Below are 114844 nucleotides of genomic sequence, written 5' to 3'. Positions count from 1 at the left end.
CAGAATATGTACAATTATATAGATTTAAACTATTAGTTCTTTAAAATCCTAATTTTACATTAGGACAGGCAACTAATTTAAACGAAAAGTTATGATTGCTCTTAAGCTCATGCCTCCACTACCCCCACCCCCCCAAGAAATTACATAATTGTGGGATCATGTAGGTTTAACTCCTTCTGTACTTAGAAATACATAGAAGTTACAACACAGAAACAGACCATTCAGCTGAACCAGTCTGGTTTGGAGTTTACACTCCAGGTGAGCAAATAGTTCTAATCACATTTACTCACCCTATTCCTCTATCCCTTTAACCTGTTTACTTTCATTCACCTATCCAATCTAATCTTGAATGTTGACAGTTTCTCCCTCAACCTCTAACCCTGGAAGTGAATTCCATAGCCTCAAGTTTCTCCCACCCTCAGTTCTAAATTTCATACATTTAATCTTGTATCTTTGGCCCCTTATTATTGACCCCTCAACTACTGGAATGAGTCTGCTTCTATCTACTCTGTCCCATCCTTTCATAAGTTCAAGCACCATAATCTGCATTATTCGAATGGAAAAAGTCCCAATTTTCAAGTCTCTCTTTGTATTTCCACATACCAGGCACCATCTTAATGCTGTACCCTCTCTAAACCTCATTATCTTTCCTATTGTGTGGAGCCCAATTCTCTCAGTCCTCAGGGGGACTTATGGTTTTACATAAACTCATCATTGCCTCTTGGCTTTTATATTCTATACCTAGAGATAAAACCTAGAATTATATTAGCTTTTTTCACAGCCTATCAACCCAAGGTGCTGCCTCTAATGTTCTCTTAACCTATACTTCCAAGTCCCTCTGCTTTTCCACATCACCGAGCCTACTTCCATTCAGAGTATAATAACAGTTCTGTATTTTTTTAAAACCAAAATGCATTACCTCATATTTTCTTTTATTCATTCTCCGGATGTGGGCATTGCTGGCAAGGCCAGCATTTATTGCCCATCCTTAGTTGCCCTAAGGTGGTAGTGGGCCTTCTTGAACCACTGATAGTGGTTTGACGCAACTGAGTGGCTTGTTAGGCCATTTAAAAAGGACAGTTAAGAGTCAACCACATTGGTGCAGGACTAGAGTCACATATAGAACAGATTGGGTAAGGAGAGCAGGGTTCCTTCCCTAAAGGAATAGGGAATTAGTAAGCTAGTCGTGTTTTTAATGACAATCTAACAGTTTCATTGTCTCTTTTACCGATTTCAATTTTTAAAAAAAATTGAACTCAAATGCTCAAAACTTCCATGCTGGGATTTGAACCCAGAGAACGGGAGTTATTAGTCCAGGCTTCTGGATTACTAGTCCAGTAACAGAACACCTGCTGACATTGAATTCCATCCATCACTTTTGAGCCCATTCTCCCATTTTATCACAACCAGTTGTTTGGTGTGATCTGCAACTTTCGCCACCACTCCTTCTAGGCCTATATCCAAATCAGTGTACTGAAGCTGCCCTAGAACTGAACCCCAAGGGATGCCACTGCCGACTTCCAACCACTCTGAAAAACTGCCCTTAACTCCTACACTATTTTCTCCCTTCTAACCAATTTTTAAATCCAGTTTGCTATCCTCCCCTACATTCCACGTCCCTTAATCTTCTATATTCCTTTACATCATTGATGTGAAGTCTACTTACCAACAAAATAATTCATCATCTGAGGGGTGTGATGAGGTGTTGGGGCAATACGCAAGAGTTCCTCACCACGTTTAACTGTTGGGTAGTTGATAGCTTGGACGTAAATGTTGTATTTACTTAGCAGTTCATCACAGATCTGAGTGTTTTTAGCTGCATCTGCAACCTAAAAGCAGCACAGACACAAAATTATGAATGTCTTACTAGAACCTTCAAACTTAAACAGAGTCATATTGTAAAATGTTATTCTTTCATTCACTTTCAATCGATTTGCATTGGTAAAAGGTAACTGACTGCTGTCTTCTTTGATTTCCTACCCTCATATCACACACAATTCACAAGCCAAATGGGGGTGAAGTAAATCTTGTCCGTAAACCTCTGCCAATCCAGCTCTAACCCGCCTAGGGCAATTTGGAGAAAATGTTTTGTGTGCACCACCCCCAAAATGATTGTAAAACAGAAACTGATGAAGTACACAAAGTTTATTGCAAAATATGGACATGGCAATCCTGTACAACTCAGTAATTTTGCACCATTTAGTCACATTTTTATTTTGCCATGTATAAATGTGACAACAGAAATTTTTTTAGGAAGTGGTTTTAGCATGGTTGAGAATGTGAGGCGGGGGGGGTGCAAGGGGAGAAGGAATAAAGCAAAACAGGGAAACTTTGGGCACCAAGTAAAAAGAGTATACATGCAGATATTATCGGTACCTACTCTGATTGGGATGATGTGACTGGGACAGTGAACCACAGGGAAACCAGCATCCATAAGTAACTGCCGCATGTGTTTAACATTGCGTTGGTGTCTGCGGCGCAGTCCTCGTCCCTCTTCACGTTTCAGGACTTGGACAGACTGCAAAGCACCGGAGAGTAACATAGGTGGCAGTGAGGTAGTAAAGATGAAGCCAGCAGCATATGACCGCACAGTGTCTACAAGAGATGCAGTACTGGCTACATAGCCTCCAACACAACCAAAAGCTTTCCCTGCAAAAAAGAATACACACAAAATCAATCATTTAAGTAGCATTATGCATTTCAGCGACAGGACAGATAACTATTAGCCCAAACACAAGGATGGCATCAATGCTTGACACAAAACAAGAAAACATCAGCTGCTCAAGGATTAATAAATAGTTTCAATCTTGATTTTAAAATTGAAGTTTGCTGCCAGATTAATCATTAATATGGAAAAACAATGCAGAACATTCAGTTTGATTTATATGTATAAATAATACACCAATGAGGCCATTGTAAGCTCATTGATCAAGATGAAAACCAGCATTTCAAAAAATACAAGAATGGGATGGGTGGGTAGAGGAGAACAGAGTTAGCCTTGAATCCCATTCACACACATTTAAGTTGCTTTTTTAAAAAAAAAAATCAAAAAGTTGCAGGCCTTACATGGAGCATTTGCTACTCTTATTTTTTTTAAAACCCATTCACATGTTGCTTATAAATTTCATGGGCTCACTGCCACATTAGATTAATGCCCCACACCACCCACTCAGGTCATCCCCCTTCCATACCACTCACTGGACAGCATCTGGGACAAACACAAACAAGTCACTTCAGTGTCCCATTGTTCACCTAGACACCCCCAGAGTCACATGCTATCGAAACCTTACCTACACCCAGTAAGTGCTCTCAAGGAATGACCTCAGCCCTGTTTACACTTAATGATTGCACTATCAAAATTGTGCAAGATCCTTAAAACTTGGAAGTATCAAATTGCACTAAGACATTTTTTCCACTTACACAAAGACTATAATTTCAACTTAATGAAAGGTCACTATGAAGAACTGATGCCAAAACATGAAAGATGCTCAGTAAAATAATCTTCAAAAGGACATCCCTTTATTGCCACGGTTCGGCCGTTCACGTTTGCACTGCCTGCTTAATTAAACTGCTGGTCCAAATAATAGGTCATTTGTAGACTTCTACTTTTGATTTTTAAAAATTCTGTTGTAACCAATGATTTACACATACTGCATTGCTGGCTCCGTGTTATAGTTAAGATTTTGATGAGTGCCGCTATTGTTTGAAGTAGTATGGCCTCAGGCAGATGCAGTAACAAGAGCTTTGTTTACACTTCCCTTTGAAGCTAAACAGCTTTCCAGGTCATTGCCACAATCTACGCAAGAACTTTTGAGGCAGCCAAATATATCAGTCCATGACCTAGAATATAACACTGCGCAACTCTCACAATTCAGAAAATACTTGTGATCAGAACATGGAGGTTTACAATGGCACCAGACCCCAAATCAAATCATAGCAATTTTGCAGAATTCAACACTAATAAAACTATTTAGAAGCAAATCAGTAAATGCATTTGGTTCAACTACTGATTGCTCAAGGTCAAAAGCAACTCGCAGTGCTGCTATGCAGTGAAAGCTGTTCTTTAGGACACCTCATATAAATTTAATACAATTCTGGGTTGGTAGAAGATTTTGTTGTGAAAAGGAATGCTGGTAACACATTCTGCTGGACCAGCACAGAGGTTCTCACGAGGCAAGATCATCCAGAATAGTATCAGTAATTCAGTTATTCCATCTAAATGGCTAATTCCTTACCAGTTTACATGTAGTGTGGGCCATCAAATCTCAGAACTGCTGATGCATGAAAAATCAGAAAACTAAGCAGCAGTACTTATACAGACACTTTGTTCCACTTTAGAATCATTGCAGTATAGTATAGTTTTTTTTTTAAAAATCGGAGGGGCGGTGGGGGGGGTGCACTAGCTTCAAGCGTCCAAATCACTAATGCTTTAGTTGGTAGAGCCATTTAGACAATCTAATTTTGTTTTTGCATGTAGATTTAATGTAATGTAATTTTATAAATTCAGTCTTGGTACTAATTTTACAAGCTGCTTTTTTATGAGAAATCCATGCTGACACCACAGCTTTGAGTAGCTGTTTGCAACCCAAAAAGGTAAACCAGCTGGTTATCCAATTTTTGAACAAATTCTTTATCACTAGCCTCAAGTGAATCGTGGCAGTTACCTTTGGATTGCAGTCAGCTGTCAGAGCCCAGTGCACCAAGAATCAGTGGTGCAAGCACAATATAAGCGAAGCTTCAAATTGATCTCATAATAATGTAATGCTACAGATGGATCTGACCTTTGAAACTACTCAATGGGAATAAGTGCTCACTAGTTTGAGTATCTTGGCAACCATATATCAACTGGAGTTTAAAAAGATCACCATCAGATTAGTCTCTTTGACAAAAGACTTCAATTTAGAAGGTTCTCACACCTCAATTAAATTGAATTAGTTATGCCAGATCATGTAGGTTGAATTTAGAATCTTAGAATTAAGATTTTCTCAGCCAACGTTGCACTTTCAAACAAAAACATGAAATGTGATTGTCATCTCTACTACTTCAGGGGAGGATTAGATCTGTATGCCTTGCCTCATTGCTATTTTTTGCTCAAAGGAAAATTACAACATCCCTACATAACTGTCTCTTGGGTAAAAAGATGTTTGAAGCTGCTGTGCATTAAAGTTGCGAGTAACTGCAGTGTTAGTTATCACAAATCAAGGGGAGGAGGATTCTAATAGCAGAATAACAGCTTTAACCATTTGATTCCGAACAGGCCTTGTGCAAGGTCCATCTTTCTAGGCTGAAATGGACAGTTTTAAAGTTTTCAGCTCACAAACTGGGATACTGAAATAGATTTAACACAAGTTACTCGAATGTCAGAAAACCCAATTTTAACTAAAATGTCAAAAAAGTTTTAACTCTGCTCCTTTGTTGTCCCCGTTATTCCCCATTCTCATTAACTGCGGTCTTTAATTGCCCACCTTAAATTCACTTCCTCTCAAACCACCCTGCATAACCCAGCCTTTCCTTCCCCATAAAGTTTAACGTGCTTTGTTTAAATATTTTCTTCTTTCTCCCAGTTCCCCATGTTGTTGGTGGTGAGAGCACTTTTTTTCAAAACATAAGAAAAATCCCTCAAGTTTTCACTGGTTGAAAAGTGAAGACAAGTTTTTCAGCCAACTGAAAGCCCAGAATTGCAAACTTGTCAAAACCCAGAAGCACTTCTGCCAAGTTCATCTGTGACAGTCAAAGAATTTATAAATTACTGCTTTATTATGCTACCTGAGACAGACACCAAGGGAGGAAAACTTGCAGGTATGCAGCTGATTATAATGGACACACAATTTAGAAAACACTCAACCTGCTGTTTTATCCTTCAAATCAAAAGTCTTCAATTAAAACTGAGTGCTCACATGTACTTTTGATTGCTTAATGAAAGCATAAAATTTGTCCAAATTTCTGTACGCACTTAGTATACTTACCCAATGTTCCGGAGATTATATCCATTTTATGCATGATCCCATCCCGATCTCCTATTCCTCCACCACGAGAGCCATAAAGGCCAACAGCATGGACTTCATCAACAAAAGTGATTGCACCATATTCATGCGCTACATCACACATCTCTTCCAAAGGACAGACTGCACCTGATAAGGATAGCATATTAAAACAGTTAAGAAAATTGCTTAATTCAACTTTAATCCACAAGTACAAATATTCAACTGCGTAATGATCCCCATACTCTTTTCCATTAAAAAAGAGGCACATTCTGCTCTTACAACTGCATGTACCCATACATGCCAACCCAGTAAACTAGCAAAAGTGGAGGAATGGTTCAAATAAAAACTAACAATTCAAGAACAGGTATCCAATTTACAGGACCAGGGAGCAAGCAGTTTCCATAGGCTTAATAACTTAAGTGGTTGGTTACCCAATATTTCATCACTTCTTTGAAAAGCATTAGGTACATAAAAGCCTGAAAGGGGAAATCCAAATGTTGAAAGTACAAATTTTGTGATTCGTTTCTAGGGAAATTTGGGGTAATGCACCCCTGAAACAAATTAAATTTTTTACATTAAAACAATTATGCATTCTAGATCATTAAGATTTTACATTTCACAACTGACTTTTTCATTAAAATCAAAAGGGGAAACAAAAAAGTGGCATTTGGATTTTGAACTAGGCCATCGCTTCCCCATAAGTTACCTCAACTGTCACTCTCCCACATGCCATCCTCCCTTTCTAGTTTAAAGCGACTCTGTACCCCATCCAATTACCCACACTTTCAGAAACACTCCTCCAACCAGACTGGTTCGTACTGGCACTCTTCTCTCCCCTCCATCCTAGTTCAAGCTGGCACTCTTCTTCCACATCCAATGGGCACTCAAATCCCTCCCTACCATTTAAAATTGGCATTCTCCTGCACACCCATCCCAAAACTCCATTCCCAGCTTCAGCACCCTCCTGTCTGATCTTCGTTGCAATCCTTTCCTCAGTGCCGGTCCTATCAAATGCTGCCATTAATAGGCCAGGTTTCTTTCATTCAGCAGTACTCCACAAGTGGAAGGGTTCCCACCTCTATACTGTAGGTCAGAGCTCCTTTGCTCATGAGAATTCCTGCCTACAGTAAAGAGGCCAGGATCATTTCCACTAGCTATAGCAATGTGGATCAGTCACACACACACACATTTCCGCTAGCTACAGCAATGTGGATCAGTCACACACACACACTTTAGTTAAATTTAGAGCTTTTAAAAGCACTTACAATTCACAATATACTGAATCAACATTGATCTCATACCGAATCCACACAAGCTTAGAGTTGAAAAATAGATTTTTTAAAATTTATTCGTTCATGGGATGTGGGCGTCGCTGGCGAGGCCGGCATTTGACCCTAAACCCTACAAGTATCAGGAAACCAAACTGCATTACATGTATTGTTGTTAGGAAATATAAATGTTGCCAGACCAGATGGGCAAATTTTGCAATTTAAGGCTCAATTAATTTGCTACTGTAGATTTGTTTAGTAAAGCAGTTCCCCATCCTGTAAAACTACTTTGAATTCAAGTCTGAAATGCATCGCATACCATCCATTGAATGGACCGTCTCAAAAGCTACAATCTTTGGAGTGGCTGGGTTTGACTTCTTCAACAGCTCCCGTAGATGGTTAACATCATTGTGACGGAATATAAATTTGGGAACTCCGCTATTCCGTATCCCTTGAATCATGGAGGCATGGTTTCCAGCATCAGAATAGATTTCACATCCTAACCATATTAAAAAGGTGAAATAAGAGCCCATGGTTAACATTTTGAAACATTAGAAAGAAATGAACATTTGAGATCAGTGAGTCAATGCAAAGACTACTGGTGTTGTTGACAAAAGACCGAATTTTCATATTGTCCAAGGATGCAAAATGTGAGAATTATGCAATAGTTAACAGCTACAGAAATTACATTATCGTGTTCATTTAACACAAAGTCCTATATTATTTAATTATTTCCATCAATATAAGAGTCTGTTACAAAACCCAGAAACAGGAAATCACTGGAACAAGGTGGGGTGCTTGAAGAAGATCCAGAGGAGTATGGGGAAAGAGATCAAGGTGTGATTTGGTGACATTGCTACTGTGGCAGTTTGGCCAGTGGAAGAAAGTATAGCCTGGTGGGGAGGCTTTGATAAGGGGCAAGGCATCACCAGTAAGGTTCAAAAGTGTGAATTTAGGTTCCCCATTGGTTCAGTTGGAGAAGGCAGCACATACCCATGCCATACAAACCAGAAGGTTCACAGATTTGATTCCTGCCTGTGCTGAGTTTGCAAATCTGAGACAGGATTGCATTGGAATAATGAGGGGGAAATTCAGCCAGGGGTCTTACTTTTGATTTATATCCAGTGACTCTTGCTGGAAAGTGTTTGAATGCTTTAAGACAAAATTGAGCTCAGCTTTGATGCTCCCACCTTCCATGTGAAGAATGATCACTTAGGGGAGGTATTAGCAGGTGTGTCTACCACCCGCCCCCCACCCCAAAAAAAGCACCATAGTGAGAATCAGCACCTTCAGAAGGGTGGGGAGAAATTTGGCTAAAAAGTGAATTTGACATAATATGCAACAAATGGCATATTAAATAGCAACTCATACCTGGGAGCATTTTGGCCAATGTAAAGAGGGTAGAATCATTTGCCACAAAGCACGAGGAGAACAGCAGTGCTGCATCTTTGCCATGGAGATCAGCTAATTCACTCTCTAAATCAACATGATACTTGCTCGTTCCAGAAATATTTCTGGTCCCACCAGCTCCAGCACCATGGCACCGAAGGGTGTCCCTAGAAACAAATAAGAGACGGTAATTATGGAGAATACAAATATTTCAACAAAAAGTCTATAAACCAGGAAAGAAAAAAAATCATAGTTAGGCATGTGCGCTACTAAAAACCAATGCATTCAAACATTTCCAAGTATCACCATTTTGTGTATCTGATATCTAATCTCTCTCATTTGCCTACATATTTGGAAATGGTGGGACAGGGATCCATATACAAATAAGTAATGTCAAACACTAGCTCTTCCTTCTTTATACACCCACCTTGGTACTAATTTCTAAGAAAAAAGTCACTTGTTTAAAACCATGGTGCATTTCTGATTCTTTATGCACACTAATCTACGGCCAGATCACTATATCCTAAAAAAGTTAATGCAACGGACATGGAATGACTCAAGTTCATTAAAAACACTCCTAAGAGTGAAACCTATACTTTAAAATAAAAAAAAAATTGGAAGATACTCAAGTCTTGAGATGCTGTGGCATATGATACAGGTTGATTTTACTAACAAGACAGTTAAATTCAAAAACTCACATGATAGACCCCACAACCTGTGGATGGCGGCTCATTCCAAGGTAATCATTGCTGCACCACACAAAAACTTCCTTCTTGACACTCACAGAATTTGAGTAGTCATCTGCCATGGGAAATACATCGGCACGACGATTCACAGTTTTGAAAACACGGTAAGTGTGATCCCTTTTCTTTTCATCAATCTTTTTTTCAAAAAATCCATCATATTTGAAGGTTGAAACCGCTGCAAAAGTACAGAAGGAAGTTTTAAAGTTTAGAAATAAATCCAAGAAGTAACATGACAATGTCCATTCAAAAAATATAATTAAATTTGTAGGATTTGGTTCCACTTATTGGATACTTCCGTGGTTAATCTTATGTTGCACACTCACATTTTGGCATGTTGTCCTGAATGAGATGAGAAACTGAAGGCTTTTGCTTCACCACACCATGCAGATTCTTCAGCAGGCCAGGTTTCTCTTGCCTACCTGCCTTGTTGATGTTAGTTGGATTAACAGATGTAGCAGCTAACTCTGTAGAGGATAATCAATACGTTACCTTATCATTAAAACACATTTGGTATACAGCTCATGTTTTAAACAAATGACTACAAATACGATTTTAACTATAATGCACAAAAGCCAATTCAATAGACTTGGGCACATGAACGGTAGTTCTTTGGAATTCAAGATGCCAATATATAGGTTAGGCCAGGTTCAATTCTGAAGTGACTAGGTCATGCATAGTAGGAGAACGCCAACAGACTAACTGCTTATTTATCATATCACGGGACCTTGCTAGGCAGAAATTGGCTGCCATGTTTGCCCACAAAACAAGTAACTGCACTTGAAGGAAAGTAATTAAGTGGGTGTGAAGCAGTATGGAACATCCTGTTAACATAAATGGCATTATATAAATTCAAGCTTGCTCTTTTTTTTAAAAAAAAATTCCTGACAGCAAGCCTTCAAAATTGAAGTGCACCAAATTGAAGTTTTGTTAAAAACCTAGATCATCCTACCTTTTCTCACAGCGTGCATCTCCTGCACATCCTCTGAAAGTTCCATGCTGGCTTTTCGGACAACAGTGCTCTTACCATGGCTCATCTCAGCAGCAAGGAATGGACATTTGGAAGCAACAGCCTGTCCAGCACTAGGGATTGGGTGTCCTGGGGGAAGCTGGGAACCTGGGACACTTGGAGCTGAAGCCGAAGTAGTAGGTTCTGTGGTACATTTTTTAAAACAAAACAGCATGCTTAAAACAAGGTTCTAAACTAAATCAAGAGATAAAACTACTTAATATATAAATTTTTTAAAACTTTGTAGAAGAAAAAAAAATGGAGGCTCAAGAACTTAAGAAAAACAGGCTTTCCAACTAAACAAATTCTAATCAAATTGTTAAAAGAAATTTTAGTGCAATGTCAATATTTTAAGCAATTACGCAAACCAGATGAAATGCTTTAGGAACTGTGCCGATTATGGATTACAAATTAGTGTTTATAGCAAAACAGATTTAAAACATTAGTCCAAATTAAATTGATTGCAGAGTTAGTTTTTCCCCCCTTTTGTTTTTCCACATGTGCTGCCCAAAATGAACCCAGTTAAAAAAAATTGTCTCCACCGCTTTTTAATTACTGAGCTATAGTAATTCAGTTTGTTGTTGCTATGCCTTTCAGAACCCTCAGCCACAAGAGTTGAACTGGAATCACAGCCTGCAGTCACATTGGAGTCTACTATTTTAGACATGTTCATACAGCTGAGTGATGGGTGCCAAAAAAGTTACATATTACTTTAGCTAGGCAATTAAAGGGATTAGTAAAGGAGCCTTTAAAGTTGAGTTATTGAATGAAGCACTTAAAAATCAAACGCTTGCAGGATAATACAGCTTTACAGTTATCAATTTCATATTGCCAATATTACCACTGGTCATTCCACAACAGATGTCAATTTTGCCCACTTAATCCATTGATAAACCCACATACACAAAAGAACACATTTTAATGGTCTAAAATCACATGTGGGAACAACTTGGCTCTTTTTTGACTCTATTCTGCTAACTGTCTTACTCTCTTCCAACTTTTTGGAATTATGTCAAAACAATTTAAATTGTCCCTACTTAAATTATAAGAAGCTCCTTACTCTCATTCACTGGTGTGGTTTCTTTGGTCTGCTGACAGTGAGTAGCAGAAGTGCCTACACAACGCACTGCAGGTTTGGCTCCTGCCTTCATCATCATAATAGGGCAGTGTTGTGCATAATAGATCAGTGACTTGCCAGCCTTCTGAAGAAAGGTCTTAGACACACGTGAAAGGAATGGGCAGCGACGAACAACAGCCTCCATTGTAGTTCGTAACCTATAGGGGAAGAAAATTGTTTAGTATGAAGTCTTGTGTGTTCAGTGCAACAAAAGTTAACTAGTCATCCTGGATAGGAAACACCCACATGGTGTCAGATTTGTGGACAAGTCATCCCACAATTGCAACACAGGACTTTTATTAACATTGCCCAAAAAGATACTTCACACCTCTTGCTTTAGTAAAACTAACCAAGAATTAACAATGATTATGGTAACAAATTTGGTCACAAATTTATTTAAGATGTAAAAATTACTTGTATTTTAATCAAATTGTCCATTTTAAAGTGAATAAAAGCATTTTTGTAAAGATACGCACAAGTTAAACTGCATTTTTAAAATGTTTCCAAAAATGCTGTGCATACTTGCAAAACTGAAATTGACTTACACTGAATATATTCAGAGAGGAACACAAACTATTATTCATAACCAAAGATCACACACACGTTTTGTACAGGAATGGGGGAAGAGAAGGGAAGAAATTAAAGCACAGGAATTGTACCCTGTGCTTTAAAAATCAACTTGAGGGCCTGAATCCAGATATATAAAAACAGAGAAGGTCACAAGGCAATCAGGAAAAGGTTAGAAAAACTTACTTTTCAGCCTTGAAAGGTGAACGGGGGCAAATTTAAGATAGAAGATAATATATGGAATAGAAAAAAATCCTAAGCACTATTTCAACTGCAGGACAAGGGAACACAGAAAAACAAACTGGTAAAAGGTAAACTCGGGACTAACATCAGCAAAGCACTTTACACATAGAAGGCCATTCCATGTATTAACCCGAGTAAGATAGTCAAGTCACTCAAGAGATAGCTAGAGCTGCGGCAGGATTGATCAAACTTTTTAAATGGAAGAATGAGATGGATGGATCAACTGGCCTCCAGCATCTTTGGCAAATACAAGTCAATAATGGTAGCTTAAATAATAATATTTCCCTAAAACGTGGAAAAGGATCTGAAAAACAATGACTCAACGTGGAACAGGGTTTTACAAGCACTAGCACGCTCCTGATACCTCACCCAAGTGACTATTTTTCATTATTAAGCCCAGATAGCAAGTGTCTTCAAGATATTTGATAGTGATGGTAGTTTTAAGTTGGATTATAAACGTTATGGGCCAGATTTTGCAGAAAAACAGTATCTGAATGACGCACGGCGTTATTAATGCGTAAATCGGCCAACAACTTGTAACAAGGAAGATACACGCAGTGAATCGCAAATCACCACAAGCTGCTGGACGATGTGCGCCGTGCCGTTAGCTTCACGAAAACAGCATCTCACGCTTAACGCCCCGTGATTTTCATGAAGTTGCTGCATTTGAACATTAATTGCCCATTAAACTCGCCACAGAATGTTAAGTCTAGTAATCAACAGCGCAAGTGCCCTTTTAAAAAGAGGTGATCATTGTTAATAACTGCAAATCACTCAAAGTGAACAATTCTAATGTGGAGTCTCATTCTTTCAGGTTGTGAATTGTTTTAGATTTTAAAAGTGTCAAATTTTTATTTTTTTTCCCTTACTTTTCCTTCTCTCTCTTAGTCCAATCTTTCTTTCCCTGATTTGACATTGAATTCACTCACTCTAATTCACCATCCTTCTCAATCTTTAAATCTCATTGGTTAAGGAGATATACTGTTTGTTCCGTTCTTCACCAAGATCCGCTGTTTCCCTCACTGCGCTGTTACCAGCTCCCACTTCCAGGAACATTGTTTGCAAAAATTTTTTTAAATCTAACTAACGGGGCATGCCGTGAGATGCCCCACTCCAGCAAATTCTGGCCCTATATATGGCCTATCATGTTCAAAGAATCCTGACTTTTATGCATTAATGTCTGCTCTTTGCAACAATCTGATTATGTGTTTTCCAACATACTACTTTCTACAAGTTGCATTTATAGACATTTATGTTTTCACTGAGCTACTTGTAGAGGTTTTCACACTTGTGAAAATGCATGTGCCAATCAATGTAAACAAAAAGACATCGAATATCAAATCTCCCCGTGAAGTCTTGAAACTCTAGTGTCAAACTGCATTTCCACTGCAACTACAGCATTTCCTGAAATACAGAACACAAAATCTAGCTGCTGTACAAAAAGGCAGGAATGGTATGCACAACTACTAAACCTTACTGAAAGTGTGTTTTTTTCCAAAAAGAGGAATTAAATGGCACTGTAAATTGACACTTTTCACTTCTAGGATCTTGGTTTGTGTGTAAAGCTATACACACTAGTAGCCCAAATCTGAGCTATTGCAACCAATGGACTGCTTTCCAGCATATTTATACAAAAAGCTAATTCTAGTTACAGATTGCAGTTTTTAAAAATAGTTTAAACAAAACTAATTTTTCAGCATACTGCAGTCCACCTTTACCGTGTGCATCTCTTCATATAGTGCCATGGTAGAAAATAAAAACTGTTGGGGATTATTTGTGTTTTCAATCAGATCATATTTATAAGAGCAGATCATGCATTAAAAAAAAAGATCTTGAAGTGAACCAAACTAACTGACTAAATTCTGCAAGAAATCAGAAGGTCATTCAATCTAGAGAAATTGTAATCAATGAGCTATTCTTCACAACATTCACAACCCAAATTCAAAATAAATGCAAAAACAAACATTTTTATTTAAAACTGAACAGTTCTCAAAAGTAAACCCACCTGAACAAAGTGTTCCACTGGTATTTCAGATACTGAACAGCAAACCCATACCTCAAAAAGTTCATGTTTATTGTACTCTGAATAACCTCTTCACAAAAACAGAAGAAAACGTATAGCTTTATGCTCGGGTACACAAGCTACTATCTGAAATGGCTGCAGTCCAGAGCTTCCAAATAAGGCTCCAGAATTAGACAGCTGGTTCTGACATCCTTATCAATTCTTCATGCACTGAGACAATGGTGCACAGAGAGGTTTTGCAGAGGCTTGTTATGTTCGAAGAATTATGCTGCCAGAAACATCCTATCAGTCTCCAAAACTCAGACTAAAAAAAATTACTGCATGATTTAATGATATGTTGGGAAAACACTGACAAAGTTTACAACAACTACACATTTCTCCAGATAAGACAACAGGTTTGATCCTACACCACATGAGCTCCTAATATCAGTTGTGTTATTGTGGGGAATTTACCAAGCCAAATTTGTGATAACTGTCCTGAGTTCCTTTTGCACCTCCTAGCAACCAGTTCAAAGCAACCTTAGACAGTGTGAGAGCAGATAATCCACCTGCTGCCAACTGGTGAGCACCAGGAGATAGAAAAGAAAACGGAGAAATGTGATAACGGAGAAAGGTGATATCCTTACAAGAATTACATAAAAATAATTGGCAGTTTCTCCAAAATAATTATAATAGGTCAGTTAATATTAAAACACAGATCAGTACAACCTGGTCATATCCAATTTCAATAATGGCAATTCCACTCATTAGAGTGGGTCGGCTACAGTTGCTACTGTAGAAAGAGACATTGGTTAATTACTTCATCGACACAGCCAGCAACAGAGCCCCAGCACTGATGGGAAATGCAGATGTTCTTAATCTGTGAAATGTACAATCTTTGAAATCCACCATGTTTTAAAATGGCTCACATTTAATAACTCCTAAAAAGGAGTGTTACGCTAAACAAGGTTGGATCAGAACTTCCAATCGGCAAAAGAAAGCAATTTGAAAACTTACTGACCACAATGATATTGGGGTTTAGAGGGTTAAATTAAGAGGTCAGGTTGCATAAACTTGGATTTGTATTCCCTTGAGTAGAGAAGATTATGGGATGATCTGATCGAGGAGTTTAAAATGTTAAAAGGATTTGATAGGGTAGATACGGGGAAACTATTTCCTCTAGTGGGGAGTCAAGAACAAGGGGCATAATCTTAAAATTAGAGCTAGGCCATTCAGGAGCAAAATCAGAAAGCACCTTTTCACACAAAGGGGAGTCGAAATCCACCTTCACTCCAGAAAGAGTAACAAAAACTCACATTTATATAGTACCTCATTCCGTCCTCGGTGCAAAGTAATTCACAACTAATGAATAACTTTTGAAATACAATCATTGGTATTATGTAGACAAACAGTCAATTTCCATACAGCAAGGTACTACAACCACCAAACGAATGACCGACTAATCTATTATTGGTGGCGTTGGATGAGGGCAGGGGAGAGGAGATCTTTTACATCCACCTAAAGGACACACCAACTCTTTCCACCTTCCCAGGTTTATGGCAGGAGTAAAGTGGTTAAACCCTAGAAACTATTAGGCTGGGCACGTACTCAGAAGTTCACATATCCTTTTCAGGTATATCTTGGGGCAGAATTTGCTGGAGCGTGACATGCCCTGAGAGTTAGATTTTTTCTTCACCTTTCAGCTCAAAAAATTGTTGCGCCACAAGTTGGTGGAAATGCAAATTGACAATGGCACAACCAGGTCAACAGGGAATCTGGGACCTTGATAAACGATGGGATCAATAGTCTATCTTCTTAACCAATGACATTTAAGGACAGAAAAAGAAACTGAACGAAGGACAGAGAAGGAAATAAGGGTGAATTAAAGTCAAATTAGATACAGAAAGAGAAATAAAGAGAGGGAAATAAAGACTGAATTAAGAGCGAGAGAAAAGAGACAATGGAAAAGAAAGAAAAAATGTTTTAAAACCTCTTGGAACAATAGCACTCACCGTTATTTATGTGCAAATGCAACTTTAGGCGCGAGCAGCTGCGTGATTAAACGCGGAAATCAAAACGCTATCAGAACTGCGCCGCTCCATTAGCTTCGCAAAAATGACATCTCGCCATCTGGCTCCCCGTTCAGATGCATTGCGCAGTGCAAAGTTCCTGTACTTGCACGGTAGATACAAACTAAACTCGCCACAGAAAGTTAGGGTTTGTCCATTTCAGTCTAAATACCTTTTTAATGGCATGGTAAGTGTTAATTACAACCAGTCACCCTCTCTGGCACTGAAAGTTAACTATTACAAGTATGGAGTCTTAGTCCTTCAGGTTTTAATTGATGTTGGAGATACAAAAAATTAAAAAAATTAAATTTTATTTTTTTTTAAAACTTTTGTCTTTTTTCTCTTAGTCTAATCTTTCTTTCCTTCTCTATTTCTTTTTCTGTACCTGATAGAATGGTAAATTAAATGTTACGCTTCCTTGTTCAGTCCTTGCACTGTTCATTTAACAATCCTTCAATCTGATCGCCACGCATTTCCATCTCGTACTTCCAGCAACTTGCAGGGCAAAATAGCTTCATTAAATGGGCACGGGCAAATCTAATTAACGGCGGTTGCCGTTCACTGGCCTGCCATAGCAAATTTTGGGCCAATATATTCCACCTAAAGTGGGCATGGAAAAGATAGTGTATATTTTAGAGACATACAAAAATTATACAATTATTTCAGGGAGTGTCGAGGAATTCCAACTACTGTCAAGATTTTTTTTTAAGATTTGGGGGGGGGGGGAGGGGGGGGAAGAGAAGGGGAGTGGAAGAAGGAGGAAAGTGGTTTTAAAACAAACTGATCAGTTTTATATCCCTACAGTACTAACAGGCTGAGATCAACTGGAATTTTGTGACAAGGAAATAAAGCGTCACTCCTAATTAAATCAATCTCAGACCATCAACCCCATTCCACCAGCCTACTCCTGTAATAATTTTCATGCTCCTTCCTCCAATTAAGCAGCTTAGCTCATCCAGTTATTTAGGTCCTTGTGGCGCCAGACCATTTCAGTTCCCTCCCGCCACACTGTTATCATTTAATTTCCAGGGGCACTGATTTACAGTAAATGAGCAAGTCAAATTCCACATTATTAGATGGCATTCCAGGATTTTTACTGGTAGTTTAGAGATCAAATTCCACAAGTCCATCCATTTCCTCCCCCCCACCCCCCGAACTAATTTGGTTGCTTCATTTCCTATTGAAAAGTAAATCAGAGTGAACATTCATTTCACTCAATGAGTTAAGTTCCATTTAAGTAGCAATTCTCAAATGTAGATATGTGGATTCTCTAGTGTTGGTTTCACAACAAATCACAGCATGCCTTTGAAGTTTTTTTTAAATATACATGTTAATGGAGGTAATATCAGACATGGGCTTTATTATGATTAGCAGTTAGATCAGATTGTTCTCAGAGAGCCTCATTTCAAGACTTACTAAAATAATGTTGCATGGACCAGAGGACAACTATTTAATGCAGCCAACAATCAAACAACTAGATCATACTTTAGTGAGTTAGTCTGTAAAGAACAAAGAAAGATGCACACTCAGATGTCTTCCCTTATATTACTTAGTCCCTGCACTGTGAAGCATGATGCAAAATAGAATACATCAAGCTCCAGAGAATATTGTGTTTATCCAAAGAACAAACCATTACTACTTAATTTGAAAAGTAAAGGGTTTCTCACAGGGACTCCCTATTCTAACTTCTGATATTTTGGCTACTCAAGAGGGAGGGGTGGGGGGAGGAAAGGAGAGAATGTATTATAATAAACCTGTTTTATTAATATACAGCAACAGACAGAAATAACTAAATCAAAGAGTTCAAAAATCTGATGACCTCAATCTCCTCCTAGATCCTCTACAGTCCAGGATTCCCTGTTGGAAAACCTAAGATTTAAAGGATATATTCAAATGAAAGGATTAATGTCACCACTTTTTAAAGATTTCTGCAGATTAATGCAGTGTTGTGTCAGCTGTAAATTACTATATCAGTAGTCACAATTAGCACGGTCACACAAGTTTTTCAGATATAGAAAAAAAATAGGAGTAGCAGGCCATTCGGCCCTTCAAGCCATTCAATATGATATGGTTTACCAAATCATATTACTTCAAAATTAACAAGCTTCTAGTTCATTCTCTACGAGAAACACAAAAAAGTTATATAACCTCCAGCAAGATTTAGCTAAACCCCATTTAGATCAGATACATCCTGACATTACCCTCAAGTTTAAAATGTTAGAGGAAAACAAGCTCAATTTTTCTAGTCCATGTATTTAGAAGATTACAGTAAACAAAGAGAAATGAGCCATTCCCAGGAACTTAATACCTGAAAGACTTCCAGTAAGTGATATCCTATGTTTAAACTACAGTCGCACAACTTGTTTCCTCGTTGAAAAAAAAGTCTTTATAAGTGTCTTTCAGTATGTTTATCAATTGAACATTCTTCTCAGTTGGTCACATTACACAAAAGCCTAGCATCTAGATTTACAAAACTGGTATTGCATACAATGTTTGGAATATTTATGAAATGCGAGCCCTCAACATAACAAGTAGGCCACACATATACCAGAAGTGTGAATTAAGACTTTTAAAAAAAAGTATTAGAAATTTATACTCCAGTAGGATGTCAAATAAACATTCTGTTGCCAAACATCTTCAGGTATGGAGAAGGACGAAATGGGCATTTGCCTCTATTTAAAATATAAGGAATCTTACAACACCAGGTTATAGTCCAACAGTTTTATTTGAAAATCACAAGCTTTCGGAGCTTACCTCCTTCGTCAGGTGAGCTCCGAAAGCTTGTAATTTTCAAATAAAACTGTTGGACTATAACCTGGTGTTGTAAGATTCCTTACATTTGTCCACCCCAGTCCCATCACCGGCATCTCCACATCATGTCTATTTAAATATATAGTGCAATAACGTCAAGTTGGAATATACATACACAAAGTATCAACTTAAGACTTTCCACCTAAAGTGGCTTTCCAGCATGGCTCCAACAAAAACCACAAGTAAATATGAATATGTACAAACCTACAAGTGTACAGATTACTGAAAAAAAAACCTGCTTAATTTATTTCCTCTTCCACTCAGCCTGCAGAACTGCCTCACAGGGCTAATTTTTTCTTGATACACATTACGCTAACTTTATAATATTTATGATGCAGAAAGCACATGTATTACTCACGGTTACCCGCAAAGTTAATCAGTGCCAACAGGTCATAGGAACATAAATGGTGTTACAAAAGAGAAACACTGGCATTACTACCAGCTGCAAGACTCAATATGCAACTCAAATTTTAATCCAACCAACAAGAATTTGAGATAGTGGACATATTCGAATATCTGCTACATTTTCAAGGTTAAAAACAATTTGAAAGTGATAATAAAACCTGAAATATGCACCATTTCACAACCAAAGCACTGATAAACCTTTACACCAATGAAATTCAGCATATGTGCTATAAAAAGTAAATATGTCAGGGACTGGAATTAGTGCTTACTGAAAAAATTATTTGCTTCACAGTCCATGCATTTCACTTGTAAATCATGCATTTCACTTGTAAATCATGCATTTCACTTGTAAATCATGCATTTCACTTGTAAATCATGCATTTCACTTGTAAATCATGCATTTCACTTGTAAATCATGCATTTCACTTGTAAATCATGCATTTCACTTGTAAATCATGCATTTCACTTGTAAATCATGCATTTCACTTGTAAATCATGCATTTCACTTGTAAATCATGCATTTCACTTGTAAATCATGCATTTCACTTGTAAATCATGCATTTCACTTGTAAATCATGCATTTCACTTGTAAATCATGCATTTCACTTGTAAATCATGCATTTCACTTGTAAATCATGCATTTCACTTGTAAATCATGCATTTCACTTGTAAATCATGCATTTCACTTGTAAATCATGCATTTCACTTGTAAATCATGCATTTCACTTGTAAATCATGCATTTCACTTGTAAATCATGCATTTCACTTGTAAATCATGCATTTCACTTGTAAATCATGCATTTCACTTGTAAATCATGCATTTCACTTGTAAATCATGCATTTCACTTGTAAATCATGCATTTCACTTGTAAATCATGCATTTCACTTGTAAATCATGCATTTCACTTGTAAATCATGCATTTCACTTGTAAATCATGCATTTCACTTGTAAATCATGCATTTCACTTGTAAATCATGCATTTCACTTGTAAATCATGCATTTCACTTGTAAATCATGCATTTCACTTGTAAATCATGCATTTCACTTGTAAATCATGCATTTCACTTGTAAATCATGCATTTCACTTGTAAATCATGCATTTCACTTGTAAATCATGCATTTCACTTGTAAATCATGCATTTCACTTGTAAATCATGCATTTCACTTGTAAATCATGCATTTCACTTGTAAATCATGCATTTCACTTGTAAATCATGCATTTCACTTGTAAATCATGCATTTCACTTGTAAATCATGCATTTCACTTGTAAATCATGCATTTCACTTGTAAATCATGCATTTCACTTGTAAATCATGCATTTCACTTGTAAATCATGCATTTCACTTGTAAATCATGCATTTCACTTGTAAATCATGCATTTCACTTGTAAATCATGCATTTCACTTGTAAATCATGCATTTCACTTGTAAATCATGCATTTCACTTGTAAATCATGCATTTCACTTGTAAATCATGCATTTCACTTGTAAATCATGCATTTCACTTGTAAATCATGCATTTCACTTGTAAATCATGCATTTCACTTGTAAATCATGCATTTCACTTGTAAATCATGCATTTCACTTGTAAATCATGCATTTCACTTGTAAATCATGCATTTCACTTGTAAATCATGCATTTCACTTGTAAATCATGCATTTCACTTGTAAATCATGCATTTCACTTGTAAATCATGCATTTCACTTGTAAATCATGCATTTCACTTGTAAATCATGCATTTCACTTGTAAATCATGCATTTCACTTGTAAATCATGCATTTCACTTGTAAATCATGCATTTCACTTGTAAATCATGCATTTCACTTGTAAATCATGCATTTCACTTGTAAATCATGCATTTCACTTGTAAATCATGCATTTCACTTGTAAATCATGCATTTCACTTGTAAATCATGCATTTCACTTGTAAATCATGCATTTCACTTGTAAATCATGCATTTCACTTGTAAATCATGCATTTCACTTGTAAATCATGCATTTCACTTGTAAATCATGCATTTCACTTGTAAATCATGCATTTCACTTGTAAATCATGCATTTCACTTGTAAATCATGCAGCCTGCATTGCTCAGTGGTTTGCGTTCTCCAAACACCCTGTTTCAAAAGCATCTGCCCTAACTGCACCCCACATCTATATAGATAGCAGGCTCATCTCCATCTACAATTTAAAATACTTTTCCATATTTTTTAGCTGAGGGTTTAAACTTTTCAATAAAAAATGCACTCGAGGTATTATCTCTTGCACTACTTAATCCCTGCACTGTGAACCAGTGTAAAATAGAACACAGGTCCCAGAGAATATTGTATTCATCCAAAGAACATAACTTCAAATTAAGCAGTAATGGTTATGCTCATTAAGTATCATGTTTAAATACTTCCTTAATCGCAAACACTCAAGCAGCACATTTTGACAAACGTTACATTGACAAAACATCGAAAAAGGTTTTCCAAATATTTTTCATTAAAGCTGATGGCACTTCATTTAAAAAGTCATTTTTGTCGAAATAGTAAACCAAATAGAGAAGTGATCAGAAAATGTTGGCTGGCCAGGCAGCATCTGTGGAGAGAGAAACAAAGTTAAAAGTTTCGGATCGATGACGTTTCACCAGTTCTGATGAATGGCCATCGACCTGAAACTTTAACTTCGTTTCTCTCTCCACAAATGCTGCCTGACCTGAGTGTTTCCAATATTTTCTGATCTCTTCTGCATTTGGTTTACTGTTTAGACAGAAATGAAATTTAAAAAGGCATTTTTATTTCAGACTTTCAGCATCCGCAGTACTTGGCTTTTAGTTACAGAAGAGACCAACCGAGTAGGCTTATCATTCCTATATAAAACAGGAGTATATTTTCCCAGATGTGAAGGAGGAACAAAAAAATATTTTACTAAACTATCACTGGTTTATGACAGCTTAGTTCAGGAATGTTTCTTTAAACTTTATAGGAGGAATATATACACACTCCACAGTGTTTCACAATCTCAGGCATTCCATGATGTCTAAACCTACAATCCCCGCCCCCTTCAGCTCCAGCCCCGCAAGTTCTTATCGGGGTGGGGGGGGGCGGGGGGGTTAAACAGGCGTAGAAGAAAGTAGTTTTAAAGATTCCTCAATGGACGGTCTTATTGCAGAGGTGAACCTCGCCTTGTTCAAAAAAAACACCAGCACTTCACAACCGTACACACATCACAGCTGATGTCACCGAGTAACCGGGGTAACCGGGCCCGACAGGCGGGGACCCGAGTCCGGGGCAAAGGAAGCGACAGAAAACATTATTAAAAGGCCGCCGTCTTACCCGGTATTAATGCTGGTGGTGGTGGTAGTAATAACGACTTTTCCCGGTGTTGCTCTCCGTGTGACGGGGTTGTAACTACGCTCTAAACGCCGATTCGGGACTCTCCGCCCTCGTTGCCCTGCACTGAGGACGAACTAGACCGACGCAGCGCCGCGCCGCCGTTAATAACCACACTCCCTGCCACTAAGCATCGCGAGATTTCACCACTGGATTCCCGCCCCACTGACATCACAAGACCAACCCTCCCATTCCAACCACCCCATCCAGATCATTGGAGATGAGGCGCCCTCCAGTGTATTCTTTCCTAAAATAACTCAGAAAGGCACCAACCGAAAAACAAACAAACAAAAGTGCCCCCTTTTTTAAACGGGCACAACTAATAAAAGAACCTCAGCACAAAACCAAAGGAAACTTATAAAACTTAAATAATGTTATCACTATTATCCACTACGCACTCAAGTGCCTGTGGTGCCCACCGGTCGCAGAAGACCTCAAGCGTACCAGCAGGCACCGTGTGCTCCTTCTCCAGGGCGCAGACAAGACCGAGGAAGAGAGGCCCTCCAGTGTATTAAAGTAAATCTCACGTCCGGTGAGCCATTTGAACACACATTAGTAACATAAGGATTATGGAATGTTAAAGTTCAGTGAAATAATCCATCTTTTCCTCAAAACCAGTCGAGTGGCATCTGCATGTGACATCTCAGCACCTGATCCCAGGAATGATTCATGAAGGGGTGATGGCAGATGCAACGTATCCATTCACTAATTAAAGTTAGCACAAGCTTTTTATGACTGAGCAGCATAATCCTAATATTATACAACTGAAATGATAGGAGTGAAATTTGTATCAGAGACAGACCAAAAACAAGTCCATTTAAACATTTAAAGCTGTGTACTGAATGTAATAAAGGTGCCAAGTTAATTTTTTTTTTGAAAGTTTAGTAGCTGAAGCGGGTGGGGAAACTCCACTCCTAATCACCATCCACTTGCTGGAAGTGTACATGCATAGAAGCTGACTTAAGGGGAAGTTGGGAAGGAACTTCTGATGCAATGGTAATGAACCAGTGACCTATGGAGTTACAACATTACAACAGTGATTACACTGTTACACCGGGAAATTACAGAGAGAGAGATGCAAGAACTATATAGTGATAACGGGGGACTTCAACTATCTCAGTCTATATTAGGATACCTCACCTGACGAAGGAGCAAAGCTCCGAAAGCTTGTGATTTCAAATAAAGCTGTTGGACTATAACCTGGTGTTGTGTGACTCCTTACATTTATATTAGGATAGTAATAGCATAAAAGGCAAAGAGGGGGAGGAATTTCTGAAGTGCGGTCAGGAGAACTTTCTTGATCAGTATGTTTCCGGCCCAACGAGGAAGGAGGCGTTGCTGGATCTAGTTCTGGGGAATGAAGGGGTCAAGTGTCAGTGAGGGAACATTTAGGGAACAGTGATCATAGTATAAGGTTTAGATTAGTTATGGAAAAGGACAAGGAGCAATCAGGAGTAAAAATACTTAATTGGAGGAGGGCCAATTTCAGTGGATTGAGAACAGGTTGGCCCGGGTAAATTGGAATCAAAGATTGGCAGGCAAAACTGTAATTGAACAATGGGCGTCCTTTAAAGGGGAGATAGTTAGGATACAGTGTAGGTACATTCCCACAAGGGGGAAAGATGGGGCAAACAAAGCCACAGCTCCCTGGATGATGAAAGAGGTACAGAAAAAGGGGCATATGACAGATTGATAATACAAGTGTGAACCAAGCTGAATATAAAAAGTACAGAGGAGAAGTGAAAAAGGAAATAAGAGGGGTAAAGAGAGAGTATGAGAATATACTGGCAGCTAACATAAAAAGGAATCCAAAAGCCTTCTATAGCCATGTAAATAGTAAACGGGTAGTAAGGAGGGGTGGGGCCGATTAGGGACCAAAAAGATCTACGCATGGAGGCAGAGGGCATAGCTGAGGTACTAAATGAGTATTTTGCATTTGTCTTTACCAAGGCTGAAGATACTGCCAAAGTCACAGTAAAAGAGGAAGTACTCGAGATACTGGATGGGCTAAAAATTGATAAAAGGAGGTACTGGAAAGGCTGGCTGTTCTTAAAAGTAGATATGTCACCCGGTTCGGATGGGATGCATCCTAGGTTGCTGAGTGAAGTAAGGGTGGAAATTGCAGAGGTGCTGGCCATAATCTTACAATCTGCCTTAGCTATGGGGGTGGTGCCAGAGGACTGGAGAATTGCAAATGTTATATCTTTGTTCAAAAAAAAGTGCAAGGGTAAACCCGGCAACTACAGGCCAAGTCAGTTTAACCTCGGTGGTGGGGAAGCTTTTAGAAACGATAATCCAGGACAAAATTAATAGTCACTTGGACAAATGTGAATTAATAAAGGAAAGCCAGCATGGATTTGTTAAGGCAAATCATGTTTAACTAACTTGATTGAGTTTTTTTGATGAGGTAACAGAGGGTTGATGAGGGAAAATGTGGTTGATGTTTTATACAAGGACTTTCAAAAGGCATTTAATAAAGTGCCACATAATAGGAGTCAGTAGAATTGAAGCCCATGGAATGAAAGGGGCATTGGAAACAGATAGGAAATTGGCTAAGTGACAGGAAAGGAAGAGTAGTGATGAACAATTGTTTTTTGGACTGGAGGAAGGTATACAGTAGTGTTCCCCAGGGTCAGTACTAGGACCACTGCTTTTTTTGATATTATTAATGACCTGGACGTACAGGGCACAATTTCAAAATTTGCAGATGACACAAAACTTGGAAGCGTAGTAAACATTGAGGAAGATAGTAATAGACTTCAAGAGGATATAGGCAGGCTAGTGGAATGGGCAGACACATGGCAGATGAAATTTAACACAGAGAAGTGCGAAGTGACACATTTTGGCAGTAAGAACGAGGAGAGGCAATATAAACTAAATGGTACAATTCTAAAGGGGGTGTAGGAACAGAGACCTGGGGGGTATATGTGCACAAATCTTTGAAGGTGGCAGGACAGGTTGAGAAAGTGGTTTAAAAAGTATATGAGATCCTGGGCTTTACAAATAGAGGCATAGAGTACAAAAGCAAGGAAGTTATGTTGCACCTTTATAAAACACTGGTTCAGCCACAGCTGGAGTATTGTGTCCAATTCTGGGTAGCGCACTTTAGCCCTGAGAGAGGGTGCAGAAAAGATTTACTAGAATGGTTCCAGGGATGAGGGACTTCAGTTATGTGGATAGACTGGAGAAGCTGGAGTTGTTCTCCTTAGAGCAGAGAAGGTTAAGAGGAGATTTGATAGAAGTATTCAAAATAGCGAAGGATTTAGATAAAGTAAATAAAGGGAAACTATTCCCATTGGCGGAAGTGTCGAGAACCAGAGAACACAGATTTAAGGAGATTGGCAAAAGAACCAAAGGCGACATGAGGAAAAACTTTTTACGCAGCAAGTAGTTATGATCTGGAATGCACTGCCTGAAAGGGTGGTGGAAGCAGATTCCAAATGGGACCAACTGGTTTGCTGTTACAAAGAGCCCACACAAGCTCGATGGGCCAAATGGCCTCCTGTGCTGTAACCATTCTCTATTTCTACTTCAAAAGAACTTCATGGGCTGTATAGCACTTTGGGACATCCTGAGGTTGTGAAAGGCTCTATATAAATGCAAGTTCTTTCTTTTAAATTTTAGTCTCCTTGCATTTGTGTACACAAGCAGTCCAGGGATAGCTTCTCCTACTTTGTTAATCTCTCCCTCTGACAACTAACCAAGTCCCTCATCTACTCCAGTGAGCCACCTCTGTTTCCCATAGGAAAGAGTCATGTCCGGTCACTAACACTGACTAGTCAGCTGTTGTTTCCACCACTTAACTTTACTGCTCATACAGCACCCAGCAGAATTAGTGTTCCCTTTATGGGCCTTTTCTACCCTTCATTCAGTTTTGACTCACTCCTTTTATCACTGCCATGTCCCAACTTCCTAGGCCTAGGAGAGTGTCTTCACTAGCCGTACTATCCAAGTAGAACAGGACAATGAACCATTGAAACTTACTTAAATTTTTAACCCTACTGTTATGCCTCCACTAAATGTATCTCAGTCTCCTTATTGAGGACCAAAGCTTGGAAAGAAAGAACTGGCATTTATACAGAGCCTTTCACAACCTCAGAACTTTACATGACATCAGACTTCATTTATTTTTAAACTTAAGCAAAGTTTAAACAAACAAGCAATTAAGTGACATAAGACCATATTTACAGTAAAAATTCTATTTGCCTTTTCAAAAAGAAAGTAGAAGGGCACATCCATATGCTAACCTGTTTCTCCATTTCAAGAAGCTCTATTTACACAACTCCCCCTTTCTGGCCTCATGAGCTGCAGGTAGGAAATATCTACCCACCTCTATGAAGATCTGTTCATTCTATTCAACTTCACAAGCCTATTCAATTTGCTCCTTTTATAGCTCTCAAGCTATCGCCAAGGTTTTTTTAGAAAGTTGTGACTGCTGGCCTTATTTATAACAGGCTGTTATATTCATAACTGAATCAAAGTCTGCATGAGTCATGTTTTAGACCCCTTCACAAGCTAGTTACCAGGGAGACTATAACAAGCTTGTAACATTTGCAACAAAATAGGTTTGAGGCTACACAGATGGCTCTTTAAAGTCTTCCTGTATTGTACCTAATTTAAAAGGGACAGCTACCAGACCAAAACAAAACTGCACAACATTGCTCACAATTAACACTTCAGGAGAGAAGAGCAATTGAGTGGGGGAAGTATGTAGACTGGAAACTCTTAACCATACACAATACTTTCACAAAAGGATTCTCAAAGCATTCAGTATCAATTAGAAACCAAACTAATCACTTTGAGATCTCGATATGTCAGTATGCCTACTCACTCATACCCTTTGGTGATATGCATTTACACACATACCTACCCATCGATTATCTAGTCAATAACTGGCTTAGCCAGATTCCTCTTAGACATTGCTAGATGTTACAGACAACAACTTAACCCAGCACTGCAAATTGAATTTTGTTTCAATCTATTTAATTAGGTTGCAGATGACTACTTTCACACAACTATTGCCAGCTTATATTGATCAAGTCTCCTCACCTCAAATTAAGAGTTAACTACAACTAAACAGGTAGTTGACTACTTTATCAAAATAACTGAGGTCTATTGAAAGCAGCTGTAGGCATTTGCAAATTATAATATTTATATCCCCTTCTATGAACTCCATTTTCTTAACAGTTTCATTTAATTATCTGTAACAATCAATTTACATTCTGGCTGTCCTTTCTAGATTCATTCAGTTATTTTTGTCTCCCACTAAATCACCAGTAACAGTGGTTTCAAATTCTAATATGTCAAATTGAAAGGTGCAAAGGAAAATCATTGATACAAATTTCATATTTCCAATGGTCAATTTTCATAAGTAATGTCCATTGAAGACTCTTCAAATCACCTGTAGTTCACGTCATACCAGACACCACTAGCTACTAAACTCCTTCCTTATAACTTATAAAGTGACAAGGTTACAGGTCTAGTTTCTAAGTTTCCCAGGAAGAGAATACCTTTTTCTCTAAGTAAATCCAAAGCATAATCTTCCATCAATTTCACACCATTCTCTATTTCCTTTATTAATACCACCATCTAGATGTGTAGAGCATAAGCCTGACAACATCTCAGAGTACTACACATAAAAACACACCTTAACCCGCCCCCTTATAAAAGCAGGGCCTAAAACAAAAAAAAACCTGGCTATACTTCCATCCCACACTCCTAAGCTAAGCAGAGTTCAGGGCAAAATAGAGAACAGAAAAAAAAATATTCTTGATATACTTTCCAGGTGATTTAACCCAATTTAGAAGATCAGATTAAACCTTGTCATTTAAAATTCCACAAAGGAGACAATCAGCATTCCAAATAGGCAGCTGTCTCAGTATATACACTCATATAGAATTCAACTCGCCTTCAAACTCCTTGGATTAAGTCACTGTTCCACCTGTTTTTTGGAGTACATTTTCATTGTACTGATGATTAATCACGACTTCAATAAAAGCTTCACATAAAGGGTATGAATTTAAAATTATTGGGTATCTCTGTGAACAAATTCTATTGGGACATAGCAGAAAGTGAAAGCTCTCGCCCAGAGTATATATACCTATCAACTGAATTGTTGTACTTATAACTAACCCAAGCCTTTTCTCCCAAATTAAAATCTAAACTGAGTATGAATTGCTAATTGAAATTAGCCATTTTTGATTGACTTGTGGGGTAACCTTAAATTGCCCCAGTGCCACCAAACAGAAACATAAAATCAATATGGCAAGTGCTTTCCGCGACCGGTGGGCACCGCAGGGGCTGGAGTGCATCCTGAGCGAGGAAAATAAAATTTTAATTTGATACCTGGTTTCGTTTTATTTGGTTTTTAGTATTTAAGCACGCCCTACACCCCCCCTTCTTATAAAAGGGGGGCCTAAAAACCCCCCAAAAAATAAATAAATAAACCCAAAATAAGTGCCAAATAATAATTTTATTCCGTCGATCCAGGATGCACTCCAGTTTCATCTCGTTTTCTCGTTTAGCCTCATCTGGGACAATTGGAGTCAGGTGACTATAAAGAAAAATATGGCAAGTGCTTTCCGCGACCAGTGGGCACCGCAGGGGCTGGAGTGCATCCTGAGCGAGGAGAATAAAATTTTAATTTGAAAACTTGGTTTTGGTTTGTTTGGTTTTAGTTGTTAAGCACACCCTACACCCCCCCTTCTTATAAAAGGGGGGCCTAATTTGGTAATTTGGAAATAAAAAGAAATATGGCAAGTGCCCCTAAACTCCCCTTCTTATAAAAGGGGGGGCCTATAAACACAAAAAAAATGGCAAGTGCCCTACAGCACTACTAATATAAAAAAAAAAGTCAATTAAATAATATGCTTGATAAGCAACAGAAAAAAGAACACCAGTTAAATTATAATATTGTCATTGGCATCTACAGTACATTCTATACCCTGTGGTGTCCACCGGTCACGCAAGACCACATACTCCCTCTCTAAGGCCACCTGGGCACAGACAATGTCATGGAAGAGAGGCAGGCAGCCAGAGCGATCAGGGCCATGGGCTCTGCTCACCCTGGACCAACAAATTCTAATTGAAATTAGGAGTTTTGTTTTAAGTAGCAAGATACACTATTTAACTATATAATGGATTGAGAGTTCAAAGAAAGCAGCGTATACTCTAGTTCTTTTTTTCTCTTCCTTTGCTTTTGTTCTTTCCTTCTTCCTCTGCAGGTCCACTCCAACCGCTCCCTGCAGAGTTCTACTTTCACTTTGTATTATGTGGAGATGCCGGTGATGGACTGGGGTGGACAAATGTAAGGAATCTTACAACACCAGGTTATAGTCCAACAGTTTTATTTGAAAATCACAAGCTTTCGGAGACTTTCTCCTTCGTCAGGTGAGTGTGGGATTCCTTGAAAGTTACCGCGTATATAGTCAGAGAACAATGCCTGGTGATTACAGATAATCTTTCCAACTGCCCGTTATCAAGGCAATCAAAGGAATTGAATAGTGTTCAGACAGAGAGACATTAGATACAAGACTACTGAATATACAAACGGCCAGAACCCAAAGATAGAGAGAGAGAGAGAGAGAGAGAGACATCCGAAAGGAAGAGAAAGAGAGAGAATGACCAGTTGTATTAAAAACAGATAACTTTTTTTCCCACTGGTGGGGTTACGTGTAGCGTGATATGTCACACTACACGTAACCCCACCAGGGGGAAAAAAAAGTTATCTGTTTTTAATACAACTGGTCATTCTCTCTCTTTCTCTTCCTTTCGGATGTCTCTCTCTCTCTTTCTCTGTCTTTGGGTTCTGGCCGTTTGTATATTCAGTAGTCTTGTATCTAATGTCTCTCTGTCTGAACACTATTCAATTCCTTTGATTGCCTTGATAACGGGCAGTTGGAAAGATTATCTGTAATCACCAGGCATTGTTCTCTGACTATATATGCGGTAACTTTCAAGGGATCCCACACTCACCTGACGAAGGAGAAAGCCTCCGAAAGCTTGTGATTTTCAAATAAAACTGTTGGACTATAACCTGGTGTTGTAAGATTCCTTATATTTGTCAACCCCAGTCCATCACCGGCATCTCCACATCATAGATCTAATTAAGGTATCAGTTTGCTCAGTCTTGCCTCTGAATTAGAAAGTTGTGGATTCAACCCCCTCCCCCTGAGACTTGAATACATAATCTAGGCTGACAGTTCAGTGCAGTGCTGAGGGCATGCTGCACCAGTGGAGGTGCTGTCTTTTGAAACGGATGTTAAACCAAGGCCCTATCTGTCCTCTCATGTGGATGTAAAAGATCGCATGACACTATTTGAAAAAGATTCAGGTAAAACAGATTATCTAGTATTTTATCTCATTGCTGTTTGTGGGACCTTGCTGTGTGTAAATTAGCTGCCATATTTTCCTACATGTAAACAGTGACCATAATTCAAAAGTATTTAATTGGCTGTGAACGGCTTAGGAATGTCATGAAAGGTGTTATAAAAAAGCAAGTTCTTTATTTCTTTATGTAGATTGTCCATAGTATAGTAAAACTACAGGATGACTGATTCATTACCTGACCTTACACAATCACAACATCAACTACAACCAACAGTGGTAACCTTTCATGAAGCAAATCATCCAAGGTGCTTCACAGTTGGGGGTCAGACCCAAGCAGGAGTGAAATGAAATTATGGTAAGTGGCTTAAAGCATAGTTGAAGTGATAGTTTTTAAGGAGGCTTTTGAAGCTCGGAAGAGCTAGAGAAGGTGGAGGGTTTTCGGGAAAGAGTTCCAGAGCGTGAAAACAAGATGGCTGAAGACTCTGCCATTGATGATGGAGTGGAGGGAGGAGTTAACGTGCAATAGTCCAGAATGCATGCATGGACAAAGAGTTAGAAGAGTTTGCAGAGATAATGTGGAGCAAAGCTGTGGAGGGATTTGTACATGAGTGCAAAGACTTTGAAGTCAATGCTCTGAGGGATAAGAAACTGATAGTGGTCACCAAAATACAAAGTGATAGATGAGTTGGACTTTATGCAGGTTAGAATGTGGACAGCAGAGTTCTGGATGAGTTGGGGTTCATGTAGTGTGGAGCCTAGAGACCACCAAGGAGGGCACTGGAACGGTAGAGTTTGGAGATGATAAAGGCGTGAATCAAAAATTCTGCAGTAGTCGGGGGGTTGTAGGGGCAAATATAGGCAATATTTCAGAGGTGCCAATGTTTTGGAGGTGGACAGTTGAGGTTGTGCATCATCAGCTTGAGCTTGAGTGCACACCAAGATGGGGAATGATATGAGGATTAAGGTTTGGAGTATGTGATGAAGAATGAGCAAGATGGCTTTGGTCTTGCTAATGTTGAGCTGTAAAAAGTTCTGCTCATCTAAGACTTCGATTGTCATTTTCCCTTTTCTTGAATGTAGAGATCTCGCTAGGGTAATCAAATATATTTGCATATCATACAAATATTGGACAGTGAGAAACTATAGTTATTAGGTGTTATACGTGGTGTGCGTTTTTAAAAAAACTATAAAATAACTTTGTCTCTTCCCAAACATAAAATGCATCCTAAGAGAAAGAAAGAATTTGCAATTATACAATACCTTTCACAATATCCGGACATCCCAAAGTGTCTTTACAGACAATTAATTACTTTTCTGAAATGTAGTTACAGTTATTTCGTAGGTAAATGTAGCAGTCAATTTGCAAACATCAAGGTCACATAAACAGCAAATGAATGAATGACCATATAAACTATGAGGGAAAATGTTGGCCAGGACATTGGGCGAACGTCCCTGCTCTTATTTGAATAGTGCCATGGGATCTTTTACATTCATCTGAGAGGGCATACTCTGCTTAATGTCTCATCTGAAAAATGACCTCTCTGATAAGCAGCGATCCCACAGCATTGAAGTGCCAAACTAGATAATATGCTCATGTCCTGGAGTGGAACTTGAACCGTCTGACTCAAATGTCCAAAAGTGTAAAGTCAATCCTAAATGATGAAGGTGTCAGCTTGGTTCAGTGGTTGCACTCTCTCGTCTGAGTCAGAAGGTCATGAGTTCAAGCCCCATTCCAGAGACTTGAGCACATTATCCAGGCTGGCACTTCAGCATATACCGAGGGAGTACTGCACTGTCGGAGGTGTAGTTCTTCGTATGAGAATTGTTTTTAAAATTTTAAAATTCTCATCCTTGTTTTCAAATCCCTCCATGGCTGCGCCCCTCCCTATCTCTGTAACCTCTTCCAGCCCGAGAACCCTCCGAGACCTCGGCGCTCCTCCAATTCTTGCCTCTTGCGCATCCCCGATTTTAATTGCTCCACCATTGGTGGCCATGCCTAGGCTCAAAGCTCTGGAATTCCCTCCCTAACTTCTCTACCTCTCTACCTCTCTCTCCTCCTTTAAGGCGCTCCTTAAAACCTACCTCTTTGATCAAGCTTTTGGTCACCTGTTCGAATATCTCCTTATGTGGCTCGGTGTCAAATTTTGTTTGATAATCGCTCCTGTGAAGTGCCTTGGGACGTTTTACTATGTTAAAGGCGCTATATAAATGCAAGTTTTTTTGTAGGTAAATGTAGCACTCAATTTGCAAACATCAAGGTCACATAAATAGCAAACGAATGAATGACCATATAAACTATGAGGGAAAATGTTGGCTAGGACAGTGGGAGAACGTCCCTGCTTTTATTTGAATAGTGCCATGGGATGGGGTTAAAGGGTATGTACTTCAATGCAAGGAGTATTACAAACAAAGCAGATGAGCTAAGGGTGCAGATAGACACATGGCAGCATGATATCATTGCTATAACGGAAACCTGGCTTAAAGAGGGGGATAATTGGCAGCTCATTATCCCTGGATATAGAGTTTTCAGGCAGGATAGAATGGGTGATAAAAAAGGAGGGGGGGGGTAGCATTATTGGTTAAAGAATCAATTACAGTTGTGAGAAGGGATGATATGCTAAATGAATCATCAATCGAGGCCATGTGGGTTGAGCTAAGAAATAAAAAAGGGGCAGTCACACTACTAGGAGTGTACTATAGACCCCCGAATAGCGAAAGGGAGAGAGAAGAACAAATATTTAGGCTAATTTCTGAGGGCAATAATAGTAGGGGACTTCAACTACCCTAACATCAACTGGGATTCAAACAGTGTGAGGGGCACAGACGGCACAAAATTCTTGATCGGTGTCCAGGAGAACTTTTTTAGCCAGTACGTGACACCCAACAAGAGGGGATGCAATTCGAGATTCAGTCCTGGGAAATGAAGATGGGCAAGTGGGTGAAGTGACAGTGGGTGACCATATTGGGGGATAGTGACCACAATTCAGTTAATTTTAGCATTATTATGATAAAGGACAGAGTTAAATCAGGAGTAAACATTTTAAATTGGGGAAAGGCAAATTTTACAGAACTAAGAGGTGATTTGGCAGAAGTGGACTGGACACAAGTACTTGAGGAGAAATCAGTGGCAAGCCAGTTGGAGGCACTAAAAAGTGAAATTCTACGGGTACAATGCAGACACGTCCCCGCAAAGAAAAAGGGTGGCACTGTCAAATTTAGAGCCCCCTGGTTGTCTCAAAGTATACGGGGCAAGATAAAACAGAAAAAGAAAGCTTATGACTGTCACAGAAAACGGAATATTGCAGAAAGCCTAGAGAAGTATAGAAAGTACAGGGATGACGTAAAAAAGGAAATAAGGAAAGCAAAGAGAAGGCATGAAAAACTTTTAGCTAGTAAGATTAAAGAAAACCCAAAGATGTTTTATCAGTACATTAAGAACAAGAGGATAGCTAAGGAAAAGTTGGGACCTATCAGGGATGATAAGGGTAACTTGTGTGTAGAAGCAGAGGATGTGGCTAGAGTTTTAAATTAATATTCTGTCTCTGTATTCACAAAGGAAAGGGATGATCCGGAGGTAGTACTTAAAGAGGAGAGGTGTGAAATATTGGATAAGGTAAACATAACGAGAGAGGAAGTACCAGAGGGACTGGAATCCTTGAAAGTTGATAAGTCACCAGAACCAGATGGATTGTTTCCTAGGCTATTGAAGGAAGCCAGGGAGGAAATAGCAGATGCTCTGAGGATCATTTTTCAATCCTCACTAGATACAGAGGAGGTACCAGAGGACTGGAAGACTGCAAACGTAGTACCATTGTTTAAAAAGGGTATGTGGGAAAGGCCGAACAATTATAGGCCGGTCAGTCTTACCTTGGTGGTGGGCAAATTATTAGAATCAATACTGAGAGATAGGATAAACTGTCACTTGGAAAGGCATGGTTTAATCAGGGATAGTCAGCATGGATTTGTTCAGGGGAGGTCATGTCTTCCAAATCTGATAAAATTCTTTGAGGAAGTGACAAGGAGGATTGAAGAGGGTAGTACAGTGGATGTTGTCTACATGGATTTTAGTAAGGCATTTGACAAGATCCCACATGGCAGACTAGTCAGAAAGGTAAAAGCCCATGGGATACAGGGAAATGTGGCAAATTGGATCCAAAATTGGCTTAGTAACAGGAAACAAAGGGTAAAAGTCGATAGATGTCTTTGCGAATGGAAATCCATTTCCAGTGGTGTGCCACAGGGCTCAGTGTTGGGTCCCTTGCTGTTTGTGGTATATAATGATTTGGACTTGAATGGAGGGGGCATGATTGGCAAATTTGCAGATGATACAAAAATTAGCTGTGTAGTTGATAGTGAAGAGGATAGCTGTAGACTCCAAGAAGATATCAATGGGTTGGTAGAATGGGCGGAAAAGTGGCAAATGGAGTTCAACCCGTAGAAGTGTGAGATAATGCACTTAGGGAGGGCAAACAATAAAAGGGAATATGCAGTAAACAGGAATATATTGAGAGAGATAGAGGAAGTGAGAGACCTTGGAGTGCATGTGCACAGATCCCTGAAGGTGGCAGTACAGGTAGATAAGGTTGTGAAGAAGGCATACGGAATGCTCTCCGTTATTAGCCGAGGTATAGAATGCAAAAGCAGGGATGGAATGATGGAACTGTTTAAAACGCTGGTAAGGCCATAGCTGGAGTATTGTGCGCAGTTCTGGTCACCACATTATAGGAAGGACGTAATTGCTGTGGAGAGAGTGCAGAGAAGATTTACAAGAATGTTGCCAGGGCTTGAAAATTGCAGCTACGTGGAGAGATTGAATAGGCTGGGGTTGTTTTCCTTGGAGCAGAGGAGGCTGAGGGGAGACTTGATTGAGGTGCACAAAATTATGAGGGGCCCAGATAGAGTAGACAGGAAGTACCTGTTTCCCCTAGCGGAGAGTTCAAGAACTAGAAGACATAGATTTAAGATGATTGGCGGAAGGATTAGAGGGGACATGAGGAAAAACTTTTTTACCCAGAGGGTGGTGGGTGTATGGAATTCACTGCCTGAATTGGTGGTAGAGGCAAGGACCCTCAACTCTTTTAAAAAGTACCTGGACCTGCACCTAAAGTGCTGTAAGCTGCAGGGCTACGGACCGGGTGCTGGAAGGTGGGATTAGAATGGGCACCTGGTTGTTCTTTGAGCTGGCGCGGACACGATGGGCCGAATTGCCCCCTTCTGTGCTGTATCTTTTCTATGGTTCTATGGTTCTAAGTTGTTGTTGTTGAGATGTTAAAATGAGGCCCCGTCTGCCCGCTTGGGTGGACGTAAAAGATCCCAGGGCACAATTCATAAGAGCATAAGAAATAGGAGCAGGAGTAGGCCATACGGCCCCCCGAGCCTGCTCCACCATTCAATGGCTGATCTTCTACTTCAACACTTTCCTGCCCTATCCCCATACCCCTTGATTCCCTTAGTGTCCAACAATCTAAAAATCAAAGAAGAGCAGGGGAGTTCTCCTGGTGTTCTGGACAATATTTATCTCTCAACCAACACCTAAAAACAGATGATCTGGTCATTTATCTCATTGCTGTTTGTGAGACTTTACTGTGCTCTAATTAGCTGCCGCATTTCCTACATTTCAACAGTAACTACACTTCAAAAGTACTTCACTTGGTAAAATGTTTTCAGACGTTCAGGGCTCATGAACGCCGCTATATAAATGCAAGTTCTTTCTTTTCTTTTTATTTTTCGGTGTTAACTGGATCTATCTTCAGAAGATATTGTCTAATATTGTAATCCAACCACCAATAATTTAGCAAATAAACAGGAAAAATAGTTACTCCATAGTGATCAACATAACTGACATAGTCCCAAGAACAACATTTAGTTAGTAATCATTCCTGGGTATTATTTAATCTCTACTTAACATATACTACTTATGTTATTTCCCAATAGTCAATTGTAGGTAAACCAGATTAAACCAGAAGTCTTCAATCCTTCTAATCATCATCCATCAATTGGGACTTTCTTGATAAACATCATGATACCAAAATGTAAAATGCAGTGAAAACAAAACTAAACTGCCTATTTAATTACTAGAGGATACTAGATGGCTAGTGGGGGATTACAAGTAATAATAACGTTTCCAAGACATCACAAACTCTTGGATGCTCAAATTTGAGCTCCAAGATTATATTACTCTCTTTAACCTTTTACTACCCGTCGAATAACTATTTTATATTAAATGGTTCAGTACTCTACACAATATTGGATTCTTAAGGATGGTGAATTAAAAGGAAATTCACTGCCCTCCATCTATCTAAAATATATAAATTGTACAACTTGTCCACATTTCTTGTCTCCCACACTTCTCTTCACAGCCAGCTTCAAAGAAAAGTATAACGAAGGAAAGAAACTCTCCAAGAACACAAATTACTGGCATTGATGTAGCTACAGTCTCTTGAATTACATCTGTATGAACCCAATGTTTACTTAATAGAAATTAGCTTAAAGGGACACACATTTAGGGCCAAAATTCTGATGGGCCTGCTCTCCAACGCAAGTGCTGCAGACTTCATCTTCCTCTCCTCCTTTGAGACCCTCCTTAAAGCCCACCTCTTTGACCAAGTTTTTGGTCATCCATCCCAATATTTCTTTCTTTGTCTTAGGTCCATTGTTTTAATTATGTCGCTATGAAGCCCTTTGGGGTATTTTTCTATGTTGAAAACAAATTGTCCCAAATCCCTGCCCATCTGTTTTGTAATTTCATATTTGAATCTTTCTAATCAGGTTTGCACACCTGCCACAGCCCTGAAACGTCACTAATTAAAGTTGCAAATTACATCCTCTGTGATTGTGACCATGGTGCATTATCCCTCCTCATCCTCCTCGTCCTCTCTGCAGCCTTTGACAAGATTGTTCACACCATCCTCCTTATAAGAAAACTAGGTTCCAGTATCCCGGCAAATATATGCCAAAAAACCAGATGAATTTTTAACATCCTCGCATTATCCCTTACTTAGCAACCATTTGGGCTTTTATTGCCCAGTTTTTGGTCTAGAAGTGAGTGATGCCTGAGTCGGCTTGCCGAACTGCCTTACATCAACCAATTTAGATTAAATTTATGTTTTAGTTTCAATCCTTGATTAAGATACCCACAAGCAACTGAGTGGATGAATGAACTCTTTCTTGCCAAATCATCAAAGGCAGAGTCAGACAACTGGTCATGCACTAATGACTATTTACTGGTTACAAAATCACAACTTAAAGTTAAAGTTGGGTACATGAACACTTAAAAGATATGAATAAATGTGGTCAGAGTTATCTAGCAGTGGAATAGCAAATAATTAATGGACAGAGTTACTTAACAAAATGAGTAGCCAAGATTACACAGGCAATTTAGTATATCACTGTACATTAGCATTAATGGACACTGAGTATTAATGATCAGAGTCTGAGATTACAAATTGGTAACTTCTTAGATAGCTGACAAGTTAACAGCTTTGGATAGCTAGTCTGTTGGATAGATTATCGTCTAGATACTGGTGATTAGCAATGTTTCAGAGCTTACACAACCTTGTTCTTATGAATGCTGTGGTTGAATCAATCTCTTTCCTTCCATGGGACACAGGCAATAGTTTCCGGACTATTCAGTAGATGAGCTTCTTTTGGCAGCGGCGTTATCTGTTCCACTTGGATCTTCTGTTCCGGCTGAACCCATCTTATACATAAGCGATGATATCGGAGCTGACTTTACTCTCACCTTTCTCGATCTCAAACTACTTGCAATTAAGTGACACTCTTATCTCTGTCTGTTACTGGCTGGTATAACCAATTAATTTGAATTTGACAACCCGCTATCTGTCCTGAATACATTTGTAAAAGAGCCTTTTTAAAATCTGCTAGGTATAAACTTGAGCTCATCTAAATCTCTGCTGCCTGTATCCTAAGTAGCGCCAAGTGCGGTTCATCCATCACCCCTGTGCTTGCTGACCTATTGGCTCCTAGTCTACCAATGCCTCGATTTTAAAATTCTCATCCTCATCTATCTCTGTAACCTCCTTCAACCCTACAATTCTCAGAGAATCCTGTGTTCATTTAACTCTGGCCTCTTGTGCATCCCCCACTTCCTTCACCATTGGCGGCCATGCCTTCAGCAGCCGAGCTGTAGAATTCCCTACCCAAACCTCTCTGCCACTCCACCTCTCTCTGCTCCTTTAAGACCCTCCGTAAAACCCACCTCTTGGATGAAGCTTTTGGTCGGCCCTCCTAATATCTCCATTTTTGGCTTGCCATCCATTGTTGTCTGATTAGGTCTCTGTGAAGCCCCTTGGGATTTCTTGACGTTAATGACACTATATAAATTGTTTTGTTGTTGTTGACTGTACTTCAGAATAAACCTTCAACCAAATATACATATTGCAGAGACAAGATGTGATCTATTATCATGTAATGTATATTGGGTATCTTGTTTAAAAGCCTATTTTCTTGTCAGATAACACTGTAATTTCCACCTGTGTACTCTGGGAGGCACTGTCTGAACTTTTGAGATGTTTATGGAGAACCCCCTCAGGAATGAATCACTGCAGGATTCTTCTCATAACTGGGAGCGAGTTAGTCAGCCGACGCCTATGATATCTGAAGATTCTTGGTTCGCGCACCCTTTTTTATTGTAACCTTATTTGCAGGCAGGCGGTCCAGGGTTCGTGTGCCGTTGAGTTGTGACTTGGGGCGCTGTCTGGTTGGGTCTCGGGTGTGTGCCCTTTAGGAGCTGAGAAGAGAACTTAAAGGGTTGGTCTAACTCAATGGCGTCTGCATGTTTGTTCACTGCTAGCGTCCTGTGGTGTTCAGTGATATTTTTACCTCTCGGTGAGTTTATTTTTAAAGTCTAAAACATCCATTTATAATTAATAGTGTTCCACGGCTACTTGAAAGCTACTCGTCCGCCTTGGTGTTCTCCAGAGGCGGAGTTATGTTCTAGTCTTTGTTAAGATGTTGTTCAGCTCCCTCTCGAGTTAAATACTTGACTCACGACCGCCTTTAATTAATTCTTTTCGTTTTTTGTAAACTTATCGCCTTTCCCCCTGAGGTTTTCTGAATCTCGGTTATACTAGAAAATATATATTTTAAAGAAAAGTAGTTTCCCTAAATAACTCAAGGATTTATCTGTGAGTAGCTGAACCATGCAGACCAGAAAGGTATTAGGTTCAATTCGCCGCTCTCCGTCTGTCCTGAGTTGGCTGAAATCTTAACCAGGCTGAGAGTAGCTGTTATGCTGATTCGTGAGGGGGAGAGTCGGCCAAAATTTCTGCCCCTGACCCAGGATTGAGGGTAGCTGTGATGGTCCATGTAGTCAAATAGCCTGCAAACTCAATGTCCAGGCTCTTGCGCAAAAAATGACCACTTGGAGGAGGTTTTGAAGAGTGACTGTTATCTATAGACCTGTAGGAAAGGAGAACCTTTGCAGGAAAAATGAAATATTTCTTGCTGTGGCTTGCATTCATTACTGCAATAAAAGGGGTAAAATCTCCTCAAATTGCTTTGAGATGATTGTCGATGTAGCAATTTGGCTAGTCTGGGCAGCATGCAAGGAATACCCTTTGTCCAGGAGCCAAGTTAAACAGCTGCATATTTTCTTACCAGGATGGATGTGGTCACACTAATGTGAACCATGCTTTGGTATAACAGATCTATTATGCTGCTGACTCACTAGTGAAATTTGTTGGCTGTACTCTCTCTACCACTTGGGTTGCCTACCTTCCTGCATCTCATTAAGTTGCTCATAGCCAGCATCTAGAGTCCTGAATCTCAGTAAGTTGCCCAAAGTTAGCATTTAGAATTCTGAATGCCTGATGCCAACTTTCTTGCCATGTGGCTTTCCTTCCCTTGTAATTAAAATAAATGTTTTATTTTTTTTAAAAAGAAATGTCCCAGTACTGCTGAAGTGGGTGAATACGTTCCATTCTGAATCTTTGACCTATTCCCTTTCTGTGTGTCAGGTCTCTGACCTGCTCAGTTTTGTTTATCTCTTCCTGCTCAGAAATATGTTTCTGTTCCATTCTGCCATAATTGGTTATACTGTTGAGCATACAATGTAAAGGGAAGTAAAGAATATGCAGTCTTTCTTGCAACTTAGATAATCCTCGGTATTCAGTCTGCATCTTAACTATTAAGTTGAGTGGACATCTTGTATTATTGGGAAGACTGATATTTTTGTCTCTGGGACTTGAGATCAAATGTAGTCTGCATTGATAAAGATAATACCTTTTATATCTCTGCTGGCTGCAAGAGTCTACATGAAATGAACTTTAGTGACTAAGCCTTTAATGGATGTGGGCTTACAGCTTAAAACTACCCAAAGTTTGGCACAACTGCATCACAATTGCGGTGTGAAAATTAAAAAAGGCATATAATTTTGGCAAAGTAGAGAGCGTTTTACTGTGTAGCTGGCAACATTATACCAGATTTGGCCTTGTGTATTCTTGATTTCCTTTGCTTCTTCATTGGTGGCTGTGCCTTCAGCTGTCTAGGCCTTCAGCTCTAGAGTTCCCTCCCTAAGCCTCTCTACCTCTCTCTCCTTTTTTAAGGAGCTCCTTAAAACCTACTTCTTTTACCAAGCTTTTGGTCACCTGTCCTAATAGCTTCTTATGTGGCTCGGTGTCAAATTTTGTTTGATAACACTGCTGTGAAGCACCTTGGGATGTTTTACTACATTACGTAGGTGTTATATAAATGCAAGTGCTTGTTGCTATACAAAGACACTGGGCGACAAATTGGGAAAGTAACTTTGATTTCCCAGTGCTAGCATCCCTCAACTTGATCAGAACAATTTACCTATAAATTTTAAGAAAAGGATATTATCCTGGGGTATTCCTATAAATTGCTGAGAACACAACATAACAAAATTTGGAAACTATTGCTCCATTGAATTTAGCTGTTAACAATAACAACAACATGCATTTATATAGCATCTTTTAATGTAGTAAAACTTCCCAAGGTGCTTCACAGGAGCAATTATCAAACAAAATTTGACACTGAGCCACATAAGGAGATGGTAGGTCAGATGACCAAAAGCTTGGTCAAAGAGGTAGGTTTTAAGCAGCGACTTAAAGGAAGAGAGTGAGGCGGAGAGGTTTAGGGAGGGAATTCTAGAGCTTAAGGCCTAGGCAGCTGAAGGCACAGCCGCCAATAGTGGAGCGAAGAAAATCGGGGATGCGCAAGAGGCGAGAATTGGAGGAGCACAGAGATCTCGGAGGGTTGTAGGGCTGGAGGAGGTTAGATAGGGAGGGCCGGGCCATGGAGGGATTTGAAAACGAGGATGAGAATTTTAAAATTGAGGTATTGCCAGACTGGGAGCCAGTGCAGGTCAGTGAGCTCAGGGGTTAAGAATTGAATCAATTGAAGTTGGGGAAAATCATTACTGGTGGCATATCAATGCCCTAAACCCAAGTGCTTGGTCAATTCTTGCAGGTTTTCTAGCAGCAATTAACTTTGTTGCCAGTTATCTGGGGGATATAAGCAATACCAAACATGAGGAAATCAGCCATCAGAGGCTCAATCTTGGTGACTTTGGATAGTGGGACTAGTGAAGTTTTAAAAATTGCATCTAGAAAAAATTCATGGCATTTCCAAGTGAGAAGTTAATTTTAATTCTGACTTTAATTCAGTCATAGCTGTTTTTTTAGAAAAATAAAAGAATAACTAATGGCAGTACAAAATATACACTGGGCCTGAAATCTCTTTAAAAATGGTCATTTTTAAAAAAGGCAGCAACCTTAATTTAGAGGATACCCAAAATTACTTTTGAAATCAAATTCAGCAGGGCTGTACTCCTGGCACACGGCTGCATTAGATGCAAGCGCAGGTTGGAAAAAGAGACACTAACGCTATAGCCCCAACTTGCTAACCCACGGTCACCCCTCTAATGGAGCTGAGCATCAAGAGTGCGGCCTTGTGGAATTTATCCTTTAATTTAAAAATATCATACAAAAATTAATGGCAGGCTCAATCAGGCGTGGGGAAGTACTTATAATTTTAAAAAATACAAACAAACTCTAATCATCCCTCCCTGGAGGTAGGGGAAGGTGACGACATTGGGGAAATTCCAGGATTTGGAGCACCGTGGGAGGGGAAGAGAAAGGAGTCAACCTAACTCGTAAGAGGAGGCATTCCCCCACCCTGCCCTTCTTAGTGATTTGTTAAAAGAAGCAGTTTTATGACTTTAAGATAACTTTTGGACAAGGCCAATATGAAGTTTTTGTAAAAATTATGATTAGCATGTGACTGGATTCTTCAATTATGGGTTTTGAAACAGTGCTGTGATTTTGCTGCTTTGTGAAATGCAGGAAGTGGGTCAGTGCAAAGCTACTTCCTGCATATCATAAGCAATAAAATTGCTTGACAAATACCCTGCAATTGAATTTGGGTGGGGAAGCATAGTCTGTTATCAAGACTTGTCCAGGCACCACCCACACTGCCAGATGCTCAATTACATCCTTTTTAAACTTGCCACTGGTTTTCCTTCCTGTCCTCCAGGTATTGACTCCACGTGGGAGCTAGTAGATAGGGGAAAAGATAACTCCCACCACACTGAACTGTTTTTTTTCTTTTATCCCCCAGCTCCTGTGGCAGTTCATATCCCATGCAATGCTGCAAATGGACTGGCTAAAGAAATTACTGCAGTGTAAATTTTTACAATTCCCCATTATTAAACTTGGTTTTATTCAATCTACACAATTTGTAGCAGGAGTTGTGATCAGTACAATGACATTGTTACAGTGCTCACACTTCTCTAAATAAAGTGGAGTTCTGCAGGATTTCCTGTATGATGTATCTTTTGACCCACTGTAATTAGTCTGGCTCTGAACTAGCATCTACTCAATAAACATGAATAATACTCCACTTATTGCAGAATCACCTAATGTAAGACCTGGACCTGAGTCCTGGATTAGTGTTTCTTTTAATATTCTTCTATTTACTCCAAATTTCTCTGCTGTGTTTCACTGACTGGGGAGGAGGGGGTGATGAAATCGGGCTCTATTGTCTTTATGGAGCAATTGATGGATAATCTAGAGTCCCCAAATTTTGATCTTGCATGTATGATTCGCCAGACGCCTAGCAGACAATGAAGACAAGTAAAACACCAATAACAAGCAATTTATTCCCCTGCCGATGGGGGAATCTTCAATATAAAGAACTTGACTCTGGAAAACTGTATTTTAGTAGCTGTTGTAAGTTGCAACTAAACATAAAGTGCCTGATTCCCTCTCTTTAAGCTGTGGAAATCTTGGTTCCCTGATTAGTAAGAATTAGTGGAAGTTTGAGATTTGTGCTTAAACGTGACTCCTCTGGAGCCCTTTGTGACAATGCAAGGTACATTAACTCTGGTTGCTTGGAGGCAGGGTGCAGGAGTATTGGGTGGGGGGGGTGGTGTGGGTGCAAATTAATGCTTGGAAAATTGGAATGAAGTAAGTCAATCCCAATCAGAGTTGAGACAACACCACACACGTGAGAGGGTGTTTATAAGTTCCCATTAGACAAGTGCTTCCGGTGAAATGCTTTCTGTATTTTTGTCACTTTTTCCTTTGTAAAATGCTATGGCTGCATTGATCCATTCTCCTTGTAGCCGATGGGAGCTCAGAACCAGTTTTTATCAGGGATCTCACAAACTGTTCTTGGAATAACCGTCTACTCCTCTGGATTGCTAACCGTGCCGAGTTGGTTATGTTCGTCTGGCACAGGCATAATATCACAAGCGCACCAGCGTACAGAACTAGCCCACCATTGGTTCCTAGACCTTCTGAGCAATGATATGAAATGACATCACGGTTGGGACGCTCTGCACATGTGCAGAAGAACTGGTCTTTTTGTACCCAGTCAGCCTCCAACAGGCCTACAAGGGACCAGCAACAGATTTAACTATGAAAGCAGGATCCTGACATAGGGAGGCCATTCTAGGATCACTCTCCAGAACCCGAGCGGCAATATAAAAGTGCCTGTGAATGCTGCCTGAGACGGGTGTTAAATGATGAGTCCTGTGCTCTCCGCCCCCATCAAGTACTTCTTTGAAAGTGGTGGCGATTATGGATGGCCTTTTGAAAGTAATTTTAAAACATCATTCACTTGAAAGTGAGAAATTTGGAAGGACCTGCATTAGAGACATGGTTTGAAATTCCAAAAGTGTGGAAATCTATTGAGCACAAAGTTTAGCTGTCCTGGGGCATATTGGAACAAAAGCAGATATAAACATGTCTTCATCTGCTTAATACTGGTCCTTTGGAATGTACTGGGAATGAGGGGGGAATAGCAGGAAAGAAGAGGAAAATGAATGGAATAAAGTGAAATTGGAAGTGTAAAGATCACTAAAGTATTGACATATATATTGACTCTGAAGCTTTCAAGGAGCCCAGGCAGCTTTTTTTATTACCCAAACATCGCGTTCAAAATAAGATTGTGACTTTGTCACTGGGCAGGTTAAATCTTGTAAGAATTCCACACTCTGACTGGAAATATCCTGCTTGTAGTGGCGATGTTTAACAATCACAAGACTGCAGAACAAGCATGAATATGCCTGCACGTGTGGTTATCCAGTGTTTGAGGAGCTTTGATTTTACTTGCCTGATCTATTCAAATTAATTTTATCTCCATAAGGATTTAAGTGGCACCCTGTTCCTGAAACATTGCTGTTTTCTGAAGGGGGAGGGTGAACAGCCAGAGGTCGTAGTCCATATTGGTACCAACTACATCAGTTTTTTTTAAAAAAGGGATGAGGTCCTGCAAGCAGAATATAGGGAGTTAGGAAATAAATTTAAAAGCAGGACCTCTAAGGTAGTAGTCTCACAATTACTACTAGTGCTATGTGCTAGCAAGAGCAGAAATAGGAGAATAGACCAGATGAATGCGTGGCTTGAGAGATGGTGTAGGAGGGAGGGGTTTAAATTCCTGAGGCATTGGGACTGATTCTGGGAAAGGCGGGACCTGTACAAGGTGGACGGGTTGCACCCAAGCAGAACCGGGACCAATATCCTCGTGTGGGCATTTGCTAGTTCTGTTGGGGAGGGTTTAAACTAGTATGGCAGGGGGATGGGAACCAAAAGGCAGGTACAGATAGGACAAATTCAGACCACGAAACGGGAAGTAGAAAAGCAGTTAGTGACGTAGTTAGTGACTCGGAAAGGCGAAAGAAGCAAAGGTTAAATAGTGTTCAGCACAGGAATTTGACGGGGTTAAAGGGTATATACTTCAATGCAAGGAGTATTACAAACAAAGCAGATGATCTAAGGGCACAGATAGACACATGGCAGCATGATATCATTGCTATAACGGAAACCTGGCTTAAAGAGGGGGATAATTGGCAGCTCAATGTCTCTGGATATAGAGTTTTCAGGCAGGATAGAATGGGTGATAAAAGAAAAGGAGGAGGGGTAGCATTATTGGTTAAAGAATCAATTACAGTTGTGAGAAAGGATAACATAGGATCATGAGTAGGCCATTCAGCCCCTCGTGCCTGCTCCGCCATTTGATAAGATCATGGCTGATCTGTGATCTAGCTCCATATACCTGCCTTTGGCCCATATCCCTTAATACCTTTGGTTGCCAAAAAGCTATCTATCTCCGATTTAAATTTATAAATTGAGCTAGTATCAATTGCCGTTTGCGGAAGAGAGTTTCAAACTTCTACCACCCTTTGTGTGTAGAAATGTTTTCTAATCTCGCTCTTGAAAGGTCTGGCTCTAATTTTTAGACTGTGCCCCCTACTCCCAAAATCCCCAACCAGCGGAAATAGTTTCTCTCTATCCACCCTATCTGTTCCCCTTAATATCTTTTAAACTTCGATCAGATCACCCCTTAACCTTCGAAACTCTAGAGAATACAACCCCAATTTGTGTAATCTCTCCTCGTAACTTAACCCTTGAAGTCCGCGTATCATTCTAGTAAACCTACGCTGCTAAATGGATCATCAATCAAGGCCATATGGGTTGAGCTAAGAAATAAAAAAGGGGCAGTCACACTACTAGGAGTGTACTATAGACCCCCGAATAGCGAAAGGGAGATAGAAGAACAAATATGTAGGCAAATTTCTGAGTGCAAAAGTAAGAGGGCAATAATAGTAGGGGACTTCAACTACCCTAACATCAACTGGGATTCATAGTGTGAGGGGCACAGAGGGTGCAAAATTCTTGATCATGTCCAGAACTTTTTTTTAGCCAATACGTGACAAGTCCAACAAGAGGGGATGCAATTCTAGATTTAGTCCTGGGAAATGAAGATGGGCAAGTGGGTGAAGTGACAGTGGGTGACCATATTGGGGGGGATAGTGACCACAATTCAGTTAATTTTAGCATTATTATGATAAAGGACAGAGTTAAATCAGGAGTAAAGGTTTTAAATTGGGGAAAGGCAAATTTTACAGAACTAAGGGGTGATTTGGCAGAAGTGGACTGGACACAACTACTTGAGGAGAAATCAGTGGGAGGCACTAAAAAGTGAAATTCTACGGGTACAATGCAGACACGTCCCCTCAAAGAAAAAGGGTGGCACTGTCAAATTTAGAGCCCCCTGGTTGTGTAGAAGTATACGGGGCAAGATAAAGCAGAAAAAGAAAGCTTATGATTGTCACACAAAACGAAATACTGTAGAAAGCCTAGAGGAGTATAGAAAGTACAGAGATGACGTAAAAAAGGAAATAAGGAAAGCAAAGAGAGGGCATGAAAAAATATTAGCTAGTAAGATTAAAGAAAACCCAAAGATGTTTTATCAGTACATTAAGAACAAGAGAATAGCTAAGGAAAAGTTGGGACCTGTCAGGGACGATAAGGGTAACTTGTGTGTAGAAGCAGAGGATGTGGGTAGGGTTTTAAATGAATATTTTGTGTCTCTATTCACAAAGGAAAGGGATGCTCCAGACATAGTAGTTAAAGAGGAGAGGTGTGAAATATTGGATAAGGTAAACATTACGAGAGAGGAAGTACCAGAGGGACTGGAATCCTTGAAAGTTGATAAGTCACCAGGGCCGGATGGATTGTTTCCTAGGCTATTGAAGGAAGCCAGGGAGGAAATAGCAAATGCTCTGAGGACCATTTTCCAATCCTCACTAGATACAGGAGAGGCACCGGAGGACTGCAAATGTAGTACCATTGTTTTAAAAAGGGTACGAGGGAAAGACCGAACAATTATAGGCCGGTCAGTCTTGCCTCGGTGGTGGGCAAACTATTAGAATTAATACTGAGAGATAGGATAAACTGTCACTTGGAAAGGCATGGTTTAATCAGGAATAGTCAGCATGGATTTGTTCAGGGAAGGTCATGCCTTACAAATCTGATTAAATTCTTTGAGGATTGATGAGGGTAGTGCAGTGGATGTTGTCTACATGGATTTTAGTAGGGCATTTGACAAGATCCCACATGGCAGACTGGTCAGAAAGATAAAAGCCCATGGGATACAGGGAAATGTGGCAAATTGGATCCAAAATTGGCTCAGTAACAGGAAACAAAGGGTAAAAGTCGATAGATGTCTTTGCAAATGGAAATTCGTTTCCAGTGGTGTGCACAAGGCTCAGTGTTGGGTCCTTTGCTGTTTGTGATATAAAATTATTTGGACTTGAATGTAGGGGGCATAATTGGCAAATTTGCAGATGACACAAAAATTGGCCATGTAGTGGATAGTGAAGAGGATAGCTGTAGACTCCAAGAAGATATCAATGGATTGGTGGAGTGGGTGGAAAAGTGGCAAATGGAGTTCAACCTGGAGAAGTGTGAGGTAATGCACTTGGGGAGGGCAAACAGTAAAAGGGAATACACAGTAAACGGGAATATATTGAGAGGGGTAGAGGAAGTGAGAGACCTTGGAGTGCATGTGGACTGGTCCCTGAAGGTGGCAGTACAGGTAGATAAGGTTGTGAAGAAGGCATATGGAATGCTCTTCGTTATTAGCCAAGGTATAGAGTACAAAAACAGGGATGTAATGATGGAACTGTATAAAACACTGGTAAGGCCACAGCTGGAGTATTGTGCGCAGTTCTGGTCACCACATTACAGGAAGGACGTAATTGCTCTGGAGAGAGTGCAGAGAAGATTTACAAGAATGTTGCTAGGGCTTGAAAATTGCAGCTACGAGGAGAGATTGGATAGGCTGGGGTTGTTTCCCTTGGAGCAGAGGAGGCTGAGGGGAGACTTGATTGAGGTGTACAAAATTATGAGGGGCCCAGATAGAGTAGACAGGAAGTACCTGTTTCCCCTAGCGGAGAGCTCAAGTACTAGAGGACATAGATTTAAGCTGATTGGTGGAAGGATTAGCGGGGACATGAGGAAAAACCTTTTGACCCAGAGGGTGGTAGGTGTATGGAATTCGCTGCCCGAACTGGTGGTAGAGGCAAGGACCCTCAACTCTTTTTAAAAAGTACCTGGACCTGCACCTAAAGTGCTGTAAGCTGCAGGGCTACGGACCGGGTGCTGGAAGGTGGGATTAGAATGGGCATCTGGTTGTTCTTCGAGCCGGCACGGACACGATTGGCCAAATGGCCCCCTTCTGTGCTGTATCTTTTCTATGGTTCTGCATTCATTTGGTACGTACTTGGGTGATTCTCTGGTTTGATGGACACCTTCAGTAATCTTTGGGCATTACACAATATCCGTTGCATAATACCTGTGCTATCTGGTATAGAATTTGACTCTGGCCTTACTGTGTTGTTTTTTGGACCTTTTTTTCCTTCAAGTTTTACTTGGTGTTAAATAATTTCCCCCAAGGCACAAATCTGATTCACTTAAGTAACATTTCAGTCATTTTGATTGACAGCTGTTGTGAAACTGACAACTGTTATGAAACTGGCACTGGTAAGAAGAATTGGAATCAGTTTACATTGTTCAGATCAAGCAGCTGCAGATTAAGGTACAGTAGTGTAGTGGTTATGTTACTGGACTAGTAATTCAGGGAACATGAGTTTGAATCCCACCATGGCAGTTTGAAAATTATAGTTCAGTTTTAAAAAATCTGGAAATTTGTTTTTTTTAAAAGAAGCTGGTATCAGTAAAAGTGACTATGAAGTTGGCGGATTATTGTAACAACCCATCTGGTTCACTAATTTCCTTTTAGGGAAGGAAACCTGCCGTCCTTACCTGGTGTGGCCTATATGGGACTGCAATCCGACACCAACGTGGTTGACTCTTAACTGCACTTTGAAGTGCCTAGCAAGCCACTCAGTTGTAATAAATGTTGGCCTTGCCAGCGATGCCCACATCCCGAGAATGAATTTTAAAAAAAATCCGTGTTGATTGTGCCATTCATGACTACTGTGTAATCAGGGTGTTTGAAAATTTAGAATCTGGTGCAGTATCAGCCTGGTTCAGTTGGTAGGACTTTCACTTTTGAATCACTTGGTTGTTATTTCAAGCCCTACACCAGGGTTTAAATACATAATCTAAGATGGCACTCTGATACAATACTGAGGAGGTGCTGCATTATCAGAGGTGCTGTCCTTTGGATGAGAGGTTAAGCCAAGCCCTCTTTTACTTGTTCTGGTGGATTTAAAGATAGGAGTCTTCAAACAGAGTCAGCTGTCCTGGCCAACATTTCTCTCTCGACCAATAATGCTTAAAAAAAACAAATTAGCTGGTCAATCATTTCATTGTTTCTTGTGGGAACTTGCCATGTGCAAAATGTCTGTCTACCTAATAACTCACTCAAAGCAATTAATTACATGTGAAGTATTTTGAGATATTTGAGAAACATAAATCATGATATAAATGTAAGTCTTGTTTTGTTCTTTATGTAGGGGTACAATGATATTATCACTGACACAAAATTAGCTACATACCTCCTGATTAATGATATGAATCCAGTGGCTGGAGTCATACCAAGCACAAAGGAAGATGGTAGTAGTTGTTGGTGGCCAATCATCTCTGCCCCAGGACATTGCTCAAGGCAGTGTCCTAGGCCCAACCATCTTCAGCTGCTTCATCAATGACCTTCCCTCCATCATAAGGTCAGAAATGGGGATGTTCGCTGATGATTGCACAGTGTTCAGTTCCATTTGCAACCCCTCAGATAATGAAGCAGCATGAGCCCGCATGCAGCAAGACCTGGACAACATCCAGGCTTGGGCTGACAAGTGGCAAGTAACATTCACGCCAGACAAGTGCCAGGCAATGACCATCTCCAACAAGAGAGAGTCTAACCATCTCCCCTTGACATTCAACGGCATTACCATCGCCAAATCCCCCACCATCAACATTCTGGGGGTCTCCATTGACCAGAAACTTAACTGGACCAGCCATATATATACTGTGCCTACAAGAGCAGGTCAGAGGCTGGGTATTCTGCAGCGAGTGACTCACCTCCTGACTCCCCAAAGCCTTTCCACAGTCCACAAGGCACAAGTCAGGAGTGTGATGGAATACTCTCCACTTGCCTGGATGAGTGCAGCTCCAACAACACTCAAGAAGCTCGACACCATCCAGGACAAAGCAGCCCGGTTGATTAGCACCCCATCCACCACCCTAAACGTTCACTCCCTTCACCACCGGCGCACAGTGGCTGCAGTGTGTACCATCCACAGGATGCACTGCAGCAACTCGCCAAGGCTTCTTCGACAGCACCTCCCAAACCCGCGACCTCTACCACCTAGAAGGACAAGAGCAGCAGGCACATGGGAACAACACCACCTGCACGTTCCCCTCCAAGTCACACACAATCCCGACTTGGAAATATATCGCCTTTCCTTCATCGTCGTTGGGTCAAAATCCTGGAACTCCCTTCCTAACAGCACTGTGGGAGAACCTTCACCACACGGACTGCAGCGGTTCAAGAAGGCAGCTCACCACCACCTTCTCGAGGGCAATTAGGGATGGGCAATAAATGCCGGCCTCGCCAGCGACGTCCACATCCCATGAACGAATAAAAAAAAAGACTCCAGAATATTGTGTGGAGTGCGATTCTAGTATGGTGTCAAACCAGTGTTTAAAAGTGTGCAGGTAGTCCATTTGACCTGGGTATTTTATAAACTTAATGAGAGTCGTCTTTTCATTGTTTAGAGAGTGTGGGTACTCCCATCCATGCTATCAAAACGTATGGGGCAGAACTCGCGCAGTGCCTTGCTGGAGTTCCTGCAAATTAAATTAACGGAAGTACTTACTGCGGGCTCTGTGGCGTCGACTTGCTTGATTTTGAACTTTTAAAAAAAAATTGTGCGCTATCAACTCAGCCACTGAGCAGCCTCGTGAGTTGACGCACATGGAACAGTCTGTAAGAACAGACACGCCCACAAAATCTGTCAGGAAGTGAAGTCACGCCCACAGATTCAGGCTGCATTGCTCAAGCAGGCAAGCAGACTTCATTCATTTAAAGTTAGTATTCTATCTGTCATTGTAAATAAAAAATTTAATTTTTTTAAAATAAAAAGCCAAGGAAATAATTGAATTCAATCAAAGAGACAGAAGGGAAAAGTAATTTTTTTTAATGACCAAAAGCCATTAAATTAAGGAGTAATATGAGACTCCACATTTTTAAAAGTTAATTTTCAGTTGTTTGGCAGTCATTAAGACTATCCATACTATTGAGTTAGTTTAGACTTGGTACTTTTAAGTGTACCTGTTTGGTGGCGTAATTAGTTATTTTCCAGCTGGGCAGATGAGCAAGTTTACACTTTACCAGTGATTTCCCTAATTGCAGTGTACGATGGTCCTTTAATTCAAAGCTGTCATATTGCTCACTCACCACTAGGAGCAAGTTCATGATTTTAGTGCACGTGCAAACGTGGGAACTTGCTCCTTTGATTCACCACTAAAAACTGGTAGCGCTGTTGAACTCCTTCGTTATTTTGGGAGCGAGTTCTGCCACATTAAATCTACCATCAGAAGTGGTGGTGTGTGAATGCATGAAAGCATGGTACGTAGAGTCCTGTCTTGGTGGTCAGAGTGATTTGTAGCCTGCTATATAACAGGGGTCTTGCTAGCTGAAAATTATACTGCATGCTTTTTTGGTCTAGAAGCAATATAGCTGCAATCTAAGAAACCTGGCCGGCAAAATGGGACTTGGCATTTTTTGTCCAGTTTAATAACTCATGGTGCAATCCCCTTGTCCTGTATGAAATGCCCGTTTAAAATACAATATACTTGATCCCCTGATGACTTAGTAAATAATACCAAGAAGCTCTCTGTTTGATCACTGGTCTCTGCCAAGTCTGCTGATCTTGCCTGGGCTGGAGTAGGAATGTTACAATAAGCCTTAGTATCCCTGGCCTAGGGAGGAAGAAACATCAGCCAGGGCTCTGTTCCAGTGACCCATGCTACAAGTGCGTGGACATCTGGGTGAGGACACAATTGGACTCGGCTGCGATTTCCAACCTCCTCTATCTGTCATTGTCTAGGCGTTCACCTAGATGAGGTGCTGGAAGGCTGCCAGCACTCGTAGCAGTGTGCCCCTGCAAGAATCATGACCTTCAGGAGATGCTGGGGAGAAAGAAAACTGAAATAAGATGGTTATTGGAAATAAATCAACTTCTCAAACCCTTTAACTCAAAGAACAATTTTGCCAATTACTGAGTTAGGACAAATTCTAAAGATAACCAAATTCATACTAATCCACAATTATTATATTTTAATTATCGAGGAAACCGAGAATAACTGGGATACTGGACACACTCAAATTTGCAAAAATCCAGTGGGGGAAAAGAAATGTGTCTGTGTCTTCTGACTGGTGAGAACAGGTTATAAGACAGTTCAAAGTGAACTAAAGTCTACTTGGCATTACAAATGGTAATAAACAAAGTCACCAAATCTGCCTGAGGTTAGAGTTCTGTTGTGGAAAACTGAAATGACTGAGGATCATGATCCAACTTTAAAATCTGTTGAAAACTGAAACCTGTAATGAACTTTATCTTCTAGTTAAATTACAGATCGATTGGTTTGTGATAAATTTATCTTGTAAGATGGTGCCTGGCATATTCTCCTGCCTGGTAGGTTGTTTGATAGCTACGCTTTTACTTTCAGGAATATCCATTTTGATATATTTTTGTCTTTTCTCCCCCTCCCAATTTCAGCGTACAGCTTTTGCGATGATCCTGACGATGATGCAGAAATTTGTAGTTCCCAAAATCAGTAAGTATTTGAATTTTTACTTTAGTAATCATCAGGCAGAATTTGAATCCTTTTCCAATCTGGGTATTTTCTTGGAATGAGTTGTGCCAATTAAGAGTCGTAGTTATCAGTTAGAGCTAGCAGTTTTAGTTGCTGGTCCCCACGTGGGGTCTGAGCTGCAGCAGCAGTTGGTGGGAGATGAAATTCTCAACAAAACGCAGGAGATTTTCCATTGAAATCGCAGGAACTCGTCAGCAGTTTCTGAGAATGCGATTTCATTATTAAGTTGTTTTAATTACAGAGGAAAAAAACAGAACCTCTTCTGTTTTTCATTAAAAGAGGAATTTCATCCCATGTCGTTTTGGGAGTGGCAGCCAGGAAACTGAGCAGACATCCACAATCACCAGATCCCTGTCCATGTTACACTCTGTGACTAGTGATCAAGCTTTCAAGTAGACCTAAAGTGCTCTTGTACAAAATATGTGAACGTTTCATCTACATATTTAAACCCATAATCAACATAGTATATAATCTATATAATGTAACAATCCTTGAGTTGGTAACATTGTCACACCCCCAGTATAGTGAGATCAGTGGGTAACTCAGTAACGGTGATCCCCGTTAGTCCTAATTTCTCCACAAATGGCACTACAAACATACATACATACGAATTAAGAGCAGGAGTAGGCCATTCGGCCCCTCGAGCCTGCTCTGCCATTTGATAAGATTATGGCTGATCTGATTGCGACCTCAACCCTACTTTCCCGTCTACCTACCATAACCTTTGACTCCCTTGTTAATCAGGAATCTATCTAACTCAGTCTTAAAAATATTCAATGACCCTGCCTCCACCGCTCTCTGGGGAAGGGAGTCCCACAGACTCACGACCCTCTGAGAGAGAAAATTTCTCCTTATCTCTGTCTTAAATGGGAGACCCCTTGTTTTTAAACTGTGGCCCCTAGTTCTAGTCTCTCCTGCAAGGGGAAACGTCCCCTCAGGATCTGATGTTTCAATAAGATCACCTCCCATTTTTCTAAACTCCAATGTATACAGGTCCAACCTTTCCTCATAAGAGGAACTATAACAAATATAGCAAAAAGACATGTCGGGCCAGATTTTGTTGTCAAAATAATGGTGAGGCTAATAGTATTGGCCGTTGTTTATGCGTAAATGGTACACCAACTTCAGGCAAGGGACAGATGCGCAACTAAATACAAATATCCAAAAGTTGCTGTATGAGTTCTGCCGTTAGATTCACGAAAACGGCATTTTGCTGTCTGCCTCACCGTTGCAATGCATTGAATGTTGTGAAGTTGCTGTGTTTGTGCGAACTAAACCCGCCGCAGATATTTAGGGCTAATAATTACAATGCAAGTGCCATTTTAACAATGTGATCAGTGTTAATGACTGCCATTCAACCTCATTGGCACCGAAAATTAACTGTTATAGGTGTGGAGTCTCATTTCTTCAGGTTGTGAATTGTTTTAGGAGATTTTAAAAATGTCAAATTTTAAAATTTTACACTTTTTTTCTCTCTCTTAATCCAATTTTTCTTTCCCTCCTTTTTATTTCTCTGTGGGCAAAAATGTTTTGAGCTGAAGGGTGCAGGGGCAAATCTGACTAATGGCAGATGACATTAGATGCCCCGCTACAGCAAAATCTGGCCCATCAATTCCTCTGACTGTGAGCAAGGCCACATAAGATGCATCTGTCTCCTCTAAGATGCTCCTTAAAACTTACTGCTTTGACCAAGCGTTTGGTCACCTGTCCTAATGTCTCCTTCTTTGGCTCGGTGTCAATATTTGTCTGATTACGCTCCTGTGAAGTGCCTTGGGATGTTTTACTACATTCAAGGTGCTACATAAATGAAAGTTGTTGTTGAAATTTACTAGTAACTTCAGTATAATAATTGCAATTTCCTGATTTTTCTTGGCTTAATGAGGAGTTTGCTCAGTTCGCCTATAAGAAATGGGTTTTGATGGTCAGACCATTCTATACTGACAGTAAATAATGGTTTAAAGGAGGACCAGCTATATTCTTCACATCACCTCCAAAGGTGGACTTGAAAACAGTTTTTCAGAGTGCTGGATTTCTAAATTGTTTCTTTGACAGTTTTGCATTTTTTTTGGCCCAGATTTTAGCAATAGTTTTGATTGCTACAAGTAAAAATATGGGAATTCTTTTTTGTTATTTGGGGGAGAGGACGAAAGGAGGTGATGCAAGACAGGTTCATGTGCACCAGAGGTGGACTGGCCACATTCATTCTTATGATGCAGCCATATTTGGAGATCCAGATGCACTTAGTTGGAGATGTTCAAGGGAAAATTGGTGCTTGTGACGATGATGCATGTTAACGCATCAGTGTTGAGCACTTCGAGTACATGGCACATATACAATTAAGGGATCCATTCTACCCCTGCTCTGAATGAGATTCGGTCTAAAGGTGAACAATTGGTAGTTCTGTGCTATGGAACTGGGTTGAGGCTGTTAAAACCCCTTTCATATAAGACCCTTGCAACAGAGAGAGCAGGTTTACATCCTACCGATCTGACATGGAATTTAATCTATATTCCAGAGATCAAAGGGCAATCAGTGTCCTAATCTACAGTGCTCTTTTTGCCAATTCTTGCCATGCTCATTAAATTGGCAGATAAGATTGGTATTTGGGGATGTAAGACCCACCCAAAAAATTGATGCTGAATTATAGGATGGAGACACACAATTGTCCAAACTGACCAAAGATGAAAAGAATGAAGAGTTGCCTGTGGATTTATGATTGCAGTTCCTGGGAAAGTTACTGGCTGTCATTAAAAAGTTAGTATGTGCTTCTAAGTTGTAACAAACTGTCTGGTACAGTATTAACAGTCCAGCAAACATCTCTTGTGTATTCAGCAGTGAATTCTGAATGTTGTCACACAACTGATTTGACAGGATGTTTGGAAATGATTGCGTAAAAGGGGCAGAGCACAAGCACTGCTTTTTCTGGAGGTGTGATTTAGTCTTAGCTGGCTCTTTTGAACCTGTTTTACAAATACTGTTTTCAAATTGGTCTGTTTGCGTATTCTTAGGAAACAACCTGAAAAATTACAACCAGGAGCTTTTATGGCATTTTCAAGGAATTTTTCAGAAAAAATGGGTGTATATTTTTACAAGATCACTGTAAACAGTAGGTTTCTAAACAATGGCTCACAAAGCTATTCTATCTGTTTTTCCCCCCCATCCCCCACCAAATGCATTAAATCTGGCAGTTCAGCTCCTCCCCCTCATCCACCTGTTACAAACAAACTGGGAAATAGATAGTCTTAAGCAAATACATCTTTTAGTTTTGCTTTTCACTCCAGGAACATAGAGTGTAATGTTGGTCACAGAGTGGCAATCAGTTAAGATATTTTGATAAACTTTCTGGAGTTTTCCTTTGTTTAACTTTTGAGAGTGTAATGGGCAGATAATCGTAAATGTGGGCAGGTTAGGCACAACTTCATAAAATACAGGCAGCTTAACTCTCAAGTGATTTACAATCTGTTTCCACTTCTCTACGAAAGGACTTGTGCCAAAAAAAGAGCAGTACTTGCTAATCATTACTTGTGCTTAACCTACTCTGTCCTTTAATTTTGCACGTTCTATGATGGACTCTGATCTGGAGTAGGTATCTAAAGATGGGTTTACTGCTTTGAGTTGGTATGGATTACAAGCAACAGGCATGTTGCTGGATAAGATTTGAAACCTCCGTGCTGATTGTGGCTGCTCTATAGGATAGTGGCTTAACTGAAACACTATCTGACTCCTAGAGAGCAAATTGTGAAGAGTGTTCTATTCTAACCATAAGGTGAAGCACCACTTTGGGGCCTTAGTAGTTGAAAGAGGAGAGTTCACGATATTACAATGGGCAGAAGTTTTGACTTGCAAACCTATGACAAATTAATGCAAGGTGGAATTCCTACTGACTAAAGACCGCTGGTCTTTTGCTCATGAACATGTTTGCTGCAGGGACCCTGTTCAACTGTGATTTATTTTTTTTGCCCCCCTCTTCTTCAGGACAGCACATTTAAAGCATTTTGCAAGTAATGGTTTTCAGTACTGTAGGAAAAAGGAACAGATGCCTAGCCATGGTAGAAGAGTTAGAAGATGTGACCAGAAGCTTGGTCAAAAATATGGATTTTAAGAAGGCTTCTAATGGTGGATGTGGAGAGATGGAGGAGTTTAGGGAGAAAGTTCCAGTGAGTCAGAGTGCACTTCCCTCATTTTAAGGCTTAAAGAAATGCTAATGAGCTACTTGTCTCATCATCTGATCCGTGCTGTTAATGTCCTGATATCCTCCATTGATCATACAAAAAAAATGATGCCTGAAAGGCCTTTCCAGCTATTTTGGGGCTTGTTCTCTTAAAGAGGAGTGTGCTCTGCCACCTCCACCCAAAAATTGTACACTTTCAACAGTATGCTGCTCCCAAGAGGAATTTTGAAGGACCACATGGATCAAGACCTCCAAAGCCACTTCTTCAAAAGGAGCAGTCTTTCTCCTTGCCTTCCTTTCTACCATTGTCAATTTTAATGGGGACAATGTTCCAACATGGAGTCCAGCTTTAGCAGGGCTGGCAACACCCCTTGAGCAACTGCTTTTGCCAGATATCTCGCCCATTGAACCCACTACAACCACTCTGCATCAGTAGATCTGCACACAAGTTTTACAATATTATTCAAAGGAGCTGAACTTGCGAAATGATGCGTGTTTCTCTATTACTGCACGTTGTGCAGCTGTCCCACCTCCACTGCAATGAGACCACATAATCAGCCCATAGTTCTATTCGACAAGAGTCAACGGCTGTGGATCTGCAATTGATAGCTCGAGTGTTGATTCAAAGCTCTCAGTACTTTGTTCGTACTCCCTGACTGTAACTCTTGACACCCCAGTAAGGAGCGAACTCTGTGCACTTGCACAGGGCTCCCTTCCCAGCCAGCATCATTTAAATGAGGTGACAGTATGGCCAGGAGTTCCCACACTCTCAGAAGTATTTAAATAAGCTGTGCTTTGGTCTATCAGGTGTCCAGAAGGTCCAGTGGTCCCTCGAACTTTTAAAACTTGGCCTGACGCTGCATGGAGTATGTGGATCTTCCACTGGGCTTTTGCATCATTCCATTCCATAGTCGGGTTAGGACCAATTCCAGAGTTATACTTTCATTTTTGCTGCTTCATTCCAAGTTGGTTTTTACTTCACAGTGGCAGTATAACTGCACCCAAAAATTATTTTTCTGGATTACTAATCCAGGATCAGTATGCATGGAAAACTACTGAACTTGGTCCCAACAAAAGTGTCCACTTATTTCTTTCACTTTGGGGTTCAGTTTTTCTCTGTCTCTGCTGGTAAATATGTACGAAGCATTGGTTAGGCCACAGTCCTGAGGACTGTATGCAGGTTTGGTTGCCCCATTATAAAAAGGTTTTAAGGCCATAAGAAAGCGTACAGCGTAAATTCACCAGGATGATACCAAAGATGAGACACTTGCGATGCTGGGATTATTCCCATTGAAGCAGCAAAGATAAAGAAAAGATTTAATAGATGGTTTTAAAATTTATGAAGGGTTTTGATTGAATGAATGAATAGGAAAAGACTCTTTCCTCAGTGCCGAGGAGTCATCAATTTAAAATTGCGTGAGTGAGGAGACTAGTCAGGCAAAATTACTTTACACTGAATATTGTTAGAACATGGATTGTTTTGTCATAGGGCATAGTTGAGGCAGAGACCATTGCATCTTTTAAGGGATATTAGATAAATATCTGAATCAGAGGAAGATATAGGACTATGGGAGAGCTTGGGACAGTGGGATTAGTTTATGAGCACAGGCATGATGAGCTGATTGGCTTATTCCTGTACTGTATGCTTGTTTTTTTTTATTCGTTCACTGGATGTGGGCGTCGCTGGCAAGGCCGGCATTTATTGCCCATCCCTAATTGCCCTCGAGAAGGTGGTGGTGAGCCGCCTTCTTGAACCGCTGCAGTCCGTGTGGTGACGGTTCTCCCACAGTGCTGTTAGGAAGGGAGTTCCAGGATTTTGACCCAGCGACAATGAAGGAACGGCGATATATTTCCAAGTCGGGATGGTGTGTGACTTGGAGGGGAACGTGCAGGTGGTGGTGTTCCCATGCGCCTGCTGCTCTTGTCCTTCTAGGTGGTAGAGGTCGCGGGTTTGGGAGGTGCTGTCGAAGAAGCCTTGGCGAGTTGCTGCAGTGCATCCTGTGGATGGTGCACACTGCAGCCACAGTGCGCCGGTGGTGAAGGGAGTGAATGTTTAGGGTGGTGGATGGGGTGCCAATCAAGCGGGCTGCTTTATCTTGGATGGTGTCGAGCTTCTTGAGTGTTGTTGGAGCTGTACTCATCCAGGCAAGTGGAGAGTATTCCATCACACTCCTGACTTGTGCCTTGTAGATGGTGGAAAGGCTTTGCGGAGTCAGGAGGTGAGTCACTCGCCGCAGAATACCCAGCCTCTGACCTGCTCTCGTAGCCACAGTATTTATATGGCTGGTCCAGTTAAGTTTCTGGTCAATGGTGACCCCCAGGATGTTGATGGTGGGGGATTCGGCGATGGTAATGCCGTTGAATGTCAAGGGGAGGTGGTTAGACTCTCTCTTGTTGGAGATGGTCATTGCCTGGCACTTATCTGGTGCAAATGTTACTTGCCACTTATGAGCCCAAGCCTGGATGTTGTCCAGGTCTTGCTGCATGCAGGCTCGGACTGCTTCATTATCTGAGGGGTTGCGAATGGAACTGAAAACTGTGCAGTCATCAGCGAACATCCCCATTTCTGACCTTATGATGGAGGGAAGGTCATTGATGAAGCAGCTGAAGATGGTTGGGCTTGGACACTGCCCTGAGGAACTCCTGCAGCAATGCCCTGGGGCTGAGATGATTGGCCTGCAACAACCACTACCATCTTCCTTTGTGCTAGGTATGACTCCAGCCACTGGAGAGTTTTCCCCTTGATTCCCATTGACTTCAATTTTACTAGGGCTCCTTGGTGCCACACTCGGTCAAATGCTGCCTTGATGTCAAGGGCAGTCACTCTCACCTCACCTCTGGAATTCAGCTCTTTTGTCCATGTTTGGACCAAGGCTGTAATGAGGTCTGGAGCCGAGTGGTCCTGGCGGAACCCAAACTGAGCATCGGTGAGCAGGTTATTGGTGAGTAAGTGCCGCTTGATAGCACTGTCGACGACACCTTCCATCACTTTGCTGATGATTGAGAGTAGACTGATGGGGCGGTAATTGGCCGGATTGGATTTGTCCTGCTTTTTGTGGACAGGACATACCTGGGCAATTTTCCACATTGTCGGGTAGATGCCAGTGTTGTAGCTGTACTGGAACAGCTTGGCTTGAGGCGCAGCTAGTTCTGGAGCACAAGTCTTCAGCACTACAGCTGGGATGTTGTCGGGGCCCATAGCCTTTGCTGTATCCAGTGCACTCAGCCGTTTCTTGATATCACGTGGAGTGAATCGAATTGGCCGAAGACTGGCTTCCGTGATGGTGGGGATATCGGGAGGAGGCTGAGATGGATCTCATCCACTCGGCACTTCTGGCTGAAGATGGTTGCAAACGCTTCAGCCTTGTCTTTTGCACTCACGTGCTGGACTCCGCCATCATTGAGAATGGGGATGTTTGCAGAGCCTCCTCCTCCCGTTAGTTGTTTAATTGTCCACCACCATTCACGACTGGATGTGGCAGGACTGCAGAGCTTTGATCTGATCCGTTGGTTGTGGAATCGCTTAGCTCTGTCTATAGCATGTTGCTTCCGCTGTTTAGCATGCATGCAGTCCTGAGTTGTAGCTTCACCAGGTTGGCACCTCATTTTTAGGTACGCCTGGTGCTGCTCCTGGCATGCTCTTCTACACTCCTCATTGAACCAGGGTTGATCCCCTGGCTTGTTGGTAATGGTAGAGTGAGGAATATGCCGGGCCATGAGGTTACAGATTGTGCTGGAATACAATTCTGCTGCTGCTGATGGCCCACAGCGCCTCATGGATGCCCAGTTTTGAGCTGCTAGATCTGTTCTGAATCTATCCCATTTAGCACGGTGTTAGTGCCACACGACACGTTGGATGGTGTCCTCAGTGCGAAGACGGGACTTCATCTCCACGAGGACTGTGCGGTGGTCACTCCTACCAATACTGTCATGGACAGATGCATTTGCGACAGGTAGATTGGTGAGGACGAGGTCAAGTAAGTTTTTCCCTCGTGTTGGTTCGCTCACCACCTGCCGCAGGCCCAGTCTAGCAGCTATGTCCTTCAGGACTCGGGCAGCTCGGTCAGTAGTGGTGCTACCGAGCCACTCTTGGTGATGGACATTGAAGTCCCCCACCCAGAGTACATTCTGTGCCCTTGCTACCCTCAGTGCTTCCTCCAAGTGGTGCTCAACATGGAGGAGGACTGATTCATCAGCTGAGGGAGGACGGTAGGTGGTAATCAGCAGGAGGTTTCCTTGCCCATGTTTGACCTGATGCCATGAGATTTCATGGGGTCCAGAGTCAATGTTGAGGACTCCCAGGGCCACTCCCTCCTGACTGTATATCACTGTACCGCCACCTCTGGTGGGTCTGTCCTGGAGGTGGGACAGGACATACCCAGGGATGGTGATGGAAGAGTCTGGGACGTTGGCTGAAAGATATGATTCTGTAAGTATGGCTATGTCAGGCTGTTGCTTGACTAGTCTGTGGGACAGCTCTCCCAATTTTGGCACAAGTCCCCAGATGTTAGTAAGGAGGACCTTGCAGGGTCGACTGGGCTTGGTGTTTTGCCGTTGTCGTGTCCGGTGCCTGGTGGTCTGATGCCGGGTGGTCCGTCCGGTTTTATTCTTATTATGACTTTTCGTAGCGAGATTTTACAACTGAGTGGCTTGCTAGGCCATTTCAGAGGGCAATTAAGAATCAACCACATTGCTGTGGGTCTGGAGTCACATATAGGCCAGACCGGGTAAGGGCGGCAGGTTTCCTTCCCTAAAGGACATTAGTTTGGTTCTATCTAACATATGAATGAATGAGCTCGTTGGTTGGCTGAGTCAGTTCATCACATCAAGTGTCGTGATGCAAGTATGTAATTCACACTGAGCTGGCTCACTAGTTTTTTGTTGGAACTTTTTATGCCTCTTTTTATGCAAAGATACTGTCTACGACCCAATTTTCTGTTCCTGGTGCTGACCAGCTCCATGTTTTAGATTCAGCCTCCCAATGGATCTACAGGGGAGCTGAGGCACTGAATGGTATATGAACAAGTGAGAACCACGTGTAGAGGAGGGTTTAGCGTTGCTCTCCTGGAGAAAGTATAAAAGTTCCTCAATTTATGCTGTAGCTGGTGCAAAGCACAAGTGGTTTGAAAGTACTTCCTGCACTTGGCCTCTCACTATTTACCTACAGTCAATTCAGGAGACGTCACAGCCAGATTACACCACACTATTTGCATTGACGCAAAGCTAAAAAGTATTTTGCACTGATGCAGACTATTTTTAGTTTAATTGGCCTGCTGACATTAATTCAGGCCCTTGTGTTGCTGTGGTCAGTAATTCCCTTAAACTAATTCCATTCCCCCCCCCCCCCAAAAAAAAACATAATTTAGGCAGAAATGAGTATGACAGATAAAAATGACATTTATTTTCATGATCAGATTCATGCTGAGGGCAATTGTTGGAATCATCAGGTTTTATAATACTGAATTACATATACTGTAGAATATTTTTAATGTAGTTTTTAAAAAAAACAATGGCAGTGAATATTTGACTGGGGTTTTGTTTTTTTTAATATGTAAAATGCCTCATGTACTGGCTGTTTTTCAAAACCTGCTTTAATATTGCATCCCATGTCTAGGGAGAGTAAGTTAACCGTGCCACTGTCCAGCATTTTACCGTTGTAATGTGCAGCCAGCCTTCCTGTTCACTGGCTGCACTTTGAGCCCAACATTTTGCACATGTGCAAACTGCCCATGATAAGTTGGTCAGGACACATATGCAGATTAGTGGTATTGTGACATTAAATAGAGGATAGCAATTTGTGTGTGTTTGATGAGATCATGATGTTGCTACCATGGGCATGTGTTTGCTGGCCCCCAAGGAGCCCATCAGCAATCAGAAAGACCCAGTTTTTAAAAAAAAAAAAGGCTTTGATCTTAACAATTAAAAAGAAAATGTGCTGCATGAGACCAATACTCTGAGAGCTAGATGCCAAAAACCAGTGTAAAAACAGCTTAAAGATAAGGGTTTGATTCTGGAGCAAGCATAGAACTACATTTGCCCACAGACTGGCGCTTTTTGTGTTTTCTACCCTCTTTCCTGTTGGTGTGGGTGATAGAAGATCAACAAGAACATTTTCTAACTGGATCTGTTGTATTGCGTTCCTTGTCTCTCTTTCCCTCTCACTGATGTTGGAAAACATCATGTTTTTCTAAGGTGTCGTTATGTTTACTTGACTGATTTTTGACTAACTGAAATAAAATGTTATTAATCATTCTCCAGATGTGGGTGTTGCTGGCAAGGCTGACTTTCATTGCCCACCTCTAGTTGTCCTGGAAAGGTTTGATACAACAGAGTTGCTTGCTAGGCCACTTCAGAGGATAGTTAAGAATCAACCATTTCAGAGGGTAGTTAAGAATCAACCATGTTTGTGTGGGGCTGGGGAGACACAGGCCAGACTAGGTAAAGACAGCAGGTTTCTCTCCCTAAAGGACATTAGTGAACCAGTTGGGATTTTACAAAAATCCAACAGCTTCATGGTGACTTGTACCAATACCAGCTTTTTATTTCCGGATTTTTAAAACTGAATTCAAATTCTCAAACTGCCATGGTGGGATTTGAACTTGCGTTCTTTGGATTATGGGTCAGACCTCTGGATTACTAGTCTAATAATATAACTACTACATTTATTGGGGTACAGTTGTCATGGGCACTTCATGCCCAGGTGATGTCCTATAAATATGAGAGCACTTGGAGTTGCAGAATCACTGAGTGAAGCAGATCAGCAATGCAGTTGAAATGGAATCTTGTGACTAAAATTCTTCGGCCCATATAACACAGCACATGCTAAGAAACTCAAATCTCTCTAGACATAATTTAATATGTGGTGTGAGTTGTTCCATTCAACTTTAAATAGTGCAGACTGCTTGTGATCATAGCTCTTTAAAGTCTAATCATGAAATTACTAAACATCAGCCTACTTCTGATCTATTATTAACAATGATCTTCGTTTTCCAACTCTATGGTTGGGATTTTCCATTATCCAGGGTTGCCAACTATGGTTGGATGTATCCCTGGAGGTTCCATCACACCAACTGCCCTGCCCAGTCAAACAGCCTTTTCCCCTAGCTCCAATATTTTTATAACTAATAAATGAAAGTGTTCAAAGAAATTGAAGAAACTCATCATTTCTTAATGCCCTGATGATTTTTCTCTAGGATTGCCCGTAGCAGTGTCCAGCAGATTAATCTTCAATTTCTGGAGACTCCAGGGCAATCCTGGAGGGTTGGCAACCCTAGCACTAGCCAAGGATAGTGGTATTGTCTGTGGTGTTCCTTTATAACTGAGAAATTGCTTTAAGTCTGTGATGCTGTTGGGTGCCTCTTTCCTTCCCCAACCCACCCCTGCTTTTTTTTATTAAAGTGGGAAGAAAGTCATGGAGTACTACTTTTTCAAACTAACTTCTTTTGTAGATGAAAATAATATAACTTGCCGTGTATCAGTTTTCCTGCTGACATGGGGACCTTCTAGTAAGGTCTGTCCCCTCACTAGGCCGCAAGGCGACATCAATTGTGGGAAACTATCCCATGTATCCTGGAGCGACTCCATTGTAAACGGTGGAGGGAGCATGTGACTTCAAACTGACCCCAGAGCCTCTTCAGAGCTGCCTGGTCATGAAATTTCCCAGCCCACAGCTGGTTTCCTGAACTTGGGTGTCTCTGGACTGGGGAGCACAAGGTTATGCCTCCCAGCTTTTTTCTAGTGGAGTAGTTCTGTGATGCACAGGGTGTTTCCCCTGTGCTTGATATCCTCAAAGCAGCCTCCATGATGAGTCACTTTGATACACTCTACATGGCTGCTGAGGGAAACAGCTGCTCCTTGCCCATCGCAACACACTTGTCCAGACCTGCTGGGATTTGAACATTAATGTTTTGTGCTGAAAGATCAGGAAATTGAATGTATTCATTTCCCCTTGCACAGTAGTTGTACTGAGACGTATAAGACTCGTTCGGCCAATTGTATTTGCAGTTGCTATAAGCAGTATTTTTGCCAAAAAGTAAAAACAGCCAGATGTTACTGCGAGCCCTGTCTGGGTCTTTAGCATTTCATCTGTCTGTGATTTACGAAACTGGCTCTAAACATCATGGAATCAAAGGGCAGGCTCTTTTTGCTGCTCTCCTCCCCTCCCCAGTGCACGCTCATTCAAGCACCAAGAAACGCCCAAATCTGCTGTTGCTATGGTTTTGTTGGTGAAAGACCACCAGAAATATGCAGAGGAGTGATTGCATAGTTGATTCAAGGGGCTGAATCATAAAGTTTCTCTGCTTAAAAGATAAATTTGTTGCTAAAAGCTACGCATATCACTGTAGTTTGAGGTACTGTTGAGCTATAAACAGGGAAAGGAAGGAAGTGTTGAAAGATTTGTACATTTTGAAGGAAGTGTTGCCTCACGGTCTTGCCACTGATTCATCTGTAGTTTTTATAAAATGGAAATATTTTGTTTTAGCAGGCAATAAATTGCTTGGTTTTTAAAAAGCTGTTAGCAGTTTCATTTCTGAGCCAATTACATTTTGTTTTTTTATGAATGTGAGGAAGGGCTGCCTGACTTTAACTGGCTGATGCTCAAATGTATTGCAGCCAGGAGCAGGCGTGGCTAACGCTGTAATTTGTATGCTGCTGACGTAGCAGCAGAACTTGTGTCTGTGCTGTTGTTAGTCCTGTTATTGCTTAAGGACACCATGAACGCTCATTATCTTAAGGGCGAGTTGCCTGGATGATTTTTTTTACACCGAAAAGGGCTTGCTGGGTTGAATCGCTGATGCTGCTACATTTTAACGAGCTTTGTGTGCACTACGGAAAGACCTGAACATCTGCTGTGAAGACGAGAGGATTTCAGACACTGAAGTCGGCTTGTTTTAAATTCTGATTCAAGATGAGCGCTAGGTAAATTTGAACTTTTCTTGCGTCTGACCCTTTGTGTCCTGTGCATAGCTTATAATGTAATTATTTGACATTGAGTTGACTGTGTTTAAGAATAATGTGGAGGGAATTAAGAACAAAGCAAGAGGCATTCTATATGTGACTTCCTGTGATAAAAGACCACCACTATAGTAGCTGAAATCTCTTTCAGGAAGCACACGTTTAATCTGCATGTGTTAACATTTTTCTTTACTCTTAGTTCAGGGTTTCTCATTTTATGCAATTTTATGGTAAATTATTGTGTTTACGGTAGATATCAGGGCTGGGAAATACTTTTACACCTTTTTATCGCGCAGTGCTTACAGAACACACCTCATGGTTGGGTATAGAAGAACGAGAGTAAAACCGCCTCTAATTGGCAATGTTTCCCTTACTTTGGTATTTCAAAGATAGTGGATCGAAAGGGAAAAGTTCCATTGTCTGTGTCCCAGTTCAGGTCGCTGCTTCCTGGTGTCCTTCTGTAGCCTAACCGTAACCCTCTGGCAAACACAAAGAGGGAAGGTTTCCTTTGTAGTTCAACATTAAATATGCTTGTTTATGAATGTGTTTATGATTTCATTATACATGGTGCACAGAGGAAATAACCCCCCACCCCCTGATTTATTAGACTGGTGTTGAAAATTAAAAATAGTTGAGGATCAGGATGTTGGACCTATGCATCATAGGAAATAGTTTCTGGATAGTTTCACCGAGATTTTCAACAGTTGTTGAAAATTAACATTCCTTAATTCCAGAAGGTTGTGGGTTCATGCCCCATTTCAGGATTTGAGCATGTAATCTAGGCTAACACATCGGTGCAGTACTGAGGATGTGCCACATTGTCGGAAGTGCCATCCTTCCAATGTTAAACCGAGGGCCCGTCTGCCAGTTCCAATGGTTCAGGTGGAGGTTAAGAGCCCATGGCACTATTCGAAGAAGACCAGGAAGGTCTTATTGTGTTTTGGCCGTTATATTTCTCAAACTAATGCCACCAAAACCAGATTAACTGCCTACATAACAAAACAGTGCACTCAAAATTAACTCATTGTGCATGAAGAGCTTTGGGACATTTTTGAGAGACACAATAAATGACTGTGTAAGTTACAAAGTAATTTTAATTCATGCTTTCTCCTTAATTGGGTAGTCTTTACTCAGGACCTTGTCAAGTTCTCTTTTAAAAGAGGACATTGCCAGTCATAGTTATTAGTTATCTGGGATGATGGTGAGGAATGGGCTATTATGATCTCCTGGAGCTTTGCGTAATTGCTTTAGGGGGGCTAGAGAGGAATTTTCCAAAGTTTTTCCCTAAATTGGCCATAGGCTTTACTCTTTTTTTTTTTTGCTTCCCCCCCAGGAGATTGGATCAACTGGGTAAATGGTTTACATGATATAGTATCTAGATGGGTCGGGTTTGATGGGCCTGATGGTCTCGTCCTGCCCTTCTTTTCGCAAACTGACAATTAATGTCAAACAATCTACTTCAGGCTAAAAGTTTTTGTGTCCTCCCAGTTCTGTGGCGTGGTCCCATCCACAATCACTGCAGTCAAATGACAGTGATTATTGGTCTGTAAAAACTGTGCGGTAGTGTTGGTATCTCTTTTTACCACAAAGTGGTGGACTGTGAATTTAGACAGTTTTACACTAGAGGAGTATAGCAGACTGATGTGCTAACCTTGAGTATAAACGATCCCATCTGCAAAAAAACAGTCGGCACTGTGGACCTGTGAGAATATAGGTCTATGCATCAGCCATTTGAAGAAGCAACTTCTCATTCATTACACAAGTTAAACATATGGAGTTGGTCTTACACATCTACACTCTTTGCTGTCAATATTACACAATGGAGCCCAACTGGCCTACAGAGATTGGCACCAAACAACAAACCTGAGAGATCTGGGGTATATGTGCACAAATCGTTGAAAGTAGCAGGGCAGGTTGAGAGACCGGTTAAAAAAGCATACAGGATCCTGGGCTTTACAAATAGAGGCATGGAGTATAAAAGCAAGGAAGTCATAATGAACCTTTATAAAACACTGGTTCGACCACAACTGAAGTGTTGTGTCCAGTTCTGGGCACCGCACTTTAGGAAAATGCGAAGGCCTTAGAAGGGGTGCAGAAAAGATTTATTAGAATGATTCCAGGGATGAGGGACTTCAGTTACGTGGATAGACTGCAGAAGCTGGGGTTGTTCTCCTTGGAACAGAGAAGCCATGATGTGGAGATGCCGGTGATGGACTGGGGTTAACAATTGTAAACAATTTTACAACACCAAGTTATAGTCCAACGATTTTATTTTTAATCCCACAAGCTTTCGGGGGCTTTCCCCTTCCTCAGGCAGTGTGGAAGTGACAATTTCGAATCCTTCGAAGGGGAAAGCCCCCGAAAGCTTGTGGGATTAAAAATAAAATCGTTGGACTATAACTTGGTGTTGTAAAATTGTTTACAATTGGAACAGAGAAGGTTGAGGGGAGATTTAATAGAGGTACTTAAAATCATGAAGGGTCTAGGCAGAATAGATAGAGAGAAACTGTTCCTATTGGCAGAAGGGTCAAGAACCAGAGGACATAGATTTAAGGTGATTGGCAAAAGAACCAAAGGTGACATGAGAAAAAACTTTTTTACACAGCGAGTGGTTAGGATCTGGAATGCACTGCTGGGGGTCGAGGCGGGGTGGTGGTGGGTGGGGGGAGGGGGAACTAGCTGGATTGCTCTTGCATATAGCCGGCGGGGGGAGGGGGAACTAGCTGGATTGCTCTTGCATATAGCCGGCACGGACTCAAAGGGCCGAATGGCCGCCTTCTGTGCTGTAACCTTTCGTTGATTCTATTCTACAATTCTAAACGGGTGGAGAGCCGCACTCTGTCTCTCTCCTGCATTGGAACAAAACAGCAACTATAAAGGTGTGTTTTGTGCCCCATATTTTCCATATGGTCACTTCTCTATCTCGAGTCATTAGAGAAGACAAGGCAGAAGCTAGTATTTCTTCAGAGGAAGCAAGGAAACACAAACTATTTTTGATTTAAAGGCAAGTGTGAGATGTATAGTTGTGTGGTTCACTTTGTGGAACAGTGGAAGGCATTGATCAAACAAAACTTGTACAACAATTGTGGGGTACTGCCTTAAATGTTAATCCTTGTCCTTGAATTTTAACTTATAGCTTCTTTAGATTATAAAGCTGCCTTTTTGTTTTTTTCCTAGTTTCACATAAAATGCTTCCCTATACCCACACTTTTATTATTTTTAAGAACTTCGTTATACTCGCATAAATCTCTTTCTCTGTTCTTTTTGGTTACTATGATGCTATTATGAGAATAGAATGAAGTGTAGACTTCATTCACCCAGTACAGTATTCAGAGTGAGCTCCACTGCAGTTACTTTGGGCCATGTGTAAATGGAAATGAAGCTTTGCTGGAAACTAGAAATGGATGGAAGACAAAAAAAAAGCAGTTTGCCAAATAAGGAAGAATGTAGCTCTCTTGTACTGTACAGAGCCATGGTTCTAGTTTAAAGTTATTACAATCATTATGACTTGAATACAGAGTGGTATTGCTTTAATATCCTTCCCTACACCCAAGTTAGAACACTTTTATTAAGGTATTCCAGAAAAAAAAGACATTTCTGAACTTTTGATATCTACAGAAAAAGTAACTTGATTATACATACAAAAATGTGTGGGAGAGGTTGTAAGGACATGTCTTGGGACAACATTAAAGGCTATTAATGTAACCTGGCTTGAAACCATTGCTTTTGCTTAGTGTAGTTGTATTTAGAGGTTTTTAAAGTATGAGTACATGTACAAATGTATTCCTGTGCATTTTGTGTGGTAACTTAGAGGTAAGGAAACCAGGTTGGTTATTAATTTATTATTTTAAGGAATTGAATATGCTGCCATAAATGGAGGCCCTCCGAATAGGGACTTCTCCCAGTATCCTGGCCAATCAATAATGTCAGAAAAGACATTGCTGTGCACAAATTGCATCAAAGTGACTACTTCAAAAATGATTCATTGGTGCTTTGGACAATCTTGAATGTGATAAGGTGCTATAGAAATATGTGTTTTTTTCTATTTTCTTTCTTGACTTAACTGAAGCAGTTACCTAGATCTTTTTTTTCCCCCTGTAAAGGATGTTTTGCAGTTGAGATTTTTATTGTGCTTGGGGGAAGATAATTTTTTTTTTAAAAGAAAGACTTGCATTTATATAATGCCTTTCACAACCTCAGGATATCCCAGTGCTTCACAGCCAATGAAGTACTTTTGAAGTGTAGTCACTGTTGTAATGTAAGAAACATGTAGGATTACATTTTATGATTGCAGATAAGGTAGGTGGAAATACTTGGGATAATGGAAGGTTTTCCCACTGTAATCATTGATTGAAATCATATATTATGACATAGAATTGAAGGAAATGGAATAACACATGTCTTTTTAAAAATTTTATTTCTGTATCATTCTGTATTAAATTCTGTTTCTATTTCTGTATCATTTATTATTTAATATCCATTTTCAAAAGGAACATCACTTCAATATAACACGTTCCTAAGCCATGGCCTATTATAATTGACATAAGGCATACTCTGCTTAGCAATAAGCCTTCCTATTGCGTCACAGTGTGCACAATATATACCCATGTAATGACAAGCTTGTGGCTACTTTTTCTTTTAAACTAAACTGAAGACAATATATGATAAAGGGTTAAAAAAAAAATCTGATTAGATAAAGGTATGGATTCGGCCTCATGGAAGCTGGTTTGCAGGAGTTCTGATATTTTCTAGGAAGAGGTGGAAATTGAAAGTTAGTGTTTTTCCCCCGTGTGGAGGTAAATGCACTTGGTCTAGTTATCCTGAGGACGTCCTGTATCTTCCAGTACCCAGTTACAGACTTTGATAGAGGTCCGAGAGCATAGTCATTGGTTGACTTCCCTCATACCCAATATACGATGCATAGTGTGGGGAGATCTACAAGTGATGAGCAGAGAAAATATAAAAGTATTTTTATATGGTTTTTAAATATTTGTGATGGATAGTACGATAATCATTAAAAACCACGCGAGTTCTAGATATTTGTGTTGCTTGTTGAGTCTTGGTACTGTCCATCATCTTTCTGTGCAGTAACACAACTTGAAAAACCAGCTTGTCTATTGTTACGCAATAGGAAGGCTTATTGCTAAGCAGAGTATGCCTTATGTCAATTATAATAGGCCATGGCTTAGGAACTTGTTATATTGAAGTGATGTTCCTTTTGGAAATGGATATTAAAATTTGAGCATATCGCAGTGGAATCTCCTTAATGCACCTGGTAGGAAAATGGAAAATTAATCGATAACCCCCAAATATTGGTCTTGCTCATGTGGTTCAGCAATAGCCCAGGGACAGGAGACAGGTATAACACAAAAGACAGAAGAAACATTTTGTAGTTCTATTCGCTAAGAAAAGATGAAATACAAATAACAGAACACTGTGCTATGAGGAGATATCTTGTGTGAGGAATGGTCTTGTAGCACTTATCAAAATTTTCACAAGTAGAAAAGCACTATGAGCAAATGCTAACGTATTTTTTTCTGTATAGTGTACCACTCTGAACTTCATATTTATGAAATCTTTAAGTAAATGAGAAATGATGGGCTTGCGTCAATCACCTTTCAGACTCCCTTAATGGTCAGATAGGCCGGTTACTGCTGCAGCTGAGCCTCACTCGACCATGTGCTGCAGTTCTGAATCTGTACAAGCATCATTAATCTAGAGCTAAGTAACTGGATGTGAAGTTAGGTAAAGACTGATATTGTCTGAACATTAAAGCACAAGAAGCTATGAACAAGTAAAACCTAATTACCTTGTTTCACTTTTGGGCGGGGTGGGGGGGAGGGGAAGTTAATACAAGTTCTCCATAGTACAATGTAACACTGGTTCCTGTGAGCAGACCTTGTCCCTTCAATTATTGTAAACAAAGGTTTCCATACCCTCCCCTAGTGGAGCTGCATACCTCAAATTCTAATAATTAACCTCATTTGTAATAATCTGCTTTTTGGATTTAAAATAGATTTGCATATCATTACTAAATTCCCTTCAAAATGGTGCATATTAACATTGACCAGAAGTGTGCAGACTAGAACAACTAGTACCTTTTACTTGGTAATAAGAAAAAAAAGTGGTAAACTTGAAAAGATGCATATTAGGGATGTCAATAATGGGTCAAACACCTATCACTTAATGTAGCTCCTTGATGCAAAGGTTCCCAGACAACCTCAACAATACTACATACATACATACATACAAACAACAATAGTGAGTAAATGACACAATTATAATGGCGAAAATCCAGGAAGATATGAACACTTTATGGGTGGATTGCACAAACAAAATTGTCACAATTGAACAAACCAGTTCTTTTTATTTCGAATGAACATTGTTGCAACTAAAATCAAGGACATGAACTGATTTCATGTTTTCATCAAAAGCACAGTCTGATCTTTAAATAAATAACTCAAACTTTGTTACAACTACACTAAATCACCTTTTTTTTAAGTGGGAGCCAGTACCAGCTTTTTTGGCCTTTGTTGAATCCTTGCCAATGTCTTTGGAGATAATTTTAACTTTTGCCGATGGTGTAAAATGGGCAATATCGAATTACCTGTTCATCACACACCACACCCAATTCTCCTTTCCGTTGATGTGAATGGAAGGGGACATCAGGCGGGGTTCAATTTGGGTGGCCAATTCAATATCACCCATTTTACACAGTCGCTCAAAGTTGAAATGACCCCTTTGTGTCTTTCATAAGAACAGTGCCAAGACTGGACTTAATACTCTGTGGTCTCATTAATGTCTCAATGTCAGGATTACTTCCTCTGCTTCGAGTTTAGAGACCTATAAATACATCCTAATGTAATTTGTTCTGGCATTTGCTACAATAAAATGGAACCTATTGTCAACTAACACACCCAGATCCACCTTGTATAATCTCACATACCTCACTGTGCATTGTCTTTATTCTTAGGACTGACCTGCATTACGTTCCTTTTCATATTGAGTACAATTTTCCCATTTCTGTTTAAATGGTATGTGACTGCTTTCCTGCATAAAATTGCTGCGGTCATTTGTTGGAGAAACTACCTAGGAGAAAACAAAGAAAAAATGCATATTTGCTAATGGATTTCTTAGTAAATCTGTAAGTTTACTCTTTTTTTTAAATTGGTGCTTTTATTTTCCAAATTGCTACACCACTTATCTTGATTAGCATTTCCCTGTGGTGAGTTTCGAGCACTCCAGTGCTCAAAGATGATGTAATGGTGTTTCGTGCTGAACCCTTTAATTTCAATGCTGCACTGGATATTAGACTGAAGTTTAACCATAAGGATATAAACTGCCAGCACAACTCAGTCTCCGTGAATCTCAGCAACAGCCAATGTTACTTTGGATTTATTGCACTGACTTTAGCCATGTGTTCTTTGATCGATTCCTTTACAGGAAAATGCCATTTCCCCCACCATTGATATCAATTTAACAGGTCAGTAATTTATGATCCTGACCTTTATTTGAAGATTGGAGTCACATTAGCTGACTGGTCTTGTAGTACTACCTCTGTATCCATTACGTTTCACAAAATAGCCACCGTATACTCACTACTTCTTTCCTCATTTCTGTTGGACCAACTTGCATTTATATTGCACCTTTTAATGTAAGGAAGTATCTCAAATAGCATTTCAAAAAGGTGGGGGGGGGGGGAAGGCGGGGTAAGAGTGGTGGTGAAGATAAATACTGAGAAGTTGAGAGGAGATTATGATTTACTACAGGCACACTTTCTCTAAAAGTTATGTTTTGAAAATGGAGAGAGATGCAGCAAAGCAGAAGGATTTGGAAAGAAAATTCAAGAATGCAGGGGCATCATGGATGCATTCTTGTGTAGCTGCTTTGAAGCAGGTATATACACAGCTTGACGCTGACCTTAGACTGAGGCATTTGTTTCTTTTTCCCCCAGGCAAAGCATCCTGGATAATGATTATCTCTAATGATACACTGCTCTGTCTTGCTGTTGTCTCATGAACTGAACCTGATTATCTAACATTATTAGCACTCAATATTTATAGGGAAACTTTAGTAATTGTAATTATGCAGTTTACCTAAACAACATTAGCTTCCCATTATAGTGATTCTAAAGTGACAAATTAAAGAAAAATATTTTTAAAATGCTAAAATGAGGCAGACAGCTTTTTAAAAAAAAATGAAGCAAACTTAGCAGGTTTTCACTTTGTAGCAAGAGAGGGACTCCTGTTTGACAACGCTCACAAAAAGTCCTGCTAACTGCTCACCAAATGACTGCAAAGGGCAGATAGATCACTTGTAAGGATGGCAAAGGATTAAAACAAACTCACAATTTATTTTGCAACCAAGATGCAGTGTGCAGGTAGACCTTTGGCATTCTTTCCTAGATTGAAATCTTGCTTTTTGATGTATCATGTGAACTACAAATGACCGGTTTCAGAGACATCTGAAGAGCCAACACAGTGTAAAATCTGATAAATATAATGTTCCATACCAGTTACTGCTATGCAATCTAGTTACAATTGCAATCTGTATTTTCTAATTCATTTATTTTTTGTATCCATTATCTCCCACCATTTGTTGGCTGAGGAGACAAGTAGACAGTCTGTTCCTAGTCTTCAGCTAATCTCAGGCTGAGGGGGCAGGTCCTATACCTTTACTAATACTCTATTGAGCTGACCACAAGAAAGTGTGCAATTTGCCCTCAGATTCTTTTAACTGCCCCATTCCCCCATCCAATGCTGCCCTCTCTTGCAGCGGCTGGTGCCAGCTTCATTTCTATTTTTAGGTAAAAAGTGGCGTGATTTTTGTGTGCGTCCGTTGATCACAAACCAAGTAACTGCAGCTTCCTTGTGTCCCTACTTTACCCCGTTGTCAACTTGGCTCTTGGCTCTGCTAAACAATGTGACTTACTGTAATAGTCGAGATGATGTAAACGAGTCACACTTTCCACATCAGGTTTCATCTGGTTCCTGAGATCAATGGCATTGTTCTGCTTTTCTAATAGTGGTTATTTGGTAAAAGGAAGGAAAAGTGTTTGCAATGTAATTAATTGTGTTTGGCGCAGAAGGAAAATGCCTAAAGTAAAAAGGTTTTTTTGAAAACCTTCAAAGACTAGTAGTAGTTTTCCCACAAGGTCAGAAAGAAAATAATCCTTAATGGCCGGGAAATTTTGCTGAGTGGCGAACGAACCCTGCCCGCCGCTCGTTAGTTATAAACTCACCCACAAACTATTCGGGGGCTTCTGGGCACCAACTTGCTTCACCGGTGAGCTGCAAAAAGTGCAGCGGTCTTTCCCGGACTTGCAGTAAGCGAAGAAAGGATCTGTTTCTCCCCTCTATAAATATGGCATTAATTAAAGAACACTGAAAATAAAGTTTTTTTTTAATGTAGTTTCCCTGTGTACTTCCACTTTATAATACGTAGCATGAACAGGACACAGAAAATATTCTTGGATTTAAAACTTTTTTTTAAAAGTCCCTGTTTTAGTCTTTTTTTCCTTATCTAGGAACTTATTCCTAGGCCACTCGTGGATGAAATAAGATTAGGGAACGAACACAAATTTTGTATGGGTGTGTCCACAGCACAAAACTGTCCATAATTACTTCAAGTTGCACAAATTGGCAGTCTCACTTAAAGAAACCATAAGGATGGCTGGTGTGGGAAATGGAAACTATGACATGCAGTAGAGGCGGTTGCGGAAGAATAGCAGGAACTTTACTCGGCATGCAGTACCTAACCTGGAAACGCCTGATACTGTGTGACACACATTTCATTCCCCATCGGTGACCTTCCTTAGCCTGGTGAACACAAGAATTAATCAAAAAATATTTGATTAAAGAAAACACAGAAATTTCCAGCTATTTTCAAATCTTTTTTTTAAGGAGTTGGATTTTTTTTTTGGCTATTGCTTATTCTTGTGCCCGTTTTTATCTTACTTTCAATACTTAGATTTTTTTTTATATTTAACTTTTTTTTTCTAGGTCATTTTTGCTTTAATGCAACAGATTTTTCTCTTTTTTTATCCCCCCACCCCCCAAATAATTCTCTCCTCTCCTGAAGGTGCTGATTTTTGCTGGGATATGAGTCCATGGGCAACAGCAGCCCTTCAGTAGCTTACCCGAATGATCATACTTAATGCAGGAGCCCTGACTGAGAGTTGACTGGCTATTCAACCACAGAGGGCATCACAACCAATTCCAGTCCTCCTCTCGCCCATCGATTGCACATGCATGTTTTCAGCGGAGGGTCACTTGATGGTAATTGGGAATGGGAAAACCCTGGCTACCTTTTTTTCTGTCAAGCAAAATACTGTGGATATTGGAAATCTGAAATAAAAACCGAAAATGCTGGAAATACTCAGCAAGTCAGGCAGCATCTATGGAGAAAGAAACAGAGTTAACGTTTCAGGTCGAGGACCTTTCACCAGAACTGGAAGTAGTGAAAGATTTAACAGTTTTTAAGCAAGTACAGAGCCAGGCCGGGGAGGGGAGGAAAGAACGAAAGAGAAGGTTAGGATGGAGGGCAGGAGTGATTAAATGACAAGGGATCATGGTGCAAGGCAAGGAGGGTGGTAATGGGACAAGTAAAGAGACAAAAGATAATCTAGAGGAGCTGTAAAAGGCAACCGCAGAACCATTACCAGCACTTGCTGACCGGAAAAAAATTGGGAGTAGTGATTATGATCTGAAGTTATTGAAATCAGTCTAGAGTCCGGAAGGTTGTAAAGTGTTGAAACGAAAGATGAGGTGCTGTTCCTCGAGCTTCCGTTGAGCTTCATTGGAACAGTGTAAAAGGCCGCGGTCAGGGTGGGAGTGGGATGGGGAATTGAAATGGCAAGCGACCGGCAGGTCAAAGTCACGCTTGCAGACAGAGCGGAGGTGTTCAGCAAAGCGATCACCCAATCTGCGTTTGGTCTCCCCAATGTAGAGACCGCATCATGAACATTGAACACAGTATTCTAAGTTGAAAGAAATACAAGTAAATCGTTGTTTCACCTGGAAGGAGTGTTTAGGGCCCTGGACGGTGGGAAGGGAGGAGGTGAAACGGTAGATGTTGCATCTCCTGCGCTCGCGTGGGAAGGTGCCGTGGTAGGAGACCGGGTGTTGGGGGTGATTGAAGAGTGGACCAGGGTGTCACGGGTGACCCTAGCCTCGGTGGTTTGAGGCCAATTGTAGTGCCCTAACTGAATGTAAACGAGGAAAGGAACCAAGACGTGCTGATGGGGTGGGAGGAGGCTCGCATGGACCAGTTGGGCCGAATGGCCTGTTTTTGTGCTGTAAATTCTGTTTAAAACTATAGATGTAATATATCAGACTTTTCAGCCAGCATGGTCTACTGTGCCACACCACTTTACCCACTGGAGCAGAAAACTTTCCTTTCCTGTGTATGAAGTACTGCAGGGGTTTTCACACTAGCTTTACACTCGATACCTTTTACTTTAAAATTCTGCAGCATCTTTTAAAATTCTGAACATATAAATCCTGTGACTGGTCTATTCAGTTTCAGTAGCACATTACTAGGTAAGAGATGTATATTTGTATCTTAAATGTAAAACTGTGGCAATTTTTTTTAAAAGCAAGTTTAGAGAGAGGCACCCGAAATCTAAACTTGCAATAGTTAATGAGGAGGAGGAGCAGCAGCTGTCTGCACACAGCCAGAACTAGAAGTAAACCACTAGCAGGAAGCCAGCCAGCCAGGGAGGGGAGGGGGGGTTGCGAGGGGCAGGGTGGGGTGTGAGGGGGAAGAGACTTCCATGAATTATGGGAGCAGAAACAGTTGGATTATTATCAGCGGCAGAATCAGGATTGGCAATCAGCAGAGCAGGATAGACACAGGCGGCTTTTACAGTAAACACAGTAAATATCAAAGTCTTGCACTTGCTTCTGTAAACATTTCCTGTGAAAGCTGATTGTCTCCTGGTCCTGCCAGCTCTCCTGCTGCTGGTCAGCCATTTCAGCATAAGGGCAAATCCCACAGCTGCAGAGCACCAAAGGGCCTGACTACGATGAACAGTCACAGGAAAACCAGTTTTTGCACTGTCCCAAGATGCACAAAACAGTACATACAGACAGGCTCTGCATTCCTGTTTAGTCAAGAGTAGAGGAAATTGTACACAAGATATTCGAAACCACAATTATACCACACCGGGTGTCTCACCTGTAGCCTGGTGGCCATATGCAGTTCCTGAGCCCTGGCAATCTGGATCTCACTTCCATTTGTGCTTATATTTCTTACTTGCTGGTTTGTCCTGTTTGAATTTTTGGGTCTTTACATTTAGTAAAGGCTGTTCTTTATACTTGTCTCATTTGGTGGCGAACACCAAGGACTGTTAGCATCAGGAACTTGAGATATAAGTAAGTTAGTGGGAATGTGGTTTAAAAAGTGCCACTCAAATTCCCATTAATTTGCATATATCTCATAGCATGTAAAATTGGAATTTGATATGTGGCCTCCTGAGGTTCTATGGTACCCACTTATGCAGCCCATAAAGACAAAATATTTGGACAGTCCTGTGCCAGCACTGTACTGGTAGGTTTTATTTGTTCAGGGTCAGTTTGCTCTTCACCCTGATGGACATTTTCCAGCATTGACATCAGTTGCCTATGTAGGAAGGGCTACAAAATAACTTATCCAAAATTAGAATCCAGTTGCTTATGTCAAACTTGAATTGACTAGAAACAGGTATTGTCAATATAATTTACCATTTTTGAAACTAATACCTTCCTGGTAACAAGACAAAAATCAATTTTCAGCAATTTTCTGCAGACTTTTCTCAATCTGTGGTGTATACAGGAAGTAAAAGTTGAGGTGCACTTTTGTAATCAAATACAGGCTTATTGTTCAGATTCCTATGGTGGTGCTAGTTCTGTGTTTCCTTTCTAAAAGTCTGATAATTTCCATTTGTTAATGAACTCTGTTACCTCAGTGGTGCACAGTTGAACTTTGTTCAACTGTTTAAAATGATATGATCTTGAGTAGGTTTGTGAGCAGCATCATGCTGTGGTCAAGATGCATTTTTCCTGTCCTGCTCACTGCCATTATTAATTATTAGAAGTGGTCCAGTAGATGTGCTTTTATTATGATCAAACTCCTTGGCTGTTCAATCAGAACAATGCTTTTGCTTTGATACCGCTATTGTTACAGTGGAGCCTGAGTGTCTATGCTGGTCTCAGATGTGATAAGAACATAACAAATAGGAGAAGGCCTTACGGCCCCTCGAGCCTGCTCCACCATTCAGTAAGATCATGGCTGATCTTCAACCTCAAATCCACTTTCCTGCCCGATCCTCATATCACTTAATTCCCCGAGAGCCCAAAAATCTATCTATTTACCTCAGCCTTGAATATACTCAATGACTCAGCATCTACAGCTCACTGGGGTAAAAAATTCCAAAGATTCACAACCCTTTGAGTGAAGAAATTCCTTCTCATCTCAGCCTTAAATGGCCAGCCCCTTATCCTGAGACTATGCCCCCTATTTCTAGACTCGCCAGCCAGGGGAAACAACCTCTCAGCATCTACCTTGTCAAGCCCCCTCAGAATCTTAAGTTTCAATGAGATTACCTCTCATTCTTCTAAACTCCAGAGAGTATAGGCCCATTCTACTTAATCTCTCCTTATAGGACAACCCAATCATCCCAGGAATTAATCTAGTGAACCTTTGTTGCACCGCCTCTAAGGCAAGTATATCCTTCCTTAGGTAAGGAGACCAAAACTGCACACAGTACTCCAGGTGTGGTCTCGCCAAACCCCTGTACAGTTGCAGCAAGACTTCCTTATTCTTGTACTCCAACCCCCTTGCAATAAAGGCCAACATGCCATTTGCCTTCCTAATTGCTTGCTGTACCTGCGTGCTAACTTTTTGTGTTTCTTGTACAGGGACACCCAGATCTCTCTCAACACCAACATTCAATAGTTTCTCATCATTTTTTTAAAAAAAAATCAGAGACTGTTGTGTCCCTTTCCCCATTATCAGAGAGTGCTGTGTCACCATCCCACTGTGCTGGTGAGAGCACATCAAATCCTTTATTTACACTGCAACAATGTTCTATGTAGTTGGTGTGATCAACAACTTGCATTTATGTAACGCCTTTAACATGGTAAAATGTCCCAAGGTGCTTCACAGGAACATTGTCAAACAGAATTTGCCACCGAGCCACATAAGGAGATATTAGGACAGGTGACTTGGTCAAAGAGGTAGGTTTTAAAGAATGTCTTAAAGAAGGAGAGAAGAGGACCGAGCCGAAGAGATTTCGGGAAGGAATTCCAGAGCTTAGTGTTCAACATAGAAACACTGCTGAGAGACTGGGATTCCCTGTTGTAAATCATGGTTGGCCTATTATATACCTTCTCTCTACAACATGCACCATCTATAAGCGGGCTTTGAACTTAGTCACGCACACACGCTGAACATATGACCACCTAGGGAAATAAGACTCTTAAATAGGGATCGATGGCTTGTCAGAATTTTTAAATTTATGATTAAAATTACGGATTGTTGCATACTTTATGATGGAATAAGGTATCGGTTAGTTGCGTTTTATCATGATTTTAATTTTAGTTAATTCCTTGTCTTCCTGTTTCTAATAGTTTTTTGTGCATCCTTGTGTATTGAGCAGGAGTAATTACCTAACTGTAGATTCTCACTCTCAGTCCAACAGCATGACTCAGCTCCTTTTAATGAGATAAACTGGATGATAGTTCCTGCTTGCTTACCTTCCCTTCCCTTTTCAGCTGAAAGTCTGACGCAGCTGGCAGAGAAATGATGAGTTTTGAATTTGAGTTGCTGCGGTGACCATAAACCATAATGTGATGCAATATTCTAAACTAATGTAATGCTCATGACAGCTGTACTAATTCAACTTGGGTAATTTGAATCGTTCATGTACGTGATGACTATTATAAATGGTTACAGGATCCACGTTTCTACAGGTTGAATCATCAGTAGTTGGGGCCGTATTACTGTACAGACTAAAGGTGGAGGTACATAAGAACATAAGAAATAGGAGCAGGAGTAGGCCAATCGGCCCCTCGAGCCTGCTCTGCCATTCAATAAGATCATGGCTGATCTGATCCTAACCTCAAATCTAAATTCATGTCCAACTTCCTGCCCGCTCCCCGTAACCCCTAATTCCCTTTACTTCTAGGAAACTGTCTATTTCTGTTTTAAATTTATTTAATGATGTAGCTTCCACAGCTTTCTGGGGCAGCAAATTCCACAGACCTACTACCCTCTGAGTGAAGAAGTTTCTCCTCATCTCAGTTTTGAAAGAGCAGCCCCTTTATTCTAAGATTATGCCCCCTAGTTCTAGTTTCACCCATCCTTGGGAACATCCTTACCGCATCCACCCGATCAAGCCCCTTCACAATCTTATATGTTTCAATAAGATCACCTCTCATTCTTCTGAACTCCAATGAGTAGAGTTCCAATTACTCAATCTCATATGTCCACCCCCTCATCCCCGGGATTAACCGAGTGAACCTTCTTTGTACTGCCTCGAGAGCAAGTATGTCTTTTCTTAAGTATGGACACCAAAACTGTATGCAGTATTCCAGGTGCGGTCTCACCAATACCTTATATAACTGCAGCAATACCTCCCTGTTTTTATATTCTATCCCCCTAGCAATAAAAGCCAACATTCTGTTAGCCTTCTTGATCACCTGCTGCACCTGCATACTAACTTTCTGATTTTCTTGCACTAGGACCCCCAGATCCCTTTGTACTGCAGTACTTTCCAGTTTCTTGCCATTAAGATAATAACTTGCTCTCTGATTTTTCCTGCCAAAGTGCATAACCTCACATTTTCCAATATTGTATTGCATCTGCCAAATCTCTGCCCACTCACCCAGCCTGTCTATATCCCCTTGTAGGTTTTTTATGTCCTCCTCACTCTCTACTTTCCCTCCCATCTTTGTATCATCTGCAAACTTTGATATGTTACACTCGGTCCCCTCCTCCAAATCGTTAATATAGATTGTAAAGAGTTGGGGACCCAGCACCGACCCCTGCGGAACACCACTGGCTACAGGTTGCCAGTCCGAGAATGAACCATTTATCCCAACTCTCTGCTTCCTGTTAGATAACCAATCCTCCACCCATGCCAGAATATTACCCCCAATCCAGTGATTCTTTATCTTGAGCAATAATCTTTTATGTGGCACCTTGTCGAATGCCTTCTGGAAGTCTAAATACACTATGTCCACTGGTTCCCCTTTATCCACCCTGTACATTATGTCCTCAAAGAACTCGAGCAAATTTGTCAGACATGACTTCCCCTTCGTAAAGCCATGCTGACTTTGTCCTATTAAATTATGTTTATCCAAATGTTCTGCTACTGTCTCCTTAATAATAGACTCCAAAATTTTACCCATCACAGATGTTAGGCTAACTGGTCTATAATAGTAAACAATTTTACAACACCAAGTTATAGTCCAGCAATTTTATTTTAAATTCACAAGCTTTCGGAGGCTTCCTCCTTAGTCAGGTGAACGATGTGAAAATGAAATCCTCGAAATGAAATCTCATTTATAATTCACAGAACAATGCTTGGTGAGTACAGACAGTTTTTTCAACTGCCCGTCTATAATATCCAGCCTTCTGCCTACTACCCTTTTTAAATAAGGGTGTTACATTAGCAGTTTTCCAATCTGCCGGGACCTTTGCCGAGTCCAGAGGATTTTGGAAAATTATTACCAAAGCATCCACAATCCACACTGCCACTTCCCTCAAGACCCTAGGATGTAAGCCATCAGGTCCAGGGGATTTATCCGCCTTGAGTCCCATTTAATTTACTGAGTACCAATTCCTTAGTGATTTTAATTGTATTTAGCTCCTCCCTCCCCCAGAGCCCCCTGTTTGTCCAGTGTTGGGATATTCTTAGTGTCCTCTACCGTAAAGACTGAAACAAAATATTTGTTCAGCATTTTTGCCATCTCCATGTTTCCCACCATTAATTTCCCGGTCTCATCCTCTAAGGGACCTACGTTTGCCTTAGCCACCCTTTTTCTTTTTATATAACTATAGAAACTCTTGCTATCTGTTTTTATATTTTTTGCTAATTTATTTTCATAATCTATCTTCCCTTTCTTAATCAATCCTTAAGTTACTTTTTGCTGTCTTTTGAAGACTTCCCAATCTTCTATCCTCCCACTAAGTTTGGCTACCTTATGTCCTTGTTTTTAGTCGGATACTATCCTTAATTTCTTTACTTAGCCACGGATGGCTGTCATTTCTTTTACACCCTTTTTTCCTCAGTGGAATACATTTATTTTGAAAGTTGTAAAATAACTCCTTAAATGAACACCACTATTCATGTACCATCTTACCCTTTAATCTATTTTCCCAGTCCACTTTAATCAATTCCACTCTCATACCATCATAGTCTCCTTTATTCAAGCTCAGTACGCTTGTTTGAGAACCAACCTTCTCACTCTCTAATTGGATATGGAATGTAACCATGTTATGGTCACTCATTCCAAGGGGTTCCTTAACTAGGACATTATTAATTAATCCTGGCTCATTACACAGGACCAGGTCCAAGGTTGCCTGCCCCCTTGTAGGATCAGTTACATCCTGCTCAAGAAATCCATCCCTAATACACTCAATAAACTCTTCCTCAAGGCTGCCCTGCCCAATTTGATTTGTCCAGTTATGATAGTTAAAATCCCCCATAATTATAGCTGCTCATTCCCCGACTATTTCCTGATTAATACTTCTTCCAGCAGAGTTGCAACTATTCGGAGGCCTATATACTACGCCCACTAGTTTTTTTTCCCCTTATTCTTCCTTATCTCTACCCAAACTGTTTCATTGTCCTGATCTTTTGTCCCAATATCATTTCTCTGTATTACAGTGATTCCTTCCTTTATTAACATAGCCACCCCACCTCCCCTTCCTTCCTGCCTGTCCTTCCTGATAGTTAAATACCCTGGCATATTTAATTCCCAGTCGTTGTCACCCTGCAGCCATGTTTCTGTAATGGCCACAAGATCATACCCATACGTAGTTATTTGTGCCGTTAACTCGTCCATTTTGTTACGAATGCTACGTGCATTCAGATAAAGAACTTTCAAATATGTTTTGTGACACTTAGTTCTTGCTTTTTCCTTTTTTAACACTTTACCTTTTACTCCATACCTTCTGCCCCTTCCTGACTGTCTCCCTGCTCAGGTTCCCATCCCCCTGCCACTCTAGTTTAAACCTTCCCCAACAGCACTAGCAAACACCACCGCGAGGACATTGGTCCCGGTCCTGTTCGGGTGTAACCCGTCACGCTTGTACAGGTCCCACCTTCCCCAGAACCGGTCCCAATGTCCCAGGAATCTAAATCCCTCCCTCCGACACCATCCCTGCAGCCACGCATTCATCCTGTCTATTCTCCTGTTCCTATACTCACTAGCACGTGGCACCGGTAGTAATCCTGAAACTACCTTTGAAGTCCTGCTTTTTAATTTTTCTCCTAACTCCTTAAATTCACCTTGCAGGACCTCATCCCTTTTTGTACCTATGTCGTTGGTACCAATCTGGACCACGACTACTGGCTGTTCACCCTCCCCCTCCAGAATGCCCTGCAGCCGCTCCGTGACATCCTTGACCCTAGCACCAGGGAGGCAACATACCATCCTGGAGCGACGTTTGCGGTCACAGAAACGCCTATCTGTTCCCCTTACAATGGAATCCCCTATCACTATAGCCCTGCCACTCTTCTTCCTCCCCTCCTGTGCGGCAGAGCCACCCGTGGTGCCCCGAACCTGGCTCTTGCTGCTTTCCCCTGATAAGCCATCTCCCCCAACAGTATCTAAAGCAGAATATCTGTTTGAGAGGGAGATGGCCCCAGGGGACTCCTGCTCTACCTGCCTAGTCCTTTTACTCTGCCTGGCGGTCACCCATTTCCTTTCTGCCTGCGTAATCTTTACCTGCGGTGTGACCACCTCACTGAACATGCTATCCACGATAGTCTCAGCATCGTGGATGCTCCACAGTGAATCCACTCGCAGCTCCAGCTCCGAAAGACGGTTAGCCAGTAGCTGCAGCTGGACACACTTCCTGCACACATGGTCGCCAGGGACACTGGTAGTGTCCATGACTTCCCACATAGTGCAGGAGGAGCATATCACGGGTGCGAGCTGTGCTGCCATGACTTGCCTTAGACTCTCAGACTCTCGGTCTCTCCTTTTATACTCTGCTCACCTCTCGGACTCTCCTGCCTCACCAGTGACGTCGCACAGTAGTTGTCTCTTGTTGCAGGTCTGCTGCTGCTTTTATTCCCCAATCTCAGTCGTCGTCTCTCGGGTCCACTGCCGCTGTGTGGAAAAAGTTAGGAAAAGCAAGGCAAAGCAGCACCTCCTTCCCCCAACTCCCACACTTACCAAACTCTCAGCAGATCACACTGTGTTGTCCGCACACCGTGCTGTCGCACTGACAGGCCCCTGTATTTCTACAGTTTGTGACTCAGATGAGTCAGGCCTGCCCCACCTTCAGGTACCAGTTTAATCTAGCTAACCAATTAATTTGCTACAGCAGCTCTCTCTGCTGAAGCCTGACAGAAACTTAAAAATTTAAACTTTAAAATTGAACTTTAAGTTCAATTGCTATCAACTGTTTAACAGTTGGAAGCAATATGCACTCGATTTTAAAGAGATTAACCCTTAAACTCCCACACGTACCAAACTCTCAGCAGTTCACACTGTGTTGTCCGCACACCGTGCTGTCGCAGCCAGGCTCCCGGGGCAGAAGCAATGTCAGCAGTTCAACAAGAATTCTTCCTGGGTTTTTTTTTGATAATTTTGATCTGTCAGAAATTGTAATAAAGATAAACATTTGTGTTTTTAGCAGAAACGGTGTAAAATCAAGTTTTCAAAATCTGTTATTTCTGAATAAGTGTCGTGTTGCTGTGTTTGAGAAAATGGGTTACCTGCTTGCCTTATACTGACGGCTAAGGACTGTAACACATAAAGGATTTCACGTGCTTCTCACTTGACATTTGAATCTACACCGTAGCACGAGGACTTGGTTAGCAAAAGCGGTGATCACGTGGAGAATTTTAACATACTTACACTACAATGTGCCACTAGAGACTGCCGCAGCTTCGGTGCAGTAATGTGCTTGGACCTCCGGGATCGCCTGCCTCAGAAGTGGATTTTATTCCCCCTGTCGATGCAGGCACAACCTGACTGGGGTAGATGTAAATGGCCGCCTTCCCCCAACATCAGGGAAGGCCACACAGTCCAAAATTTGTGGTCATGATTGGCTGTGTGTGTGTGTGTGTGTGTGTGTGTGTGTGTGTGTGTGGTCTGCCCAGCCCAGCAGCGCAAATGGGACAGAGCCCAGAGCACCACCATGTTGCTTCATGATATCAATGCACCAAAAGATGTACAAAATTTTGCTTTTTATACAGACAAGCAAAGAGAGGTGTGAATTTGACTCCGATTTCATAATTGTACACAGTGAGACATATATACCTGCTGTAATAACAATAGAAAGTGCTAGAAATACTCAGCAAGTCAGGCAGCATCTGCGGAGAAAGAAACAAGAGTTAACGTTTCAGGTCGAAGACCTTTCGTCCGAACTGGAAGATTTAAACAGTTATGAAGCAAGTACAGAGCCGGGGGGGGTGGGAGGGAAGGGAGGAAAGAACAAAAGGAAAGGTCTGAGGGTGGAGGGCAGGAGTGATTAAATGACAAAAGGGATGATGGGACGAGTAAAGAAACAAAAGATGGGTCTAGAGGAGCTGTAAATGGCAACATCAGAACCATTACCTGCTGTCTCTAACTTTCTTTCTAACGGTGTGTTCATATGCAATAAATATTACCAAATACAAACTCTTTAACAGACTATGTTTAACTACAGGTGCAATCAAAGCAAAAGTAGTAGGTCTTGGCTGACAGTAACTGAAGTCAGTAGCAGTAGCCTTTTGTTGGCCTAGCTGCGGGAGTTTGGGATTTTGGACCACATTCCTTTTGATGCACTTCAACCTTCGCAAATAAAAGGAATCTACACCTATTGGGGGAATGAGATTAAAAAGTGACAAGTTGCTTTTAGTATGATAAATGTGCGGTAATGAATAAATATAAATGTTTTATGTATCACTGGGACATAATTTGCATTAGCCTACTGGATTGTGGTATTGGGTGAAAGTTAGTGTCATGGGATTCAACGGTTGCCTCCCCTTACAGGGAGGACACCTCTAATAATGCATGGAGGTGTTGGCACATCCAAAGTGATAGTATAAACAATGCACAAATAACAAAAAGTCAAATTAAAACAGTAAAATCAATGATAAGTATACAAAACAAATCTTGTCTTGCCCATCAATCATAGAAGTCATTCTGTGATCTGGCAGACACAGGATGTTAGTATTCGAGGGATTTCCAGGTGCTAATTATAGCTCTAAGCAGGAGTAACCCTTAATGAGAGCCCTGCCCTGCCCGACAATCCTACTCGCCCTAGACCTGTGGGTGGCAGACTTAATGAGGGCCAGAATCAGATACACCATTAGTCCTCCGATCTGTTCATCCTACGCACCACGCTACCAAAAATGAAGAAAGGGAAAAGGTAACTCAAAGTTTAAAAACTGGTTGTTGATCAGCGTTACATAGAATGTACAGCAAAGAAACAAGCTGTTCGGCCCAACAGTGTTTACGCTGCACACGAGCCTCGTCCCTCCCTACTTCATCATCTAACCCTATCAGGATACCCTTCTATTCCTTTCTCCCTCATGTGTTTATCTAACTTCCCCTTAAATACCCCTATACTAGTCCTTGTGGTAGCGAGTTCCACATTCTAACCACTCTCTGGATAAAGAAGTTTCTCCTGAATTCCCTATTGGATTTATTAGTAACTATTTTATATTTATGCCCCCTGGTTCTGATCTCCCCTGGAAGTGGACAGATCTTCTCTATATCTACCCCATCAAACTCTTTCATAATCTTAAAGATCTCTATCGGGTCACTCCTCGGTCTTCTCTTTTCTAGAGGAAAGAGCTACAGCCTGTTCAATCTTTCCTAATATGTATAACTTCTCAGTTCTGGTATCATCCTAGTAAATCTTTTTTGCACCACTATATCCTTTTTATAAGATGGAGACCAGAACTGTGTGCAGTATTCCAAGTGTGGTCTAACCAAGGTTCCATATAAGTTCAACATAACTCCTTTGCTTTTCAATTCTATCCCTCTAGAAATGAACCCCAGTGCTCGGTTTGCTTTTTTATGGCCTTATTAATCTGCATCACTACTTTGTGATTTGTGTATCTGCATCCCCAGATCCCTCTGCTCCTCTACCCTATTTAGACTCTTATTTTCCAAGGAGTATGTGGCCGCCTGACATTTTGGTAGGAAAAATAACACTTCACACTTATCTATTCACTTATCTTCAGTATAGATAATAACCACATTCACATCAACAAAGATGCATCTTGAGACTGTTGGATTATCACAACATGGGTTATCTTAACCCTGTAAATTAATTAGTATGGCCATGTATTTAGAATATTGAGTGGACTCATTGATGCCGTACCTTCATAACAACATTGACTCCTGGGAGCTACAGATGGGTGATTGTTTGAGAGGAATTGTTTGGAATGTAGGTGAGTCAGAAGGTGTGGACAAGTGAGAATTTCACTCCCTCCCCTCTCCCCTCAGCCCCCTAATAGTCAATAAGTAAAACAAACTTCCATCGAGTCAAGCAATTAGTGTTGTGATGATCGAATGCTTTTTAAAAAAATAATGAATATCCCACGGAACAATATGTTACATTTTGCTGGTGGGAGCACAGAAATGTCATCTGTGGAATGCACGTGTTCAGAATTGAATACTGTAGGTTGTAATGTTATTTTAAGCAGCTCAAAGAGAAATTTCACACACTTTCCTCAATGGTCATTTTACCTTTAGGAGACTAAAGGTCAGATAGAGTCTGTGACAATACAAATTATTACACTCTCTGCTGGAAGGGATGTCTCAATCTTCCTCAAAGCATACTTATGATCTAAATTTGTAAATATTTCAAAATTTATACCCCTATTTTTATAAATACATCTTTAATTATCAATAGGCTAAAGACATGTGTATGCCATGCTGTGCTTTACAGCAATTTTCACGCAGGAATGAATCTTTTACTAACCAACTTTGTTTTGCTTTTATTTCAGTTTTGGCTCGGTTGTTGCAATCGGAGTGAGCTTTTTTGGGATTTTCGTTATCTCTATTGTGCTGTGTTTATGCTGCCCTTGTTGTCTTCTGTACAAAATGGCACGAAGAGGACGCCAACGTAAGTAGCCCAGATTTATGGTTAAAGGAAGTTTATTGATCTTTCTGTTCACATGTAGCCTTAATGCGGTTGTGGAGAACGCAACATTTGTACTTGTGTGTTTTCCTCCTCCTTTCACCAAATAAAAAGTGTAGTGAGAAATATATACAAATACGGTGAGGTCCTGGACTTGCAATGTCCCCTCTTATGCTTCTGTCCACAGAATACCTTATTTCTACTTGGATAAATGTTGATCACAAAATAATAATGGATTAGGAAGGCCGTTTGATTCATCAATCCAGAGTGATGCTGCACAACCCCCCCCCTGCTCCCCCAACCCAGCCCTGTACTAAGACTCCTAGGTCTCTTTTAGCTTCACCGTTAGCCACTCCTCCCCCTCTTCCATTTTCCCTGTCTCACCTGTCGACCTTATAACCCGGTATATTCAGTTCCCAGTCCTGACCATCCTGCAGCCATGTCTCTGTAATAGCTATCATGTCATACCCTCCAATTTGAATTTGAACCTGTAGTTCATTTAATTTATTCCTTATACTCTGTGCATTTGTATATAGAACTCTTAGTTGGGCCACACACCCAGCCTGACCTTCAGCTTTGATGCTGGGTTAATCGCCTTACGCCTTCTAGTTTTTATTTTACCTGTCGTGCCTAAAGTACACTTTCTTTCCGCTGCTCTACACTTTTCCCTTTCACTTGTTCTTGAACAACTGTTTGTACTATTTGTATTGTAAATTTCCCGTGGGTCTTCCCCTCTCCCGCTGCTCTCAACTTTATTCCCTTCTGACTCCCCGCTCAGGTTCCCATCCCCCTGCCACTCTAGTTTAAACCTTCCCCAACAGCACTAGCAAACACCCCCGCGAGGACATTTGTCCCGGTCCTGCTCGGGTGTAACCCGTCACGCTTGTACAGGTCCCACCTTCCCCAGAACCGGTCCCAATGTCCCAGGAATCTAAATCCCTCCCTCCTACACCATCCTTGCAGCCACGCATTCATCCTGTCTATTCTCCTGTTCCTATAATCACTAGCACGTGGCACTGGTAGTAATCCTGAGATCACTACCTTTGAAGTCCTGCTTTTTAATTTAACTCCTTAAATTCACCTTGCAGGACCTCATCCCTTTTTAACCTATGTCGTTGGTACCAATCTGGACCACGACTACTGGCTGTTCACCCTCCCCCTCCAGAATGCCCTGCAGCCGCTCCGTGACATCCTTGACCCTAGCACCAGGGAGGCAACATACCATCCTGGAGTCACGTTTGCGGCCGCAGAAATGCCTATCTGTTCCCCCTTACAATTGAATCCCCTATCACTACAGCCCTGCCACTCTTCTTCCTCCCCTCCTGTGCAGCAGAGCCACCCATGGTGCCCCGAACCTGGCTCTTGCTGCTTTCCCCTGATAAGCCATCTCCCCCAACAGTATCCAAAGCAGAATATCTGTTTGATAGGGAGATGGCCCCACGGGACTCCTGCTCTACCTGCCTAGTCCTCTTACTCTGCCTGGCGGTCACCCATTTCCTTTCTGCCTGCGTAATCTTTACCTGCGGTGTGACCACCTCACTGAACGTGCTATCCACGATAGTCTCAGCATCGTGGATGCTCCACAGTGAATCCACCTGCAGCTCCAGCTCCGAAAGACGGTTAGCCAGTAGCTGCAGCTGGACACACTTCCTGCACACATGGTCGCCAGGGACACTGGTAGTGTCCATGACTTCCCACATAGTGCAGGAGGAGCATATCACTGGTGCGAGCTGTGCTGCCATGACTTGCCTTAGACTCTCCTCCCGCTCTAGGTGTCTCCTTTTATACTGTGCTCACCTCTCGGACTCTCCTGCCTCACCTGTGACGTCGCACAGTAGTTGTCTCTTGTTGCAGGTCTGCTGCTGCTTTTATTCCCCAATCTCAGTCTTCTACTCTCAGGTCCACTGCCGCTGTGTGGAAAAAGTTAGGAAAAGCAAGGCAAAGCAGCACCTCCTTCCCCCAACTCCCACACTTACCAAACTCTCAGCAGTTCACTCTGTGTTGTCCGCACACCGTGCTGTCGCACTGACAGGCCCTTGTATTTCCACAGTTAGTGACTCAGATGAGTCAGGCCTGCCCCACCTTCAGGTACCAGTTTAATCTAGCTAACCAATTAACTAACTACAGCAGCTCTCTCTGCTGAAGCCTGACAGAAACTTAAAAATTTTAACTTTAAAATTAAACTTAAACAGTTGGAAGCAATATGCACTAGATTTTAAAGAGATTAACCCTTAAAGTCCCGCACTTACCAAACTCTCAGCAGTTCACACTGTGTTGTCCGCCCCCTAATTGTATGCCTGTCTGCAATTCAAAACCTTGTGCATAGAAGCAGAAAAGTCAAAGATAGCTAGTGGGCAAACTGAACTTACCTCTGTACATGAGAATACAACTTGAGAATATGTACCATGTTGACCAGTTTAAAGAAAAAAAAAATACAAGAAACCTTGTACAGTATGGGTGCAAAAAAAGCCAAATGTTTCTTTGGCTACTCTGGCTGGCAGCTGCAGAATTGATTCCAGCCTGATTTTATCCTGGCTGGCTCTGAATTGGATTTTCTGCTCCAACCAGATACTGAGAGAATGTGGGTGAGATTGCTCACTCTCTCAAAACATTGCAAAAAACCCCTCTGCTTATGTTAACAAAGTGCCCAGAGGTCCAAGAAGGACCTAATGAGCACTTTTCCAGTAGGTCAGGTGAGGACTTCAGTTATACTGTCACCTATGCATCGCTGTGAAGTGGAAACCACTTTTACTAGGGTTACTAAAGGTTTTATCACATGATCTCCTGCCTCCAACCACCCAGCCCAGTCAAACAGCCTTCCCCCACCCACCCCCCCCACCAACTCTAATAAATGAAAATGAAAAAAATACACTTTTTTTAATGCCAGTATAATTTTCCTCCCGGGTTGCTCGCAGCAGTGTCCTGGAGGTTAATCTTTAATTCCTGGAGACTCCAGAACAATCCTGGAGGGTTGGCAACCCGATTTTGCACCGAGCAAAACTGACAGTATGACTGCACCCTTATAGAATATGGGCTTTTTGATATCTTGGTCTTTTTTGCTGTACATGTCCCATGCGAAGAATGCAGATTTCTCATAGAAGGTGGGGAAAAATACAATTCTAAATGAATTGATTCCAATTTTATTATCATTAGCAAAGAGAACTGTCACATTTCACATCGATGGAGTCAAGAAACTAAAACACATTTATAAACAATATTCTTCTAAAGTGTAGGCTTCCCAGGGAGCTTTTTTTCTGTTTGTGATGCTGAAAATGAGTCAGTGCTTGTACAGTGGAAGAAGCCTACATGAGGATCAGGTTACAGGTCTGTCATCACTTCCCATGTGTACTGGGTGGAACTTTAACCAACAGCAGTGTAGTCAGAAATTGTGTAGGTGTGCTTAACAGTAAACATTTAACTTTTTAAATAAGGATTATAAAAGAGAATGTTTGTATAAGTGGAACAGGAGGAATCCATTGTTCTGGATGGTATCTGTGGAACTCTGTTTTACGCCTCTTTTTTAAACAATCGAGCTTTTTTTTTAACTTGAGTTTTCTATATCTCTAAATGTTCTGAGCAATGCTCATGGGAAAACGTTTGTTTTTCCGTCACTGAATGTAGTGGGCTGAAAGCTGGTGACCTTCTCCCTGTTGGTTGCATTTGTCGCGAATGACTCATTCAGCTGAATCTGCTTATGCTGCATCACATGGGTTAAATGGGAAAATATTGTATTTTTTTTGCCTATTACTGTGAGAACCTTTCCATTAGCCACTGTTTTCAGGAATAACATTCCATCCCATTGACCAATTATAATTATTTAATTGAATGGGATATAGTGTGGGTATTTTAAGAAGTATATAATTCTTCAAAGTATTCTCAGTGACTATTCTTAAACTACTTACCTGCTTTTCATTGGTAATATTAATTAAAATTGTGGTGCACAGTATAATATCTTTCACGGCGTCCCAAAGCGCTTCACAGCTAAAGAAGTACTTTTGAAGCACTGTTGTAATGTGGATAAATGCAGCAGCCAATTTGCGCACAGCAAGGTCCCACAAACAGGGATGAGATAAAGGACCAGATAATCTGTTTTTAGTTGGGTGCGGTAGGGAGAGAGGCAGGTAATATTTTGGTGGTGAAATCAGGGTCTGTCACCAAGACCCCCGCTTCCACCTCCAAAATATTACTTGCGCCTCTCCCTACCTCACCCGACTCCGCTGAAACTCCCATGAGCACCTTTGTCACCTTCAGATTTTGGTGCTTCCAGTGTGCACCTCGCTGGCCTTCCAAGCTCCAACCTCCATTAATTGCCACTCCTCTAGATCTCTGGCCATATCCTATCCCTCACAAAGTCCCACCTGCCCATCAGCCCTGTACTAGTAGACTTCCATTGGCTTCCTGTGTCTCAGTGCAACAGCTTCAAAATCCTTGTCGTCTTCTACAAATCAGTCTGCAGCTTTGCTCCTCCCTATACCTGCACCTTCCTCGAGCCCTATATCCGTTCATTGCACCCTCTACTCTTTCTGTTTCCCTCTCTCTGTCTTTTCCGCTATAGCATTGGTGGAATAATGTTCAGCCATCTCACCCCCACACTCTGGAACACTCTCTCCTTTAAACCATAAACCCATCCCACCTTGGTACATCTCTATGCACCTTCAAAAGCTTCCTAAAAATCTGCCTCATAAATAGCAGCCATCTATCCAAATTTTCCCCCCTCCTCAGGTCTTGAAACTATTTGCTGCATCAAAGGTACTATATAAATGCAAGTAATAGCAGGTCAGCTCCAGAATGAATGTGAATTGGAGAATTTTGGAGCTAATAAAGGCTTGAAATTGTTTAAGTTAATGGCCCCAAAATTCCAGTAGGGTCGTCATTATGGAACAGTGGTGGAGTGGGCCCTAAGTCCAGCTAAGTTGAGAGATTGTCCCAAATTATGGGGACAGGTTCATCTGCATGAGGGGCAGGCGCATCAGCAACGCCCATCCCAAAGCACCAGAAAAATGTTAGAACAGTGTAAGAGACCAAGAATGAAAAAGCCTGAGCGAGAACATAAAGGGAAGTCACAGTAGACCACAGGGGAGTCAGGATTATGCTTGAGGACAGAACGGAGATCATCATGGTATGGTACAGCACAGAAAGAGGCCATTCGGCCCATCATGCCGTTGCTGGCTCTTTGAAAGAGCTAGCCAATTAGTCCCACTCCCCTGCTCTTTTCTCCATAGCCATGTAAATGTTTTTCCTTCAAGTATTTATCCAATTCCCTTTTGAAAGTTTATTATTGAATCTGCTTCCGCCACTCTTTCAGGCAGATGTAAGGAATCTTACAACACCAGGTTATAGTCCAACAATTTTATTTTAAAATCACAAGCTTTCGGAGACTATCTCCTTCGTCAGGTGACTATCTCCTTCGTCACTCACTCACCTGACGAAGGAGATAGTCTCCGAAAGCTTGTGATTTTAAAATAAAATTATTGGACTATAACCTGGTGTTGTAAGATTCCTTACATTTGTCCACCCCAGTCGATCACCGGCATCTCCACATCTTTCAGGCAGTGCATTCCAGATCATTACAACTCCCTTCAAAACAACTCTGTGTTAAAAAAAAAGTTTCCTCATGTCGCCTCTGGTTCTTTTTCCGATCACTTTAATGTAGGGAAAGCAGTCACTTAATGGTCTTATGCTGCCTCTTCTGCAATGCGACCAAATCAATGAACAGCAGACTTGTTAGATCCACCCAGCTGGCAATCAGCTTCTCAGCAGGGGGTTTTCTTGTAGCTGCCTTATCGGCAGAACAAAAAGGGCCACAGTCTTCACTAAACCACTGAAGTGCAGTTGTGTCCTGCTAGTAAATGGCTTCTACTGGATTAAATTTGAACACAGGCTGGCGTACTGTAGGTCAAAATTAATTAACAGGAATATGTGCTAAAGTGCAGCTAAGCAACTTGCATTCACTATGGATACCTAATTTGTGAAGTAACAACTGTCTACTTGAAAAGAAGTTTGACATGAGGGGACAAAAAACACCTGTGTATGATTAGGTTGGGTTAAATTGTCATTGCATGCACCAACCACAATAGTGGCTACTTGCATAGAATCATAGAAAGTCACAGCACAGAAGGAGGCCATTCAGCCCATCGCGTCCGTGCCAGCCGAAAAAGAGCTATCCAGCTTAATCCCACTTTCCAGCACTTGGTCCGTAGCCCTGTAGGTTATGGCACTTCAAGTGCGCATCCAAGTACTTTTTAAATGAGTTGAGGGTTTCTGCCTCTACCACCCTTTCAGGCAGTGAGTTCCAGACCCCCACCACCCAATGGGTGAAAAAATTTCTCCTCAGCTCTCCTCTAATCCTTCTACCAATTACTTGAAATCTATGCCCCCTGGTTACTGACCCCTCTGCAAAGGGAAATAGGTCCTCCCTATCCACTCTAGTCCCATCATAATTTTATATACCTCAATTAAATCTCCCCTCATCCTCCTTTGTTCCAAAGAAAACAACTCCAGCCTATCCAATCTTTTCTTATCGCTAAAATTCTCCAGCCCTGGCAACATCCTTGTAAATCTCCTCAGTTCCCTCTCTAGTGCAATCATATCTTTCCTGTAATGTGGTGACCAGAACTGTATGCAGTACTCAAGCTGTGGCCTAACCAATGTTTTATACAGTTCTAGCATAACCTCCTTGCTCTTATATTCTATGCCTCGGCTAATAAAGGAAAGTATCTCTTATGCCTTTTTAACCACCTTCATCTACCTGTCCTGCTACCTTCAGGGATCTGTGGAAATGCACTCCAAGGTCCCTCTGTTCCTCTACACCTCTCAGTATCCTCCCATTTATTGTGTACTCCCTTGCCTTGTTTGCCCTCCCCAAATGCATTGCCTCACACTTTTCCGGATTGAATTCCATTTGCCACTTTTCTGCCCACCTGACCAGTCCATTGATATCTTCCTGCAGTCTACAGCTTTCCTCCTCGCTATCAACCACACGGCCAATTTTTGTATCATCTGCAAACTTCTTGATCAAGCCCCCACATTCAAGAGCAATTCATTAATATATACCACAAAAAGCAAGGGACCTAGTACTGAGCCTTGCAGGACCCCACTGAAAACAGCCTTCCAGTCGCAAAAACACCCGTCAACCACTACCTTTGCTTCCTGCCACTGAGCTAATTTTGGATCCAACTAGCCACTTTCCTTTGGATCCCATGGGCTTTTACTTTTTTGACCAGTCTGCCATGTGGGACCTCGTCAAAAGCCTTACTAAAATCCATGAACATTACATCAAACGCGTTACCCTCATCGACCTTCCATGTTACCTGCTCAAAAAATTCAATCAAGTTAGTCAGACACGACCTTCCCTTAACAAATCCATGCTGACTGTCCTCGATTAACCCATACCTTTCTAAATGCAGATTTAGTCCGTCCCTCAGAATCGATTCCAATAATTTGCCCACCACCGAGGTTAGACTGACTGGCCTATAATTACTTGGCCTATCTCTTTCTCCCTTTCCATTCCAATGAAAAGAGAAGGGTGCGTACATATTTTATTTTGTATACTTCTCTTATGTAACCAGTTGGTCTAGTGACATTCCATTATCTAGATTTATCTGCTTGGTAAACATATGAACTCCTATGAAAGTTATTCCCTGTTTCTGTGATTGTAGTGGTCATTGTGATACCATAAACTTAGTAAATGAACTAGCAACAATGTTGTTAAGTTAGCAATTCAGTAATAGACAAGTTTTTGCGCTACTTTAACTATTGCTAGATCTGGATGGCATTGTAAAGTTTCACGTTCAAAATAGACACTTCCTCACCACCTTAAATTACTAACATGAACTTTGAGCTCTTCATAATTATTTACCATGCACTACTCTCACTGTTGTACTCACTGAATATAATGAAGGGAAAAAGAACTCGAGTCAGCAACTCCACAGGGGATGTATAAAATTAAATAAAATACATGGGAGTGAATTCCAGGCAGTGATCTCCTCTCAAACTTTAGATGATTAATAACAACTGGAGCTTCATTTTTGTAGTTATAGAATCATATTGAAACATTTTGATGAGGTTAATGTTTGAAAGTTATTCCTATATATTTTTTCATACAGTATATACTGACTGCATTGTTTTGTGGCAATGACCTGATTATTATTCCTCAATAAACTTTAAGTAATTAATTGGATCACAGTTCTTGCTCTCTCAGACTGGACATGATTACTCACCAGCGACCCAGAGTGCAAAGGCCATTGACATTGAGCATAGCAGCCACCATCCGATGAATAAGAGAATCACTTTAGGCTGTATGGTGAAGTAGATTAACACCTGGTCCTCTAGGGCCTGGATTCAAATCCAGTCCACACTGATTGAATACAAGTCTACCAGGTGTAATGACCTGAAGTGAAAGGTTAGGCAGTTTGAACCCAGTTTCTATTCAGTTTTGTCCACAGCACCAAACGGCTACTTTAGGCACTAAATTATCAGTCTCACTCATATCCTGTTCTGTACCAAAAAATTTGATGGCACGACTGCTCTGTATTCAACTAAAATTTGGTACCAAAAACTGTCAAATCTCTTCCCACTAACTCTTTGTCCGTGGCTATGTCCAGACTGAGTAAGGTCAGCAGATTTCCTTCTCTAAAAGACGTTATTTTCTCTGAAATTGCTGTAGTAGCTGGCTCATCCTCCAACTATCATTTCATTAGTTTGGGTTTCCTAGGGCCCAGTGAGTTGAGATCAGCTCGTTCTTGGATACAGATCCCAGCACTTGGTTGAAGTGCAGCTGTCACTTGAACACGGCTGGTACCAAACGTTTAACTGTGGCAAGGGTTGACATCCAGAAGCAGAAAGATGCCAATACCCATACAGGTCAATAAAAGCTGGTGAGAGGGAGATTCAGTGGATAAGACAAATGAGAAAGTCCTTTCCAGTCAGAACACCTAATGTAGTAGATGATGTAGGCTGCTCTTAAATGAGCCTTAGTTGCAGTACCCCCTCTTAAATAGCAGATTTAAAAGGAAATATTGCAACGTTGGTTGGTTTTACAGTGGCCTATGTTCCACCCTTGCTGTCCTTTGTTGGGAGGAATAATTTACATTCAAAGCACTATTCTTCATCATGCTCCAATGGTACTTTCCTTTTAACAAATTTTATGAAAAATCTTAGTTTTTGTTTTAATGAGCTAACTGATGATTTTATGTCTCATTCTCTTTTTTAGCTGTTGTAACAAGTTCAACTACAACTACGGTGGTACAGTCTGCGTATCCACAGCAACCACAAGTACCAGCACAAGGTTTTGTTCCTTACCAAGGGTATAATCCTATGCCAATGCAGCCGGCACCAGCTATAGGTCCATATCCTGCAAGTAGTCCCTACCCACCACCATATCCAACTCCATATTCTGGACAACCACCTTCATATCAAGATACTGTGGCAAGTAAGTAAGCCTAATGTAGCACACGTTGTACGCTGGAATTTGTTCAATGTTTGCCTCTGCTCATTAAATATGAGGACGGTGCTGATCAGTACCGGGTTACGAATAAAATGATCTAGTTATGAGACGCAAATATTTGGTTTTTGCGTTGGAGTAGAATTTCATTGCACTTTGGAAGAAAATTTGCTAAAACTAGTGGCATTGCTGACAGTGAGCCAGAGGATGTGCTAGAAGTTTGAGAGCGATATGGTGAGAGTAACATAATTGGGCAGTGATGAAATGTTTTTTTGATTTTTTTTTTAAAAAGTACAATGTAGTCAATAAGCAAGATTCTTAAAGATTGGTACAAAAGTATAAATTTGAAGGGAGAAATAAGAAACCAAATATGACTTTAAAAGCATTTTACGTTTCCGACAACTGTCCTTGCATGTATGTGTTTGTTTTGAGTGTGCGTACTGTGTGACAAACATAAGCAGTCGGTGCTTCCTTTGATCCTTTCCCTGGTCTCTGCCACTTGATCTTCCTCACTGAAAAAGAGCACAGCTTCCCTACTCACATGGGTGACATTGCTTCCCCTGTGATGTGAACTGGATCTATTTTTATTATAGTAAGCAACACAGCACAGGTGCCATTATAGTTGAAGATCAGTACTCTTGCAGGGTGATGAAAAGAACCATGTGCAAGGCTAAAACCAAGCAAGACCTGAATGGAAAAGTCGTGACTGGCAGACAGCTGAAGAGTATCTGTTTGAGATTGTATGATGTTTACATGTCAGCCAGTTGTTATAATCAAGCCGGTCATAAACACTTCCATAATTAGTGTCGACTAATTTTCAAAGGCCAGAAAGCGTGGGATAATTCTAAAATATCTCTGTCTGGGGATGTTCTATAAATTGGAATGCATCAGAGAATAAACCTCAATGTGTGTGTGTGAGAATTCTGATACAATTTATGGTTGTTTTAATAGATACTGTTTGGATCTGGGAATTACGTTGTGACAGTGTATGAAGACTTAATGCATTCACATGGATTTCCCTTGTCCATTACTTTGGCAGAGGCATTAATTGTTTTATTTAAGAGTTAACATCCTCACTAAAATACTGGACAAGGTGTTTCATATGAACATGTTCACATGCTGTTATCAGAATGTAATTTCAAAGTCTTTATTACTTAAATTTAAGTTTTGTCAATTCCTGATTACCAGTGCAAGTCTTGTGACAGTAGTTCACCTGGATTTTAGCACAGCTTTGACAAGGTCCCACCTGGCAGATTGGTCAAAAAAGTAAAGGCCCATGGGATCCAAGGGAATGTGGCAAATTGGATCCAAAATTAGCTCAGTGGCAGGAAGCACAGGGTAATGGTCGACAGGTGTTTTTGCAACTGGGAGGCTGTTTCCAGTGGGGTGCTGTAGGGCTCGGTACTAGGTCCTTTGCTTTTTGTGGTGTACATTAACAATTTGGACTTAAATGTAGGGGGCATGATTAAGAAATTTGCGGATGACACAAAGATAGGCCGTGTGGTTGATAGTGAGGAGGAAAGCTGTAGACTGCAGGAAGATATCAATGGACTGGTCAGATGGGCAGAAAAGTGGCAAAATAGAGTTCAATCTGGAGAAGTGTAAGGTAATGCATTTGGGGAGAGCAAACAAAGCAAGGGAATACACAATAAATGGGAGGATACTGAGAGGTGTAGAGGAAGTGAGGGACCCTGGAGTGCATGTCCACAGATCCCTGAAGGTAGCAGGACAGGTAGATAAGGTGGTTAAGGAGGCGTATGGAATGCTTTCCTTTATTAGCCGAGGCATAGAATATAAAAGCAGGGAGGTTATGCTGGAACTGTATAAAACACTAGTTAGGCCACAGCTTGTGTACTGCGCACAGTTCTGGTCACCACATTACAGGAAGGATGTAATTGCACTAGGAGAGGAGATTTATGAGGATGTTGCCAGGACTGGAGAATTTTAGCTATGGTGACAGATTGGACATGCTGGAGTTGTTTTCCTTGGAATAGAGGAGGCTGAGGGGTGATTTGATTGAGGTGTACAAAATGATGAGGGGCCTAGATAGAGTGGACAGGAAGGACCTATTTCCCTTAGCGGAGGGGTCAATAACCAGGGGGCGTAGATTTAAAGTGATTGGTAGAAGGATTAGAGTGGAAATGAGGAAAAAAGTTTTTCACCCAGAGGGTGGTGGGGGTCTGGAACTCACTGCCTGAGAGGGTGGTAGAGGCAGAAATCCTCAACTCATTTTTAAAAAAAAATACTTGGATGTGCACCTGAAGAGCCGTGACCTGCAGGGCTACGGACAAAATGCGGGAAAGTGGGATTAGGCTGGGTGTCTCGTTTCTCAGCTGGCGCGGACAAAATGGGCCTCCTTCTGTGCCGTAAATTTTCTACGATTCTATGGTTTCAGAACTGTCATAAATACAAATGTCTCAACTGCCCAAAATTATTTGACTAAATTATGGTGCTGTGGCTCTATGGTTTAGAGCAGTAAGGCATATTTGCACACCAATTCAAGGTATTTTGTCTTTTTTTAAACATTACAATATGATTTATTAAATTGCACATTGTAGCAAAATTCTAATTTTACAAGATGTGGAGATGCCGGTAATGGACTGGGGTGGACAAATGTAAGGAATCTTACAACACCAGGTTATAGTCCCAACAGTTCTACCACCTCTACCACCCTCTCAGGCAGTGAGTTCCAGACCCCCACCACCCTCTGGGTGAAAAACTTTTTTCCTCATTTCCACTCTAATCCTTCTACCAATCACTTTAAATCTATGCCCCCTGGTTATTGACCCCTCCGCTAAGGGAAATAGGTCCTTCTTATCCACTCTATCTAGGCCCCTCATCATTTTGTACACCTCAATCAAATCACCCCTCAGCCTCCTCTGTTCCAAGGAAAACAACCCTATTCAATCTGTCACCATAGCTAAAATTCTGTTGGACTATAACTGTTTACAAAGCAGTGGTTCAACAGACAGCCACCAATGAATATACCAGCAGTCTACCAGCTCAGTGACCAGATTTTAGGGTGCACTTGAAAGCACTCATCTATGAACAAACCGTAAAGCAGTAAAACACTAACTTCCTGTATCTGAAAAATTCAAATGCTACCTAAACAGGAAGTTTTTTTAAAATTCATTCTCCTAATGTGGGCGTCGCTGGCAACTTCAGCATTTATTGCCCGTATCTAATTGACCTGAGAAGGTGGTGGTGGGCCGAATGTACAATCTATATATTCTTTATAGCAGTTTGATATAACTGTGTGGCTTGCTTGGCCTCTTCAGAGGGCAGTTAAGGGTCAACCACAAAATCTGAGGATGAAAATGAGTAACTGTCAGGTCAGTTGTGAAAATAATGATGCCACTTTCAAAAGTAGAGGAATATTTTTAGGACAATAGGACAGGGAGCAGGGGAAACTATATCGCGCAGGGTTGCGAGGCTGTGGAATGTACTACCAGAGTTGGTGATTAAAGTCGACCTTTTAAGAATTGGTTAGCTAGGTGGTTGAAGGAAAAGGGAATAAAGAGATGTGGGAGCAGGCTGGACACATGGGACTGGGACTAGAATAAACGCCAACGCAGACTGGTTGGGCTAAATGACCTTCTCCGTGTTGTAATTTTGACAGAGAAATGTGTAAACTTAATTACACTCAGCACTAATGTTCTCTTCAATTTTCATTTCAGCTGGTGCAGGTGCACCTTATCCAGCAGGACAACTGCCCTATTCCCCTGGACAACCTTCGTATGGTACCCCTGCACAGCCACCATACAATCCTGCTGCACAGCCACCATACAATCCTGCTGCACAGCCACCATACAATCCTGCTGCACAGCCACCATACAATCCTGCTGCACAGCCACCATACAATCCTGCGTATGGGACTCCAGAGAAGTTACATTAGTAAACATATGGCCAATTCTATTGTCAAAGTGCATTTACTGACCTATTTTAGCCTGTTACTATTTTGTACAAGTTTAATGCTGGAGAGGAAATATCTTGTAAACATTTCAAACGTGTTCAGCAGTTAACTGTAAATTACTTGTGTTTAAAAGAGTTTATTTTTTTCCCCTTTCACTTCCTTAACTAAGGAGATATGAAATCTATTTTAAGTGCAAACCTTCTCTCGCGTTATCTTATTTTTCCAGCCCTTTTGGTCAAACCAGAGGCAGCACGGCTTTGTTTTGTATTTTTCAAAAAAAGAAGAAAAAGTTGCTTTAAGCTATCTTCCATTGCAAAAATAGAGTTGTTTTGATATCTGCCTAATTTCCCCTTCTGTGAAGGCTATAACTTCACCACTTGCCATTAAAGAAAAGATGTGTCTTTTGTGAGTTGCCTCTTTTGCATCCTTTGTTAAGAGAAAATGAAAATGTGCTGTGTTTTGCATTATTTTGTTTTTGCAGTTTTGTCCGGATAGATTTTTGTCTGTAAACTGAGGTAAGTCGCAGGTGCATCGTAGATATGGCGGCAGCCGTAATGAATCATTTCCTCCCGCGATGTCAGTTAGCACTTCACAAACCTGGTGTTCCATTTGGTAACTTCCATTTAAAAATTGGCCAAAGAGAAGCTAAATATTGTGGATCTTTATATTCCTATTATTTTATCTCTTTCAAGCCTCCTTTCGATCTTACCTAAACGGGCAATTTTGGATAGTGCCTGTGTCATTGAACTGAGGATGAGCTCTGCTGTAGGGATCCTTTGCTTTTCCAATCTCGGATTTTTGGCCACTAGCAGCTGATTTTCTGCACATGTGGAAGGATTCTAAACAGCTGTTGCCCAATTCCTGAAAGTTTAAACAAACAGACATGTGCAGCCCCATTGGTTGTACATTATAAAGTAAAACTCACTGAGGCTCCAGTCTGTTGCATCATCCAGTGCACTGTGCCATGTAGTGGTTAGTTCCTGATCTCTGATGTGCCACGTGACATGGCCTAGTTGCTTTCACACGAGGAAGAAGGGACAGTTAAAAGAGTAGTCACAACTGAAACAGTTAGCACCCCTCCTAGCGGTCAGTTGTAAAGGAGCATTGGCAGAAGCCTGTCCTCTCAAGGGAGCACGACGACTTGCCCAGAGAGACTGAAGAGGGAAGGAAGAAACAAAATCATTCTGAATCAATAAAAACAATAATTGCATGAAGTACTTTCAACTTCATGTCTTTTATATTCATGACTTAAAAGCAGGAATGTTCGAAGTTTTTACTGAAGAGAAGTGTTAATATGCAGCTCCACAAAGGTCAGTGGAACTGCTGCTAGCAATCCGACGAGCTTGGAAGCAGATTAGGCGTATTGTGGAATCGCTGAATGGGAGCTGAAATCTCCTGTGTACAGCTTGTGTACTGACCAAAATCATGTTGCCTTATTTGCTCTGTCATTTTAAATTACCTTCCTCCTTCCCCATCCCACCCCTCTCAAAAAAAAAAAGAGACTTGAGTATGAGCACATCTGTATCATTGTGTTTTACAATGACTTTGTAGCTGTTGTCTAAGGAATTTTTGGTCAAATTCATTGAATCAAGATTTGTATATTATCAGGGTAATAGGCACAATTCAGATGCTGCAGTATTGTTTGAATAATATACATTACATATAGTGTTCAAATATTAGAATGGTTGTATAGTAAAATAAAATCAGCATGTTGTGTCAAAGTATTGTTGGTATATCTATTGTTTTAAAGCTGTAACTGAATCTGCCAGATGAACAAACACTGAACTGTACTGATTTTGTGCACTTTAAGCTGGGGGTATCAGTGCTTGATATTGAACTTTCCCCTCCACCTGCTTTTTACATTGCATCAACATGAAACATTCCCAGACCAGGTATTACACAGATTTGGGGACCAGGTAAAATCCCTTCTACATGACCCCATAACCTGTTCCAATCCCAATCTTGGAGCAGTACCCCATATACCGTAATATTCCGGTTCTTATACCATCCATCCTTGTGGCCTCTCTTAGATATATGGCCAATTAGTCCCTAGTTGTGTGCAATTTTGTGCTGTAGACTTGTCCCACTAGGAGATGGAATGAACCTGCCCTAACTGATTCACCAAAGAATAACATATTGAATAAAAGGCATTTGGCCCACTATTTGTCCCATCGTGGATTCAACAGAACCATTGACAACAACCAGAGGGAAACCCGTCAAAACATAATCCTTTTTGAAATTTTTCTCAAGCCCACTCCAGGATATCAGTCCAGCCTTACAGCCCACACTAGTCAAAATTACCAGTCACATCCCTTAGATGAAATGTCCATGGTCGTCGCAACATAATTAGAATTTGTGCATCTTTGTGCTTACTCTAGTAGTAAATTTCATGCTTTTTAAAAATATTTTAAATAGCTGGCAGGGAGGATACTTTGATTCCATCAGCCCAAGTTGGATTCAGAACTAGCTTCCCAGAGATCAGAGGGTGGTTTTCCAACTGACTTGGCCAGCCAGCCCTCCTTGGGTGTAAATAATCTAGTGAAGTTTTAGGAATGATAAAGTATTCATGTGCATTGCTCTGCAGATGCAGAGGACAGCAGGTGGGATTGGTACACCGCCATGTTTTCCATTGCTAGTGATATGACTGCAGAATATGCAATCCTAAGTATTGCTAGGATCCAGGTACTGTTGCAAAGCACAGTAGAATCCATTTCTGTTTACATAATTGAAGTGCTTAGCCATATCAGAGCTTTTGTTAAATTATAGGTGGAGATACTTGTTTCTGTAGATGCAGAGAGTGACACTTCAGGATTTGGTGAGACATATCCAGTCGCTATGGGGCGTTGCTAAGATTGTGGCCCATGAAACATTGTGCTGAAAAAAACACATTTGATTACAAACATGAGGATTTACTATGATTTGAATTCTTTCAACAATGTATATACCTGGGAGTGAAAACAATCTAGGTTTTCAACATTTTTTCTAAGCATCATGTGATGAACTCTGAAACTTTAAAGATCCAGTTTCCAATTTTGGATTGAGAGAGGACTGTGTGTGGTACAAGACTTGGGTCACAAGAACTCGAAGTTTGGGGGGGAGGTGGTCAAAATGGACCTAGGAAACCCACTGATGCCCCATACATACTGTGTATATGTGGTATAAGTTGGGTGTTGTACACAACTGGATTTGGTTTATCCATCTAACTTAAAGCAGCAGCTTTGTAATATTGTGTCCATTATAGTTTATTTGTCAGTGTTTTCTTCTTTTAAAGAATGCTGCAAGTGAAAAGTTGCTTACCCCCGCACAAATCCAGAGAGATGAATGTAACTCCAGCAGAGCTATGTGGGAAAGATTGATCAATGCTTTAATGTGTGAAGAGGGATACATGCTTGATAACTGGACTAGACCAAAGCAATTAGGTCCAACTGAATGTTGCTATTTTTGCGCCATTCTTCAAATTCCTTCTATTAATAGTAAGTCAAGACACTGTTAGTGGATGTTATTAATAGGGATTTCAGTAAAGTGCTGATTTTTTTTTAAAGAAGTATTGTATCATATGCATTGGGCCAATCAGGGTGGTGTTTATTTCAGCTGGTTTGCTATTCACCTGATCTGCAAGTACATTGATTCACCATTTGGTGCAATGTCGGTGGACCAATTGGATCCTTTAAGCTCTGCCCCATTGCTTTGAATATCAAAATTATTGTGGGCAATGGGAATATAAGAGAGAGAGAACATAAGAAATAGGAGCAGGAGTAGGCCAATCGGCCCCTCGAGCCTGCTCCGCCATTCAATAAGATCATGGCTGATCTGATCCTAACCTCAAATCTAAATTCATGTCCAATTTCCTGCCCGCTCCCCGTAACCCCTAATTCCCTTTACTTCTAGGAAACTGTCTATTTCTGTTTTAAATTTATTTAATGATGTAGCTTCCTGGGGCAGCAAATTCCACAGACCTACTACCCTCCGAGTGAAGAAGTTTCTCCTCATCTCAGTTTTGTAAGAGCAGCCCCTTATTCTAAGATTATGCCCCCTCGTTCTAGTTTCACCCATCCTTGGGAACATCCTTACCGCATCCACCCGATCAAGCCCCTTCACAATCTTATATGTTTCAAAAAGATCGCCTCTCATTCTTCTGAACTCCAATGAGTAGAGTCCCAATTACTCAACCTCTCCTCATATGTCCACCCCCTCATCCCCGGGATTAACCGAGTGAACCTTCTTTGTACTGCCTCGAGAGCAAGTATGTCTTTTCTTAAGTATGGACACCAAAACTGTATGCAGTATTCCAGGTGCGGTCTCACCAATACCTTATATAACTGCAGCAATACCTCCCTGTTTTTATATTCTATCCCCCTAGCAATAAAAGCCAACATTTGGTTGGCCTTCTTGATCACCTGCTGCACCTGCATACTAACTTTTTGATTTTCTTGCACTAAGACACCCAGATCCCTTTGTACTGCAGTACTTTCCAGTTTCTCGCCATTAAGATAATAACTTGCTCTCTGATTTTTCCTGCCAAAGTGCATAACCTCACATTTTCCAATATTGTATTGCATCTGCCAAATCTCCGCCCACTCACCCAGCCTGTCTATATCCCCTTGTAGGTTTTTTATGTCCTCCTCACTCTCCACTTTCCCTCCCATCTTTGTATCATCTGCAAACTTTGATATGTTACACTCGGTCCCCTCCTCCAAATCGTTAATATAGATTGTAAAGAGTTGGGGACCCAGCACCGACCCCTGCGGAACACCACTGGCTACTGGTTGCCAGTCCGAGAATGAACCATTTATCCCAACTCTCTGCTTCTGTTGGATAACCAATCCTCCACCCATGCCAGAACATTACCCCCAATCCAGTGATTCTTTATCTTGAGCAATAATCTTTTATGTGGCACCTTGTCGAATGCCTTCTGGAAGTCTAAATACACTACATCCACTGGTTCCCCTTTATCCACCCTGTACGTTATGTCCTCAAAGAACTCAAGCAAATTTGTCAGACATGACTTCCCCTTCGTAAAGCCATGCTGACTTTGTCCTATTAAATTATGTTTATCCAAATGTTCCGCTACTGTCTCCTTAATAATAGACTCCAAAATTTTACCCACCACAGATGTTAGGCTAACTGGTCTATAATTTCCAGCCTTCTGCCTACTACCCTTTTTAAATAAGGGTGTTACATTGGCAGTTTTCCAATCGGCCGGGACCTTGGCTGAGCCCAGAGAATTTTGGAAAATTATTACCAAAGCGTCCACAATCCCTACTGCCACTTCCCTCAAGACCCTAGGATGTAAGCCATCAGGTCCAGGGGATTTATCCACCTTGAATCCCATTAATTTACGGAGTACCAATTCCTTAGTGATTTTAATCGTATTTAGCTCCACCCCGCCTAGAGCCCCCTGTTTGTCCAGTGTTGGGATATTCTTAGTGTCCTCTACCGTAAAGACTGAAGCAAAATATTTGTTCAGCATTTTTGCCATCTCCATGTTTCCCACCATTAATTTCCCGGTCTCATCCTCTAAGGGACCTACGTTTGCCTTAGCCACCCTTTTTCTTTTTATATAACTGTAGAAACTCTTGCTATCTGTTTTTATATTTTTTGCTAGTTTATTTTCATAATCTATCTTCCCTTTCTTAATCAATCCTTTAGTTACTTTTTACTGTCTTTTGAAGACTTCCCAATCTTCTCTCCTCCCACTAAGTTTGGCTACCTTTATATGTCCTTGTTTTTAGACTGATACTATCCTTAATGTTACATTGGTACAATTGAGGTCTTCTGAGGTGGTCAAAACACACTGCTGAAACAAAGGGCTTTGACTGTATATGTATTCTATGTTATCTCTGAACTGAGAGCACTCAATGTTGGCACTTGAGTTCAAAACATGGGGAAAATGTTCCATTCCTCAGCACTAACGACCTTGAGTGCAAAAAAATTAGCACTTTGTAAAATTAAATAAGGGTATTTATCCTCTATACAGTTTTCAGTTGTAATGCAAGTTATAAAGGGACTGGCCCCCTCATGTGCACCTACTCTGCCCCTCTCACATACCATACAGTAGTATTGTTATTCACAAGGAGAAAGAATCTAGCAGAGCCGGCCCCAAAAATACATTTGTGCTGGTGCCAACTGCATGTGGTGCCACAGCTTAAAATCGGCCCAGAATGTATAATGCTTGGTATTATCCAACTCTTAATACCTATCTTTAAAAATTATCTTCAATTTGTCACCATTGTACTGTTAATTTTTTTTTAAACCTATTGATTATTCCAGTTTAACAGACTGGGAAGGACCAGGGGACACAAGTTTAAACTCTAAGTGTAGGAATAGACAGGATTTTAGGCGATTCTTCTTTTTCCCAGAGAATTGAGTGTCTCTGGAATGCCTTGCTGGCTAGTGTGGTGGGTGCTGACTCTCTGCAAGCCTTCAAGAGGGAGTTGGACCGGTTCTTGACTGTGGCAGAAATTGCATCATATCGAAGGTAAGTGTCTTTATAGATAACACGTGGTCCATGTGATCTCCTGGACTGATTTCGATCGCCCGAGGGGCTCGGAGAGGAATTTTCCAGAATATTTTTTCCTTTATTGGCCCTGAGTTTTTCTCTTTTTGTCTCTCCCAGGAGATTACATGGGTGCAGGGAGGGAGGGAGGAAGTGTTTAGTCATGATGCTCCAGTCATCATGGTATAGGCTTGATGGACTAGCTGGTCTTTTCCTGCCCGTCAATTTTGTATGTTCATCAGATTTTCTTTAGTACTGTTCAATCAACCCCTTGCAAATCCACACACTGTAGTCACATTTGCCCTGGACAAAACCTTGACTTGGGCATTGCACAGTAATAAATAAATAACCAAGTGATTTGTCATTGACAATTACATTGCCCTGGAAACCCCCAACACAATTTATTTAGTAAATCATGGTTTAAATCTCTGGTGTGTTTATATGAAAAAAATCACAGTAATTAGATCACGATAAAGAACAATAATTATACGATCACCAGGAGAGTAGGAAAAAGACAATACATGGCTTAATCTGGAGTTAGGATGCAAGTGGTTTGGCCAAAACAAATCAGTTAGCTGAATGGTGAGCTCTGCTGCACAATGAAAGTTAAAGGAGGGTGTATTAGCAATGTATCCGTGAGGCTGCAATCAATTTTAAGCAATTTTACAACACCGAGTTATAGTCCAGCAATTTTATTTTAAATTCACAAGCTTTCGGAGGCTTCCTCTTTCCTCAGGTGAACGTTTGTTGGAAATGAAATCATTTTCATTTCCAACAAACGTTCACCTGAGGAAGGAGGAAGCCTCCGAAAGCTTGTGAATTTAAAATAAAATTGCTGGACTATAACTCGGTGTTGTAAAATTGTTTACAATTGTCAACCCCAGTCCATCACCGGCATCTCCACATCAATTTTAAGGTTAGAGCTAATATGGTACAGTGAGAAGGATATATTACAAGGATAGCTTTATTATATCAAAAGGCAGCTTTCCCAGTACAAGTAATTGTTGGTTTACTGATGATCGTATTTGAATATATTATCGAGTGCCCTGCACCCACCACAGCCATCTGAAGTGTCCTGAATGGAAGCTCAGCAGCCACTGGGGATCCACCTCTTGGAGCACTAGGATACGTAAACAAGCACACAAGACAGGCACCAAGGGGCTGGACAAGGGTGTTTCTTAATGATAGAATCATACAGCACAGAAGGAAGCCATTCATCCTATCGTGTCTGTGCCAGCTCTTTGAAAGAGCTATCCAATTTGTCCCACTCCCCAGCAAATTTCTCCTTTTCAAGTATATATCCAACTCACTTTTGAAAGTTATTATTGAATATGCTTCCTCCACCCTTTCAGGTAGTGCATTCCAGATCACAACAACTCGCTGCATTAAAAAAAAAATTCTGCTTATTTCCCTCCTGGATTTTTTGCCAATTATCTTTAATCTGTGTCCTCTGGTTACCAACCCTGCTGCTAGTGGGAACAGTTCCTCCCTATCTACTCAATCAAAACCCCTCATAATTTTGAACATCTCGATCAAACCTCCCCGAAAGTTTCTCTGCTCTAAGGAGAACAACCCCAGCTTCCCTCGTCTCTCCACATAACTGATTGTGTGGAATATTCCTGCTGACAATTATACACATATGGAATAGAGTTGTTTTAATTGGTGCTGGCACCACTTTCAAGGTTAGGGCACTGACGCAAGAAACATTGACACTCACTTGAACTCCTAGAAACCTTTGCCACTCAACCAATTTAGTGGAAAGGGAAAGTGTTCCAGTTTCAGGAACAGTGCAAAAATGGTGAATCCAATCAGGAAGCTTGCTATTTTGAGCTAAAATATATTCAAGTTTAAAAACAAAATTAAATGCAGCGGGTAGGAGGTGACAAACACTTGAGGATAAGGCAATCGGAGGGCTTTACCCTTGAGTTTACTTTTAATTATACATGAAACACTGAACTTCAGAAATACAGCCTGCCACAACCGAAACTGTTTGTACTTAGTTGACAACATCTGGTTTTGATTTTCCCTACTGTAAAGCTACCCCAAGGCTTGATGAGAAAATAGTTTGCATTTCTAGCAGATTCTATGCTCTGCTATGACATGCAGATACCAATCTAACTACTAAGCATGCGTTACATCTGACCTTTAGTGAATTGTTAAAAAGGAGACTGTAGTGCATGGAAAAATACAAGGAATTGTGCACAGTTCCCCTTTCACTGATGATCAGTTTATTGCTCCCTTTGTTGGAGTGTTGTATACCAGACTTTTAATACTGAGCAGCCCCATAAATAAGATTGTCAAACAAACCAATAGTGCCCCTAAAGCAGGGAAATTGTTGATAGAACAATCATATGTAGGCTCTGAATACAATGGGTTTAAAAGGCCAAATCTCTCGCTTTGCATTTTCAAATGTTTTTAATTAAAGAAGCCAAACAAACTTAACCAGTACGCTTTATGAAGGCAAAGGTAGACATCATTGTACTTACCCTTACACTGACGTTCCCCTTTATTTCATTTTTATCAATTTTCACAAGAGGTACACATTCCTTTTCCTTGAAATCTCTTAAAATGCAGTTCACATGAGGATTTTCTGAATTTAAAAGTTAACCAAAGCAGTTCATTAAAATCAAACTAATAATAACAATTACTTGCACTTGCATAGTAATCCTCAGCCTAGATTTTCCGATTGGGTGCAAACCCGACCAGCAGTTCTGTGATGACCCTGCGCCGATAGCCAATGTCCACCTGATCGTAAGACAAGTGAATTCCAGGCGTGTGAAACATCGATCATTGTCAGCTTACGCATTTGGGGGACAGGAAATCCTGTGCTGCTCTTGGAAGACATGTTAGTGCTTTACAATATAGAAGAAAGAAATATAGTGGACGTTGAGCATAGAGAAAGGGGTGGAGAAAGGAGAGGGGAATGGGATGGCTAGGATGGGAACTGAAGACATAGAAAGAAGTGGTTCTTGAGCAGGTTTCGAAAAGCAGGAGGGAAGGAGGCAACATGAAGGAAACTGGGCAGAAAATTCCAAAGGGCAGCAGCGCAGTGGTTCAACAATGGTGGAATGGAGGAAGTGAGGTATAAGGGAGAATCCAGTCTTAGAAACAGAGGGGACATAAGGCAGGGAGAGATGAAACCATGGAGTGATTTGAAAACAAGAATAATAATTTTAAAATGGAAAATCTGAGGCAGGGGAGCCAGTGCAGATTGAAGAGGGCAGGGCTGATGGGAAGGTAGGACTTTAGTGTGGCTGAGGATGTCGGCTGTGGTGGGGTTTTGGATGAGTTGAACCTTGTGGAGGGAAATAATGAGGGAAGGCTAGCTAGAACTGGTGATGAAGACATGAACTAAGGTTTCAGCAGCAGCTGGGGAAAGAAAGCAATATTGTAGAGGTTGAAGTGTAACACTTCAATATTTGTCATTTAAACGGTTAATTGCTAACTAACCTTGTCTGCATTCACTTACATCACATAATATAGACTCATTTTTACATATACTTAAGTCCATGCGGACCAAGATTTCTTCTGGTGACTGTGGTTTTGGTCGTAGAGTGGATATGGGAGAAGAAGCTGTGCTTGGGTTGAACAGGCCGCCAGAGATCTGCACTTCCTGGCTCAGCTTGAGATGGTACTTAGGAAGGTTAATGGACTCGACCATTTTGCTTGGGGGTGCTGATGGAAGCTAAAGTGGATAACTTCAGTTTTGTGGACATTCAGCGGGAGATTCATCCCAGTTTTGATATCAAACAGGCAATTTAAGAATGTGGCAGAAATGGCTTTTCAAGATCTTGTGGGTGTTGTGAATTAAATAATAATGATGGTAATGGCTTTGGTGTAGAGGGAGCCTTTACCAGCCACACCCAAGCACCCGCCACACCAAAGGTCATTTATTTATTCAAATGATATCCGAATCGTAAGAATGAAGCTATTCATCTGGGAAGTGTGGAACTGGTGAATATATGATTCTCAATTAGTTTGAACCCAAAAAAGCGGGAGTCGCTGAGTTTGATTAATCTTCAATATTTGTCAATTAGATGGTTAATTGCGAACTAACCTTGTCTGCATTCACTTACATCACATAACATAGACTCACATTTACATATACTTAAGTCCATGCGGACCAAGATTTCTTCTGGTGACTGCCATCTTCTG

The 114844-nt window shown here is 41.0% G+C and overlaps 2 protein-coding genes across 5 annotated transcripts in view; one reads left to right on the top strand and one right to left on the bottom strand.

Moving 5' to 3' along the window:
* The window catches only part of alas1 (aminolevulinate, delta-, synthase 1), a 23766-nt gene extending 693 nt beyond the window's left edge, over positions 1-23073 (bottom strand). The window contains exons 1-10 of one of the 3 annotated variants that reach the window (XM_067998647.1): positions 22925-23073; positions 11454-11668; positions 10337-10537; positions 9711-9851; positions 9340-9562; positions 8624-8808; positions 7572-7751; positions 5967-6131; positions 2381-2649; positions 1667-1829 (exon numbers count right to left, since the gene is read on the bottom strand). In XM_067998647.1, coding sequence (XP_067854748.1) covers positions 1667-1829; positions 2381-2649; positions 5967-6131; positions 7572-7751; positions 8624-8808; positions 9340-9562; positions 9711-9851; positions 10337-10537; positions 11454-11655 — 1729 coding nt within the window. In that variant the 5' untranslated portion in view covers positions 11656-11668; positions 22925-23073. Of the gene's footprint in view, positions 1-1666; positions 1830-2380; positions 2650-5966; positions 6132-7571; positions 7752-8623; positions 8809-9339; positions 9563-9710; positions 9852-10336; positions 10538-11453; positions 11669-14325; positions 14349-22924 lie in introns of those variants that run through there. The other 2 variants (XM_067998648.1, XM_067998646.1) reach the window with 2 other exon arrangements.
* Positions 23074-39843: 16770 nt separating this feature from the next.
* LOC137334125 (protein shisa-5-like) lies at positions 39844-104599 on the top strand. 2 transcript variants are annotated; one of them, XM_067998643.1, is made up of 5 exons: positions 39844-40156; positions 54321-54378; positions 90705-90823; positions 100050-100268; positions 103958-104599. In XM_067998643.1, exons 1-5 carry the CDS (start codon positions 40093-40095, stop codon positions 104173-104175), a joined length of 678 nt encoding a protein of 225 aa, XP_067854744.1. In that variant the 5' UTR covers positions 39844-40092; the 3' UTR covers positions 104176-104599. The 2 variants fall into 2 exon arrangements, with proteins under 2 accessions (XP_067854744.1, XP_067854746.1); XM_067998645.1 differs by lacking the exons at positions 39844-40156; positions 54321-54378 and adding an exon at positions 67249-67507.
* The last annotated feature ends 10245 nt before the right edge of the window (positions 104600-114844 follow it).

Source organism: Heptranchias perlo, chromosome 17 (assembly GCF_035084215.1).
Source record: "Heptranchias perlo isolate sHepPer1 chromosome 17, sHepPer1.hap1, whole genome shotgun sequence".
Classification (NCBI taxonomy): domain Eukaryota; kingdom Metazoa; phylum Chordata; class Chondrichthyes; order Hexanchiformes; family Hexanchidae; genus Heptranchias; species Heptranchias perlo.
The sequence above is the reverse complement of the archived record's forward strand: the minus strand, read 5'-3'. Positions and strand labels throughout refer to the sequence as shown.

Bases quoted from the DNA above. Each gene is read 5' to 3' on its own strand.
- LOC137334125 (XM_067998643.1), top strand. From the start codon at position 40,093: ATGGCGTCTGCATGTTTGTTCACTGCTAGCGTCCTGTGGTGTTCAGTG. The intron at 40,157-54,320 runs GTGAGTTTATTT...TCCCAATTTCAG, and splicing joins AGTGATATTTTTACCTCTCG to CGTACAGCTTTTGCGATGAT. The intron at 90,824-100,049 runs GTAAGTAGCCCA...TCTCTTTTTTAG, and splicing joins GGCACGAAGAGGACGCCAAC to CTGTTGTAACAAGTTCAACT.